The sequence below is a fragment of the Heteronotia binoei genome, chromosome 2 (assembly GCF_032191835.1).
Source record: "Heteronotia binoei isolate CCM8104 ecotype False Entrance Well chromosome 2, APGP_CSIRO_Hbin_v1, whole genome shotgun sequence".
Lineage (NCBI taxonomy): Eukaryota > Metazoa > Chordata > Lepidosauria > Squamata > Gekkonidae > Heteronotia > Heteronotia binoei.
Genome location: NC_083224.1, coordinates 6,355,689 through 6,484,554, shown reverse-complemented (window position 1 = coordinate 6,484,554; position 128,866 = coordinate 6,355,689). Strand labels below are relative to the sequence as shown.

The 128,866-nt window shown below is 48.5% G+C and overlaps 3 protein-coding genes across 3 annotated transcripts; all 3 read right to left on the bottom strand.

The window, feature by feature from the left end:
- Positions 1-10,559: 10,559 nt before the first annotated feature.
- LOC132567500 (membrane primary amine oxidase-like) lies at positions 10,560-68,897 on the bottom strand. Its single transcript, XM_060233177.1, has 4 exons — positions 67,319-68,897; positions 24,974-25,259; positions 14,529-14,658; positions 10,560-10,851 (listed from the first exon to the last, which is right to left on the bottom strand). The coding sequence occupies exons 1-4, from the start codon at positions 68,889-68,891 to the stop codon at positions 10,567-10,569; spliced, it is 2,274 nt and encodes a 757-aa protein (XP_060089160.1). The 5' UTR covers positions 68,892-68,897; the 3' UTR covers positions 10,560-10,566.
- Positions 68,898-78,270: 9,373 nt separating this feature from the next.
- On the bottom strand, positions 78,271-79,912 carry LOC132567768 (membrane primary amine oxidase-like). Its single transcript, XM_060233459.1, is given in 2 exon segments — positions 78,271-79,041; positions 79,043-79,912. Coding segments are annotated over 2 exon segments (1,641 nt in total).
- A 22,378-nt stretch (positions 79,913-102,290) lies between these two features.
- Positions 102,291-103,847, bottom strand: LOC132567767 (primary amine oxidase, lung isozyme-like). The gene has a single exon (XM_060233458.1). The coding sequence runs from the start codon at positions 103,845-103,847 to the stop codon at positions 102,291-102,293; it is 1,557 nt and encodes a 518-aa protein (XP_060089441.1).
- Positions 103,848-128,866: the final 25,019 nt, after the last annotated feature.

Below are 128,866 nucleotides of genomic sequence, written 5' to 3'. Positions count from 1 at the left end.
ACTAGAATGATGTTTTTAATGTATTGTTACACATTAAAAGAAAATTAGGTGGATAGGAACCCCTCTGGGAAATCCTGTTCCCAGTTTAAGCCAGACTTGCAAACAATAGAGCAATTAACAGACTGCATTTATTACAGTTTAGTGTAATGGTTAAGAATGCAGACTCTTATCAGGGAAAACCGGGTTTGATTCCCCACTCCTCCATCTGCACCTGCTGGAATGGCCTTGGGTCAGTTATAGCTCTCGTAGGAGTTTTCCTTGAAAGGACAGGTTCTGTCAGAGCTTTCTCCGCACCACCCACCTCACAGGGTGGCTGTTGTGGGGGAGGAAGGGAAAGGAGATTGTGAGCCGCTCTGACACTCTTCGGAGTGGAGGGCGGGATATAAATCCAATATCTTCATCTACCACACAGGGTGTCTGTTGTGGGGGAGGAAGGTAGAGGAGATTTTGAGCTGCTCTGAGACTCTTCGGAGTGGAGGGCAGGATATAAATCCAATATCTTCATCTACCTCACAGGGTGTCTGTTGTGGGGGAGGAAGGGAAAGAAGATTGTGAGCCACTCTGAGACTCTTCGGAGTGGAGGGCGGGATATAAATCCAATATCTTCATCTACCTCAGAGGGTGTCTGTTGTGGGGGAGGAAGGGAAAGGAGATTGTGAGCCACTCTGAGACTCTTCGGAGTGGAGGGTGGGATATAAATCCAATATCTTCATCTACCTCAGAGGGTGTCTGTTGTGGGGGAGGAAGGGAAAGGAGATTGTGAGCCGCTCTGAGACTCTTCGGAGTGGAGGGCGGGATAGAAATCCAATATCTTCATCTACCTCACAGGGTGTCTGTTGTGGGGGAGGAAGGTAGAGGAGATTTTGAGCTGCTCTGAGACTCTTCGGAGTGGAGGGCAGGATATAAATCCAATATCTTCATCTACCTCAGAGGGTGTCTGTTGTGGGGGAGGAAGGGAAAGGAGATTGTGAGCCACTCTGAGACTCTTCGGAGTGGAGGGCGGGATATAAATCCAATATCTTCATCTACCTCAGAGGGTGTCTGTTGTGGGGGAGGAAGGGAAAGGAGATTGTGAGCCACTCTGAGACTCTTCGGAGTGGAGGGCGGGATATAAATCCAATATCTTCATCTACCTCAGAGGGTGTCTGTTGTGGGGGAGGAAGGGAAAGGAGATTGTGAGCTGCTCTGAGACTCTTCGGAGTGGAGGGCAGGATATAAATCCAATATCTTCATCTACCTCACAGGGTGTCTGTTGTGGGGGAGGAAGGGAAAGGAGATTGTGAGCCACTCTGAGACTCTTCGGAGTGGAGGGCGGGATATAAATCCAATATCTTCATCTACCTCAGAGGGTGTCTGTTGTGGGGGAGGAAGGGAAAGGAGATTGTGAGCCACTCTGAGACTCTTCGGAGTGGAGGGCGGGATATAAATCCAATATCTTCATCTACCTCAGAGGGTGTCTGTTGTGGGGGAGGAAGGGAAAGGAGATTGTGAGCAGCTCTGAGACTCTTCGGAGTGGAGGGCGGGATAGAAATCCAATATCTTCATCTACCTCACAGGGTGTCTGTTGTGGGGGAGGAAGGTAGAGGAGATTTTGAGCTGCTCTGAGACTCTTCGGAGTGGAGGGCAGGATATAAATCCAATATCTTCATCTACCTCACAGGGCGTCTGTTGTGGGGGAGGAAGGGAAAGGAGATTGTGAGCCACTCTGAGACTCTTCGGAGTGGAGGGCGGGATATAAATCCAATATCTTCATCTACCTCAGAGGGTGTCTGTTGTGGGGGAGGAAGGGAAAGGAGATTGTGAGCCGCTCTGAGACTCTTCGGAGTGGAGGGCGGGATATAAATCCAATATCTTCATCTACCTCAGAGGGTGTCTGTTGTGGGGGAGGAAGGGAAAGGAGATTGTGAGCCACTCTGAGACTCTTCGGAGTGGAGGGCGGGATATAAATCCAATATCTTCATCTACCTCAGAGGGTGTCTGTTGGGGAGGAAGGGAAAGGAGATTGTGAGCCGCTCTGAGACTCTTCGGAGTGGAGGGCGGGATATAAATCCAATATCTTCATCTACCTCACAGGGTGTCTGTTGTGGGGGAGGAAGGTAAAGGAGATTGTGAGCCGCTCTGAGACTCTTCAGAGTGGAGGGCAGGATATAAATCCAATATCTTCATCTACCTCACAGGGTGTCTGTTGTGCGGGGGAAGGTAAAGTAGATTGTGAACTGCTCTGAGACTCTGTCCTTGAAAGGGCAGCTGCTGTGAGAGCCCTCTCAGCCCCACCCACCTCACAGGGTGTCTGTTGTGGGGGAGGAAGGGAAAGGAGATTGTGAACCGCTCTGAGACTCTTCAGAGTGGAGGGCGGGATATAAATCCAATATCTTCATCTACCTCACAGGGTGTCTTGTGGGGGAGGAATGTGAAAGAGATTGTGAGCCGCTCTGAGACTCTTCGGAGTGGAGGGCGGGATATAAATCCAATATCTTCATCTACCTCACAGGGTGTCTGTTGTGGGGGAGGAAGGGAAAGGAGATTGTGAGCCGCTATGAGACTCTTTGGAGTGGAGGGCGGGATATAAATCCAATATCTTCATCTACCTCACAGGGTGTCTGTTGTGGGGAGGAAGGGAAAGGAGATTGTGAGCTGCTCTGAGACTCTTCGGAGTGGAGGGCGGGATATAAATCCAATATCTTCATCTACCTCACATGGTGTCTGTTGTGGGGGAGGAAGGGAAAGGAGATTGTCCAAAACGACTGGTTGCTTACACAGGTGACCTTTCCTTTCCCAAGAGCTTACAGGGCTCTTTTTACGGGGCCTCCTGTAAGCTCCAGGAGGATTAGAAATATCAGGGGTGTGTGGCTCAATATGCAAAGGAGTTCATGCTCCAACAAAGCCCTGGGCCCCATTCTGGTTCTTGGGCCTTACGACAGGGAGTCTGGAGCACCCTCCCTGCCCCCTCCAGGCAACTCACCTTTTAGTCACCAGGCCCTTTTTTTTGATAGAAAAAGTACAGCAGGAACTTATTTATATACTAGGCCACACCCTCTGATATCTCCATGGTTTCACACAGGACCTTTCTGTACAAAGAGCCCAGCAGGAACTCATTTGCGTACTAGGCCACACCCCCTAGCAATGCCATTGTTTCAGATGGGACCTTTTTTGTAGAAAAAGCCCAGCAGGAACTCATTTGCATACTAGGCCACACCCTCTAATATCTCCATGGTTTCACACCGGACTTTTCTTACCAAAGAGCCCAGCAGCAACTCATTTGCGTACTAGGCCACACCCCCTAGCAACGCCATTGTTTCAGATAGGACCCTTTTTTGTAGAAAAAGCCCAGCAGGAACTCATTTGCATCGTAGGCCACACCCTCTGACATCACCGTTGTCCCGCCTGCCGTGGTGTGTGGCTGATTTCGAGGCGTGAAAAACGCAGGCCGAATCTGAAGCCTGAAGAACCCAGGCAGAGTGAACGGGAAGCAGTTTATTCAACAAATATGATTGCAAGCACACGAGCAACCGGCAATTACTACCAAGCAGGTACAACCCCGATGCAATCACTTGATTCCTTTTCTCTTCCGCTCCCTCCCTGCAGGAGGCCAGCAGGCTCAGCCCGCCATGGGATCCGCAGCCTCCCAAAGACGCCTCACCGCGGAGCAGCTTTAGGCAGAAAACACCCTCCTTTCCGTGCAGCCCAGGGCCTTAGAACTCTGCTGCCCAACCCAGTCTCTGGAGGAGTTTGGCCAAGCTTTCTAAAATCATTCTTTTTAAAGACAAAGAAATGTTTCCTTTTAAAGAACAAAGAAATAAGCATTCAAATAAGCGGGCAGCCTTCCTTTCGGGATTTCCTGAAGAGCCAGGTGCGAAGACGAGCAGAGGGTTGCCACGTCCAATTAAAAAAAGATCTGGGGACTTTGGGGGGTGGAGCCAGGAGACGGGGGGGGTGGAGCCAGGAGACTTTGGGGGTGGAGCCAGGAGCAAAGTTGTGACAAGCAGAATTGAACTCCGAAGGGAGTTCCGGCCATCACATTGAAAGGCACTGCTGCGCATCTTTTTAAAATGCCTCCCCTCCATTGGAAATAATGAAGGCTTGGGGTGCCTTCTTTGGGGGGCTCACAGAATCGAACCCCCTGGTCCAATCCGTTTGAAACGTGGCGGGTGTTTCGAAGAGAGGCATCGGATGCTACGCTGCAAATTTGGTGCCTCTACCCAGGGGTCGTTTTGTAGAAAAATAGGTGGTGGAGCTCAGCCAGAGATTGTTATGCAGCTGCACCTGCTATTCAATGGACAAGGAGGTGGAACTCTCAGAAGGAGGAGGCGGAACGCTCAGAAAGGTTCAGGAGCTGCGCCCACTGAATCCGAGGCCTGCCTCTACCTCAAAAAACAGCCCCCCCCCGAGCCCCAGATACCTGTGGACTAATTCTCCATTATACCCTATGGGAATCGTTCTCCATAAAGAATACTGGAGTGCCCAGCAGACATTTCCCTCCCCTCCCCCCACTTTCTGATGAACCTGAAGCAGGGGGAGGGCCTCCAAATTGGGGAATCTCCTGACCCCACCTGGGGATTGGCAACGCTAGACAAGCGACGTGCGTGCGCTGATCCGGATGTGAGAGTTCGGCACTGTGGCTCTGTGGAATGATATTATAATGAGAGTCCAGGCTGACGAAGAGTCGAAACCGTGTCAAGTTCCGGAAAAGCGGTCCCTTTTCTATTCTCTCTTTTATAATCGAACTCACGTTTGGATTTCCAAGGGCTGTCATCTTTGCAAGAGGGGCTTTCACCTACCAGGGATGGAATGGTTTGGTCAGAAGGAGAAGCAAGATTGAACTGGTACAGCATGGATCCCATTCAATTAAATTTGGGGAGGGACGGTGGCTCAGTGGTAGAGCATCTGCTTGGGAAGCAGAAGGTCCCAGGTTCAATCCCCACCATCTCCAACTAAAAAGCGTCCAGGCAAGTAGGCATGAAAAACCTCAGCTTGAGACCCTGGAGAGCAGGGGAGGGACGATGGCTCAGGGGTAGAGCATCTGCTTGGGAAGCAGAAGGTCCCAGGTTCAATCCCTGGCATCTCCAAAAAAGGGTCCAGGCAAATAGGTGTGAAAAACCTCAGCTGGAGTCCCTGGAGAGCTGCTGCCAGTCTGAGAAGACAATACTGACTTTGATGGACCAAAGGTCTGATTCAGTATATGGCAGCTTCATATGTTCATATGTTCAAAGAGACCGTACCAGAAATTCAAGAAGGCGGCTATTACACTGGTAGTGTTGAAATACGCAGTATGTTACCATTGTATTTATAGAATATTGTGATATTGCATGACATTGTAGGGAGAGATATAATCAGGGCTTTTTTGAGTAGAAAAAGCCCAGCAGGAACTCATTTGCATATTAGGCCCCACCCCCTTATGCCGAACCAGCCAGAGCTGCGTTCCTGAGCGTTCCTGCTCAAAAAAAAAAAAAAAAAAGCCCTGGCTATAATTTCTCAGGTGCTAGTTTGGGACTAAGGAGCCCTGTGGCGCAGAGTGGGAAAGCTGCAGTCCTGCAGTCGGACTCCTCTGCTCACAACCTGAGCTTGATCCTGGCAGAAGCTGGGTTCAGGTAGCCGGCTCGAGGTTGACTCAGCCTTCCATCCTTCCAAGGTCAGGAAAATGAGTCCCCAGCTTGCTGGGGGAAAAGTGTAGATGACTGGGGAAGGCAATGGCAAACCACCTCGTAAAAAGTCTGCCATGGAAATGTCCTGATGCGACGTCACCCCAGAGTTGGAAACCACTGGTGCTTTACCTTTAGTCTGATGCTATTTCCAGTTTTTACGCCTGTCAATTGTGACATTTCTTTCAGGATGGGCAACCCATTCTCGAGAGAATGTCACTCAGACTGCAAGATGGCAGAACTCTGGACTTCACACCACAGGGGAGAGCCAGTTTGCTGTAGTGGTTAAGAAGAGGAAGAAGATGAAGAAGATATTGGATTTATATCCCGCCCTCCACTCCATAAGGAAGGAAAAGGAGATTGTGAGCCGCTCTGAGACTCTTCGGAGTGGAGGGCGGGATATAAATCCAATATCTTCATCTACCTCACAGGGTATCTGTTGTGGGGGAGGAAGGGAAAGGAGATTGTGAGCCGCTCTGAGACTCTTCGGAGTGGAGGGCGGGATATAAATCCAATGTCTTCATCTACCTCACAGGGTGTCTGTTGTGGGGGAGGAAGGTGAAGGAGATTGTGAGCCGCTCTGAGACTCTTCGGAGTGGAGGGCGGGATATAAATCCAATATCTTCATCTACCTCACAGGGTGTCTGTTGTGGGGGAGGAAGGGAAAGGAGATTGTGAGCCGCTCTGAGACTCTTCGGAGTGGAGGGCGGGATATAAATCCAATATCTTCATCTACCTCACAGGGTATCTGTTGTGGGGGGAGGGAGGAAGGGAAAGGAGATTATGAGCCGCTCTGAGACTCTTCGGAGTGGAGGGCGGGATATAAATCCAATATCTTCATCTACCTCACAGGGTGTCTGTTGTGGGGGGAGGGAGGAAGGGAAAGGAGATTGTGAGCCGCTCTGAGACTCTTCGGAGTGGAGGGCGGGATATAAATCCAATATCTTCATCTACCTCACAGGGTGTCTATTGTGGGGGAGGAAGGGAAAGGAGATTGTGAGCCGCTCTGAGACTCTTCGGAGTGGAGGGCGGGATATAAATCCAATATCTTCATCTACCTCACAGGGTGTCTGTTGTGGGGGGAGGGAGGAAGGGAAAGGAGATTATGAGCCGCTCTGAGACTCTTCGGAGTGGAGGGCAGGATATAAATCCAATATCTTCATCTACCTCACAGGGTGTCTGTAGTGGGGGAGGAAGGGAAAGGAGATTGTGAGCCGCTCTGAGACTCTTCGGAGTGGAGGGCGGGATATAAATCCAATATCTTCATCTACCTCACAGGGTGTCTGTTGTGGGGAGGTAGGAAAAGGAGATTGTGAGCCGCTCTGAGACTCTTCGGAGTGGAGGGCGGAATATAAATCCAATATCTTCTTCTTCTTCTATTTAAAGATTGTGCCTCCCTTCAGTTTTTGATCACTGGGCAGTCCCAGATTATTAGTGTTGACCAGATGATATAGCTCTACGTCACACAGCTCTACTGGGTTTAGTGTCTGGCAACCCATCCAGGACGGTCAGGAAGGAAGCAGTGTCCCAAGAGAAAATAGAAAAGGAAAAACAAAGTCTCATCTGTTTGAAGGAATGACTGAGAATTGTACGTTAAGTCATTCCTTGCGCCACTGTCTGTCACTTCCAGGTAGCTCTAGGAATTGCCAAGAACTCTTCTGTTAAGAACTTGGGTTTTTTTGTTTAGTTTTATTCCTGCTGAAGGCGACAGCACCTGGGCGTAGTCGAAATTGCAGCTGCGCCAGTTTAAAGCCATAATGGTATGATATGCCCAGGCCTTGAATTCACAGGAGCGCAGCTCCTGAACATTTCTGATGGTCCCCCTTCCTCCTCCCTGCCTAGCAACCTTGTCTATTGAACAGTAGGTGCAGTTGCGTAACCATCCCTGGATTAGGGCTTTGCCACACCCCCAGCAGCCCTCTTTAACCCCTGGAGAAGCCTGTGGTGCCACCCTTTCCCCACTTCTTTTGTGATTTTGGGTGGTGGGCGGCTTGCTGGCTTTTTGACTGCGGGGTGGGGGGAGGCCAAGTAGAGCCCCAGGTGAGGGAGGCCTGCTTGGACTGGCTGTATCTCTAGCCAGCCCAAGCAGGCCTCGCTTGCCTGGGGCTCTCCTTTCTTGCGTTGGGTTGCTTTTGGCTTTTTTTTGGGGGGCAAGCATATGCTAATGAGTTAGGCTAATGAGCTCCACCACCTTGTTTTCTACAAGACCCCTGGATATGAACATATGAAGCTGCCAGTTTGGTGTAGTGGTTAAGTGTGCGGACTCTTATCTGGGAGAACTGGGTTTGATTCCCCACTCCTCCACTTGCACCTGCTGGAATGGCCTTGGGTCAGCCAGAGCTCTGGCAGAGGTTGTCCTTGAAAGGGCAGCTGCTGTGAGAGCCGTCTCCAGCCCCACCCACCTCACAGGGTGTCTGTTGTGGGGGAGGAAGGTAAAGGAGATTGTGAGCCGCTCTGAGACTCTTCGGAGTGGAGGGCGGGATATAAATCCAATATCTTCTTCTTCTTATACTGAATCAGACCCTTGGTCCATCAAAGTCAGTCTTGTCTACTCAGACTAGCAGCGTCTCTCCAGGGTCTCAAGCTGAGGTTTTTCACACCTACTTGCCTGGACACTTTTTAGTTGGAGATGCCGGGGATTGAACCTGGGACCTTCTGCTTACCAAGCAGAGGCTCTACCACTGAGCCACCATCTCTTCCCTTAGACATATGAACATAAGAAGCTGCCTTCTACTGAATCAGACCCTCGGTCCATCAAAGTCAGTCTTGTCTACTCAGACTGGCAGCGGCTCTCCAGGGTCTCAAGCTGAGGTTTTTCACACCTTTTTGCCTGGACCCTTTTTTGGAGATGCCGGGGATTGAACCTGGGACCTTCTGCTTACCAAGCAGATGCTCTACCACTGAGCCACCGTCCCTCCCTAATGCCTAACATGTGGAGCCAGAGAAAAGGGACAAAAATTCCCTTTTCTGCTGGCAAAAGCGGGGAGGGAGGGAAATTGGAATCTCTTCTCTCCTCGGGGCGCCGAGGAAACAAACACTTTTTAAGGTGTGTTCTTCCTGCCTGTCTGGGTGTGCATCCGTGAGCGGACGCACGTTGGGTGTATCTTGTATCCTGGCATCGTTTGGCGTGTGCCAAGTCTTAGTCAGAGATCTTTATCTCATCCCGTAGAATTATAGTAAGTGGAGTTTCCAAGAAAAGGAAGAATCCTTATCTCAGCTAATGGGTCTACGGCGTGGGCACGCCTGTTAATAGCTTCAGAAGGAAAACGACCTGAGTACATTTTGCAGAAGCAGACTGAAGGGTAGGGTTGCCAAGTCCAATTCAAGAAATATCTGGGGACTTTGGGGGTGGAGCCAGGAGAATTTGGGGGTGGAGCCAGGAGACATTGGGGGTGGAGCCAGGAGCAAGGCTGCGACAAGCAGAATTGAACTCCAAAGGGAGTTCTGGCCATCACATTTAAAGGGACAGCACACCTTTTTAAGTGCCTTCCTTCCATAGGAAATAATGAAGGATAGGGGCACCTTCTTTTGGGGTTCATAGAATTGGACCCCCCTGGTCCGATCTTTTTGAAACTTGGAGGGTGTTTTGAGCAGAGTCATTGGATGCTATGCTGAAAATTTGGTGCCTCTACTTAAAAGAAAACAGCCCTTTCCAAGCTCCAGATTCCCTTGGATCAATTCTCCGTTGTACCCTCTGGGAATCTGTCTCCATAGGGAAGAATGGCGTGCTCAAAGACATTTCCCTCCCCCCCCTGCTTTCTAATGATCTAAGAACGAATGCAATCAATACAAATGATGACAAAACTTTACTGATGGAATTAATTTTCATACGAAGAATTCTGTGCGTTCAGATGCTAGAGCTGCTTTAACAGATATCACCTGCCCTGTGTAAACGGTTTTGAATGTGATGTGGAGAGCCAGTTTGGTGTAGTGGTTAAGTGCGCAGACTCTTATCTGGGAGAACCAGGTTTGATTCCCCACTCCTCCACTTGCACCTGCTGGAATGGCCTTGGGTCAGCCGTAGCTCTCTTATCTGGGAGAACCGGGTTTGATCCCCCACTCCTCCACTTGCAGCTGCTGGAATGGCCTTGGGTCAGCCATAGCTATTGCAGGAGTTGTCCTTGAAAGGGCAGCTGCTGTGAGAGCCCTCTCCAGCCCCAACCACCTCACAGGGTGTCTGTTGTGGGGGAGGAAGATAAAGGAGATTGGAGGCCACTCTGAGACTCTTCGGAGTGGAGGGTGGGATATAAATCCAATATCTTCATCTATCTCACAGGGTGTCTGTTGTGGGGGAGGAAGGGAAAGGAGATTGTGAGCCGCTCTGAGACTCTTCGGAGTGGAGGGCGGGATATAAATCCAATATCTTCATCTACCTCACAGGGTGTCTGTTGTGGGGGAAGAAGGGAAAGGAGATTGTGAGCCGCTCTGAGACTCTTTGGAGTGGAGGGCGGGATATAAATCCAGTATCTTCATCTACCTCACAGGGTGTCTGTTGTGGGGGAGGAAGGTAAAGGACATTGTGAGCCACTCTGAGACACTTCGGAGTGGAGGGCAGGATATAAATCCAATATCTTCTTCCAATATCTTCTTAACGTCACTGTACTTAAATACTGACTTGTTTGTTGTAATTTGTATTGCTTGTATTCGTCATTAGATCACGGTATATATTGCTTGTCTCCCACCTGGGGACTGGCAACCCTACTTAAGGGGGGGGGGAAGACGGACTGCAATGAAGCGATCCGCCTTCCGCATCGGAGCCCAGAGAAAATGCAACGATATGCGCCACGCAAGCAAGCAGAGGTTAATATTTGTGCGTATCGGGTGGACGGAGCTCAGCGCAAACTGCCTGTGTTCCGCGCACGTCTCATGCTGAGCTGCTTCCTCTCAGCCACCCCCACTCCCCCCCCCCCAAAAAGTCCAGAAGTTTTCACAGCCCTGTCAGATTTTGAAAGCCCTCGTAACTGAAAGCTGGGAAGTTCGGCAAACAGGAAGCCACTTTGCCCAGGCAGGCGAGATGGTTGATAGCACAGGAAGTCAGATCCTGTTTGTTGGTGAAGAAAACGCTATCCGGAGAATACATCGAAGGATCATCGTCGTAGAAGTTGTAGGGTCTCAGCATGAAGCCGACTGCATTCCCAAGAGTCGCTGTGTTAGGGATGTCCTCTGCATGTGGGATGTGCAGGAAGCCGACAGTGATCCAGGCGACCAGGTCCTGGGCAGGGGAGAGAGAACGGTGAGCATCATAGAACCATAGAGTTGGAAGGGACCTCCGGGGTCATCTAGTCCAACCCCCTGCACAATGCAGGAAAGACACAAATACCTCCCCCTAAATTCACAGGATTTTCATTGATGTCAGATGACCATCTAGCCTGTGTTGAAAAAGCTCCAAGGAAGGAGAGCCCACCACCTCCCATAGAGCTGGAAGCCACCTCCAGGGTCATCTAGTCCAACCCCCTGCACAAGGCAGGAAACTCACAAACACCTCCCCCTAAATCCACAGGATCTTCATTGCTGTCAAGGCCATCTAGCTTCTGTTGAAAAAGCTCCAAGGAAGGAGAGTCCAGTTAAAGCATAGAATCCTACAGTTGGAAGGGACCTCCAGGGTTATCTAGTCCAACCCCCTGAACAATGCGGGAAAGACACAAATCCCTCCCCCTAAATCCACAGGATCCACACTGCTGTCAGATGTCCATCTAGCCTCTGTTTAACAACCTCCAAGGAAGGAGAGCCCACCACCTCCCGAGGAAGCCTGTTCCACTGTGGAACCGCTCTAATGATCAGGAAGTTCTTCCTAATGTTGAGCGGGAAACACTTTTGATTTAATTTCAACCCCTTGGTTCTGGTCCGACCTTCTGGGGCCACAGAAAACAATTCCTCACCATCCTCTCTATGACAGCCTTTCAAGGACTTGAAAATGGTGATTAGATCACCTCTCAGCTGCCTCCTCTCCAGGCTAAACATCCCCAGCTACTTCAACCAAAACTGAACACAAGACTTCAGGTGAGGTCTTACCAGACCAGAGTAAAGCGATACCATCACTTCACGTGATCTGGACACTAGACTTCTGTTAATACAGCCCAATATTGCATTGGCCTTTTTAGCCACCGCATCACACTGTTGACTCATGTTCAGCGTATGCTCCACTAAGACCCCTAGGTCCTTTTCACACAGACTACTGCTAAGACGAGTCTCCCCCATCCTACAGCCCTGCGTGAGATTTTTCCGATCTAAATGCAGAACTTTAAATTTATCCCTGTTAAAATTCATTTTATTGGTTTTAGCCCAGTTTTCCAGCCTCTTCCCAGATCTTCTGATAAGTAACCCGATGATGTTGTTTTCTGTGGCCCCAGAAGGTAGGACCAGAAGCAGGGGGTTGAAATTAAATCAAAAGAGTTTCCGACTCAACATTAGGAAAGAACTTTCTGACCGTTAGAGTGGTTCCTCATTGGAACAGGCTTCCTTGGGAGGTGGTGGGCTCTCCTTCCTTGGAGGTTTTTCAACAGAGGCTATATGGCCATCTGACAGCAATGAAGATCCTGTGAATTTAGGGGGAGGTGTTGGCGAGTTTCCTGCTTTGTGCAGGGGGTTGGACTAGATGACCCCGGAGGTCCCTTCCAACTCTGTGGGAGGTGGTGGGCTCTCCTTCCTTGGAGGCTATTAAACAGAGGCTAGATGGCCATTTGACAGCACTGAAGATCCTGTGAATTTAGGGAGAGGTGTTTGTGGGTTTCCTGCATTGTGCAGGGGGTTGGACTAGATGACCCCGGAGGTCCCTTCCAACTCTAGGATTCTGTGATTCTATGATTAGAGCGGTTCCTCAGTGGAACAGGCTTCCTCCTTGGGGGGGGGTGGGCTCTCCTTCCTTGGAGGTTTTTAAACAGAGGCTAGATGGCCATCTGACAGCAATGAAGATCCTGTGAATTTAGGGGGAGGTGTTTGTGAGTTTCCTGCATTGTGCAGGGGGTTGGACTAGATGACCCCGGAGGTCCCTTCCAACTCTAGGATTCTGTGATTCTATGATTAGAGCGGTTCCTCAGTGGAACAGGCTTCCTCCTTGGGGGGTGGTGGGCTCTCCTTCCTTGGAGGTTTTTAAACAGAGGCTAGATGGCCATCTGACAGCAATGAAGATCCTGTGAATTTAGGGAGAGGTGTTTGTGAGTTTCCTGCATTGTGCAGGGGGTTGGACTAGATGACCCTGGAGGTCCCTTCCAACTCTAGGATTCTGTGATTCTATGATTAGAGCGGTTCCTCAGTGGAACAGGCTTCCTCAGGAGGTGGTGGGCTCTCCTTCCTTGGAGGTTTTTAAACAGAGGCTAGATGGCCATCTGACAGCAATGAAGATCCTGTGAATTTAGGGGGAGGTGTGTGTGAGTTCCCTGCATTGTGCAGGGGGTTGGACTAGAGGACCCTGGAGGTTCCTTCCAGTTCCAACTCTAGGATTCTATGATTCCAAGAGGAAATGCAGGGATAAGTTTAACTTATTTTGAAAATTTGCACGTGCATCTCCAGCAACCTGCACAAGGCACTGCATATTAAAGATAATACAAAATAATCATGAAAACAAACATGAGAAAAAGCATCAACGCTAAAGTCACCCATGAAAGAAGCCAAAAGGCCACTTGAGGCGAAAAAACAACGTATAAATAATATCCAGCAGCAGCCAACATGGTTTTGTGGTTAATAGCGGTGGAGTCAAATCTGGTGATCTGGGTTTGATTCCCCACTCCTCCTCCTCCCAAGAGCCCCGTGGCGCAGAGTGGTAAAGCTGCAGTACTGCAGTCGGAGCCCTCTGCACACGACCTGAGTTCGATCCCGGCAGAAGCTGGGTTTAGGTAGCCGGCTCCAGGTTGACTCAGCCTTCCATCCTCCCGATGTTCCTCAAATGAGTCCCCAGCTTGTTGGGCGGAAAGCGTAGAGGACTGGGGCAGGCAATGGCAAACCACCCCGTAAAAAGTCTGCCGTGAAAACGTGAAAGCAACGTCACCCCAGAGTCAGAAATGACTGGTGCTTGCACAGGGGACCTCTCCTCTCCTCTCCTCCTCCTCTCCTCCTCCTCTCCTCTCCTCCCCTTCTCTCCTCTTCTCCTCCTCCTCTCCTCCTCCTCCATGTGAAGCCTGCTGGGAGACCTTTTGACTGTAATTCTTGTCTTATATACTAAAAGAACAAAAAAAAATTGATGTGCGAAGGTTCAGGTCTGCCCCCTGCTCACATTAACATATGTGTATGGAAATCAGCTGACGGCTCTCATAAGGGCTGCCAGTATCCTATAGAGCAGGGGTGTCAAACATGTGGCCTGGGGGCCGAATCAGGCCCCCCCCAGAGGGCTCCTATCAGTCCTCAAGCGACTGACTCTTGTCTGCTTCCTTCTCCCTCTCTCTTGCTTCCTTCTGCGTCTCAGCTTGCTTTGCAAGGCTTGCTCAATCGCACAGGAGCTGCAGAGCAAAGACTCTATTTTCTCCTTCCTCCCTTGGGGAAGAAGGCGGCGGGGGGGAGAGCTTGCTTTGCCAGGCTCTCTCAATCCCACAGCAGAGCTACTGAGCCAAGCCTCTCGTCCTTCTGTTGGCTGAGGCTCCCTCACTCCTGGTCCCCCTGGGGGAAGGAAGGAAAGAGCCAGAGCTTCCTTTGCCCAGTTTCCTTAATCCCATGGGAGAAATACAAAGAAAGCAGCTTTAAGTCTGACGAATGCTAAAGCTTTAAGCATATTTTACTTAAAAAAAAAAAGACAATATTTAGTCATATTTATCTGTGTCTTTTAAAAAGTCTATATCTCTGCTACCTTATTTAAATAGGTACACACACGGCCTGGCCTGACACAACCCAGCCCGACAAGGTCTCATTTAGGTCAGATCCGGCCCTCCGAACAAATGAACTCGACACCCCTGAGCTCACCTCATTGGTAATGGTCTCGTTGTTTATGAAGTCCTCGAAGGCAACCGAAGGGGTCCAGGGGTCATTCTGGTTGTAGACGCTGGTGCTGAACGGTTCTTCCTCTTTCCGCTTGGTGACGGCCAACTTGTACCTCAAAAGCAGAGCGAGAGAAGCGTTGCTGAGTTGGCGTCGCCGCTTCCCGTGGCAGAAGGGCCGCTTTTTAGCAGTCGGGCCCCTCCTGTCACTGAGGGGCAGTTCATAGCTTGGAGATCGGAAACACCCTTCCTACAATATCATCTCAAATATCATAAATGCGTTACACTGCCGTGCCGAAAATGGAAGTCAGTAGGGTTGCCAATCCCCAGGTGGGGGCAGGGGATCCCCCGGTTTGGAGGCCCTCCCCCCGCTTCAGGGTCATCAGAAAGCGGGGGGAGGGGAGGGAAATGTCTGCCGGGCACTCCATGATTCCCTATGGAGATTTATTCCCATAGAAAATCATGGAGAATTGATCCGCGGGTATCTGGGGCTCTGGGGGGGCTATATTTTGAGGTAGAGGCACCAAATTTTCAGTACAGCATCTAGTGCCTCTCCCCAAAGTATCCCCCAAGTTTCAAAACGATTGGACCAGGGGGTCCAATTATATGAGCCCCAAAAGAAGGTGCCCTTATCCTTCATTATTTCCTATGGAAGGACGGCATTGAAAAGGTGTGCCGTCCCTTTAAATGTGATGGCCAGAACTCCCGTTGGAGTTCAATGATGCTTGTCACAGCCTTGATCTTGGCTCCACCCCTAATGTCTCCTGGCTCCACCCGCAAAGTCCCCAGATATTTCTTGAATTGGACTTCGCAACCCTAGAAGTCAGTCAGGGACAAGTCTGGACGTTGGACTTATAAGTGTGTGGGAAAGGGTGGCTAGACGGCTAACGACCTTCTTACCTGAAAAGCAGTGGGTCAGACGCTAGTGCAGGGGTGGGGAACGTCTGGCCTGAGGGCCATTTATGGCTAGGCTTGCCAATCCTCAGGCCCCAGCGGGGGTTCTTCCGCTTTCCCAGGCTCCTTCCCGCCCCCAGTCAGCTGGCCAGCAGGGGAAGCCCCGCCCCCAGAGGATTATGTGCTTTTCCACCTCCAGAGGCTCCAGTCTCCAATTGAAAGGCTTCCTCTTGGGATGGGGTGTCTGTGTTACTTTGAAGATGCTGGCAGCAACTCGTGAGTAGAGGGGCCAATCCCTCACTTCAGAGTCGCCAAAAACGGGGGCGGGGAAGGAGGGAAACATCTGCTGAGCACTTCATTATTCCCTATGTGGAGATCGATTCTCATAGGGTATAGCGGGGAATTGATCTGGAGGTTTCAGGGGCTCTGGGGGAGCTGTTTTTTGAGGTAAAGGCACCAAATTTTCAGTATAGCATCTAGTGCCTATCCCCAAAATACCCCCCAAGTTTCAAAATGATTGGACCAGGGGGTCCAATTCTATGAGCCCCAAAGGAAGGTGCCCTTATCCTTCATTAGTTCCTATGGAAGGAAGGCATTTAAAATGGTGTGCTGTCCCTTTAAATGTGATGGCCAGAACTCCCTTGGAGTTCAATTATGCTTGTCACACCCTTGCTCCTGGCTCCACCCCCAATGTCTCCTGGCTCCACCCCCAAATTCTCCTGGCTCCACCCCCAAAGTCCCCAGATATTTCTTGAATTGGACTTGGCAACTCTAGAAAGAGTGGCTAGACAGCTAACGACCTTCTTACCTGAAAAGTAGCGGGTCAGACGCTATAGTGCAGGGGTGGGGAACGTCTGGCCTGAGGGCCATTTATGGCCCTTGAGATCATTTGATCTGGCCCTCGGAGATTGCTGGGCTGAATCAAGCCATGTGGCAGCCTCGCTGGGACCTCGCTGGTAGGCAAGGATTGTGGGGCCCAGCTGCACTGTGCAGTGGTCTCCTCGGGTTCCTGCTGGGCTTTTTCTACAAAGAAAGCCCTGGACCTAGGCATTTGCCTAGGGCGGCAGGCCGTGTGCGTGCGCGCCAAATTTGGCTATCCCCACATGACTTCAAATAGAAACAATTATTTGCATTAATTTTGCCGGCCTGAATCACTCTCCCTCAGTGGAGCACTGTTTTTTAAGTTGATAATTTTGTATGACCCACAAATGGTGTTATAAATATTCAAATGGCCCTTGGCAGAAAAAAGGTTCCCCACCCCTGATATAGTGATTCCAGCATAGCTCTTTTATTAGCAAAAACCCAGCCGAAGACACACATGGCTAGCTGCAACTATACACACAGAAACTCCAACTAAAACACACCTCTAGCAATAAACAACCCAACAGAAAAACAGGAGCTTGGAACAATCATTTGCATGGGCTTCATTCAAATGAATATTACCTCATTGGCTGGCTCAGCAAGGGCAGCCACTCTGGGTGTAGCTGCAAGGAACCTCTCAAACAATGGGCTTCATTCACATGGATATTGCCTAATTGGCTGGCTCAGCAAGGGCAGCCATTCTGGGTGTAGCTGCAAGGAACCTCTCAAACAATGGGCTTCATTCACATGGATGTTACCTAATTGGCTGGCTCAGCAAGGGCAGCCACTCTGAGTGTAGCTGCAAGGAACCTCTCAAACAATGGGCTTCATTCACATGGATGTTGCCTAATTGGCTGGCTCAGTAAGGGCGGCCGATCTGAGTGCAGCTGCAAGGAGCCTCCCCAACAAGGGATCTTCGTTTGAAGCACCCACTACCCTAGAGAGATGTATTATTTAGGACAATGAGTCTCCCAAAAAAACTACCCCCTCACCTTGGATTAAACTCATCCACACCCAGCCTCACTTTTCTCAACCATTTGCTCTAATTAAGCAACACTTGACAATATTCACAAAACCTAGTAGCTTTCCCCACTCATTACTTGAAGGGTCATCAAGCACCACAATTGTAGGGTACTTGCAGGGTTTCTTTTAGTGGTTAGGAATGCAGACTCTAATCTGGGGGGACCAGGCTTGATTCCCCACTCCTCCACCTGCAGCTGCTGGTGTGCCCTTAAGTCAGTCAGAAGTTCTCTCAAGGCTGTCCCCTCAATAGCAGTTTTCTGAGAGCTCTTTCAGCCCAAACTACCTACAGGGTCTCTCTTGTGGGGAGGGGAAAGGATTGTAAACTGCTCTAAGACTCCAAGTGAATGGTGGGGTATAAATTCAATGTCCTCTTCTTCTCTTCATCAAGCATCTATAGTTCATCTCAGGTAAATCTTATTCAGGTTTTCTCAACTCCAGAAAACTCATCATGTTATATTATAGCATTGGAAAAAGTGCAGGAAAGGGCAACTAGAATGATTAAAGGGCTGGAACACTTTCCCTATGAAGAAAGGTTAAGACGCTTGGGGCTCTTTAGCTTGGAGAAACGTCGACTGCGGGGTGACATGAGAGAGGTTGACAAGGTTATGCATGGGATGGAGAAAGTAGAGAAAGAAGTCCTTTTCTCCCTTCCTCACAATATAAGAACTCGTAGGCATTCAATGAAATTGCTGAGCAGTCGGGTTAGAATGGATAAAAGGAAGTCCTTCTTCACCCAAAGGGCGATTAACACGTGGAATTCACTGCCACAGGAGGTGGTGGCGGCTACAAGCATAGACAGCTTCAAGATGGGATTGGATAAACATCTGGAGCAGAGGTCAATCAATTGCTATTAGCCACAGAGTATTGTTGGAGCGCTCTGTCTGAGGCAGTGATGCTCTGTATTCCTGGTGCTTGGGGAGGGGGAGCACAGTGGGAGGACTTCTAGTGTCCTGGCCCCACTAATGGACCTCCTGATGGCCCCTGGGCTTTTTGGCTACTGTGTGACACAGAGTGTTGGATTGGATGGGCTATTAGCCTAATCCAACATGGATTCTCTTATGTCCTTATGTCTGGGGCAGTGATGTATTGTATTCTTGGTGCTTGGGGGGGCACAGTGGGAGGGCTTCTAGTGTCCTGGCCCCATTGATGGACTTCCTGATGGCCCCTGGGCTTTTTGGCCACTGTGTGACACAGAGTGTTGGACTGGATGGGCCATTGGCCTGATCCAACAGGGCTTCTCTTATGTGACACAGAGTGTTGGACTGGATGGGCCACTGGCCTGATCCAACATGGCTTCTCTTATGTTCTTATGTGACACAGAGTGTTGGACTGGATGGGCCACTGGCCTGATCCAACATGGCTTCTCTTATGTTCTTATGTGACACAGAGTGTTGGACTGGAAGGGCTACTGGCCTGATCCAACATGGCTTCTCTTATGTTCTTATGTGACACAGAGTGTTGGACTGGATGGGCCACTGGCCTGATCCAACATGGCTTCTCTTATGTTCTTATGTGACACAGAGTGTTGGACTGGATGGGCCGCCACTGGCCTGATCCAACATGGCTTCTCTTATGTTCTTATGTGACACAGAGTGTTGGACTGGAGGGGCCACTGGCCTGATCCAACATGGCTTCTCTTATGTTCTTATGTGACACAGAGTGTTGGACTGGATGGGCTACTGGCCTGATCCAACATGGCTTCTCTTATGTTCTTATGTGACACAGAGTGTTGGACTGGATGGGCCGCCACTGGCCTGATCCAACATGGCTTCTCTTATGTTCTTATGTGACACAGAGTGTTGGACTGGAGGGGCCATTGGCCTGATCCAACATGGCTTCTCTTATGTTCTTATGTGACACAGAGTGTTGGACTGGAGGGGCCACTGGCCTGATCCAACAGGGCTTCTCTTATGTTCTTATGTGACACAGAGTTTTGGACTGGATGAGCCACTGGCCTGATCCAACAGGGCTTCTCTTATGTTCTTATGTGACACAGAGTGTTGGACTGGAGGGGCCACTGGTCTGATCCAACAGGGCTTCTCTTATGTTCTTATGTGACACAGAGTGTTTGACTGGAGGGGCCACTGGCCTGATCCAACAGGGTTTCTCTTATGTTCTTATGTGACACAGAGTGTTGGACTGGATGGGCCACTGGCCTGATCCAACAGGGCTTCTCTTATGTTCTTATGTTTATCTCTTTTTGTATTTCTATACTACCCTCCCCCAGAGGGCTCAGGGTGGCGTACAACATTGTTAAGAACAGTTTTACAACCAAATGCCAAAACAATTTAAAACTGATGTGAATTAAATTTGAAAAATATTCTGCTGGTGTGAATAAATTATCAATTCCTCTTAACGGGTGGGCAGATCAGTGCCAGATAGGATGTTAATGCGTTGCCATGTTTGACCATAGGCCTGGTTGAACATCTCTGTTTTGCAGCCTCTCAAGCCCCACTGGGGATGGATGTCACCAAGCAAGAACCAGAGCTGACAGCGATGAAGATCCTGTGAATTTAGGGGGAGGCGTTTGTGAGTTGCCTGCATTGTGCAGGGGGTTGGACTAGATGACCCTAGAGGTCCCTTCCAACTTTATAATTCTATGTTTGGCTATCACTGTAAGCACTGTGTTTGTTGCTAGTAAATACCGGATAAGTAGGAATAATGAGTATTATTGTTGTTACACGGAGAGACTTTGAGGTGTTTTCTTTTATTGCCTGGCTTTGATTGCCAGGGCAGCGAGGAGAGGCTGAGCGTGTCTGTCAGTGCGGTACTGGAGAAGTGGATACAATCACACATATACTGTTTAGTTGTGCGTATTACAACCAAATATTACAACCAAAACAGTGCTCAGCCCCCTTCCAGTCTACTTCCCATCCCAATGGTGACAAGTAGTGGGACCAAGAGAAATTGCCCATGTCCGACACTGGTGTTATGCAACGCCAGGTCTATAAATAATGCTGAGACCATTAGAAACTTCCTGCTTTGGCAGGACGCTGACCTGGCTTGCGTGACCGAGACCTGGGTTCAAGAGGGGGAGACGATGGCGCTCTCCCAGATGACCCCCCCGGGTTACTCGGTCTTTCACCAGTCGCGGATTAGCGGGCGGTGTGGCGGTCCTCATACGGGAGGGTTACTCCTTCTGGGCTCTCCCGGCCCCAAAGATCGACGGCATTGAGTGCGTCGGACTTGCGTGGGATATCGGAGAGAGGTTGGCGATCTGGCTGGTGTACCGTCCGCCTAACGCACCGGCCAGCGCCTTACCATCCCTGATGGAGGCTGTGTCAGGCTGGGCGTTGGAGTACCCAGGGCTTTTGGTCCTGGGTGACTTCAATGTCCACGCCGATGACGCGACTTCCACTCAGGCGATGGACTTAGTGTCTTCCATGGCGACACTGGGACTCTCTCAATTTGTCACGACTCCCACGCATCAGGCGGGGCACACTTTAGATCTGATCTTTGCGACCGGGATTCAAGTGAACGAAATCGCAACGGAGGCGATACCATGGTCGGATCACTTAGCCCTCAAGGCTCGTATGGAGACGCTACCACAACCCTGTAAGGGCGGAGAGCCTATTTTGGCTCGCCCGCGGAGCCTGATGGACCCGGAACGGTTCCAAATGGCTCTACGGGATCCTTGGCCCCCTGGCGATTCCCTTGATGCCCTGGTTAAGGTCTGGCAAGGTTGGCTATCCGGGGTAATCAATGAGATCGCACCCCGACGTCCTCTACGTCCTCATTCAAGGCTGGCTCCCTGGTATACCCTGGAGCTACGCCGGCTGAAACAAGGACTCTGACGACTAGAGAGGCAGTGGCGGCGCACTCGTGGCGAAGCGGCAAGAACATCCTACAGAACGTTTATGAGGTCTTATGAGATGGCAGTCAAGGCCGCGAAGAAGAAGTACTTCGCGGCCAAGATTGCGTCTGCAAATTCGCGCCCGGCACAATTGTTTCAAATAATTGGACATTTAACTACACTGCCCCAGGGCAGACCAAACATTAGAGAATTAGAAATAGGCTGTGAGGCTTTTGCGAAATTTTTTGCAGACAAAATCACGTCGCTCTGCCAGGACCTGCCCATCACTTTGGATACGGTATATGAGCCCGAGGCCCCGTGCCTGTCTTCCGGTTTAACTCTGGATCATTTCGACCCGCTCAACCTGGAGGAAGTTGACGGAATCCTCTCATCTGCGCGCCCTACAACTTGTGATTTGGACCCATGCCCCTCCTGGCTAATTAAATCTTGCCTGAGGGAGCTTGAATGTCCTCTACGGGACATCATAAATAGATCCCTCTCGGAGGGGCGTTTTCCATCATCTCTAAAAGAGGCTTTGGTCTGTCCCCTCTTGAAAAAAAGTACAGCAGACCCGGCCGAATTGGCAAACTACCGACCGGTCTCTAATTTACCATTTTTAGGTAAAATTATAGAGAGGGCAGTGGCGTCACAGTTGCAGAGCTTTCTGGATGACGCTTCCATCCTAGACCCTTGCCAGTCCGGCTTTCGCCCGGGTCATGGGACGGAGACAGTACTGGTCGCCCTGGTAGATGATCTCCAACGGCATCTGGACCGGGGCGGTGTGGCGGTGCTGATGTTGCTGGACCTGTCGGCTGCGTTCGACACGGTCGACCATCGGCTACTGACCCGCCGCCTTGCCGATGTAGGGGTGAGGGGGTCTGCCTTACAATGGCTTTCCTCCTTCCTCGAGGATCGGGGACAAAGGGTGGCAATTGGGAGCGAGCGGTCCCAGAGGCGCACACTGGACTGTGGAGTGCCTCAGGGGGCAGTTCTCTCACCAATGTTATTTAATATCTATATGCGCCCCCTTGCCCAGATTGCTAGGAGATATGGACTTGGGTGCCATCAATATGCAGATGACACCCAACTCTATCTGCTAATGGACGGCCGACCTGACTGCATCCCAGAGAATTTAGACCGGACCCTGCAGGATATGGCAACTTGGTTGAGGAGGAGTGGGCTGAAATTGAATCCAGCGAAGACAGAAGTCCTTTGTCTAGGTCGGGGCGCTCAGGGAGGGGACATACCTCTCCCAGTCTTCGACGGGGCGCCGCTGAAAGCGGCGCGCCGGGTTAGGAGCCTGGGAGTCCTACTGGAGCCTTCACTATCAATGGAGGCCCAGATTGCAGCCACTGCCAAGTCAGCCTTTTCCCATCTAAGACGGGCAAAGCAGCTGGCTCCCTTCCTAGAGCGCCAAGATCTGGCAACGGTGATTTATGCAACGGTCACCTCGAGACTGGATTACTGTAATGCCCTCTACATGGGGCTGCCTCTGTACCGAACCTGGAAGCTGCAGCTGGTGCAGAATGCGGCGTCTAGACTGCTGTTGGGGCTTCCCAAGTGGGAGCACATACAGCCTGGGCTGCGCGAACTGCACTGGCTGCCAGTTGTATACCGGGTTTGTTACAAAGTGCTGGTCATCACCTTTAAAGCCCTATATAGTCGAGGACCTGTCTATCTTAGGGACCGTCTCTCCCGATATGAACCCCAGAGAGCACTGAGGTCAGCCGGGAAAAACTTGTTGACTATCCCCGGACAGAGAGAGGTGAAGCTGCAAAGCACCCGTAACCGGGCCTTCTCCTCTATAGCCCCGAGCCTATGGAACCAACTTCCAGAGGAAATGCGGGCCCTGCGGGACCTTGAACAGTTCCGCAGGGCCTGCAAGACCATCCTCTTCCGATTGGCTTTCGCTGAAGAAGAAGGAAATTGTTAAGAAAAACCCGCCATCATAAAAGCAATGTAGCATTAGCACTTTTACTAATTAATTTTAAAACTTAATCAGAATTTTAATTAAACTGTTTAAATGTAATTTATTTATTTCTGTATAATTAAGGTTTGAATTGTGCTGTTAGCCGCCCTGAGCCTGCTCCGGCGGGGAGGGTGGGATACAAATAAAATTTTGTTGTTGTTGTAGATTCATACAACATATCCAGGAAAGATTTTCAGGTTTCTTGAATACTGTAATAAGCAACATGCTTCATTCAGATTCTAACCTAGAGGTCACGTCGGCGTGTGCCAAATATCAAGCAGCAGCCTGCAGAATTCGTAAACAGTGTGCAAAGGTGTGATAGGGATTCTAAGATATTTCATTTAATTCTTTGCAAGTGCTTCATTATTGTTCCCTTTCTACATTGACTTCTGAATCTTACATTATTATGGTTATATTTTGACGTTGGTTTTTAATACGTGGCGCAGAGTGTTAAAGCTGCAGTACTGCAGTCCTAAGCTCTGCTCACGATCTGAGTTCGATCCCCGGCGGAAGCTGGGTTTTCGGGTAGCCGGCTCGAGGTTGACTCAGCCTTTCATCCTTCCGAAGTGGGTCAAATGAGCACCCTAAAATGAGCTTGCTGGGGGGAAAGCACAGATGACTGGGGAAGGCAATGGCAAATCACCCCATAAAAAGTCTGGCGTGAAAACGTTGTGAAAGCAGAGTCGGAAACGACTGGTGCTTGCACACGGGACCTTTCCTTTCCTTTCAGTATGTCTGGACTGTTTTGTGCTGGTTATGTACTGTAATAAAGCAATGATGAGGAGGAGAGGGGGAGCCTCGTGGCGCCCCTAAGTCAGTTGGCGCCCTAAGCAGCTGCCTATTTGCCCAACTCCCACGCTTCGGCCCTGATCCCTGTATACATAGGTGGAGAATCCCAGTTACCTCCTCTTGCTCTGTCTCCTTAAGCTATTTCCCCCGATGAAATAGGAGACTGCCTTTTTGGGTAACACACTGGCAGGCATGTGATAGGTTTGAGTTCCCACTCCTCCGCTTGCAGCTGCCGGAATGGCCTTGGGTCAGCCACAGCTCTTGTAGGAGTTGTCTTTGAAAGGGCAGCTGCTGTAAGAGCTCTCTCAGCCCCACCTACCTCCCAGGGTGTCTGTTGCGTGTTGGGGGGTGGGGAGGTAAAGGAGATTGTGACCACTTTGAGACTCTGAGATTCAGAGTATAGGGTGGGATATAAATCCAGTATCTTCTTCTTCTAAATAATATAATTCAAGTGTTTAAAATGACGGTGAATCCACGTCATCAACCCTACGCTTTTGTTGTTCTTGTTGTTTTGCACTGTGTAAGAACATAAAAACCATTGATGAGGAGGGTTGCCAAGTCCAATTCAAGAAATATCTGGGGGTGGAGCCAGAAGACTTTGGGGGTGGAGCCAGGAGACACTGGGGGCGGAGCCAGGAGCAAGGCTGTGACAAGCAGAACTGAACTCCAAAGGGAGTCCCGGCCATCACATTTAAAAGGACAGCACACCTTTTTAAGTGCCTTCCTTCCATAGGAAATGATGAAGGATAGGGGCACCTTCTTTTGGGGCTCATAGAATTAGACCCCCCCGGTCCAATCGTTTTGAAACTTGGGGGGTATTTTGGGGAGAGGGATGGGATGCTATACTGAAATTTAGATGCCTCTACGTCAAACAACAGCCCCCCCAGAGCCCCAGATACCTGTGGATCAATTTCCCCCCAGATACCCGTGGATCAAGTCTCCATAGGGAATAAGAGAGTTCCCAGCAGACATTTCCCTCCCCTCCCCCCACTTTTTGACGACCCTGAATCAGGGGGAGGGCCTCCAAACCGGGGGATGCCATGGCCCCACCTGGGGATTGGCACCCCTATTGATGAGTCTCCGCTGGAAATAAATAACTTACCGGCCCCAACTGATGGCTCGTTCCATAGGATCTGACTCCGGTAGGTGTTCCCCAGAGAAGCTGTAGATCTGAATCCGATACCCACGGTCATGTCCCCACCTATTGGTGCTGTTGGCTGTAAAATGGATATTCCTGGGGACGTTGTCACGAAGGCGGAAGGCGGCCTCGTTCTCTGTCTCCAAGCGTTTTCTTTTGAGCTTCATCTGGTGGATCTCTTGCTCTGGGTCCCAGGGGGCTTTCGCTTTAGTGAAGTTCATGTCATTGGTCATCAGAGAGTTTTTCACACCTAGAGGCCAAGGACGACAGGGAGACGGCATTTAGGTCAGTAGCTCTGTTGGTCTGAAGCGAGAGCAGAGGTCATTTTAAGAACAGAAGAGAAGCCCTGTTGGAACAGGCCAATCGCCCCTCCAGCCCAGCACTCTGTGTCACATAAGAACATAAGAGAAGCCCTGTTGGATCAGGCCAATGGCCCCTCCAGTCCAACACTCTGTATCCCATAAGAACATAAGAGAAGCCATGTTGGATCAGGCCAGTGGCCCCTCCAGTCCAACACTCTGTATCCCATAAGAACATAAGAGAAGCCATGTTGGATCAGGCCAATGGTCCATCCAGTCCAACACTCTGTGTCACATAAGAACATAAGAGAAGCCATGTTGGATCAGGCCAGTGGCCCATCCAGTCCAACACTCTGTGTCACATAAGAACATAAGAGAAGCCCTGTTGGATCAGGTCAATGGCCCATCCAGTCCAACACTCTGTGTCACATAAGAACATAAGAGAAGCCCTGTTGGATCAGGCCAGTGGCCCCTCCAGTCCAACACTCTGTGTCACATAAGAACATAAGAGAAGCCCTGTTGGATCAGGCCAGTGGCCCATCCAGTCCAACACTCTGTGCCACATAAGAGAAGCCATGTTGGATCAGGCCAGTGGCCCATCCAACACTCTGTGCCACATAAGAGAAGCCATGTTGGATCAGGCCAGTGGCCCATCCAGTCCAACACTCTGTGTCCCATAAGAACATAAGATAAGCCATGTTGGATCAGGCCAATGGCCCATCCAGTCCAACACTCTGTGTCACATAAGAACATCAGAAAAGCCATGTTGGATCAGGCCAGTGGCCCCTCCAGTCCAACACTCTGTGTCACATAAGAACATAAGAGAAGCCATGTTGGATCAGGCCAGTGGCCCATCCACACTCTGTGTCACATAAGAACATAAGAGAAGCCATGTTGGATCAGGCCAGTGGCCCATCCAGTCCAACACTCTGTGTCACATAAGAGAAGCCATGTTGGATCAGGCCAGTGGCCCATCCAGTCCAACACTCTGTGTCACACAGTGGCCAAAAAAAAAGGAGTTTCACAAGTGGGGCTTGAAGCCCTTCCACTTTGCCCTGCCCTCCCCCAAGCACAAGCATACAGAGCATCACTGCCCCAGACAGTTCCTATTATATACTGTGGCTAATAGCCACTGATGGACCTCTGCTCCATATTTTTATCCAATCCCCTCTTGAAGCTGTCTATGCTTGTAGCCGCCCCCACCTCCTGCGGCAGTGAATTCCACATGTTAATCACTCTTTGGATGAAGAAGGACTTCCTTTTATCCATTTTAACCCCACTGCTCAACAATTTCATCGAATGGCCACAAGTTCTTTTATTGTGAGAAAGAGAGAAAAGGACTTCTTTCTCTACTTTCTCCGTCCCATGCATAACCTTGTAGACCTCTATCCTGTCTCCCCGCAGTCGAAAATTTTGTAGAAAAGGTTTATTTTTTTATTTACATTATAGTTATATGCCGCCCATTTTGTACAGGCTCAAGGCGGCTGACGGCCTAAAATAGACAGTAAACAAAAACGATATTAAAACAATAAAACAATCAGGTAAATGACAACGGTGCTACTTCGGGCGGGTCATGTAATATTTTCTTTCTCATATGAACATCTGAAGCTGCCTTATACTGAATCAGACCCTTGGTCCATCAAAGTCAGTACTGTCTTCTCAGACTGGCAGCGGCTCTCCAGGGTCTCAAGCTGAGGTTTTCCATGCCTATTTGCCTGGACCCTTTTGAGTTGGAGATGCCGGGGATTGAACCTGGGACCTTCTGCTTCCCAAGCAGATGCTCTACCACTGAGCCACCGTCCCTCTCCTCCCCTTCTCGCGTGCACAGATCCTGGGCAGTTAGCAATAAGAGGGCTATGGATCCAGATGTGGCGGCAGCCCTCTCCCGTGAGATGTTCTGTGCCATCCGAAACTGTTCAGTCTTGCAGGACCTGCAGAACTGCGATCAATCCCGCAGGGCCCTGATGGGGCCACCACCGAGAAGGCCTTTGCTCTGGTGGAGTTGAGCCTAGCCTCCTTCAGCCCGGGGACAGCCAGAAGATTTTGAGAGCTTGGTCGCAGGGCTCTCTGGGGAACAAGTGCGGAAAGGCGGTCCCGCGGCTAGGTAGGTCCCAGGCCATACAGGGCTCTGAAGGTTAATACCAGGACCTTGAAATGGATTCGGTATGCAACAGGCAGCCGGTGCAACGCTCTCAGCACAGGCTGAATGTGCTCCTGACGGGGAACCCCCATTAGCAGCCTGGCTGCGGCATTCTACACCAGCTGCAGCTTCCGAATCTGAAAAGGTTGCCTATTGTGTTCCTGTCACGTCCTCAGGGTGCAGGCAGGCAGGAGTCCAAAGCCAGTCCAAGGTCAAAGTCCAGGAAGTCAAGCAGGAGCCAAGTCACCAATGCAGAATCACAAACCGGAATCAGAAGTCAATGTCCAAAAGCCAAAAGGTCAGGGTGCCAAGGAAATCAAGCAGATCAGGAATCAGGAAGGAGCATGGATGCAAGCCAGAGAATAGACTTGTTGCTTCCACAAGGTTACCAGGTCCTGGGTGGGAGCTATATGGGAGTCTCAATCAGCCTGCTCCCTGGGTGGCAGTGACTCTGCTAGAACTCAGGGCTGAGAGATCTGAAGCATCGGCGTGCCTCACAAAGTTCTTTCTGGAGCCTGCTTCGAACTCTTGAGATGGGAGGAGGAGACACTGGTGTCTGGAGAGTGATTGATGGGCCAGCTGCTGTTTGTTCAGCTGAGGAACTGGCTGGCAACTCTTCCAGGTTTGTTAACCCTTCCAGCTCCCCCTCATCAGGGCTCATGACAGTACCGAATCTGTTTCAAAGTGTTGGTATTGACCTTCAAAGCCCTATAGGGCCAAGGACCTGTCTGTCTAAGGGACCACCTTTCCCCATATATACCCCAGAGAGCACTGCGCTCAGGAGGTCAAAATCTGTTATCCATTCCTGGACCAAGGGAGGCCAGACGAACCTCTACACAGGCCAGAGCCTTCTCAGTGGCAGCACCGATGCTGGGGAATGCTCTCTTGGAGGCCACGAGAGCCCTGTGGGACTCCTCCCAATTCCGCAGGGCCTGTAAAACTGAACTTTTTTGACAGGCCTACAACAACTAACGTGGAAGGAGGCTGCCACTGCTATACCACTGAACAATGCTATCTCTAAGACCACAGATAGAGTAACAAAAGAACAGAGAGCTGAGATATTGATAAACCACTTATGTTATAAAATCTTTCTTATAGCATCTAATATCTTAGAATCACAGAATCGTAGAGTTGGAAGGGACCTCCAGGGTCATCTAGTCCAAACCCCTGCACAATGCAGGAAACTCACAAACACCTCCCCCTAAATCCACAGGATCTTAGAATCCTAGAATCATAGAGTCAGAAGGGACCTCCAGGGTCATCTAGTCCAACCCCCTGCACAATGCAGGAAACCCACAAATACCTCCCCCTAAATTCACCGGATCTTCATTGCTGTCAGATGGCCATCTAGCCTCTGTTTAAAATCCTCCAATCACAGAATCATAGAGTTGGAAGAGACCTCCAGGGTCATCTAGTCCAACTCCCTGCACAATGCAGAAAACCCACAAATACCTCCCCCTAAATTCACAGCATCTTCATCGCTGTCAGAGGGCCATCTAGCCTCAGTTTAAAAACCTCCAAGGAAGGAGAGCCCACCACCTCCCAAGGAGGAAGCCTGTTCCACCGAGGAATCGCTCTAACGGTCAGGAAGTTCTTCCTAATGTTGATTTGGAAACTCTTTTGATTTAATTTCAACCCATTGGTTCTGGTCCTATCTTCCGGGGCCACAGAAAACAATTCACCCCACCCTCTATAGGACAGCCCTTCAAGGACTTGAAGATGGTGATCCTATCACCTCTCAGCCGCCTCCTCTCCAGGCTAAACATCCCCAGCTCCTTCGACCAAGCACACAGGGCTGCTATTGTTGGGACCCACAGTGCTCTGCTGAGGGGCAAAGCCTACGGAGAATCAGTTAAGGCTGCCAAGCCCCCGGTCCTGGTGGGGAATCTCCCCCTGCACCACTGGCACGATGTCACCCGGAAGTGATGTCATCGCCCATGTGGGGGGCGCTCTAGGCATTTACGGGAAAACTCTATGGTTTCCCCCAGACTCTCTAGCCATTTGGGAGGTAAAACTCTATGGTACAATAGGTACAGTAGAGTTTTAACCTCCCAAATGGCTAGAGCGTCTGGGAAAAACCAGAGTTTTCCTGGAAACATCACTTCTGGGGGACACCGTTTCATCGCACGCGGGCATTGCACGCACGAATGTCCCCCCACTGGGGGATGAAGAGAACTTGGCAACCCTTGTTTCAGTGGTGGATGGATTAAACGCTCTGAAGATCTGTTTCTTAAAAATTAGCAGCAAACGACTGCAGCCGGGGTGGCCAAACTGCGGCTTTCACACATGCTGGACATTCAGCCGTTGTTTATTGATGGGGTTATGGTAGAACAGGTGACAGAATGGAAGTTTTTGGGAATTACTATGAAACAGGATCTAACATGGGGGGCAAATACTTTAGCTCTAGAGAAAAAGGCCCAGCAACGACTATACTATTTAAGACTCTTAAGATCACAACAACTGTCAGGGAGTCTGCTGGTTGCCTTTTATCGTAGTTCCATTGAGAGCATTTTATCTTATTGCCTCTGCGTGTGGTTTGGGAGCTGCACGGAAGCAGAGAGAAGGGTGCTCCAAAGAGTGACGAGAAGAGCACTGAAGATTTGTGGATGTTCTCTCCCCTCATTGGTGGATCTGTATGATATGGGATGTAGAAGGAAGATACAAATGATCTTAAGGGACCCTTCACATCCGGGCCACTTGCTATTTGAGATCTTACCGTCAGGTAGGCGATATAGAGTGTTGAAGGCAAAGACAAATAGATTCAAGGGCAGCTTCTATCCAAGTGCCGTGGTTAGGCTAAATGCAGGGTTATGAATGGTTATTTGTTTTGATGCATTTAAATGGTCTATGTATATGTCCTTTTGTGGGTGTTGATGCGTTGGTATGTTGGTGGAAGAGCACCTCATTTCGTTGCTCTCATTTTCTTTTTTGAGAACAATGACAATAAACCCATCTATCTATCATCTATCTATCATCTATCTATCTATCATCTATCTATCGTCTATCTATCGTCTATCTATCGTCCATCCATCTATCGTCCATCCATCTATCGTCCATCCATCCATCCATCCATCCATCCATCCATCCATCCATCCATCCATCCATCCATCCATCCATCCATCCATCCATCCATCCATCCATCCATCTATCCATCCATCTATCCATCTATCCATCTATCTATCCATCTATCCATCTATCCATCTATCCATCTATCCATCTATCCATCTATCCATCTATCCATCTATCCATCTATCCATCTATCCATCTATCCATCTATCCATCTATCCATCTATCCATCTATCCATCTATCCATCTATCCATCTATCCATCTATCCATCTATCCATCTATCCATCTATCCATCTATCCATCTTTCCATCTTTCCATCTTTCCATCTTTCCATCTTTCCATCTTTCCATCTTTCCATCTTTCCATCTTTCCATCTTTCCATCTTTCCATCTTTCCATCTTTCCATCTTTCCATCTTTCCATCTTTCATCCATCTATCTTTCATCCATCTATCTTTCATCCATCTATCTTTCATCCATCTATCTTTCATCCATCTATCTTTCATCCATCTATCTTTCATCCATCTATCCATCCATCCATCTATCCATCCATCCATCCATCCATCCATCCATCCATCCATCCATCCATCCATCTATCCATCCATCCATCCATCCATCCATCCATCCATCCATCCATCCATCCATCCTATCCTCTAAGAGCCCCCCCCATCAGCCAGCTTGGAAAAGGCATTTATTTGTCTCTTTAAATCACTTCTCCAAGGCAAGTCGGCCAGCAGCTTGGGGAATGCATTTAAAGTTGCTTTCTTTCCACCTCTCTTTTCCTCCCCCATCTATTAGCCTTCCTGCTTCCTCGCAAACATCTGACATTTATTCTGTATGGCATTCTTTCATTCGTTCATTGGATTTATACCCCGCCCTCCCCGCCGAAGCAGTCTCAGGGCAGCTGACATTACATTAAGCAAGCCTGGCCACTCCAGAGTCGCATTATCAAGGAGAAAACAGTTTGTTAGCATCCCTAAGAGGGCGTGGTCATCCAAAACCGATCTGCCTCTTCTATTTGGCCCTCCTTTTTTCCTCCTCTGCCAGATTCTTTCTTTGCACAGGGAAAGCATCGCAAACCGGTTGAAGAGAAAGAAACACACTGCAGGTACATGGCGATAATGCTTAGACTCAGGAAACAGGAAAGAATGAGAGATAAAAAGACTCTGACGCCTTATAGCCCATGGGAGCAGGGAGCTGGCTGAACAAACCATGAGACTATCAAGCTGAGTTCTGGAAGTGTCGGAACCGGGGCTTTTTTTGAAGCAGGAACTCCTTTGCATATTAGGCCACACCCTCCGGATATACCCAATCCTCCAAGAGCTTACAAGGCTCTTTACAGGGCCTACTGTAAGCTAGGGTTGCCAAGTCCAATTCAAGAAATATTTAGAGACATTGGGGGTGGAGCCAGGAGACTTTGAGGGTGGAGGCCAGGAGACTTTGGGGGTGGAGCCAGAAGCAAGGTTGTGACAAGCATAACGGAACTCCAAAGGGAGTTCTGACCATCACATTCAAAGGGACCGCACACCTTTTCAATGCCTTCCCTCCGTTGGAAATAATGAAGGATAGGGGCACCTCCTTTTGGGGCTCATAGAATTGGACCCCCTGGTCCAATCTTTTTGTTTATTTTATTTATTTATTTATTACTTTCAATTTATATCCTGCCCTCTCCGCGAGCGGACTCAGGGCGGCTTACAACATCATAAAATACAATCGATCCAATAAAACATATAAAACCACAATTTACTTATATCAATTTTAAAAACCATTCTATAGCGCTATTTCAGTACAGTATAGGCGGTATTGACTTCTCGACTATGATCGCCAGCATTCTGTAGGATGTCCGGTGGCAGCCCTTTTTCAGTCAGACCGCAAAAGCCTGTTTCAACAGTTCGGTCTTACAGGCCCTGCGGAAGGCAGACAAATCCCGCAGGGCCCTTATGGCTTCCGGGAGGGTGTTCCAAAGTTCTGGTGCTGCCACCGAGAAAGCCCTGGATCTCGTCACACACAGCCTGGCTTCCTTTGGGCCAGGGGCAGACAACAGGTTTTTTGTCCCTGATCGGAGTGCTCTCTGGGGGATATATGGGGAAAGGCGGTCCCGTAGATAGGCAGGTCCCTGACCATCAAGGGCTTTGAAGGTCAATACCAACACCTTGAAGCGAACTCGGAACACAACAGGCAACCAGTGCAGCTCTCTCAGCACTGAACATAAGAACATAAGAACATAAGAGAAGCCATGTTGGATCAGGCCAACGGCCCATCAAGTCCAACACTCTGTGTCACACAGTGGCAAAAAATGTTATATACACACATACACTGTGGCTAATAGCCACTGATGGACCTGTACTCCATATTTTTATCTAAACCCCTCTTGAAGGTGGCTATGCTTGTGGCCGCCACCACCTCCTGTGGCAGTGAATTCCACATGTTAATCACCCTTTGGGTGAAGAAGTACTTCCTTTTATCCGTTTTAACCTGTCTGCTCAGCAATTTCATCGAATGCCCACGAGTTCTTGTATTGTGAGAAAGGGAGAAAAGTACCTCTTTCTCTACTTTCTCCATTCCATGCATTATCTTGTAAACCTCTATCATGTCACCCCGCAGTCGACGTTTCTCCAAGCTAAAGAGTCCCAAGCGTTTCAACCTTTCTTCATAGGGAAAGTGCTCCAGCCCTTTAATCATTCTAGTTGCCCTTCTCTGCACCTTCTCTAAAGCTATAATATCCTTTTTGAGGTGCGGCGACCAGAACTGCACACAGTACTCCAAATGAGACCGCACCATCGATTTATACAGGGGCATTATGATACTGGCTGATTTGTTTTCAATTCCCTTCCTAATAATTCCCAGCATGGCATTGGCCTTTTTTATTGCAAACGCACACTGTCTTGACACTTTCAGTGAGTTATCTATCATGACCCCAAGATCTCTCTCTTGATCAGTCTCTGCCAGTTCACACCCCATCAACTTGTATTTGTAGCTGGGATTCTTAGCCCCAATGTGCATTACTTTGCACTTGGCCACATTGAACCGCATCTGCCACGTTGACGCCCACTCACCCAGCCTCAACAGATCCCTTTGGAGTTCCTCACAATCCTCTCTGGTTCTCACCACCCTGAACAATTTAGTGTCATCCGCAAACTTGGCCACTTCACTGCTCACTCCCAACTCTAAATCATTTATGAACAAGTTAAAGAGCATGGGACCCAGTACCGAGCCCTGCGGCACCCCACTGCTTACCATCGTCCACTGCGAAGACTGCCCATTTATACTCACTCTCTGCTTCCTATTACTCAGCCAGTTTTTGATCCACAAGAGGACCTGTCCTTTTACTCCATGACTCTCAAGCTTTCTAAGGAGCCTTTGATGAGGAACTTTATCAAAAGCTTTCTGGAAGTCAAGGTAAACAACATCTATCGGGTCTCCTTTGTCCACATGTTTGTTCACCCCCTCAAAGAAATGCAACAGGTTAGTGAGGCAAGATCTTCCCTTGCAGAACCCATGCTGAGTCTTCCTCAATAACCCATGTTCATCAATGTGCCTACTCATTCTGTCCTTGATAATGGTTTCTACCAACTTTCCCGGTATTGAAGTCAGACTGACTGGCCTGTAATTTCCCGGATCTCCTCTGGCTGAATGTGCTCCCGTCGCGGCAGCCCCACTAACAGCCGTGCCGCAGCATTCTGCGCTAGTTGTAGTCTCCGGGTTAGCATCGAGGGTAGCCCCATGTAGAGAGCATTACAGTGATCTATTCTTGAGGTGACCGTAGCATGGATTACCATCGCTAAGTCGTTGCGCTCTTGGGAAGTTGGGTTTTCAGGTCGCCAGCTCGAGGTTGACTCAGCCTTCCGTCCTTCTGGGGTCGGTGAAATGAGTCCCCAGCTTGCTGTGGGGGGGGGGGGGAGATGACGGGGGAAAGCGAGTGCAAACCACCCTGTAAGAAGTCTGCTGTGTCAACGTGGTGACACGCCAGGGATCCAACTCAGGTCACGAGCAGAGCTTAGGACTGCAGTACTGCAGCGTTAACGCTCTGCGCCATGGGGCAAGGGCAAACCACCCTGTAAAAAGTCTGCCGTGAAAACGTCATGATGTGACGTCACACCAGGGTTGGAAACGACTGGTGCTTGCACAGGGGGACTACCTTGACCTTTAATCAGCCATACAAAGGAGACCTGGGGTTAGGGTTGCCAATCCCCAGGTGGGGGCAGGGGATTCCCCGGTTTGGAGGCCCTCCCCCCGCTTCAGGGTCGTCAGAAAGCGGGGGGAGGGGAGGGAAATGTCTGCTGGGAACTCTGTTATTCCCTGTGGAGATTTATTCCTATAGAAAATCATGGAGAATTGATCCGCGGGTATCTGGGGCTCTGGGGGGGGGCTGTTTTTTGGGGCAGAGGCACCAAATTTTCAGTATAGCATCTAGTGCCTCTCCCCCAAATACCCCCCAAGTTTCAAAAGGATTGGACCAGGGGGTCCAATTCTATGAGCCCCAAAAGAAGGTGCCCCTATCCTTCATTATTTCCTATGGAAGGAAGGAATTGAAAAGGTGTGCCGTCCCTTTCAGTGTGATGGCCAGAACTCCCGTTGGAGTTCAATTATTTTTGTCACAGCCTTGATCTTGCCTCCACCCCTAATGTCTCCTGGCTCCACCCCCAAAGTCCCCTGGCTCCACCCCCAAAGTCCCCAGATATTTCTTGAATGGGACTTGGCAACCCTACCTGGGGTAATGATGTGACTACAGGATTAAAGAGATGTCCCAGGGTGACAAAACTCTTAGGTATTTAACATCTATCATTAGGAACAACATGTCAAGTTTCAAAACACACTATAGCGAAGAAATTTACAAACAGCAGAGTAAGGCCATTTGTAGTATAACACAGCGCAGGAAATGCAACGAAAGCATCTTTAAGACCCACGAATGCTAACGTTTTAAGCATGTTTTAAATTTTTAAAAAATATATATTGTTTGTCTCTGTTCTTCACAAAATTTATATATCTGCTTTAAAAAAAAAGGGGTCAAGGTCGTCCCCTGTGCAAGCACCAGTCGCTTTCCGACTCTGGGGTGACGTCGCATCATGACGTTTTCGCGGCAGACTTTTGACGGGGTGGTTTGCCCTTGCCTCGTGGTGCAGAGCGTTAAAGCTGCCGTATTGCAGTCCTAAGCTCTGCTCATGACCTGAGTTCGATCCCCGGCGGAAGCTGGGTTTTTCAGGTCGCCAGCTCGAGGTTGACTCAGCCTTCCATCCTTCCGAGGTCGATAAAACGAATCCCCAGCTTGCTGGGGGGAAAGCGTAGATGACTGGGGAAGGCAAGGCCAAACCACCCCATAAAAAGTCTGCCTTTGAAAACGTTGTGAAAGCAACGTCACCCCAGAGTCGGAAACGACTGGTGCTTGCACAGGGGGCCTTTCCTATACTTAAGAGCCCTGTGATGCAGAGTGTTAAACCTGCAGTACTGCAGTCCTAAGCTCTGCTCACGGCCTGAGTTCGATCCCCGGCAGAAGCTGGGTTTTCAGGTAGTTGGCTCGAGGTTGACTCAGCCTTCCAACCTTCCGAGGTTGGGTGAAATGAGTCCCCAGCTTGCTGGGGGGAAAGTGTAACAGACCGGGGAAGGCAATGGCAAACCACCCCGTAAAAGTCTGCCGTGAAAACGTTGTGAAAGCAACGCCGCCCCAGAGTTGGAAACGACTGGTGCTTGCACAGTGGGCCTTTCCTTTTTTCCCTTTCCTTGCCATGGCCTTCCCCAGTCATCTACGCTTTCCCCCCAGCAAGCTGGGTCCTCATTTTACCGACCTTGAAGGGATGGAAGGCTGAGTCAACCTGGAGCCGGCTACACTTGGAGCCAGCTACACCTGAACCCTGCCCCCACCTGCAGTTCGGCAACCCTGTTTCGGAAGCACCTTGGCAGTGCTGGGTTTTGGATGGCACCCTTCCGTCTGGTCCGGACTGGCAGGATCTTGCCGCAGTCGAACAGGCTGCGTTGCTGCAGGCTTGCTGGTGGAAGAAGAGGCTCTTGTTAAACTCTCCCTGCCACCCCTCCCCAACAAGAAAAACCACCTGCTCCAGAGCAATTTAGAGTTGCCAATCCCCAGGTGGAGCCGGGGAAAAGGTAGAGCACCTCCGCGAAAACCAACCTCAGACTTATGTACAAATAATGTTCGTTCATAAATATTCCAAAAATTCCAAAGATTCGTCACATAATACATATACAAATACAAAAGGAACATACACCTTCACCCAAACCCACTCACAAACAAAAAAATGTACAATATTTTTCAGATGCAAGGTGCGAGCAGAACATATGAACATATGAAGCTGCCTTATACTGAATCAAAGTCAGTCTCGTCTACTCAGGCTGGCAGCGGCTCTCCAGGGTCTCCAGCTGAGGTTTTTCACACCTATTTGCCGGGACCCTTTTTAGTTGGAGATGCCGGGGATTGAACCTGGGACCTCCTGCTTCCCAAGGAGATGCTCTGCCACTGAGCCACCGTCCCTCCCCTGCACTCCAGGGTCTCAAGCTGAGGTTTTTCACACCTATTTGCCAGGACCCTTTTTAGTTGGTGATTGAACCTGGGACCTTCTGCTTACCAAGCAGATGCTCTGCCACTGAGCCACTGTCCCTCCCCTGCTCTCCAAGGTCTCAAGCGGAGGTTTTTCATGCCTATTTGCCTGGACCCTTTTGAGTTGGAGATGCCGGGGATTGAACCTGGGACCTTCGGCTTACCAAGCAGCTGCTCTGTCACTGAGCCACCATCCCTCCCCTGCTCTCCAGGGCCTCGAGGTTTTTCATGCCTACTTGCCTGGACCCTTTTGAGTTGGAGATGCCGGGGATTGAACCTGGGACCTTCTGCTTACCAAGCAGCTGCTCTACCACTGAGCCACTGTCCCTCCCCAAAGTTTCAATGGAAACGTTTTGTACAGAGAACCAAGCTCCTAAAAGTTTGTAATCCGGTATTTGGAGTTTTCCACAGAGACCAACGCTCCCAACAGTTATTCCCTTGGTACAGCAAGGCATAGGAAGTCAGACGCGACTTGGCAGTAATTTATCCGACGTTTCGCATACGCTTCTACAAGCTTTCAAGAAAAATCTTTATCGTATTCAAATGCTGATTCTAAACAGAAACGCTATCTGGTATGGTCAATTCCCTAAGCATTTCTGTTTGCATTGGGAAAAGGCCAGAAAAGGGCAACTAGAATGATTAAAGGGTTGGAACACTTTCCCTATGATGAAAGGTTAAAACGCTTGGGGCTCTTTAGCTTGGAGAAATGTCGACTGCGGGGTGACATGATAGAGGTTGACAAGATTATGCACGGGATTGAGAAGGTAGAGAAAGAAGTCCTTTTCTCCCTTTCTCACAATACAAGAACTCGTGGGCATTCAATTAAATTGCTGAGCAGTCAGGTTAAAACGGATAGAAGGAAGTCCTTCTTCACCCAAAGGGTGATTAACATGTGGAATTCACTGCCATAGGCGATGGTGGCGGCTATAAGCATAGCCAGCTTCAAGAGGGGGTTAGATAAAAATATGGAGGAGAGGTCCATCAGTGGCTATTAGCCACAGTGTGTGTGTGTGTGTATATATAGGCCACTGTGCGACACAGAACATTGGACTGGATGGGCCATTGGCCTGATCCGACATGTCTTCTCTTATGTGACACACAGTGTTGGACTGAAGGGGCCACTGGCCTGATCCAACATGGCTTCTCTAATGTTCTTATGTGACACAGAGCTTGGACTGTAGGGGCCATTGGCCTGATCCAACATGGCTTCTCTTATGTGACAGAGAGCGTTGGACTGGATGGGCCACTGGCCTGATCCAACATGGCTTCTCTTATGTGACAGAGAGCGTTGGACTGGATGGGCCACTGGCCTGATTCAACATGGCTTCTCTTATGTTCTTATGTGACACAGAGTGTTGGACTGGAGGGGCCATTGGCCTGATCCAACAGGGCTTCTCTTATGTTCTTATGTGACACAGAGTGTTGGACTGGAGGGGCCACTGGCCTGATCCAACAGGGCTTCTCTTATGTTCTTATGCACCTGCTGGAATGGCCTTGGGTCAGCCAGAGCTCTCTTATCTGGGAGAACCGGGTTTGATTCCCCACTCCTCCACTCGCAGCTGCTGGAATGGCCTTGGGTCAGCCACAGCTCTGGCAGAGTTGTCCTTGAAAGGGCAGCTGCTGTGAGAGCCCTCTCAGCCCCCCCCCACCTCACAGGGTGTCTGTTGTGGGGGAGAAGATAGAGGAGATTGTAAGCTGCTCTGTGTCTCTGATTCAGAGAGAAGGGTGGAGTATAAATTTGCAATTCTTCTTCTTCTTCTTTTTTTTGAGCAGGAACGGAGTTCCGGCTGGCTTGGCGACAGGGGTCTGCGCCTCAATATGCAGATGAGTTTCTGTTGGGCTTTTTCTACAAAAACCCCCCCGTTGATACGACAACGCTCTCGCTTTGTTGTTGCCTGGCCTGTCCCCCAGACTTGTGCCCCGGTCGGTGCTCTTCTAAGCAGCGGAGTCTTGCGGGCAAACATACGACTTTGTGAGGCATTAAAGTGGCGAGGCACTGCATAAATGAGTTTGCTCGGGAGCCATCCTTCCTGAGCTAAGACAAAAAACGGGTGAGCCGGAGGCTAAAAAACTGTGAGCTGCCTCACACTCATTCAGCTTAGAGGGAACACTGCCTCTGATGACGCTGAGGGTTTTAATCAGGGCTTATACTTGTAGCAGGGACTCCTTTGCATATTAGGCCACACCTCCCTGTTGTAGCCAATCCTCCAAGAGCTTACAGGGCTCTTAGTAGAGGGCCTACTGTAAGCTCCAGGAGGATTTGCTTCTAGCAGGGACTCCTTTCCATATTAGGCCACACCTCCCTGATGTAGCCAAGAGCTTACAGGGTTGTTAGTAGAGGGCCTACTGTAAGCTCCAGGAGGATAGGCTTCTAGCAGGGACTCCTTTGCATATTAGGCCACACCTCCCTGTTGTAGCCAATCCTCCAAGCGTACAGGGTTCTTAGAAGAGGGCCTACTGTAAGCTCCAGGAGGATTGGCTTCTAGCAGGTGCTCCTTTGCATATTAGGCCACACCTCCCTGATGTAGCCAATCCTCTAAGAGCTTACAGGGCTCTTAGTAGAGGGCCTACTGTAAGCTCCAGGATTGGCTTCAGCAGTGACTCCTTTGCATATTAGGCCACACCTCCCTGATGTAGCCAATCCTCCAAGAGTACAGGGTTCTTAGTAGAGGGCCTACTGTAAGCTCCAGGAGGATTTGCTTCTAGCAGGGACTCCTTTGCATATTATGCCACCCCTCCCTGATGTAGCCAATCCTCCAAGAGCTTACAGGGTTGTTAGTAGAGGGCCTACTGTAAGCTCCAGGAGGATTTGCTTCTAGCAGGGACTCCTTTCCATATTATGCCACACCTCCCTGATGTAGCCAATCCTCCATGAGCTTACAGGGTTGTTAGTAGAGGGCCTACTGTAAGCTCCAAGAGGATTGGCTTCTAGCAGGGACTCCTTTGCATCTTAGGCCACACCTCCCTGATGTAGCCTATCCTCCAAGAGCTTACAGGGCTCTTAGTGCAGGGCCTTCTGTAAGCTCTTGGAGGACTGCTACATCAGGGTTATGTGGCCTAATAGGCAAAGGAGCTCCTGCTATCAAAAAGGCCCTGGTTTTAATCACTGAGAGCGCAAGAAAAGTGACCATTTCCCTTAGGAGACCCAGCACCCCGTTTCCTGGGGAGAAGCTCTAAGCCTCAGACGGATACCTACTGGCATACAGCCTGCAATACCGCAGAGGCTTCAGTTCATTCCAGGCACAGTGCATGATTTTAGCCCAGCAATTACGGTAACAAACAAAGACTCAGGAAGGTATAATGCAAATTGCTGTAGGAACTAAGCCACCTCCCAAGACTCAAAGGTTCTTCTCCTTCTAATAATAAACAGTGATATTAATTCGATGCTCTAATAAACGTGGGTGTAGGAGAAGAAGACACTGAATTTATACCCTACCCTACACTTTGAATCTCAGTCTCCTTTACCTTCCCCACCCCCGCACCAGACACCCTGTGAGGTGGGTGAGGCTGAGAGAGCGCTGACAGAAGCTACCCTTTCAAGGACAGCTCTGTGAGAGCTATGCCTGACCCAAAGCCAGTCCGGCAGCTGCAAGCGGAGGCGTTGGGAATCGAGCCTGGTGCTCCCAGATAAGAGTCCTTGCACCTAAGAAGAAGAGACTGGATTTATACCTTGCCCTACGCTCTGAATCTGAGAGTTTCAGAATGGCTCACAATCTCCTTTACCTTTTTCTCCCACCAGGGCTGCCAAGTCCAATTTAAGAAATATCTGGGAACTTTGGGGGTGGAGCGAGGAGACATTGGGGGTGGAGCCACAAATGAAATTGTGGAAAGCGCAGTTGAACTCCAAAGGGAGCTCTGGCCATCATATTTAAGGGGACCACATACCTTTTTAATGCCTTCCCTACATTAGAACTAATGAAGGCCAGGGGCACCTTCTTTGGGGGCTCATAGAGTTGGGCCCTCTGGTCCAGTCTTTGTGAAACTTGGAGAGCATTTTTGTGGGACTCCTCAGATGCTATGCTGAAAATTTGGTGCCTCTAGCTCAAAAAACCGCCCCTCCAGAGCCCCAGATACCTCGGGATTAATTCTTCATTATACCCTATGGTCCAGCAGACATTTCCCTCCCCCCCCCCATTTGTGATGACCATGAAGCTCCGGAGGTCCTCCAAACCGGGGCTCCCCTGCTCCCACCTGGGGATTGGCACCTCTACTCACGAGTTGCTGAACTTTCAAGTTCTCCCCAGTAACACAGGGCAACCAAAGGTTCAAATTTACCTTCACGCTATGCAAACGACCTCTGCAAGGATTGTGCAGCAAACGGAGGGGGGTGGTGGTCTGGGCTCCTTTCACAGCCACATTGTTCTGCCTCCTCCCCCCTCCCCTTCAGCCTTAAAGAGGCAGACACACCATCCCAAGAGGAAGGCTTTCCAGGTAGAGACTGAAGCCTCCAGAGGGGGAAAGACACACGATGGCTGTGGGGGTGGGGCTTCCCCCACCGGCCAGCTGCTTGGGAGGGAAGGAGCCTGGGAAAGCGCGAGAACCAGATGCGGCCCGCTGAGGACGTTTATGCGGCCCGCCGGGTTATGGCAAAATCGGACCGGAAGTGACGTTAGACCTAAACTCGCGTTAGGAACGCACACTTCCGGCACTGGGCTGAGGCGGCGGAGACAGAGTGTGAGGCGATACTGAGGTGAGGTGAGTTCCCAGGCTGGGGTGTGTGGTGTGGGGAAGGGAGAGAGATGCAGAAGATGGAGAACTGACGGCCCGCGGCCTTGTACAGTAACGGCAGTCCGGCCCTCCAACAGTCTGAGGGACAGTGAACTGGCCCCCTATTTAAAAAGTTTGAGGACCCCTGGCCTAGACAGATACAGAGACACGCATTAAAAAACAGAAAATACACCTGTAAGCTTCATTAAGTAAATATAGGCAGGGCTACATTTTCTTGGGGGAGGGGGTAAACAAAAAATGAACGTACCACCAATATCCATGTCCACTTTGTAATTGATATTATGAGTATGTAGTGCTCCCAGCACCAGCTCTTCAACTCTGTTCCCAAAATCCGCCGCATCTCCAAAGAAGAAAGAAGCCTGGATGTATCCGCTGGCGTGTACCTTGATGCCAACAGCTCCATTTTGATGAAACTCAAAATCCCAGATGTAGTCATAGTTACCCATTGCAGAGACGGAACGGAAGACGAGAACGGAATCGGGTAACGCTCCGTAAAATGCGCTGAGCAAGTGCTCGTTGTGGCGCCGTAGCGGAATCTCGGCGTTTTGTTCAAAGACGCAGATAGAGTTTTTGTGGGTGACAGGCTGCGAGGAATCGAGGAAATAGTGCGCATCCAAATAGGTCGCTAAATAAGGACAATCGACGCCCCGGGTAAGGCTGACAGCGCCTTTCCCAAGGCTATAGCTCATATCCATGTACCTGGATACCATCAGCCCTGGACTATTGGACCCGTAGAGGGCAGACGCGTCTTGCACGCTTAATTCATAGACTATCCTCTCGCCCTTAAACCTAACGTCAAAGATACGGGGTCCTCTGTTGGCTTCCATGCTAAAGGCAAAACTCCAAAACATGTAGGTGACTTGGTTTTTCTTGATGCAGTAGCGTGGGCCACGAGGTTCGTATTGCAAAGGGCCTGGCTGCTCGGGTGGGACCCTTGGTTTCAAGGATGAATACCCCCCATCTTGAGGAACCTTCTTTACTTTCATCACGTTAACTCTCCCCTCGTTGAATTGTTTTTCGAGGTCTTCCATGTCCTTAAAGTACTGCCCGTTGTAGAACACGTTCAGAACTCCCCACTCGGAAACGTTCAAGCTGCTAATATCTATTTGCACCTCCAATCCGACCGGATGTATATAAAACCCCTCGGTTTTCTGGAAAAGATGCGCCCAGATTTTCCTGTCACCTGATTTCAACCCTGGAGGCAGAGCGGGGAGCCCGAAAAGTGAAGTTGCATTAAAATCAAATGCCTGGCTCATAAAGTTTGGAGCTTTAGGATATTCCTTGCTTATGAAGAGGAAATTGATTCTAAGTAGCTCAGCCATCAAAAAAAACCTTCGATAATACGGCAGTTTCCCTCCGTACTTCTGTATTGTGATGTCATGGTGATATTTTGGCTTTGGAAGAGGACCCACTACGTATTCGGTGATATTTGGGTCCTCTTGGTTTCCGAAATGGATCACAGCCAGAGCTTCTCGTGTGGGTTTTTTCCCCTTGCGATCCAGGAATTCCAGCACTTCTCCTTTGGGGGGAAGATGAAGAACAATGGAATAAATGCAGTTGTCCGATGGCATGGCTTCCATAGGTTCCGCTAAAGGCACGCCAAGTTTCTTCCATAAATATTTCTTCACTCGTACCATCTCGTCTGGCGTTAGATCAGCAAAGACCGAGCTCCGTCCATCTTGGCCTCCGCTTTGTGCACACAATTCCTGGTTCTGGCTCTCACAAACGGGAGGCTTCTCTTGTCTCCGGAAGATCCAGCCGAAGATTAAAGCCATCGCTGTGCATAGAGCTAGGAGCGCGCAAACCACTTTCACGTTCTTGGTTAGCATGCCTGGTTCCTGGGGCTCGTCAAGGAGCTGGGAGACTGAAGACTGAAGCAGCTTTCAAAGCGTCCGACGAAGAAGCAGACTTTATTAGGGGAGGAGATGTGATGAGTGAGCGAGGTTGAAGCCAACCATTTTCTTGCTTTAGCGTGTACCTCCCCTTTGGCATTTTTCGAAAGCTTTATACAAAGAAAGCAACAGGGCTTTCCTGCCGGCTCATTAGACTAGTTCAGGAGCACCTTGCAATTAGCCACTTTACACAAATTGTTGTTGTTGTTCATTGGCACAGTTTCCACAAATAGATAACATCTAAAGGACATGCATAGTACAGGTGAATCCCAGTTCAGGGAGACATGGGCATCTCCTCATTCTCTTTTTCTTTCATTTTTCTGTTCCTTTTGCCTTCGGGTGGGTGGGTGGGTTCCAGTTCTCCTTCGTTGTGATTGCAATTGGCATCACACTGGTTTTAAGTTCGTGCAAGAAAACCTGCCTTTTAAATCTGTAGGGAGAGATGCTGGGGAAAAACTTACCTAGCTGCCTGAAGAAGGGAGCTCATGAAAGCTCATACCCAGCTTTAAATGTTGTCTTTATGGTCTCTTCCTCTTTTCTTCTACTATAAATTCAATACTGAATTGAAAAAGGAAGTCCTCCCCCACAACCACCGTGTACCTGTAGATCTCCGGCAGGACCTGCAAACAGTTCCGGTTTTAAAATGTGTGTGTGCCTTTAAATTGGAGCGGGAAGCAGGAAGCACTTCATGGGGAAGGGTCAGCAGCAGCACCACGGGTCCTCCGTTTGTTCTCCTTTCGTTTCAGAACAAGTAAGTGTGTGTTTAAAAGAGCAGCTGGAGCCCATGTACTTTTCAGACCTCGTTGTGGAGGCACCAGAGACAATTAAGTGTGTGTGTGTGTGAGAGAGAGAGAGAGAAAGAAAGAAAGAGAAAGAAAGAAAGAAAGAAAGAAAGAGAAAGAGAGAAAGGGAGAAAGAGAGAAAGAGAGGAAGGAAGGAAGGAAGGAAGGAAGGAAGGAAGGAAGGAAGGAAGGAAGGAAGGAAGGAAGGAAGGAAGGAAGGAAGGAAGGAAGGAAGGAAGGAAGGAAGGAAGGAAGGAAGGAAGGAAGGAAGGGATCTTTGTAGAGCCAGAAAGAGGGTGTGTTTCTCTGTGCTTGTTTTGCATTGTTTTCAAAGTCTTTGTATAGGCACCTGGTTATGTAGGGTTGCCGATCCCCAGGTGGGGAAAAAATACAATGGAAAGAATCACGGAATAGGATGAGAACCCAAAGAAAAACCGTGACAAATAACAAACACAATCCTAAATTCACTTGTAATTATCAGTGTATAAACCTTCCAAGTATTTGATTGTCACGATCCATTTCAATACTTAGTATTGTAAGGTCAGTACGCATAATTCATTTACAAAACGCATCGAAGCACAATTGCGCCAGAGCAAATAATTTAAAGCGCTTAGCGCTACAAAGTGCTTGCAAGTCACAGCGCCAGTGCAGATTTTTCTTCCAAATAGAATATATCTGAAGATTCCCTGAGCATATCTTCAGATATATTCCTTTTGGAAGAAAAATCTGCACTGGCTTACAAGCACTTTGTAGCACTAAGCGCTTTAAATTATTTGTCCTGACGTAATTGTGCTTCGATGCGTTTTGTAAATGAATTATACGAACTTCACCTTATAATATTAATTATTGAAATGGATTGTGACAGTCAAATGTTTTGAAGGTTTATACACTAATAATTGCAAGTGAATTAGTGTATTAGTTATTTGTCACGTTTTTTCTTTGGGTTCTAATCCCCAGGTGGGGGCAGGGAATCCCCCGGTATAGAGGCCCTCCCCCACTTCAGGGCCATCAGAAAGCAGGAGGAGGGAACCGTATTATTCCCTATAGAGACTTATTCCCATAGAAAATAATGGAGAATTGATCCACGGGTATCTAGGGCTCTACGGGGGGGCTGTTTTTTGAGGTAGAGGCACCAAATTTGCAGCATAGCATCCAGTGCCTCTCCTCAAAATACCCCCCAGGTTTCAAAAAGATTGGACCAGGGGGTCCAATTCTGTGAGCCCCAAAAGAAGGTGCCCCTATCCTTCATCGTTTCCCATGGAAGTTGCACTAAAGTTGCCCCACAAGATCACGATGTGGAATACCAACACATCGAAGAGAGAAGGGTTTCGGGCGAAAATCATTCCAAATTCGACCTACGCTCCATGTTTCATAGAAGAAGAATTGCAGATTTATACCCCGCCCTTCTCTCTGAATCAGAGACTCAGAGCAGCTTCCAATCTCCTATGTCTTCTCCCCCCGACAATGGACACACCCTGTGAGGTGGGTGGGGCTGGAGAGGGCTCTCACAGCAGCTGCCCTTTCAAGGACAACCTCTGCCAGAGCTCTGGCTGACCCAAGGCCATTCCAGTAGCTGCAAGTGGAGGAGTGGAGAATCAAACCTGGTTCTCCCAGATAAGAGAGGTCTGGCTGACCCAAGGCCATTCCAGCAGCTGCAAGTGGAGGAGTGGGGAATCAAACCTGGTTCTCCCAGATAAGAGAGCTCTGGCTGACCCAAGGCCATTCCAGTAGCTGCAAGTGGAGGAGTGGGGAATCAAACCTGGTTCTCCCAGATAAGAGAGGTCTGGCTGACCCAAGGCCATTCCAGCAGCTGCAAGTGGAGGAGTGGGGAATCAAACCTGGTTCTCCCAGATAAGAGAGCTCTGGCTGACCCAAGGCCATTCCAGCAGCTGCAAGCGGAGGAGGGGGGAATCAAACCTGGTTCTCCCAGATAAGAGAGCTCTGGCTGACCCAAGGCCATTCCAGTAGCTGCAAGTGGAGGAGTGGGGAATCCAACCTGGTTCTCCCAGATAAGAGAGGTCTGGCTGACCCAAGGCCATTCCAGCAGCTGCAAGTGGAGGAGTGGGGAATCAAACCTGGTTCTCCCAGATAAGAGAGGTCTGGCTGACCCAAGGCCATTCCAGCAGCTGCAAGCGGAGGAGGGGGGAATCAAACCCAGTTCTCCCAGATAAGAGAGCTCTGGCTGCCCCAAGGCCATTCCAGCAGCTGCAAGTGGAGGAGCGGGGAATCAAACCTGGTTCTCCCAGATAAGAGAGCTCTGGCTGCCCCAAGGCCATTCCAGCAGCTGCAAGTGGAGGAGTGGGGAATCAAACCCGGTTCTCCCAGATAAGAGTCCGCACACTTCGCCACTACACCAAACTGGCTCTAATCCCAACACTCCTAGAAACATCTGTAGTTAAAATACTTTAAAGTAGCCTGTGGAGATTTCAGGGAAGAGAAAGAGGGAATGTGGTGGAAGGGAAAAGTCCCTGCAGGTTCCCACTTGTTCTTAAATAGTCCCCAAATCTCTTTTTTTACTAGTTTAGTAACGTAAAGCAAAATGTTCTAGCTCCAAAGCACGTAGGTGTCTTCTCTGCCAACCATGCCTCATTTGGGACAGAAGCTCACAGGAGCATTGCTCCGGAATCAAAGAGCCTCGTGGTGCAGAGTGGTAAAGCTGCAGTACTGCAGTCGGAGCCCTCTGCTCACGACCTGAGTTTGATCCCAGCGGAAGCTGGTTCAGGTAGCCGGCTCCAAGTCAACTCAGCCTTCCATCCTTCCAAGGTTGGTCAAAGGAGTACCCAGCTTGCTGGGAGGAAAGTGTAGATGACTAGGGAAGGCAATGGCAAGGAAGGAAAGGTCCCCTGTGCAAGCACCAGTCGTTTCCGACTCTGGGGTGACGTTGCTTTCACAACGTTTTCACGGCAGACTTTTGACGGGGTGGTTTGGCCTTGCCTTCCCCAGTCATCTACACTTTCCTCCAAGCAAGCTGGGTGCTCATTTTACTGACCTCGGAAGGATGGAAGGCTGAGAACCTCGAGCCGGCTACCTGAAAACCCAGCTTCCGCCGGGGATTGAACTCGGGTCATGAGCAGAGCTTAGGACTGCAGTACTGCAGCTTTAACGCTCTGCGCCACGGGGCTCTTCAGGCAACGGCAAACCACCCAGTGAAAACGTTGTGAAAGCAACGTCACCACAGAGTTGGAAACGACTGGTGCTTTCTTTCACAACAAAACCTTTACCTTTTTTTTAAAGACTTGACAAACTTTCTACTATTTTCCCCCACAAAAAAAAAGGAAGGGGGGGAAATAACCAACACATACCAAGCAGACCGATGGAAATTTTATCACGCTCCCATAGGAGGAAGTAATTTTAAAAAGTACGATGGGAGTAACTTTTTTTATGACAATTATAATTCAGGAAATATTTTAAGGTGGATGCTGAGCTGATAAAATTTAGTATGCCTTCCGGTAATGTCAGGGGTGTGTGGCATAGGCAAACAGGGTTGCTAAGTCCAATTTAAGAAATATCTGGGGACTTTGGGGGTGGAGCCAGGAGACATGGGGGGGTGGAGCCAGGAGAAAGAGTGTGACCAGCATAATTGAACTCCAAAGGGAGTTCATGCCATCACATATAAAAGGGGACTGTATTTCCTTTCTTCCATATGAAATAATGAAGAATAGGGGTAGAAGAAGATAAGAAGATATTGGATTTATATCCCAACCTCCACTCCGAAGAGTCTCAGAGTGGCTCACAATCTCCTTTCCCTTCCTCCCCCACAACAGACACCCTGTGAGGTGAGTGGAGCTGAGAGGACTCTCACAGCAGCTTCCCTTTCAAGGACAACTCCTGCCAGAGCTATGGCTGACCCAAGGCCATGCTAGCAGGTGCAAGTGGAGGGGTGGGGAATCCAACCCGGTTCTCCCAGATAAGAGAGCTCTGGCTGACCCAAGGCCATGCTAGCAGGTGCAAGTGGAGGGGTGGGGAATCGAACCCGGTTCTCCCAGATAAGAGAGCTATGGCTGACCCAAGGCCATTCCAGCAGGTGCAAGTGAAGGAGTGGGGGATCAAACCCAGTTCTCCCAGATAAGAGAGCTCTGGCTGACCCAAGGCCATTCCAGCAGCCGCAAGTGGAGGAATGGGGAATCAGACCCGGTTCTCCCAGATAAGAGAGCTCTGGCTGACCCAAGGCCATTCCAGCAGCTGCAAGTGGAGGAATGGGGAATCAAACCCGGTTCTCCCAGATAAGAGAGCTACGGCTGACCCAAGGCCATTCCAGCAGGTGCAAGTGAAGGAGTGGGGGATCAAACCCGGTTCTCCCAGATAAGAGAGCTACGGCTGACCCAAGGCCATTCCAGCAGGTGCAAGTGAAGGAGTGGGGGATCAAACCCAGTTCTCCCAGATAAGAGAGCTCTGGCTGACCCAAGGCCATTCCAGCAGCCGCAAGTGGAGGAATGGGGAATCAGACCCGGTTCTCCCAGATAAGAGAGCTCTGGCTGACCCAAGGCCATTCCAGCAGCTGCAAGTGGAGGAGTGGGGAATCAAACCCGGTTCTCCCAGATAAGAGAGCTACGGCTGACCCAAGGCCATTCCAGCAGGTGCAAGTGAAGGAGTGGGGGATCAAACCCGGTTCTCCCAGATAAGAGTCCGCACACTTAACCGCTACACCAAACTGGCTCTCCTGGTACCTTCTTTTGGGGCTCATAGAATTGGACCACCTTGTCCAATCGTTTTGAAACTTGGAGAGCATTTTGGGGAGAGGTACTGGGTGCTATGTTGAAAATCTGGTGCCTCTGCCTCAAAAAAACAGCCCCTCCACAAGCCCCACATACCCCTGGATCAATTCTCCATTATTTCCAATGGGTATAAGTCTCCATAGGGAATAATAGAGTTCCCAGCGGACATTTCCTTCCCCTCCCCCCGCTTTCTGATGACCCTGAAGCGGGGGGAGGGCCTCCAATCTGAGGGTATCCCCTGCCTCCACCTGCGGATTGGCAACCCTATATGCAAGTGACTTTTGCTAATAAGCTCTGGCGCCTCTTTTTCTACTAAATGACCCCTTTGCTGCGAACCACAGCAGCTTGCCTCTCTCCTCCTTCAAATTAAAGGCAGCAGTTCAGGAAAGATGTCAGTGCTGTCTGTCTGTCTGGCATGACCCGGCCAGATTCAGTTCACTGTTTCAGAGACACCAGCAGAAAAGCCAAACCCAGTGTCATGATCTTGGGCCTAATGAGGCCTACAGGCTCCAGAGAAGCCTGCCTGGGAGTTACTTAGGGTTGCCAAGTCCAATTCAAGAAATATCTGGGGGCGGAGCCAGGAGACGTTAGGGGTGGAGCCAAGATCAAGGCTGTGACACGCATCATTGAACTCCAAAGGGAGTTCTGGCCATCACATTGAAAGGGACGGCACACCTTTTCAATGCCTTCCTTCCATAGGAAATAATGAAGGATAGGGGCACCTTCTTTTGGGGCTCATAGAATTGGACCCCCTGGTCCAATCTTTTTGAAACTTGGTGGGTATTTTGGAGAGAGGCATTAGATGCTATACTGAAAATTTGGTGCCTCTACTCCCCAAAACAGCCCCCCCCAGAGCCCCAGAAACCCGCGGATCAATTCTCCATGATTTTCTATGGGAATAAATCTCCATAGGCAATAACAAAGTTCCCAGCAGACATTTCCCTCCCCTCCCCCCGCTTTCTTACAACCCTGAAGCGGGGGGAGGGCCTCCAAACCGGGGGATCCCCTGCCCCCACCTGGGGATTGGCAACCCTAGAGTTACTAAAGAAAGCCTACATTTCCCAGAATCCCCTCTGTCCCTCTGATTTGGGTGGCAAGGTTTTGGAGAGAAACTAGCCCAGAGAGGGGTGGGACCTGGGAAGAGAGCACAAAAGGGTCAAGCACAGACAGGGTGAGTTCTCTTTGGGAAAGGCTGCAGGAAGGAGAGCAGCAGGAGAGATCCCTTACCCAAGGGGGTGAGTTTTGGTATTAGAGGTAGGGAATGTTTAGCTAAATGCATAGGACTGCCAAGCCCCCGGGCCAGGCAGGGTTCTCCTGCCCTGGAGGTTCCCAACCCACCAGCCCACATTGGGCCAGCGGGGGGAACCTCCCCTGACGTCACTGGTGTGATGACGTCACTTGCGAGTGACGTCATCGCACTGGCGACATTGTGCGCAGTTGCTCTAGGCGTTTCCAGGAAAACTCTTGGTTTTCCCAGATGCTCTAGCAATTTGGGAGGACAAATCTCAATGGTACCTATTGTGCCATAGAGTTTTTCCTCCCAAATTGCTAGAGCGTCCAGAGAAACCATAGAGTTTTCCCGAAAATGCCTAGAGCACACGCGCGCGACATTGCCAGCGCAATGGCATCACTTCCGGGTGACATCATTGCATCACGCACATGCTTTGCGCTCGTGCAAAAGTCCCCCACCAGAGAACGCAGGGGACTTGGCACCCCAATAAATACTTTAGCTCTAGAGAAAAAGGCCCAGCAACGACTATATTATTTAAGACTCTTAAGATCACTACAACTGTCAGGGAGTCTGCTGGTTGCCTTTTATCGTAGTTCCATTGAGAGCATTCTATCTTATTGCCTCTGCGTGTGGTTTGGGAGCTGCACGGAAGCAGAGAGAAGGGTGCTCCAAAGAGTGATGGTGAGAGCACAGAAGATTTGTGGATGTTCTCTCCCCTCATTGGTGGATCTGTATGATATGGGATGTAGAAGGAAGATACAAATGATCTTAAGGGACCCTTCACATCCGGGCCACTTGCTATTTGAGATTTTACCGTCAGGTAGGCGATATAGAGTGTTGAAGGCAAAGACAAATAGATTCAAGGGCAGCTTCTATCCAAGTGCCGTGGTTAAGCTAAATGCAGGGTTATGAATGGTTATGCGTTTTTAGATGCATTTAAATGGTCTATGTATATGTCCTTTTGTGGGTGTTGATGTGTTGGTATGTTTGTGGAAGAGCACCTCATTTCATTGCTCTCATTTTCTTGAGAACAATGACAATAAATTTATCTATCTATCAATAAATGCGTCAGGGCTCCTGTTTATTTGCACCCACCTTTACTGTATATATATTTCACTGTTTTTACCCACTTTTTTGAGCACTGTAAATAACTTCTTGTTATACTGCTTGGGTCCTCATATCTCCTTGGTCAGTTAAAAGGTTTTTACTAACAAGGAAGAGACAGGGGTGGATGGGTTTAGACCCTTTCCAGAGTGGTGGCAGCCATAAAAATTAGAGGATTCTCTTACAAATATAAAGCATTTGCAGATGATATTGTATTCATAATAGAGAATCCGATTCAAGTGACACCGTTGTTATTAGCCAAGATAAAAGAATATGGAGAGATAGCAGGACTAGATATAAATAAAGAGAAGTCGAAATTTTTATGTAAAAATATGCAACCAAATAGACTGAAAGAATGACAGACTTTGACGAGATGGGAAGTTGCTACTAAAGTTAAATATCTTGGCTTAGAAATAACTATGAAGAAGATTGACTTGTTCAAAAATAATTATGAAAAGTTATGGTGTAAGATGGACAAAGATTTGTTGAAATGGAATAGACTTAACTTGTCCTTGCTGGGCAGGATAGCTGCAATTAAGATGAATATCTTGCCAAGAATAATGTATTTGTTTCAAACTATCCCGATTGTGAAAGACAGCAAACAATTCAATAAATGGCAAAAGAAGATTTCAGATTTTGTATGGGCTGGAAAGAAACCAAGAATTAAAATGAAGATTTTAATAGATGCTAAAGAAAGAGGTGGTTTTCAGCTCCCAGATTTAAGATTGTATCATGATGCAGTTTGCTTGACATGGATTAAAGATTGGATAATGCTGTTAGATAAAAAACCTTTACGGATAGAAGCTCATGGGAATAAATTCGGCTGGCACGCGTATCTGTATTATGGGAAAAATAAGATGGATGGTCTTTTTTCTCACCACTATATTAGAAATAGTTTATTAAATACTTGGATAAAATATAAGAAATATGGTGATGAGAGAAAGCCGCTTTGGATAGTGCCAGCAGAAGTGATAAAAATTACAGCTGAATCTGAAGAAGAAAGAGTGATGTCATATAATCAACTGCTCAAGATTCAAGGTGATAAAGTTGAATTAAAGTCTTTAGAAGAGTTAAACAACAAGTATGACTGGTTTCAAATGCAACAAATAAAAAGCTTGATGGAAAATGATATTAAATCTGATGGAATTAGACGTGAGCAAACAGAACTGGAAAGGGTTCTGCTTGGAGACAATGAAAAATTAATATCGAAAGTATATAAATTACTATTGAAATGGTCTACAGAAGAAGAAGTAGTAAAGTCTCAAATGGTCAAATGGGCAATCAATGTGAACAGAGAAATACAAATGGATACTTGGGAGTACCTTTGGAAGAACTCGATGAAGATATCAACTTGTCAAAATATTAAGAACTGTTTTAAGATGATGTATAGGTGGTATATGACTCCGAAAAAGCTGGCAAAAATGAGTAAAAAGATGTCGGATAGATGTTGGAAATGTAAAAATCATGAAGGTTCCTTTTTCCATATGTGGTGGACTTGTGAAAAAGCGAAAGAGTTTTGGCGGATGATACAACAAGAAATCTCCAAAGTTTTGGGCTATGACTTTAAGAAAGTTGCAGAGACTTTTTTGCTCGGATTACAATTAGAAAAATTTCCAAAGGAAGATAGGACTTTAATTTGGTACTTGCTCACAGCTGCTAGGACATTGTATGCGCAGCTGTGGCAACAAGAAAAAATACCAGAGAAATGGGACTGGATTGTGAAAGTTATGTCGTGGAGTGAGATGGATAAATTAACAAGAATCTTAAGAGACTATGATTTAGATGTATTTAAAAAGGAGTGGAAAAAATTTACAGGATATATAGAGCGAGAACGGAATCTAAAAAGTCATTGGACAATTTTTTAGTACGAATTAAAAAAAAAAAGCATTGAACTTTGATTGGTTAGGGGTACCTTTACAATTGAACTTAAATATATAACTTCGGGGAAGTCTAGCAATGGAGGGAGGGGGGATTGAAATATCATATGGGTTAGAGATAGAACAAAATATAACTAAATATTGTAACCATATGTTATTAATAAATTGTTAAAACACAGAGTGGTGGCAGCCAGTAGAAGGCCCCTGCTGTATGACACCCAGCTCTTAAGGATTTGTGTCATGTTTTTGTTTTAATCTCCAGGGCCAGGAGCATGGGTTTCTTGGCGCAACCTGCTGACCTACCACCTCGCCGATGTGCAGCTCTTGGGGACTGCCTTACAGTGATTCGTCTCCTTTCTCTGAGATCGAGGGTGGAGCTAGAGGAAAGGGTGTCACCGCGATACCTTCTGGTATGTGGGGTCCCCAATGTTATTTAACATCTTTATGTGTCCCCTTGCCCAGCTGGGCTCGGGTATCATCAGTCTGTTAATGAACCGGGTATCATTAGGGGCTCGGGTATCATCAGTCTGTTAATGGGCTCGGGTATCATCAGTCTGTTAATGAATTCCACCTTGGAGGTTTTGGACAGGGGACTGGAGGCCATGGTTGGTTGGTTGAACCAAAGCTAGCAGAAGTTAAATCCATTGAAGATGGAGATCCTCTGGTTGGGTGGGGGAGATGCAGGACTGGAATGCCAAATTCCGGTTCTTGATAGTGTTCTGTTAACATCTGGAGCAACCGTCAAGAGCCTGGGTGTGATCCTGGATATCGCTTTGTCTGTGGAGGCCCAGGTCACAAAGGTAATTAAACTGGCATTTTACCACCTATGCCAGCTTAAACCAGGGTTGCCATGTCTCTCCTCCACAGTGGTGGGAGACTGTTTCTTGCAAGTGCACGGTGCAATGACGTAACCTGGAAGTGACATCATCGTGCTGGGGATGCTCTAGGATTCACGATAAAACTCTAGGATTTGCTGTAAAACTATGGTACCATAGAGTTTATATGGTACCAATAGAAGAAGAAGAATTACAGATTTACACCCTACCCTTCTCCCTGAATCAGAGACTCAGAGCAGCTTACAATCTCCTATATCTTCCTCCCCCACAACAGACACCCTGTGAGGAGGATAGGGCTGAGAGGGCTCCGACAGCAGCTGCCCTTTCAAGGACAACTCCTGCGATAGCTATGGCTAACCCAAGGCCATTCCAGCAGATACAAGTGGAGGAGTGGGGAATCAAACCCGGTTCTCCCAGATAAGAGTCCGCCCACTTCACCACTACACCAAACTGGCTCCTAGAGTTTATATGGTACCATAGAGTTTTTACCACGGGTCCTAGAGCATCCCTGGCTCAGCGTCCCCACTGTGATAATGTCACTTCTGGGTAACATCCTCATGTTAGTTAGTCCCTTTCCTGTCTCCATCTGACCTAGCCACAAAGGTGCATTTAACAATCACCTCCAGATTGGACTACAAAAACAGGGAAATAACCAGAACATATAAAGCAGATAGATGGAAGTCTTCATCCTGCCACTGTGGCCACATAGGCGGAAGTAATTTAAAAAGTATGATGGGAGTCAGGTTGTTGTTATGACAATTGTAATTCAAGAAGCATTTGAAGGTAGGTGCTGAGCTACTATGATTTTATGCAGAGTTTTATTCGCGCTAAAAGCTTTTGTGTGAAATTCCAGTCCACTGAAAGCCATCGCTGCGTCCAGATGGGCAGTTTGAGGTGACACAGGGATGGCCCCCAGACAGGTTAAAAATCAAATCTAGACATGAACATCTGGAGACCTTCCCGCTCCCGTACTCAGCTCGTCCTACAGCATAGTTGAAGTGTCTGAAAAAGCTACCAGGGCATTTCCCTGCCGCCTTTCCTGGAGGTGTGAAAAGCCCGGGAATGCCTGGGAAGCGCTGCCCAAGAGCATGAGTGGTCTAACTGCTCTGATCACTCCTCCAGAGACCGTGTGGCCTGTCCCTGTCTCGGCAGCGGGCCGTGCGCCATCTAACCACCCCCACGGCGTTTCCCCTTCTGCCGGCTTGGTGTAGTGGTGAAGTGCGCAGACTCTAATCTGGGAGAACCGGGTTGGATTCCCCATTCCTCCGCTTGCACCTGCTGGAATGGCCGTGGGCCAGCCATAGCTCTCGCAGAGTTGTCTGTGAAAGGGCAGTTTCTGTCAGAGCTCTCTCTGCCCCACCCAATTCACAGGGTGTCTGTTGCGGGGGAGGCAGTAAGGTAGAGGAGATTGTAAGCCACTCTGAGATACAGAGCGTAGGGCAGGGATAAATCCAATGTCGTCTTCTGGTGCTATTAGGGTTGCCAATCCCCAGGTGGGGGCAGGGGATCTCCTGGTTTGGAGACCCTCCCCCCGCTTCAGGGTCATCAGAAAGCGGGGCGAGGGGAGGGAAATGCCTGCTGGGAACTCTGTTATTCCCTATAGAGATTTATTCCCATAGAAAATAATGGAGAATTGATCCGCGGGTATCTGGGGCTCTGGGGGGGCTGTGTTTTGAGGTAGAGGCACCAAATTTTCAGTATAGGATCTAGAGCCTCTCCCCAAAATATTCCCCAAGTTTCAAAACGATTGGACCAGGGGGTCCAATTCTATGAGCCCCAAAAGAAGGTGCCCCTTTCCTTCATTATTTCCCATGGAAGGAAGGCATTGAAAAGGTGTGCCGTCCCTTTCAATGTGATGACCAGGACTCCCTTTGGAGTTCAATGATGCTTGTCACAGCCTCGATCTTGGCTCCACCCCTAATGTCTCCTGGCCCCACCCCCAAAGTCCCCAGATATTTCTTAAATTGGACTGGGCAACCCTAGGTACTACTTTGGGATGGGAGACTGCCGCCCCAAGCTGCCTGTCTAGACCCAGCCCCCTGTGTGGTAGAATGTGTCTACTCTGGCTTGGAGGCCCTATTCTGCCCTGCCTTCCTGGGTTTTTCCTGGAGAAGCTTTTCTTCTGCTTTTGGGTGGCCTGTCTCCACCCCCGTGATCTTTGTACAAAAGCACCCACTGGGAGGGTCAGGGCTTCCAGCTTCCCTTCCATGTCCTTCGGCCCGGCCTCTGGGTCTCCTGCTGCTTATTTCCTGGCCACCCTGGAGACAGTTTAATAACTTGGGAGCCCCGGGAGGAAGAGCCCCGGGCCGACTGTCGGCCTCCCCCTGGGACTAGAGTTGCCAAGCCCAATTCAAGAAATATCTGGGGACTTTGGGGGGGGGGGGGGGTGGAGCCCAGGAGACTTTGGGGGTGGAGCCAGGAGCAAGGCGGAACGTCAGCGTAATTGAACACAAGCATCGTTGAACTCCACAGGAAGTTTCGGCCATCGCATTGAAAGGGACGGCACACCTTTTAAATGCCTTTCCTCCGTTTGGAATAATGACGGGTGGGGCACCTCCTTTTAGGGTTCAGAGAATCGGACCCCTTGGTCCAATCCTTTTGAAACTTGGGAGGTATTTTAGGGAAAGGCATTGGATGCTATCTCAAAAAACAGCCCCCCCCCCACCAGAGCCCCAGATACCTGCAGATCAATTCTCCATTATTCTTTATGGGAATCAGTCTTCGTAGGGAATAATGGAGTGCTCGGCAGACGTTGCCCTCCCCGCCTCCCGCTTTCTGAGGACCCTGAAATGGGGAGAGGGCCTCCAAACTGGGGGATCCCCTGCCCCCACTTGGGGATTAAACAAAACCGGAAAACCGCGGTGTACTGATGAGAAACACCTGAAATAAACCACTGTGCTATTTATGCATTGCAAAGAATTGCTCCACAGATATTTCTTATATCTTATGCACGTATTCGTCTATTCGCGTGAGCTTTTGCCTTAAGCGCGGGTTCCGGAACGTAAGAAAAGCGGCATGTAGAAGGGTGAACGAAACACGTACTGAACCTAGGACCCGCGTCGCTGCATCTGTTGGATTTTGGACTGCTACCAAGGTGGCCGCCTACTTGGCCTACTCCTACGCGCCGTCCCTGCTCAGAGGGCTTCTTTCAGCCCCCCGAGCAACTGGCTGTCATCTGCTTCCTTCCCCCTTTCTCTTGTTTCCATCTGCGTAGCAGCTTGCTTTGCGAGGCTTAGAACATAAGAACATAAGACAAGCCCTGTTGGATCAGGCCAGTGGCCCATCCAGTCCAACACTCTGTCACATAAGAACATAAGAGAAGCCATGTTGGATCAGGTCAGTGGCCCATCCAGTCCAACACTCTGTCACATAAGAACATAAGAGAAGCCATGTTGGATCAGGTCAGTGGCCCATCCAGTCCAACACTCTGTGTCACATGAGAACATAAGAGAAGCCATGTTGGATCAGGTCAGTGGCCCATCCAGTCCAACACTCTGTCACATAAGAACATAAGAGAAGCCATGTTGGATCAGGTCAGTGGCCCATCCAGTCCAACACTCTGTGTCACATAAGAACATAAGAGAAGCCATGTTGGATCAGGTCAGTGGCCCATCCAGTCCAACACTCTGTGTCACATAAGAACATAAGAGAAGCCATGTTGGATCAGGTCAGTGGCCCATCCAGTCCAACACTCTGTCACATAAGAACATAAGAGAAGCCATGTTGGATCAGGTCAGTGGCCCATCCAGTCCAACACTCTGTCACATAAGAACATAAGAGAAGCCATGTTGGATCAGGTCAGTGGCCCATCCAGTCCAACACTCTGTGTCACATGAGAACATAAGAGAAGCCATGTTGGATCAGGTCAGTGGCCCATCCAGTCCAACACTCTGTCACATAAGAACATAAGAGAAGCCATGTTGGATCAGGTCAGTGGCCCATCCAGTCCAACACTCTGTGTCACATAAGAACATAAGAGAAGCCATGTTGGATCAGGTCAGTGGCCCATCCAGTCCAACACTCTGTGTCACATGAGAACATAAGAGAAGCCCTGTTGGATCAGGCCAGTGGCCCCTCCAGTCCAACACTCTATGTCACATGAGAACATAAGAGAAGCCCTGTTGGATCAGGCCAATGGCCCCTCCAGTCCAACACTGTGTGTCACATGAGAACATAAGAGAAGCCCTGTTGGATCAGGCCAGTGGCCCCTCCAGTCCAACACTCTGTGTCACATGAGAACATAAGAGAAGCCCTGTTGGATCAGGCCAGTGGCCCCTCCAGTCCAACACTCTGTGTCACATAAGAACAGAAGAGAAGCCCTGTTGGATCAGGCCAGTGGCCCCTCCAGTCCAACACTCTGTGTCACATGAGAACATAAGAGAAGCCCTGTTGGATCAGGCCAGTGGCCCCTCCAGTCCAACACTCTGTGTCACATGAGAACATAAGACAAGCCCTGTTGGATCAGGCCAGTGGCCCCTCCAGTCCAACACTCTGTGTCATATGAGAACATAAGAGAAGCCCTGTTGGATCAGGCCAGTGGCCCCTCCAGTCCAACACTCTGTGTCACATGAGAACATAAGAGAAGCCATGTTGGATCAGGCCAGTGGCCCCTCCAGTCCAACACTCTGTGTCACATAAGAACATAAGAGAAGCCATGTTGGATCAGGCCAGTGGCCCGTCCAGTCCAACACTCTGTGTCACATAAGAACATAAGAGAAGCCATGTTGGATCAGGCCAGTGGCCCCTCCAGTCCAACACTCTGTGTCACATAAGAACATAAGAGAAGCCATGTTGGATCAGGCCACTAGCCCCTCCAGTCCAACACTCTGTGTCACATAAGAACATAAGAGAAGCCATGTTGGATCAGGCCAATGGCCCATCCAGTCCAACACTCTGTGTCACACAGTGGCAAAAAATTTTTATATATACACACACACTGTGGCTAATAGCCACTGATGGACCTGTGCTCCATATTTTTATCTAAACCCCTCTTGAAGGTGGCTATACTTGTGGCCGCCACCACCTCGTGTGGCAGTGAATTCCACATGTTAATCACCCTTATAAGAACATAAGAGAAGGCTTGCTGAACCGCACAGGAGCTTCAGAGCAAAGCCTCTATTTTCTCGATTGGCTGAGGCTCCTCCCTTAGGGAGGAAGAGGGGAGGGGGGAGCTTGCTTTGTCAGGCTCTCTCAATCGCACTGCAGAGCTACTGAGCCAAGCCTCTCTTCCTCGACTACCTCTTTTTTGGAGAAGGCACAGACTGAAGGGCTTGTTTTAAATAAGCAACGAAAGGTTATCAACGTGGGATAATCCTAAAATTTATCTAAAAAAAAGGAATAACATTCAGCGGGAAGTGGGGCTTGAACACACAACCCTCAGATTAGGTTGCCCCTAGTGACTGGGGGTGAATGACAAACAGGATGTGAAAATGAGAGCAATAGTGCCACCTAGTGGATGAAGCACATCAAAACATCCTCCAATGTAAAGCTCTTCCCATAACCGTAGCGAAAACGTGGAATGTAGATGCCGCAAAACAATCTGGATTTCTATAAGGCGATTTCAGTGCTCAGGAAATCATCCTCAAACAGGAATGCAGAATCAGCCAATACTGACTTTGATGGACCGAGGGTCTGATTCAGTAGAAGGCAGCTCCATATGTTCATATGTCTAGTTTAAGTTTCATAGAATCATAGAGTTGGAAGGTACCTCTAGGGTCATCTAGTCCAACCCCCTGCACAATGCAGGAAACTCACAAACACCTCCCCGTAAACTCACAGGATCTTCATCGCTGTCAGATGACCATCTAGCCTGTGTTGAAAAACCTCCAAGGAAGGAGAGCCCACCACCTCCCGAGCGGAGGGATGGTGGCTCAGTGGTAGAGCATCTGCTTGGTAACCAGAAGGTTCCAGGTTCAATCCCTGGCATTCCAACTAAAAAGGGTCCAGGCAAGTAGGCATGAAAAACCTCTGCTTGAGACCCTAGAGAGCTGCTGCCAGTCTGAGTGGAGAAGACTGACTTTGATGGATCGAGGGTCTCATTCAGTATCTTGCAGCTTCATGCGTCTAGTCTAATTTTAGCAGAGGGACGGTAGCTCAGTGGTAGAGCATCTGCTTGGTGAGCAGAAGATCCCAGGTTCAATCCCCGGTATCTCCAACTAAGAAGTGTCCAGGCAAATAGGCGTGAAAAACCTCAGCTTGAGACCCTGGAGAGCAGGGGAGGGACGGTGGCTCAGTGGTAGAGCATCTGCTTGGTAAGAAGGAGGTCCCAGGTTCAGTCCCCGGCATCTCCAGCTAAAAAGGGTCCAGGCAAATAGGCGTGAAAAACCTCAGCTTGAGACCCTGGAGAGCAGGGGAGGGACAGTGGCTCAGTGGTAGAGCATCTGCTTGGTAAGCAGAAGGTCCCAGGTTCGATCCCCGGCATCTCCACCTAAAAAAAGGGTCCAGGCAAAGAGGCATGAAAAACCTCAGCTTGAGACCCTGGAGAGCTGCTGCCAGTCTGAGTAGACAATATTAACTTTGATGGACCCAGGGGGGGTCTGATTCAGTAGAAGGCAGCTTCATATGTTCATATGTTTACTGGCATAGAGGAGAAAATGGAAGAAGTTATTGCAATTTAGGGGTCAGTACATTGTGGTGCGTCCCCAATTCCAGCCATGCTTGATGCTAAAGTGAATCGCCAAGTTAGGCCGGAAGATATTAGAAGTAAAGAAAGAAAAAAAAAAGAGTTGGAGTGTTTTCCAAGAGAAGCAATCACAGGGCAAATAGAAGAAGAAGAAGATGATATTGGATTTATATCCCGCCCTCCACTCCGAGGAGTCTCAGAGCGGCTCACAATCTCCTTTCCCTTCCTCCCCCACAACAGACACCTTGTGAGGTAGATGAAGATATTGGATTTATATCCCGCCCTCCACTCTGAAGAGTCTCAGAACGGCTCACAATCTCCTTTCCCTTCCTCCCCCACAACAGACACCCTGTGAGGTAGATGAAGATATTGGATTTATATCCCGCCCTCCACTCCGAGGAGTCTCAGAACAGCTCACAATCTCCTTTCCCTTCCTCCCCCACAACAGACACCCTGTGAGGTAGATGAAGATATTGGATTTATATCCCGCCCTCCACTCCAAAGAGTCTCAGAGCGGCTCACAATCTCCTTTCCCTTCCTCCCCCACAACAGACACCTTGTGAGGTAGATGAAGATATTGGATTTATATCCCGCCCTCCACTCCAAAGAGTCTCAGAACGGCTCACAATCTCCTTTCCCTTCCTCCCCCACAACAGACACCCTGTGAGGTAGATGAAGATATTGGATTTATATCCCACCCTCCACTCCGAAGAGTCTCAGAACGGCTCACAATCGCCTTTCCCTTCCTCCCCCACAACAGACACCCTGTGAGGTGGGTGGGGCTGGAGAGGGCTCTCACAGCAGCTGCCCTTTCAAGGACAACCTCTGCCAGAGCTCTGGCTGACCCGAGGCCATTCCAGCAGGTGCAAGTGGAGAAGTGGGGAATCAAACCCGGTTCTCCCAGATAAGAGTCCGCACACTTCACCACTACACCAAACTGGCTCTTGTAGATTGAGGCTACAAGGGTGAAGAAACCAGCAAGGCCGGAGGCAGCAGAAAACTTTCCTTGTGGAACAAGAAACGGGACAGAAAGGCCTTACGGAAACAACTGACTTGGATTAAATTAGGCGCAGAGATTCTCTTGCTCTCCTTTCTCCCTGCTCGCGGAAGGGAAAGGGGAAGGTCCCCTGTGCAAGCACCAGTCTTCTGACTCCGGGGTGACGTTGCTTTCACAACGTTTTCGTGGCAGACTTTTTACGGGGCGCTTTGCCATTGTGCAGGCAGCCCCATGGCGCGGAACTGTAAAGTTGCAGTATTGCGGTCTGAACTCTCTGCTCACGACCTGAATTCGATTCCGGCGGAAGCTGGCTTCAGGTAGCTGGCTCGAGGTTGACTCATCCTCCCATCCTTCCGAGGTCGGTAAAATGAGGACCCAGCTTGCTGGGGGGAAAGTGCAGATGACTGGGGAAGGCAAGGGCGAACCACCCCGTAAAAAAATCTGCCGTGGAAACGTCGTGATGCAATGTCGCCCCAGAGTCGGAAACAACTGGTGCTTGCACAGGGGACCTTTCCTTTCCTTGCCATTGCCTTCCCCAGTCATCTACACTTTCCCCCCCAGCAAGCTGGGAACTCATTATACCGACCTCGGAAGGATGGAAGGCTGAGTCAACCTCGAGCCGGCTACCTGAAAACCCAGCTTCCACCGGGGATCGAACTCAGGTCGTGAGCAGAGCTTAGGCCTGCAGGAGTGCAGCTTGACCACTCTGCGCCACGGGGCTCTTGCTCACGGGAAGGATGGTGCAATCTCTCGGTGTCTCCTTGCACAGCGGCAAGCCAGTCATGGAACGCCCTCGAGATGTATCTCACAAAAGTAACACGCTACTTGCTCTGTAGAAGAACAAGCGCACAGAGAATGAATTGTCGATGCAAATAAGTTGTAATGGAACCGGAAGTCAGACGCAGGGCACGGGTTCCATCACTCCCATGCACATTACTCACAGAAGGAGAGTGTACCGGCTTGCTTTGCTGAAGGCAAAGAAAGCAGAAAGCCAAGTTCGGTTTAAGGTGTGGATCAATTAATTTGTTAAGCTCACAGAAGGTGTGATTCTTCAAAGAAAGATCAACAGCACCATCTATGCTGCTGAGGCAGCTTGTTAGGTGGTTTAGCTGTCACAAGATAGGAGGGTAAACACACACAAAAAGAGCGTAGAACCTTTTTATCTTCCCTTCTTTCTTTCTCCCCTGTTAGATTATTTCTTTGGGGCAAGGAAAAGAGCCAGAAACCAACTGGAGTAACACAAAGGAACTGCTTAGAATCAGGGAAGGCTCTGGGAAAGAAGAAAAGCAAAAGCCTTACAGCCCATAAGGAAGAGAACTGGAAAACGGCAACGTCAGCTGCCTTAGAGCCAGTAAGGAAGAGAACCAGGTTGCCAGAAACACCAGGGGCAAAAGAATAAGAGGCAAAAAAGTGATAGGTGTAATGGGAAAGGAATAAGAGCATAAGAGAAGGCATCCTGTCTGATACTAAGGGTCACACAGTGGCCAAAACCTAGGTACTGTCAGGAGGTCCACCAGCAGGGCCAGAACTCCAGAGGCCCCCCCGTTGTCCCCTCTCCCAAAGTACCAAGAATACAGAGTATCACGATCCCAACCATAAGAACAAAAGAGAAGCCGTGTTGTACCAGGCCAATGGCCCATCCAGTCTAACACTCTGTGTCACATAAGAACATAAGAGAAGCCATGTTGGATCAGGTGAATGGCTCATCCAGTCCAATACTCTGTGTCACATAAGAACAAAAGAGAAGCCGTGTTGTACCAAGCCAATGACCCATCCAGTCCAACACTCTGTGTCAGACGGGCCCAGTTCACTCAGCGTATTGAGTCCATGTTAAACTGACCCGGTTCTGTTCCAAATATCTTTGTCCTGGATATTATCGATCAGACTGCCACACTGCAATTCAAATAGCTCCGCGGTGAAACCATCTTCTGCCATCCACACGACAGCACCATGCAGTTCTTTTTGGTTAATATCGCAGCAGAACTATCCAGATGGAGAAAACTACGAGGTGAAACCGGACAGCTCAAAAAACACCACAAAGGAGCAGGTAACAAAATAATCCGGTTTGGAGAAGGATTGAGGGGGAAGGGGCAACGATTGACTACTGGTCGGCCACTTTTAATCCGGTAGGAAACAGCAATAGCAACTGATTAAACTGAGCATCTGAACAGGCCCACAGTGTCCCAAACCTAGGGGCGATCAGGAGGTCCACTAGTTGGCCAGAACTCCTGAAGCCCCCCCCCCATGTCGCTTCCCAAGCACCAAGAAAACAGAGCATCACTTGCCCCAGACAGAGTGTTCCAATAGCCACTCATGGACCTCTGCTCCATATGTTCATCCAGTTCTCTCTTGGCTTGATTTGATTAAATGAATTTCTACCTGTCCTTCCCACATGCAGGCTCCGGGCGGTTACAATATCTCACATTTAAGAATGAACAGTAAAACCAATTTTACACTCTAAAACCATTAACCCTTAAAACAAGGAGACGTTCTGAAACAATCGTTTATAAAGTCCCGGAACAGCATGACAACAGAAAGGAGCGGCCAGGCCTAGAAGAAGAACTACAGATTTATTCCCCGCCCTTCTCCCTGAATCAGAGAGAGAGGCTTACAATCTCCTTTATTTTCTTCCCCCACAACAGTCACCCTGTGAGGTGGATGGGGCTGAGAGGGCTCTCACAGCAGCTGCCCTTTCAAGGACAACCTCTGCCAGAGCTATGGCTGACCTAAGGTCATTCCAGCAGGCGCAAGTGGAGGAGTGGGGAATCAAACCTGGTTCTTCCAGATAAGAGTCCGTACACTTAACCACTACACTAAACTGGCTCTCATAAATTTTTCAGTTGCTACAGTTAATTGCTCTTAGATGGATTGAGAACAGGTATTGTAGTGCATTGACTCAGCATTAGAGATGTAAAATTTCCGGAAATTTTGAAGCTCGGAAAAAACCGAAAATTTTCAGAGAAATTGAAAAAAAAAATGCTACATTAGCACTTTCTTTTTTCTTTTCCAGACTGAAAGTCATTTTGTTGCTTTAGGAACATAAAATATGACTATGGACAATTTTACTTGGCGTGAAATGATCACAACTAGCATATTACAAATATTGTGTATCCGAACAGAATTTACTTTTTAAATAATATTTATTTGTAATTGTAACAAATGGAGCAACAATCTCCTGAATTGTTTCTAGTTTATGTGGAACAGACAAAAAATACCCCTCCACGAAACAATTTTTAAAAATCCAGAAGTAACAATTATTCGTATTTCCTCTCCACAGTATTACATAAAAAATAAAAAAACTCATTCTCTTAAACAAATTGAAGAGGGGGGGGAGTGTACAGAAGGGAGTGTAGGACTACGTTTCAGTGAATGGACACGACCTAGGACTTGCTTGTGCTCAGTGCACAGAAATTAGAATAATCTGATACCATACATATTTTTCAGAAATGATTTGGAAAATATTTGAACACCTTGACTTAAAATATTTCATTCATCATGTTAAAATAAAACATTCCATAATCTCCCCTCCCCCCACTTTTCCCCTCTTTTTTTCAATTTTTCGGAAAAAAAACAAAAAAGGCTTCAGGAGAAAAGATGGAAAAAACCCGAGGTTTTCCCAAAGTTTCCCGTTTTTTTTCCGGGCCTTCACATCTCTACTCAGCATTATAAAAGTCCATACAAAATAGAAAAAAGTCACCAAAACAAACAATACTTTAAATGACAAACAAGTTATCTTAATTTGATTTATACGAATACCTTCTCACACCATAAGAAATACACCAAGTACAGCTTTTAAAAAGTCTGTGACAGATAACTTCCGTAGTCCTGTGGTATACTGAAACAAACTGTCTCTTTAAACTGAAAAGTTTTTAAATGAATGCCACGCACGTAATGAAGGGAATAGACATTTCCAGTGTTCTGCTGGTGGTCGGTGAAGATTCCAAACCAATAGAAAAAGACAGCAATTCCACAGGAAAAGATCACAGGAGAGGAAGAGAGAACTTGCCAAATCTAGATCTTTGTGGCAGTTTCACAATCTTCGCCTGCTCTCTTTCTTTTGTACACAGTTTCTTTCACGGAGCCACAGTGTGCAATATTTTTAGATAGGTTCAATTCATACTTGACTCCGTGAAAGGAACGGTGTATAGCAACACTACCATTGCGCAGTGTTCATACACATACTGCACTTTGTACTTTGGAACAAACACCCCCCTGGGACTAAACAGGGATATTGGTTTTTTTTTAATCTTGTTACATAGGCTAAACCAATTCTCACCAAGAAGATGGACTCCTTTCTATGAATGGTTAAAGAAGTAATGGAAATGGGACTTTTTCATCGCGTTTAAAGGTGTTGAAACGTTATTCTTATACCTAGTTTAGAAGCTTACCACTTATGGGTTGAAAGAGAGCGAAGACCATTATTGTTTCAGGTAGTATATAATATTTTCTCATCCCTTCTTTCCCTTTCCCCTCACTGTTTTTACCCTTGATTATATACTTAACTGCAATAAAATTCTTTGACCAATTTTCACCAAGTATAGTTCGTTCGCGAAGTCAAGCCGAGAGAGAGATAGCTATATATCCACAGTATTCCAATGCATTTCTCTTTTAGAATAGTGTATCGGAATAATGTTCTTTGTATTGATATACTCAAATAAAATATATTGGCTGTTTATCTCTTTACATATACTAAACCCATCTTCCACTGTATTTTAATGTATTCTTTCTTTTCTAATGGCTAACTAGAATGATGTTTATAATTTATGTTACATGTTAAAAAGTAAATTAGGTGGACAGGAATAACTCTTGGAAAGACATGTCCTCAGTTTAACTCTAACTTGTAAGCAGTATAGCAATTAACAGACAGCATTTATTTCCTCATGACATTCTTCAATTCTGACATGTTACTCTTTTATTGGTTTCCCATGCAAATGCTATCCGGACCAAATCTTCTTTCAGTTTGTTAATTTCACTGTTTTGCCATTGGATTCTAACTTTGTACCACTTTGCGTTGTTAACCGCTGCCCACCAGCTATATGTAGCTCTACTCACTGAACCCCATTCAATTGTCTGATGAAGTACGCATGCATACGAAAGCTTACATCCTAAATAAAAGTTTGTTGGTCTTCAAGAGGCTACTGGACTCCTCCTTTGTTCTATTGCTTCAGACCAACATGGCTGCCCACCTGGATCTATGTGCTTAGTACCGTTATTATCCAACCACTGGATAATCACACCTGTACTTCTGAAGGTTGGATGTCCAACAAAGATGGAAGGTTTCATTCAATGACAACTCTCAAGAAAAATGGCAATTATCCTGCAAACTTGTCTGGGATAGCTTGGATATCACATAGCTCTCAACCCAGCATAAGATTATGGGACTCAAAATAATAGACAGTCCTTCAGGTGCAGTTTAAATATTTAGCAATCAGGCATTGCTGCATTTCTTCAAAATCAAAAGCCACACTTACCACCAACGTCCAAGTCCACTTTGTAATGAATATTGTGAGTGTGCATTGTTCCCAGGGTGAACTCCTGGATCCGATTCCCAAAGTCTGCGGCATCATTGAAGAAGAAAGAAGTCTGAACGTACCCACTGGCAAACACTCTGACGCCAACCGCTCCATTTTGATGAAAGATGAAATCCCAGATGTAGTCATAGTTACCCATTACAGAGATGGAACGGAAGACAAGAGCAGAATCTGCTAACGCTCCATAAAATGCAGAGAGTAAGTGCTCATAATGGCGTCGTACTGGAACCTCAGTGTTTTGTTCAAAAATGCAGATAGAGTTTTTGTGGGCTATAGGTTGTGAGGAATCATGGAAATAGTGCGCATCCAAAAAAGTCGCTAAATAAGGACAATCAACGCCCCGGATAAGGGTGAAAGCCCCTTTCCCAAGGCCATAGGCTAGGTCCATGTACCTGGTAAGCATCATCCCTGGACTATTGGACCCGTAGAGGGCAGACGCATCTTGCACACTTAATTCATAGACTATCCTCTTACCCTCAAACCTAACATCAAAGATACGTGGTCCTCTGTTGACTTCCATTCCAAAGGCAAAGCTCCAAGACATAAAGGTGACTTGGTTGTCTCTAATGCAGTAGCGTGGACCACGAGGTTCATATTGCAGAGGGCCTGGAAGCTCGGGTGGGGCCCTTGATTTCAATGATGAATAACCCCCATCTCGAGGAGCCTTCTTTACTTTGGCCACTTTAACTTTCCCCTCGTTGAATTGTCTTTCAAGGTCTTCCATGTCCCTAAAATATTGCCCATTATAGAACACATTCAGCACTTTCCACTCAGAAACATTCAAGCTTCTAACATCCACTTGCAGCTCCAATCCAACTGGATGCAAACAAACCCCAGAAACATTCTGGAAATGACCCATCCAGACTTTCCTGTCTCCAGATTTAAACCCCGGTGGCACAGCAAGGAGCTTCACAAGGTTGCTTCCATTATAATCTAATACCCTGAGCATAAAATCTGGAGCTTTAAGATATTCCTTGCTCAAGAGAATGTTGATTTCTCTTCGTTCACTTCCCATAAAAAATCTTCGATGATATGGCAGCTTCCCTCCATACTTTTGTATTGTGATATCTTGGTGATATCTTGGCTTTGGAAGAGGACCCACTACGTATTCAGTGATGTTTGGGTCCTCTTGGTATCCAAAGTGGACCACAGCCAGAGCTTCTCGTGTAGGTTTTCTCCCATAGCGATCCAGGAATTCCAGCACCTCTGCTTTGGGGGGAAGATGAAGAACAATGGAATAAATGCAGTTGTCCGATGGCTTGGCTCGAGCGGGTTCCACTAAAGGCGCTGCAAGGTTCTTCCATAAGTATTTCTTCACTTGTACCATCTCTTCCGGTGTTAGATCAGCAAAGATGAAGCTTTGTCCATCTTGGCCTCTGTCCTTCAAACATAAATCCTGCTGCTGGCTCTCACAAACGGGGGGCTTCTCTTGTCTCGTTCGGAATATCCAGCCTAAGATTAAAGCCATTGCTGTGCATATCGCTAGGAGCACACAAACCAATCTCATGTTCATAATCAGCATAGCTGAAAAACCAGGGGGTTTGTCAAGGAGTTAGGAGAATGCAGACTGAAGCAGTGTTCAGAGCGACAGATGAAGAAACCGACTGTATTAGGGGAGGAGACTCGTGTGAACGAGGTTCAAAGGAACAATTTTATTGCTTTTTTACGTACCTCCCATTTGGCATTTCTCGAAAGTTTTCTGCAAAGAAAGCAACAGGGCTTTTCTACGAACCCATTAGACAAGTTCAGGAGCACCTTGGAAGTAGTCATTTTACACAAATAGATAACATCCAAAGGACTCACATAGTATAGGTGAAACCAGCTTCCGGGAAAAATGGGCTTCTCTTCTCATTTTCGTTGCTGCTCTGTTCCTCTAGGCTTTGGGGGAGGGAGGGTATCAGTTATTTCTGTGTTCTCCTCCCTTTTGTGGTTGCAATTGATATTACATTGTGTTAAGTTTGGCATGAAAGCCTGCTTTTTCAATCTGTAGGGAGAGACCCTGAGAAAAAAAAAAACTTACCTAGCTGCCTGAGAGCCAGTTTGGTGTAGTGGTTAAGTGTGCAGACTTTTATCTGGGAGAACCGGGTTTGATTCCCCACTCCTCCACTTGCAGCTGCTGGAATGACTTTGGGTCAGCCAGAGCTCTGGCAGAGGTTGTCCTTGAAAGGACAGCTGCTGTGAGAGTCCTCTCAGCCTCACCCACCTCACAGGGTGTCTGTTGTGATGGAGGAAGATAAAGGCGATTAGAAGCCGCTCTTAGGCTCTGATATAAATCTGCAGTCGTCGTCTTCTGAAGAAGTGAGCTCATGAAGCTCATATCCAGCTTCTGATTTTGTCTTTATGGTGCTACTACTATAAATTCAATATCGCATCAACCACTAGAAGTAGTAAAACAGATGCAGAATAGGAAGAAAAGAACCGCAAAAAAAAGAGTGCCGAAAAGCAATTGTCTGTAGGATAGCTAGGGCCGGGTTGGGAAATGCCTGGAAATTTTGGAGATGCAGCGTGAGGACAGATCCAGGTGTGCAGCTGTGTTCGTCTGAAGCCATGTTGGATCAGGTCAGTGGTCCATCCAGTCCAACACTCTGTGTCACACAGTGGCCAAAACCTACGGCCATCAGGAGGTCCACCAGCTGGGCCAGAACTCCCGAAGCCCCCTACCCCCAATGTGGCCTCCCAAGCACCACGAAGACAGAGCCTCACTGCCCCAGCCTTCTATACCAGGCCAACTGCCTGTCACTCACTCTGCCTTCCGAGTGAGGGATCTTTCTCTCAGCCACAGACTGTCCTCTCAGCCTGACTCTGTGAGAGAAAAAGAACGTCGTTCCGCCGCCCGCAAAGTTTAAGTATCAATCTCCTCACACAATCCCTGGACACTGATTGGTTACAGCAGTGCCAAGCATTGTGGGGATTGTAGGCTGTGCCTGCTTTCTACTCCCACACTGGTCTCTAGGCCTAGGCCTCCCTAGGCCTTGTCTCCCAGTCCTGCACATATGACACAAGTTGCACAGTAGAGTTCGACTCTTAGCCTGGAGAGGAGGCAGCTGACAGTTGATAGGATCACCATCTTCAAGTATTTGAAGAGCTGTCCTCTAGAGCAGGGGTGGCCAACGGTAGCTCTCCATAAGAACATAAGAGAAGCAATGTTGGATCAGACCAATGGCCCATCCAGTTCAACACTCTGTGTCACATAAGAACATAAGAGAAGCCATGTTGGATCAGACCAATGGCCCATCCAGTTCAACACTCTGTGTCACAGAGTGGCCAATATATGTGTGTGTGTATACGTATATGTATATATATATATATATATATATATATATATATATATATATATATATATATATATATATATATATACACACACACACACACACACACATATATATATATACATATATATACATACTGTGGCTAATAGCCACTGATGGACTTCTGCTCCATATTTTTATCTAATCCCCTCTTAAAGCTGGCTATGCTTGTAGCCGCCACCACCTCCTGTGGCAGTGAATTCCACATGTTAATCACCCTTTGGGTGAAGAAGGACTTCCTTTTAACCGTTCTAACCCGACTGCTCAGCAATTTCATTGAATGCCCACGAGTTCTTGTATTGTGAGAAAGGGAGAAAAGGACTTCTTTCTCCATCCCATGCTTAATCGTGTAAACCTCTATCATGTCACCCGCAGTCGACGTTTCTCCAAGTTTAAGAGCCAGATGTTTTTTGCCTACAACGCCCATCAGCCCCAGCCATTGGCCATGCTGGCTGGGGCTGATGGGAGTTGTAGGCAAAAAACATCTGGAGAGCTACTGTTGGCCACCCTGATCTAGAGGATGGTGGGGAATTGTTTTCTGTGGCCCCGGAAGGCAGGACCAGAACCAATGGGTTGACATTAAATCAGAAGAGTTTCTGGCTCAACCTTAGGAAGAACTTCCTGACTGTTAGAGCGGTTCCTCAGTGGAACAGGCTTCCTCCTTGGGAGGTGGTGGGCTCTCCTTCCTTGGAGGTTTTTCAACAGAGGCTGGATGGCCCTCTGACAGCAATGAAGATCCTGTGACTCTAAGGGGAGGTATTAGTCAGTTTCCTGCATTATAATAATAATAATAATAATACTTTTTATTTATATCCCGCAAAGCAGGCTCAGGGCGGCTCACAACACGTAAATACAATGTACAGTAAAACCATATACAATAATTACAATTCAATTATAAAATCATCCTTAAAATCATTAAAACTTACATTAAGATTAACATTATGGTGCTATAGTTAAGATCTTCCATAAAATCCAGTGACTAAAACGTAAAACATATCCAGCAGGACTTTCTTGGCTCGGTATTAAGTGAAGGCTATTTTAAAGAGGTGGGTCTTGCAGGCCCTGCGGAATTGGTCTAAACATCGCAGGGCCCGTACTTCCTCCGGGAGTTGGTTCCACAGTAGGGGAGCTGCTATGGAGAAGGCCCGATCCCGGGTGGTCTTCAATCTGGCCTCCCTTGGCCCAGGGATATTCAGCTGGTTCTTTCCAGCTGACCTCAGCGCTCTCTGGGATTCATATGGGGTTGTGCAGGGGGTTGGACTAGGTAGGCTTCCCAAACCTCCCGCTCTGGCGGGAGACTTCTGGGTTCGCAGCCTCATCTCCCGCTCTTCAAAACTCTGGAAGGGGGGGTGGGGGGTGGAGGGGGGGGAGAACATACCTTTAGGCTTCATGTTGTAGAGCTCCTGAGCCGTTTGCAAAATGTCTGCCCCTTTAAGGCTGGGCAGGAAGCAGGAAGCAGAAAGGGCTTCTGAGAACGGCCCCTCCTTTTCTTTTGCTTTCGTTTTCACAGGAAGTAGAGTTGTCCGGAGGAAGATCTGGTACGTGTGTGTGTGAGAGAGGGAGGGGGCAGGGGATTCCCTAGTTTGGAGGCCCTCCCCTCCTTTAGAAAGCATGGGGGGGGGGAAATGTCTACTAGGCACTCTATTATTCCCTATGGAGAACGATTCCCATAGGGAATAATAGGAAATTGATCCGTGGGTATTGGGGGCTCTGGGGGGCTATTTTTTGAGGTAGAGGCACCAAATTTTTAGTATAGCATTTAGTGCCTCTCCCCAAAATACCCCCCCAAGTTTCAAAACGATTGGACCAGAGGGTGTAATTCTATGAGCCCCAAAATATGGTGCCCCTATCCTTAATTATTTCCTATGGAAGAAAGGCATTTTAAAAGGTGTGCTGTCTCTTTAAATGTGATGGCAAGAACTCCCTTGGAGTTCAATTATGCTTGTCACATCCTTGTTCTTGGCTCCACCTCCAATGTCTCCTGGCTCCACCCCCAAAGCCCCCAGATTTTTCTTTAATTGGACTTGGCAACCCTAGGACTAGGTGACCTTGGGCTTCCCTTCCAACAATGTGATTCTATGATTCTATTATGTGAATAGCAGGTTTGATGTCCTCCGCCTCACCCGAACGCCTGCCAGAACAGCTCCATTTTACAGGTCCTGCAGAACTGTAACAGATTCTGCAGGGTCCTGATCTCTATTGGAAGCTTATTCCCCCAGGTTGGGGCCAAGGTGAGGCTAGATGAATGTCCTTTGGGCCAAGGACTTCCAGTAAAAGCTGGTCCAATGAGTGTAAAGCCCTTCAGGACATATATGAAATTGTCTGTGCTTGCAGCCGCCACCGCTTCCTGCAGCAGCGCATTCACTGTTAATTACTCTTATAATTGCTGCTTATTGACCCCCTACGTATCTCGCTTGTACTTTATCAGGGGGGATCTATATATTAACATTGCCAGAACGCAGCTCCCGCAGCAACTAAGCGTCAGACGTTAGCGAAAGGTTAGAAACATCAGAACGAACTTCCTGCCTCACAGCATCAAGCTCAGAAACGCAATGTTGCATTTCAGCCCTAAAGAGAAAGGTAGCCTCGATTTCCCCGTTCATCAAGGCCGATCGACTGTGCCTCTTACCACAGGGATGCCTAGACTCAGGTCTGTAGCTACAGTGGGGCACAGGGCGTCCAGGCCCCACCAATCAACCCCCTGTGTAACCTTTCTGGCCCCAGCAATCATAAGAACATAAGAGAAGCCATGTTGGATCAGGCCAACGGCCCCTCCAGTCCAACACTCTGTGTCACAGAAGAACATAAGAGAAGCCCTGTTGGATCAGGCCAGTGGCCCATCCAGTCCAACACTCTGTGTCACATAAGAACATAAGAGAAGCCATGTTGGATCAGGCCAGTGGCCCCTCCAGTCCAACACTCTGTGTCACATAAGAACACAAGAGAAGCCCTGTGGGATCAGGCCAGTGGCCCATCCAGTCCAACACTCTGTGTCACATAAGAACATAAGAGAAGCCCTGTTGGATCAGGCCAGTGGCCCATCCAGTCCAACACTCTGTGTCACATAAGAACATAAGAGAAGCCATGTTGGATCAGGCCAATGGCCCATCCAGTCCAACACTCTGTGTCACATAAGAACATAAGAGAAGCCCTGTTGGATCAGGTCAGTGGCCCCTCCAGTCCAACACTCTGTGTCACATAAGAACATAAGAGAAGCCCTGTTGGATCAGGCCAGTGGCCCATCCAGTCCAACACTCTGTGTCACATAAGAACATAAGAGAAGCCATGTTGGATCAGGCCAGTGGCCCCTCCAGTCCAACACTCTGTGTCACATAAGAACACAAGAGAAGCCCTGTGGGATCAGGCCAATGGCCCCTCCAGTCCAACACTCTGTGTCACATAAGAACATAAGAGAAGCCCTGTTGGATCAGGCCAGTGGCCCCTCCAGTCCAACACTCTGTGTCACATAAGAACATAAGAGAAGCCCTGTTGGATCAGGCCAATGGCCCATCCAGTCCAACACTCTGTGTCACATAAGAACATAAGAGAAGCCGTGTTGGATCAGGCCAATGGCCCCTCCAGTCCAACACTCTGTGTCACAGAAGAACATAAGAGAAGCCCTGTTGGATCAGGCCAGTGGCCCATCCAGCCCAACACTCTGTGTCACATAAGAACATAAGAGAAGCCCTGTTGGATCAGGCCAATGGCCCATCCAGTCCAACACTCTGTGTCACAGAAGAACATAAGAGAAGCCATGTTGGATCAGGGCAGTGGCCCATCCAGTCCAACACTCTGTGTCACATAAGAACAGAAGAGAAGCCATGTTGGATCAAGCCAATGGCCCATCCAGTCCAACACTCTGTGTCACATAAGAACATAAGAGAAGCCCTGTTGGATCAGGACAGTGGCCCCTCCAGTCCAACACTCTGTGTCACGCAGTGGCAAAAAATTTTATATACACACATACACTGTGGCTAATAGCCACTGATGGACCTGTGCTCCATATTTTTATCTAAACCCTTCTTGAAGGTGGCTATACTTGTGGCCGCCACCACCTCCTGTGGCAGTGAATTCCACATGTTAATCACCCTTTGGGTGAAGAAGTACTTCCTTTTATCCGTTTTAACCTGTCTGCTCAGCAATTTCATCGAATGCCCACGAGTTCTTGTATTGTGAGAAAGGGAGAAAAGTACTTCTTTCTCTACTTTCTCCATCCCATGCATTATCTTGTAAACCTCTATCATGTCACCCCGCAGTCGACGTTTCTCCAAGCTAAAGAGTCCCAAGCGTTTCAACCTTTCTTCATAGGGAAGGTGCTCCAGCCCTTTAATCATTCTAGTTGCCCTTCTCTGGACTTTCTCCAATGCTATAATATCCTTTTTGAGGTGCGGCGACCAGAACTGCACACAGTACTCCAAATGAGACCGCACCATCGATTTATACAGGGGCATTATGATACTGGCTGATTTGTTTTCAATTCCCTTCCTAATAATTCCCAGCATGGCGTTGGCCTTTTTTATTGCAAACGCACACTGCCTTGACATTTTCAGTGAGTTATCTACCACGACCCCAAGATCTCTCTCTTGGTCAGTCTCTGCCAGTTCACACCCCATCAACTTGTATTTGTAGCTGGGATTCTTGGCCCCAATATGCATTACTTTGCACTTGGCCACACTGAGCCGCATCTGCCACGTTGACGCCCACTCACCCAGCCTCAACAGATCCCTTTGGAGTTCCTCACAATCCTCTCTGGTTCTCACCACCCTGAACAATTGCTCGCCGCTGTTCTGTTCAAGAGGCCTTAACTGCTTTCTCCCCCCCCCTCCCTTTACCATTCAACCTGATAAGAAGTGCAGGGGACGATTTATTTATTTATTTTGAGAGAGAGAGAGATTTATATCCCACCCTTCCCACAAGTGGCTCAGGGCGGCTGCCAACAATTACTTTAATAAAAAAAATTAAGCAGATATTTAAATATATAAACAATTAAAACATATAAAACTGTTAAAACCTTAAAACCAGTGAACATTACAGAAATATGTATATCAGAAGTCTGGCAAGCTACATTTAGTTTCTCATCTCAGCCAGGTGGAGGCTAGCCGGAAGAGGGTTGTCTTACAGGCCCTGCGGAACTGAATAAGGTCCCGCAGGGCCCTCACCTCCTCCGGCAGCTGATTCCACCATGTAGGGGCCACAACAGAGAAGGCCCTGTCCCTGGTGGATTTTAGGCGGGCTTCTTTTGGCCCAGGGATAGCGAGAAGATTTTGGGTTCCCGATCTCAGTACTCTCTGGGGAACGTGTGGGGAGAGACGGTCCTTCAGGTAGGCAGGTCCCAGGCCATATGAAAGCTCGTACATAATTTTGTGATAATAAAAGGGATAATGTGGCATTTTTTTTTAAGGGGCCTTCACACTGAGAGCTTGGCCCCCCTAAACAAAAAATCCTGCCTGCCTATGGCCGCACCAAATTTAAAACGCTGGCTACGGCCCTGGCTAGACCACCACTGACTTGCATCCCAGCCTACCCGAGAAAATTACTGTAGAGGAGAGCCAAGTGCTCTCTAGAACAGCAGTCCCCAACCTTTTTGGCACCAGGGACCGGTTTCGTAGAAGACAATTCGTATCAGTCCATGGTCCGGGGGCTGCTCTAGAAGAACCGTCTTGCTCTGGGGTTGGAGGCTTGTGAATGGCATAGAAAGAAAGAAAGCCTACTTATGGTCCATGTTTAATAAAAACACATAAAGGAAAGAAAAGGAAAGGAAAGGAAAGGTCCCCTGTGCAAGCACCAGTTGTTTTCGACTCTGGGGTGACGTTGCTTTCACAACGTTTTTAAGGCAGACTTTTTTACGGGGTGGTTTGCCATTGCCTTCCCCGGTCATCTACACTTTCTCCCCAGCAAGCTGGGGACTCTTTTACCGACCTCGGAAGGATGGAAGGCTGAGTCAACCTCAAGCCGGCTACCTGAAAACCCAGCTTCCGCCGGGGATCGAACTCAGGCCGTGAGCAGAGGGTTCCGACTGCAATACTGCAGCTTTACCGCTCTGCACCACGGGCTCTTTTTGTGATAATAAAAGGGATAATATGGCATTTGTTTTTTTAAGGGGCCTTCACACTGAGAGCCTAGCCACCCTAAACAAAAAATCCTGCCTGCCTATAGCCTCACCAAATTTAAAACCCTGGTTATGTCCCTGGCTAGACCACCACCCAACACTGACTTGCATCCCAGCCTACCAGAGAAAATTACTGTAGAGGAGAGCCAAGTGCTCTCTAGAACAGCAGTCCCCAACCTTTGTGGCACCAGACAATTTTTCCACGGACCGGTGGCGGGGCGGGGGGGGGGGGGGGACAGATGGTTTTGGGATGAAACCAATGTGCTTTTTGTTTCTATTAGTACATTGTAATATATAATGAAATAATTATTACAACTCACGGCCCAGTTGGTAAGAGGCCACCGACCGATATCGGTCCATGGCCCGGGGGCTGCTCTAGAAGCACCGTTTTGCTCTGGGGTTGGAGACGTGTGAATGGCGCAGAAAGAAAAAGCCTACTTATGGCCATGTTTAATAAAAACATAAGAACATGTGAGAAACCATGTTGGATCAGGCCAGTGGCCCCTCCAGTCCAACACTCTGTGTCACATAAGAACATAAGAGAAGCCATGTTGGATCAGGCCAGTGGCCCCTCCAGTCCAACACTCTGTGTCACATAAGAACATAAGAGAAGCCATGTTGGATCAGGCCAGTGGCCCCTCCAGTCCAGTGGCCAAAACCCCCAGGTGCCATCAGGAGGTCCACCAGTGAGGCTAGAAGCCCTCCCATTGTGCCCCCCAAGCACCAAGAATACAGAGCATTTCTGCCCCAGACATAAGAACATAAGAGAAGCCATGTTGAATCAGGCCAATGGCCCATCCAGTCCAACAATCTGTGTCATACAGTGCCCAAAAAGCCCAGGGGCCATCAGGAGGTCCATCAGTGGGGCAAGGACACTAGAAGCCCTCCCACTGTTACCCCCCCTCCCCCCAAGCACCCAGAATACAGAGCATGATTGCCCCAGACAGAGAGTTCCAACAATACGCTGTGGCTAATAGCCACTGACAGACCTCTGCTCCATATTTTTATCCAATCCCCTCTTGAAGCTGGCTATGCTTGTAGCCGCCACCACCTCCTGTGGCAGTGAATTCCACACGTTAATCACTCTTTGGGTGAAGAAGGACTTCCTTCTATCTGTTCTAACATAATCACCCCACAATTTCTGCATCTCAGTATCGCAACGCTACTGTTCCACAGTGCCCACAAACATACTGTACTTTGTGCTGTTAATATCCACCCACTGGACTTTCTCTCCCACCTGTACTTCTGATGATTGGATGTCCCAACAAAGATGGAAGGTTTTATTCACCGAAAACTCCCAAGAAAAATGGCAACTTCCCTGCAGAGAGCTGATGTTAGCTGAAGCACACCCTGCACTCTCTTTCCTTGGGGGGCGCTCCGAGGATGAGAAAGTTTGCCTGACTCTCCTCTGGGATAGCTTGGATTTCTCTCAGCTCTCCACCCAGCATCAGATTATGGGACTCACGTGCTGTTTAAATATTTAGCAAGCAGGCATTGCTGCATTTCCTCAAAATCACAAAGCCACACTTACCACCAACGTCCAAGTCCACTTTGTAATTAATATTGTGAGCGTGCATCGTTCCCAGCGTCAGCTCCTGAACCCGGTTCCCAAAGTCTGCAGCGTCATCAAAGAAGAGAGAAGTCAGAATATACCCGCTGGCATGCACCAGGACGCCAACAGCTCCGTTTTGATGAAACACGAAATCCCAGATGTAGTCATAATTATTCATTACAGAGATGGACCGGAAGACGAGAGCAGAATCTGCTAACGCTCCATAAAATGAGGAGAGTAAGTGCTCATGATGGCGTCGTATTGGAACCTCGGCGTTTTTTTCGAAGATGCAGATAGAGTTTTTGCGGGTGATAGGTTGCGAGGAATCAAGGAAATAGTGCACATCCAAAAAGGTCGCTAAATAAGGACAATCAACGCCCCGGGTAAGGCTGACAGCACCTTTCCCAAGGGCGTAGGCTATGTCCATGAACCTCGTAATCATCTCCCCTGGACTATTGGACCCATAGAGGGCAGATGCATCTTGCACACTTAATTCATAGACTATCCTCTCGCCCCTAAACCTAATGTCGAAGATACGTGGTCCTCTGTTGATTTCCATTCCAAAGGCAAAGCTCCAAGACATGAAGGTGACTTGGTTGTTCCTGATGCAGTAGCGTGGGCCACGAGGTTCATATTGCAGAGGGCCTGGAAGCTCGGGTGGGACCCTTGGTTTCAAGGATGCGTACCCCCCCATCTTGAGGAGCCTTCTTCACTTTGGCCACTTTAACTTTCCCCTCGTTGAATTGTCTTTCGAGGTCTTCCATGTCCCTAAAGTACTGTCCATTATAGAACACATTCAGCACTTTCCACTCAGAAACATTCAAGCTTCTAACATCCACTTGCAGCTCCAATCCAACTGGATGCAAATAACCCCCAGGAACATTCTGGAAATGACCCATCCAGACTTCCCTGTCTCCAGATTTAAACCCCGGTGGCACGGAAAGGAGGCCCTCAAGGTTACTTCCATTATAATCAAATACCCTGAGCATAAATTTTGGAGCTTTAGACAATTCTTTCTTCAAGAGAGTATCAATTTCTTTTTGTTCACTTCCCATAAAAAATCTTCGATAATATGGCAGCTTCCCTCCATACTTCTGTATTGTGATATCTTGGTGATATCTTGGGTTTGGAAGAGGACCCACTATGTATTCAGTGATGTTTGGGTCCTCTTGGTTTCCAAAGTGGACCACAGCCAGAGCTTCTCGTGTAGGTTTTCTCCCGTAGCGATCCAGGAATTCCAGCACCTCTGCTTTGGGGGGAAGATGGAGAACAATGGAATAAATGCAGTTGTCTGATGGCTTGGCTCGAGCGGGTTCCACTAAAGGCGCTCCAAGGTTCTTCCATAAGTATTTTTTCACTTGTACCATCTCTTCTGGAGTTAGATCAGCAAAGACGAAGCTTTGTCCATCTTGGCCTCTGTCCTTCAAACACAAATCCTGGTTCTGGCTCTCACAAACGGGGGGCTTCTCTCGTCTCGTTTGGAAAATCCAGCCTAAGATCAAAGCCGTCGCTGTGCATATCGCTAGGAGCGCACAAACCGATCTCATGTTCATTTTCATCATAGCTGGTTCTTGGGGTTTGTCGAGCAGATAGGAGAATGCAGACTGAAGCAACTCTCGGAGTGTCAGATGAAGAAACAGACTTGATTAAGGGAGGAGACTCTGGTTTGAATGAGGTTGAAAGGAACAATTTTCTCGCTTCAGCACACACCTCCCACTCCGCATTTCTCGAAATTTTTATGCAAAAAAAAGCAACAGGGCTTTCCTACGAACTCATCAGACTAGTTCAGGAGCAACTTGGGATTAGTCACTTTACACAAAGAGATAACATCTAAAGGACACACTTAGTATAGGTGAAGCCAGGTTCAGGAAACATGGGCTTGTTGTGATTCTCATTTTCTTTGCTTCTCTGTTCCTTTTGCCTTAGAGGGTGTGGGTTCCAGTTCTCTGTGTGTTCTCCTCCCTTTAGTGGTTACAATTGATATTGCATTGGTTTAAGTTCGGCATGAAAATACGTAGGGAGAGACACTGAGAGAAAAAAAAATTACCTCATGAAAGCTAATACCTCATGCGTTGCCCCCATCCAGGGGCACTGTGGGATAACGACACTCTCAGTCCGCGTAGAAAAAAAAATGCAATTGTATTCAGTACATATTCAGTCTATTTCAAAATATATCCTCTTGTGAATATCTCAGTGATACAGACAAAATAGACTGAATAGATACCGAATACAATTGCATATTTTTTTCTACACTGAGTGAGAGTGTCATTATTCCACAGTTCTCCTTACCTTCGTGGTCCAATTCTCCGCTGACCCCACCCAATTAACACTGGAGTAGGACAGTTAACACTGAAGTAGGAAAATAGTCTTGTACCTTTAAATGCCAAAGAACCATGGGTTGTGTAGTTTAGTGTGCTGCAAGTCAGATGGTCCTAAAGATAACCTTTTATTGGTAGAATGGGGTCTTACAGCTGCATAATGAGCCCGGGAAGCTGTAGTACTGCAGTCCTAAGCTCTGCTCATGACCTGAGTTCGATCCCTGGCGGAAGCTGGGTTTTCAGGTAGCCGGCTCGAGGTTGACTCAGCCTTCCTTCCTTCCGGGGTCGATAAAATGAGTACTCAGCTTGCTGGGGGGGGGGGGGTAAGTGTAGATGACTGGGGAAGGCAATGGCAAACCACCCCATAAAAAGGTCTACCGTGAAAACTTTGTGAAAGCAACGTCACCCCGGAGTCAGAGATGACTGGTGCTCGCACAGGGGGAATTTCGTTTCCTTTCCTTCATTTACAATCCTATGAAGAAAGGTTAAAACGCTTGGGGCTCTTTAGCTCGGAGAAACGTCGATTGCGGGGTGATATGATAGAGGTTGACAAGATTATGCATGGGATGGAGAAAGTAGAGAAAGAAGTATTTTTCTCCCTTTCTCACAATACAAGAACTCGTGGGCATTCGAGGAAATTGCTGAGCAGTCAGGTCCGAACAGATAAAAGGAAGTCCTTCTTCACCCATAGGGTGATTAACATGTGGAATTCACTGCCACAGGAGGTGGTGGCAGCTACAAGCATAGCCAGCTTCAAGAGGGGGTTAGATAAAAATATGGAGCACAGGTCCATTAGCCGCAGTGTGTGTGTGTGTGTGTGTGTATGTATGTATGTCTCTATCTCTATCTCTATCTCTATCTCTATCTCTATCTATCTATCTATCTATCTATCTATCTATCTATCTATCTATCTATCTATCTATCTATCTATCTATCTATCTATCTATCTATCTATCTATCTATCTTCTTTGTAAGGCTTGAGACAGAAAGTCAAAATCCTTTCTTTTTTTCCAGTAAGACACTAGGCAAGTCTTGAAAGATCTGAATTGTAGTCCCCAAAACTTTGAGGGGAGATTCCTTTTGCTTGTTCAGAATAAAATCTCGTGTTTTCTGATGTGTGAATTTAATTAGTATGCCTCTAGATTTCTTTATTTGAAAATTTTGAGTTAACTCCATATATCTGATGGAAAGTCACCTTCAGTCTTGAAATGGTCCTGTAGTAATTTATGAGTGTTTTCTCCTAGGTTAGACTTACCAAATTCTTCCGGAATATTTCTAAAGTATAAATTACAAATTCTGTTTTGGGTCTCTAATATTTCAATTTCTTGGTTAGCCAATTTCAACGGTTGCTCCATTGTTTCCTGTTTTTATTTCAGGTCTTTGCATTGAGTTTTAAGAATTTCAATTTCCTTTGAATTATTATGAGCTTTCTTCTGTATCTCAGATAAACCAGTTACTTACTCTTTTTGAAAGGCTAATGTATCCTTTTTTGTTATCTTATTGTAGTATTTTAGTTTGCTTAATCTCCAGTTTGCTTAATCTGCTGATAGGTTCTTTGTTCAGACTCTTTATTCTGGGCTGTGATGGTACTTGCTTGAGCCTGTATAAATTCTTCAATCTTGACCATTAAATCTGTAATATCAGTTTTTTTTGTTTGCTCAGTCTTTTGTTTCTCTTTCTGTCTGGTTGACATCTGTCGGATCTTCTCTCTTTATAGATTTGAGATAGTCCCTTAGTATAACAACTGAACAGCTTAAATTTGTACACTCAATACATTTTCTATAAAATATAACTAACTATGATTCCAAAATAGACTGTATAAATTACTTAATTCAGCATTATAGATAGCTTAATGCCCCCAAAGTATGAATTGCTTAACTCAGGATTTTCTATAAAATATAATTAAATGTGACTAAATATGATAACAAAATTAACAGTACTGGTTATTTAACTCAACAACAGTATAATATGATCTGTTCGTAAAAAAACAGTTTACCAGTTCTTAAAAAAGACAGAGATTAACAGAGAGAGTAAGAAACTTTAACTATAAAGAGCTAAGATAGTAAAGATTTATAGGTTAAAAGGGGTTGAATACGATAAATGTTAATTTTAGTATGATTAATATAATAGAGAGAGAGAGAGAGAGAGAGAGAGAGAAATATAGAAGATGAAGATATTGGATTTATATCCCGCCCTCCACTCCAAAGAGTCTCAGAGCGGCTCACAATCTCCTTTACCTTCCTCCCCCACAACAGACACCCTGTGAGGTAGATGAAGATATTGGATTTATATCCCGCCCTCCACTCCGAAGAGTCTCAGAGCGGCTCACAATCTCCTTTACCTTCCTCCCCCACAACAGACACCCTGTGAGGTGGGTGGGGCTGGAGAGGGCTCTCCCAGCAGCTGCCCTTTCAAGGACAACCTCTGCCAGAGCTATGGCTGACCCAAGGCCATTCCAGCAGGTGCAAGTGGAGGAGTGGGGAATCAAACCCGGTTCTCCCAGATAAGAGTCCGCACACTTAACCACTACACCAAACTGGATCTCCTCTAATAGGATCTCCTATAATAGTATCACTAGTGCTACAAATTAGTTATATGTTGTTGTTGTTGATGATGATGATTATTATTATTGTTATTATTTAAAAAGAGAGTTTTCAAGTCTCTAAGTCCTCGGATGTACCTTCCTTGGATAGCAGAAGGCATGCAGCACAGTTACTTGAAAAACAGTCTTGAATTACATTGCATTTTGTTGACCAAGAGATGGCAGCAGAGCACAGGATTTAATCCGAAACTGAGAATCTACCTGTTACATCGCTCCTCCTTTTACAAAGGTAGTCTGATTAATACAGATCAAACAGAGTTATATATCCTTCAGAGTTCTGCAAATTCAAATCCAGAGAGAAGACAGACAATTTTCAACACAGCTTGGTGGATACCAGCTTTCAAAACTCTGCAGTCAGCACTCCACCATGTAGTGGAGGTGGAAAAAGGGTGACTGATGACGCAAACTCAGTTTTTGTTGTTAAAGCTTAAGAGCATAAGAACATAAGAGAAGCCATGTTGGATCAGGCCAATGGCCCATCCAGTCCAACACTCTGTGTCATATAAGAACATAAGAGAAGCCCTGTTGGATCAGGCCAGTGGCCCATCCAGTCCAACACTCTGTGTCACATAAGAACATAAGAGAAGCCCTGTGGGATCAGGCCAGTGGCCCCTCCAGTCCAACACTCTGTGTCACATAAGAACATAAGAGAAGCCCTGTTGGATCAGGCCAGTGGCCATCCAGTCCAACACTCTGTGTCACATAAGAACATAAGAGAAGCCATGTTGGATCAGGCCAATGGCCCATCCAGTCCAACACTCTGTGTCATATAAGAACATAAGAGAAGCCCTGTTGGATCAGGCCAGTGGCCCCTCCAGTCCAACACTCTGTGTCACATAAGAACATAAGAGAAGCCATGTTGGATCAGGCCAGTGGCCCATCCAGTCCAACACTCTGTGTCACATAAGAACATAAGAGAAGCCATGTTGGATCAGGCCAATGGCCCCTCCAGTCCAACACTCTGTGTCACATAAGAACATAAGAAAAGCCCTGTTGGATCAGGCCAATGGCCCATCCAGTCCAACACTCTGTGTCACATAAGAACATAAGAGAAGCCCTGTTGGATAAAGCCAATGGCCCATCCAGTCCAACACTCTGTGTCACATAAGAACATAAGAAAAGCCCTGTTGGATCAGGCCAATGGCCCATCCAATCCAACACTCTGTGTCACATATGAGAAGCCATGTTGGATCAGGCCAATGGCCCATCCAGTCCAACACTCTGTGTCACATAAGAACATAAGAGAAGCCCTGTGGGATCAGGCCAGTGGCCCCTCCAGTCCAACACTCTGTGTCACATAAGAACATAAGAGGAGCCCTGTTGGATCAGGCCAGTGGCCCATCCAGTCCAACACTCTGTGTCACATAAGAACATAAGAGAAGCCATGTTGGATCAGGCCAATGGCCCATCCAGTCCAACACTCTGTGTCATATAAGAACATAAGAGAAGCCCTGTTGGATCAGGCCAGTGGCCCCTCCAGTCCAACACTCTGTGTCACATAAGAACATAAGAGAAGCCATGTTGGATCAGGCCAGTGGCCCATCCAGTCCAACACTCTGTGTCACATAAGAACATAAGAGAAGCCATGTTGGATCAGGCCAATGGCCCCTCCAGTCCAACACTCTGTGTCACATAAGAACATAAGAGAAGCCATGTTGGATCAGGCCAATGGCCCATCCAGTCCAACACTCTGTGTCACATAAGAACATAAGAAAAGCCCTGTTGGATCAGGCCAATGGCCCATCCAATCCAACACTCTGTGTCACATATGAGAAGCCATGTTGGATCAGGCCAATGGCCCATCCAGTCCAACACTCTGTGTCACATAAGAACATAAGAGAAGCCCTGTTGGATCAAGCCAATGGCCCATCCAGTCCAACACTCTGTGTCACATAAGAACATAAGAAAAGCCCTGTTGGATCAGGCCAATGGCCTATCCAGTCCAACACTCTGTGTCACATATGAGAAGCCATGTTGGATCAGGCCAATGGCCCATCCAGTCCAACACTCTGTGTCACACAGTGGCCAAAAAACCCAAGTGCCATCACGAGGTTCACCAGTTGAGCTAGAAGCCCTTCCACTTTGCCCCTCCCCACCCAAGCACAAGAATACAGAGCATCACTGCCCCAGACAGAGAGTTCCAACAATAAGCTGTGGCTAATAGCCACTGATAGACCTCTGCTACATATGCTTATCCATTCCCCCTTGAAGCTGTCTATGCTTGTAGCCGTCACCACCTCCTGCGGCAGTGAATTCCACATGTTAATCACCCTTTGGGTGAAAAAGGACTTCCTTTTATCCATTCTAACCCGACTGCTCTGCAATTTAATTGAATGCCCACGAGTTCTTGTATTGTGAGAAAGGGAGAAAAGTACTTCTTTCTCTACTTTCTCCATCCCATGCATAATCTTGTAAACCTCTATCATGTCACCCCGCAGTCGACGTTTCTCCAAGCTAAAGAGCCCCAAGAGTTTTAACCTTTCTTCATAGGGAAAGCTTATGTTTTCAGAAATGCTTTCGGTTTTCTCTGTCTTGTCTGATGCATTAGTTAATGTTGATTTGAGTAGCCAAATATAACTCTCTCAAAAGTATTTGTGAGCTAGCCAAAAGCATTAACGGGCTGGGTATTTTCTTTCCGAACCTTATCTCTCAAGGTCCGTTTAATGCGTAGTCTGAAGCAAATCAAAGAGCTGTATGTATAAACACATAAAAGTGCGGAAATAAAAATGGAGTTCAGAAAGGAATAGGGAAGAAGGGAAAAAGAAAGAAAAAAAGAAACATTTGGTCAGGCAGCTCCTATAGTTATGAAAAACTGACAATTCCCTTCGACAAGATGTACTCAGGCGAAACGCCAGTGATGAGCCCTCGTGATGACGTTTGAGGTTAGTGCCTTTTTTAGAGTTGGAAAAGGATATTCAGCCATTTCCCAAGTGCTATCAGCATTCCAATTGATAAATGTCTCAGGAGAGCGTTAAACCTCCAGCGTTCAGCGTGCCATCTTGGCATCCCCTCATGGCAGTAAAATAATGTTGAGAATGTTACAAGGCAATACAAGCTGGTCTGCTAATTGCTCCATTGCAACTCAAGGCTGGGTTATACCGAGAACATGTTTTTCTCACAGGTGTTCCTCTCAGGGGTGGTTACCTTGACGTGGCGAGAGGGCAGGTGCGGTTCAGTGAGGCTGTGGGCTATGCCGTGCGGGGCCACCCAAGATGGACAGGCCACAGCTGAGAACCCAGACTAAATGCGATCCACTGGAGAAGGAAGTGGCAAACCACTCCAGTGTCCTTGCCAAGAAAACCCCATGGACAGTGACAAAAGGCTAAAAGATATGGCGCTGGAAGGAGAGCCAGTTTGGTGTAGTGGTTAAGTGTGTGGACTCTTATCTGGGAGAACCGGGTTTGATTCCCCACTCCTCCACTTGCACCTGCTGGCCTAGATAGATAGATAGATAGATAAATTTATTGTCATTGTTCTCAAGAAAATGAGAGCAACGAAATGAGGTGCTCTTCCACAAACATACCAACACATCAACACCCACAAAAGGACATATACATAGACCATTTAAATGCATCTAAAAACACATAACCATTCATAACCCTGCATTTAGCTTAACCACGGCACTTGGATAGAAGCTGCCCTTGAATCTATTTGTCTTTGCCTTCAACACTCTATATCGCCTACCTGACGGTAAAATCTCAAATAGCAAGTGGCCCGGATGTGAAGGGTCCCTTAAGATCATTTGTATCTTCCTTCTACATCCCATATCATACAGATCCACCAATGAGGGGAGAGAACATCCACAAATCTTCTGTGCTCTCACCATCACTCTTTGGAGCCTTGGGATGGCCTTGGGTCAGCCATAGCTCTCTTATCTGGGAGAACCAGTTTTGATTCCCTCACTCCTCTACTTGCACCTGCTGGGATGGCCTTGGGTCAGCCAGAGCTCCCTTATCAGAGAGAATCGGGTTGGATACCCCACTCCTCCACTTGCAGCTGCTAGCATGGCCTTGGGTTAGCCATAGCTCTGGCAGAGGTTGTCCTTGAAAGGGCAGCTGCTGTGAGAGCCCTCTCCAGTCCCACCCACCTCATAGGGTGTCTGTTATGGGGGAGGAAGGGAAAGGAGATTGTGAGTCACTCTGAGACTCTGAGATTTGGAGTGGAGGGTGGGATACAAATTCAATATCACCACCATCTTCTTCAGAAAAGGGATGACTAAGGGGAGACACAACAGGAGAGGTTTATAAAAAGAAGTATGTGGTTGAGAGAGTAGAAAAAGGGGACTTTTTCTCCCTCTTCCAGAATACTAAAACTCAAGGGCATCCAATGATGCCAATGGGGAGTATGTTTGGGACAGACAAAAGGAAATACCAAGTCCTATGAGGAAAGGCTGAAGGAGCTGGGAATGTTTAACCTGGAGAGGAGGCAGCTAAGAGGTGATAGGATCACCATCTTCAAGTACTTGAAGGGCTGTCTTATGGAGGATGGTGTGGAATTGTTTTCTGTGGCCCCAATTTGGTGTAGTGGTTAAGTGTGTGGACTCTTACCTGGGACAACCAGGTTTGATTCCCCACTCCTCCACTTGCAGCTGCTGGAATGGCCTTGGGTCAGCCAGAGCTCTCTGATCTGGGAGAACCGGGTTTGATTCCCCGCTCCTCCACTTGCAGCTGCTGGAATGGCCTTGGGTCAGCCAGAGCTCTCTTATCAGGGAGAACCGGGTTTGATTCCCCGCTCTTCCACTTGCAGCTGCTGGAATGGCCTTGGGTTAGCCATAGCTCTGGCAGAGGTTGTCCTTGAAAGGGCAGCTGCTATGAGAGCCCTCTCCAGCCCCACCCACCTCACAGGGTGTCTGTTGTGGGGGAGAAAGGTAAAGGAGATTGTGAGCCGCTCTGAGACTCTTCGGAGTGGAGGGCGGGATATAAATCCAATATCTTCATACACCTCACAGGGTGTCTGTTGTGGAGGAGGAAGGGAAAGGAGATTGTGAGCCGCTCTGAGACTCTTCGGAGTGGAGGGCAGGATATAAATCCAATATCTCCTTCTTCTTCTTCTCCCCCAGATCAGAAGGTACCCAATATGCTACTGGGAAGAGTGGAGGACAGGAGGGCCTGGCGTGACTTTGTCCATGCGGTCGCAAAGAGTCGGACTCGACTGTGCGACTGAACAACAAAAAGCTCCCGCCTACCTAAATTTACTTTTTAACATGTAGCAGATGCTCCAGTGACACCTTACTCCAGAACAAGTTTTGCTTTTTCTAAAGTGCTGATGGAATGCCTACGATGACAGCTAGGAGAGAAATTTGAGAGGAACATTTTACCCTTCCTTTCTGAAAAAGAGAGGGTTCAGGTCAGATGCTTACTAATAAATTTCCTTCTGGATATTGCTGTCTGCCACAGTAGTATTCCTGCGGTCCATACCAATGCCTGGTGTAGCCATCCACAGTTTTCCGTGGAAGTTGCGCCAAAGTCGCCCCACGAGATCACAATATTGAATAGCGACGCATCCAAGAGGGAAGGGTTCCGGGCGAAAACCATTCCAAACGCAACCTACTCACATCGGCATCTGCCACGCCCCTGCTGGCCCCCGTCACGCTCCGCCGTGGCCGCTGCTCTCCTGGTGGCCTGGTTTGGGCCCGGGCCCGGTTAGGCTTCCCTGAGGTCTCAGAATGTGGGAGGGCAGAGCTGGGTTACTACACCCCTCAGTGCTCGTGCCCTCCCCGGCTGTGCTTGGGCTCCTCCCTCTCTCTCGTTCGGCTGCCCTTCTGTTGCAGCAGCCTGCTTCCTCCCTGACCTCTCAGCCTCTGGCCTTTTATCCTTTCCCCAGCCCCCTCCCTTCCTCCCTGGCCCCACCCCCGGATAACTCCTCCCTCGCTTATAAGTGAGGACACTGTGGGCAAACTTCCTGGCTCCTTCAGGTTGCCCCCATCTTCCTCCTCTGACTCGGACCCAGCTGGACGGCTGTCCTCTGGTCGGGGTCTACCCCGCTCGTCCTCATCTCTCATGGGGCAATCTTCCCGTTTTTCCCCGGGGTTCCCACCGCCTTTGCCTCCTCCGAACGGATCAGTAGGTTCTCTGCTATCTGGTGCTCTCTCAGCCATCCGGCTTAAAAGTTGCCAGGTTAGATGAACTCTTAATAAAGGATCAGTTCCAAAATGTCAAGCATGAGATTTCAAAATAACCAGTCCTTGGATTTTGAAACAAAGTTTGGTTTATTGATAATCCATGTGGCTCATTCAAGCTGGGTATTGAAATTGATACATGCTTTAAGATGGCACATCAAAGGTTCTATAAACAACTCTGCATTCACGTGTGAAATTCACACGCTGGGCTTATCTATATTGCGACTAGCACATCCTGGGTTCAGGCCTGGCTGAGCCTGAGAACGAGTCCCAAGAGGTCTTATCTTCAAAGAGGACATTCCTGCATTGGTTAGAAAAAGCGAAAGAAGAAAGGTGGGGGTTGCTACTTTGATGTGCCTGCATTTAGTTCGGGGTTAGTAACAGTTCTAGGATCTGGATACTGTAATAGAGGAAAATATACAATGCTTGACACCAGCTTGCTGCGGGGAAAGTGTAGAGGACTGGGGAAGGCAATGGCAAACTACCCCGTAAAAAGTCTGCTGTGAAAATGTCGTGATGCGACGTCACCCCAGAGTCGGAAACGACTGGTGCTTGCACAGGGGACTACCTTTTTCTTAATCTGCTAAAAGCTTATCTAAATAAAATCTGATGTTTCTCTCTGGAAACTGGCTACAGATCAAATAAACTTGTAACACTTCTTAATAACTGCTTTATGACTTTGGATGCCGGCGGTGGCTCTCTGTACCACATAGACCTCCACCGTCTTGGAGAAGAATACCGGGGGGGGGGGGGGAGGCACCCAGTTGGCTCGGGGCTCTTCCTCCCAGGGCTCCCAAGTTATTAAACTGTCTCCAGGGTGGCCAGGCAAGAAGCAGCAGGAGACCCAGAGGCCGGGCCGAAGGACTTGGAAGGGAAGCTGGAAGCCCTGACCCTCCTAGTGGGTGATTTTGTACAAAGATCAGGGGATGGTTGCAGGCCACCCAAGAGCAAAGGAAAAGCTTCTCCAGGGAAAAACTAGCAAGGCAGGGCAGAATAGGGCCCCCAAGCCAGAGTAGACACATTCTACCACACAGGGGGCTGGGTCTATACTCCATGGGGTGGGCGGAGAAGGCAGAACTAAGAAAGTTCATAGACAAAAACCTCAAAAGAGGCTTCATGCGGCCGGCCACTGCCCCGCATGCCGCGCCAGTGCTTTTTCGGAAAAAGAAGGACAGGAGCCTTAGGCTTTGCACTGATTTTTGTGGGATAAATTGGATCTCAACGTCCAACGCATACCCCATTCTCCTGAGTACAGTGTCCGAGGGATCCATTTGCACAAAAATGGACCTGAGGGACGCGTACTTTAGAGTACGGATCAAAGAGGGGGACGAATGGAAGACCGCGTTAAGCACTCTGATGGGGCAGTTTGAGTACCTCGTGATGCCTTTTAGATTACAGGGGGCTCCGGGAGTGTTTATGAACTTCATCAATGAGGTCCTGAGAGAATATCTGTACAAGGGGGTAGTGGTGTACCTGGATGACATCATTATTTACTCCAAAGACATGGCTTCCCATGTGCAGCTAGTGAGAAAGGTGCTCTCCACCTTGTACGAGCACAAGTTGTTTGCTAAACTGTCCAAGTGTGAATTCCATCAAACCGAACTTGATTATCTGGGATTCAGAGTTTCCGGGAAGGGACTTGCCATGGACCCTGCTAAGATACAGGCAGTAATAGATTGGGCTCCCCCGAGGACACGTAGACAGCTACAATCCTTTCTCGGGTTCGCAAATTTTTATAGGACCTTCATTCAGGGGTTTGCCCAGGTGATGTTACCCCTGACGGACTTGCTTAAGTCTAAAGGGAAGGGGCCAGAGGCGAAAAAACCGGGGGCGAAACTAGCATGGATCCCTGCCTGCCAAAAAGCATTCGAGAAACTTAAACGATTGTTCACAAGTAAACCAGTGTTGAGCCATCCCGACGAACTTAAGCCCTTTTGTGGTTTAATGCGACGCCTCCGATATAGCTGTAGGAGCCATATTAATGCAAAAGGACTCTGAAGGGAGATTGCGACCATGTGCTTATATCTCTAAAAAATTCTCACCAGAGCAGTGCAACTGGTTGGTGTGGGATAAAGAGGCGTTTGCAGTGACTTTTGCATTAAAAACATGGCGGTCCTGGCTGGAGGGAGCGAGGGTACTATTTGAAATCTGGACTGACCATAAGAACTTAGAAGCACTGACTGGCTGGAGAAAATTAACTGAAAAACAGATCCGGTGGACCAGGTTCTTTGCGAACATATATGAACATATGAACAACATATGAACATATGAAGCTGCCTTATACTGAATCAGACCCTTGGTCCATTAAAGTCAGTATTGTCTACTCAGACTGGCAGCGGCTCTCCAGGGTCTCAAGCTGAGGTTTTTACACCTATTTGCCTGGACCCTTTTTTGAAGATGCCAGGGATTGAACCTGGGACCTTACCAAACAGATGCTCTACCACTGAGCCACCATCCCTCCCCAGTTTGACTTCACCCTGAGACACATACCCGGGGCAAAAAATTTCTTGGCCGCCCCAACACGAGAGTCGGAAAGAGGAAGTGGTGGACTCCATCATCCCTCCCAGTGCAGTGGCCGGCGCCGTGACCACCCGGTCAGGAAAGAAACGGGGAGCCCCAGAACCATGGGGGGGCAATAGACTGATAGAAGAAACAGAATGAGAGGGCGAGGAAAAGCCAGAAGGATTAACTAAAGGGACAGGGGGGTTGTGGTACCACGATGGAAAACTATATGTTCCAAAAACACTGAGGCAGGAAATATTACAACACTGTCACTGTAATATGCTATCTGGCCACTTTGGATACTAAAGACGTTACATCTGGTCAATAGGCAATTTTGGTGGCCTCAAATGAAAAAAGACATTTCAGAGTTTGTAACCACCTGCTCAGTGTGCATAATGGCAAAAAGACGAGGCGGAAAACCCCCCGGGTTCCTTCAACCCACTCAAACTGCAGAGCGCCCCTGGTCCGTGGTATCTATGGACTTTATAGTGGAACTGCCTGCTTCTCAGGGCAGAACCGTAATACTGGTGGTGGTGGACACTTTCTCTAAACAAGCGCATTTTATTCCGTGCAAGAAATTGCCCACAGCAAAGAAACTTGTGCAGCTATTTTTTCAACACATTGTTAGAGTCCACTCCTTCCCCGTTGCCAACTTCTGGCGGGAGTTCTGCAAACTAACAGGCATGGAGCAGGGGTTGAGTTCCGCCTACCACCCTCAGACAGACGGACAGATGGAGCGTGTAAACGCGCTCCTAGAACAATATTTACGGTGCTACATAAACTACCAACAGACTAATTGGGTGGAGCTACTGCCTTTTGCAGAATATGGATACAATAACAGCCTCCATAGCTCAACCGAAGCATCCCCATTTAAAATTGTGAATGGTTATGAGGGGAAGCCGTTTCCACATTTGCCCGGCAGCAGCGGAGACAAAACCCCCTCTTCTTGTCAGCAATGGTGGGAGAAGCTGGGGAAGGAGTGGGCCATAATTCAAGAAAACCTGGAAGCAGCCGAACAGGACTATAAAGCACAGTATGACAAAAAGCACACTCCAGAATGGGATTTTAAAGTGGGAGAAACTGTGTTCCTATCTACAAAGAATGTGCCCTTGCCACAGACTTCCAGGAAGCTGGCTTACAAATATCTGGGACCATTCAAAATAAAGAGAGTGATAAACAAAGTGACAGTAGAATTAGAATTACCAAAACTGTTTAGTAAAATTCATCCTGTTTTCCATTGCAGCCTTCTTCGGTGAGATCCGGGGGCTACGAGTTGGCACCCTCGCCCGCCGGAGCCCAAACCTATTCAGGTGAAGGGTCAGAGTCATCATGAGGTGCAGGAGATATTGGATGCGAGAGAGAAAAGAGGGGTGTTGCACTTCCTTGTGTGCTGGAAGTATTTCCCCCCCAGTTGTGATGAATGGGTGAGAGCATCCGATCTCCGGGCTCCGCTCCTCCTCAAAAGATTTTACCTGCTGCACCCAGACAAACCCCGAGCAAGAGCTTAGGGGGGGGACAGTATGTCAAGCATTGAATATTTTCCTCTATTACAGTATCCAGATCCTAGAACTGTTACTAACCCCGAACTAAATGCAGGCACATCAAAGTAGCAACCCCCACCTTTCACTTTTACTAACAAACGCAGGAATGTCCTCTTTGAAGATAAGACCTCTTGGGACTCGTTCTCAGGCTCAGCCAGGCCTGAACGCAGGATGTGCTAGCCGCAATATAAATAAGGAGCCCAGCGTGTGAATTTCACACGTGAATGTAGAGTTGTTTATAGAACCTTTGATGTGCCATCTTAAAGCATGTATCCTAGTGTTACGAAGTATCAGTTCTATACCCAGCTCGAATGAGCCACATGGATTAGCAATAAACCAAACTTTGTTTCAAAATCCAAGGACTGGTTATTTTGAAATCTCATGCTTGACAGCTGGGGACTCATTTTACCAACCATGGAAGGATGGAAGGCTGAGTCAACCTGGAGCCGGTGACCTGAACCCAGCTTCCGCTGGGATCGAACTCAGGTCGTGAGCAGAGAGCTCAGACTGCAGAACATCAGCTTTGCCACTCTGCGCCGCGGGGCTCTTTTTAGCGGATAGAGGCCAGGAAATTACCTTAAAGGTGGCATCCTTTTCAGTGAAGGCCATAAATAATAATAATAATAATAATAATAATAATAATAATAATAATAATAATAATAAATCTTATTTATATCCCGCCCTCCCCACCGCGGCAGGCTCAGGGCGGCTAACAACATTGTATAAAAACATACAATAGTAGATAAAAGCCTTAAATTTAACAATATAAAACATTAAAACATTAAACTTAATAACATTAAAACCAATCCCAATAAAACATTGGAAACAGCTGACACGTGGAAATACTGAATTATTGTAAGCCTAATATTCCAGACTTTTGGAAATTTTGGAAATTATAAGCCCAGTTTTAAAGGATTCAGACTTAAGGGGTTAGGGTTAGGGTTAGGCTAACCCTAACCCTAACAGGCACCATTGCTCCTCACTGGCATAGAGGAAGAAAATGAAGAAGAGAAGTTACTGCAACTTAGAATTAGATGTAGGGGGGCAGCACATTGTGGTGCATCTCCAGTTTCAGCCATGCGTGGCACTAAAGAGAATCGCCATCTTAGGCAGGGATATGTTAAAGGCGAAGAAAAAGAAAAAAGAGCCAGGGACTGTTATCCAAGAGAAGCAAAGACAGGGCAAACAGATCGAGGCTACAAAGGTGAAGAAAGAAGATGCAGCAGAAAATGTTTACATAAGAACATCAGAGAAGCCCTGTTGGATCAGGCCAGTGGCCCCTCCAGTCCAACACTCTGTGTCACATAAGAACATAAGAGAAGCCCTGTTGGATCAGGCCAGTGGCCCCTCCAGTCCAACACTCTGTGTCACATAAGAACATAAGAGAAGCCCTGTTGGATCAGGCCAGTGGCCCATCTAGTCCAACACTCTGAGTCACATAAGAACATAAGAGAAGCCATGTTGGATCAGGCCAGTGGCCCCTCCAGTCCAACACTCTGTGTCACATAAGAACATAAGAGAAGCCCTGTTGGATCAGGCCAGTGGCCCCTCCAGTCCAACACTCTGTGTCACATAAGAACATAAGAGAAGCCCTGTTGGATCAGGCCAGTGGCCCATCTAGTCCAACACTCTGAGTCACATAAGAACATAAGAGAAGCCCTGTTGGAGCAGGCCAGTGGCCCATCTAGTCCAACACTCTGTGTCACATAAGAACATAAGAGAAGCCATGTTGGAGCAGGCCAGTGGCCCATCTAGTCCAACACTCTGAGTCACATAAGAGCATAAGAGAAGCCCTGTTGGATCAGGCCAGTGGCCCATCTAGTCCAACACTCTGAGTCACATAAGAACATAAGAGAAGCCCTGTTGGAGCAGGCCAGTGGCCCATCCAGTCCAACTCTTTGTCACAGAAGAACATAAGAGAAGCCCTGTTGGATCAGGCCAGTGGCCCATCTAGTCCAACACTCTGAGTCACATAAGAACATAAGAGAAGCCCTGTTGGAGCAGGCCAGTGGCCCATCCAGTCCAACTCTCTGTGTCACATAAGAACATAAGAGAAGCCATGTTGGATCAGGCCAGTGGCCCATCCAGTCCAACTCTCTGTGTCACATAAGAACATAAGAGAAGCCCTGTTGGATCAGGCCAGTGGCCCCTCCAGTCCAACTCTCTGTGTCACATAAGAACATAAGAGAAGCCATGTTGGATCAGGCCAGTGGCCCCTCCAGTCCAACTCTCTGTGTCACATAAGAACATAAGAGAAGCCCTGTTGGATCAGGCCAATGGCCCATCCAGTCCAACACTCTGTGTCACAGAAGAACATAAGAGAAGCCCTGTTGGAGCAGGCCAGTGGCCCATCTAGTCCAACACTCTGAGTCACATAAGAACATAAGAGAAGCCATGTTGGATCAGTCCAGTGGCCCATCTAGTCCAACACTCTGTCACATAAGAACGTTAAGAGAAGCCATGTTGGATCCAGCCAGTGGCGCATCCAGTCCAACACTCTGTATCACACAGTGGCCAAAAAACCCAGGTGCCATCCGGAGGTCCACCAGTTGGGCCACGATACTAGAAGCCCTCCCACTGTGCCCCTCCAAGCACTAAGAATACAGAGTATCAGTGCCCCAGACAGAGAGTTTCAACAATACACTGTGGCTAATAGCCACTGATGGACCTCTGCTCCATATTTTTATCTAAACCCCTCTTGAAGGTGGCCATGCTTGTGGCCGCCACCACCTCCTGTGGCAGTGTATTCCACATGTTAATCACCCTTTGGGTGAAGAAGTACTTATTCTTCCGGAATAAGAAACGGGGCCTTACAGCAACAACTGACATGGATTAAATTAGGCACAAAGATTCCCTTGCTATCCTTTCTCCCTGCTCACGGAAAGGATGGTGCAATGTCTCGGTGTCTCCTTGCACCCTCTAGATGTATCTCACAGAAGTAACACACTACTTCATAAATGAGACCTTGTTGGGCCGGGAAATGTCAGATTGGGCCAAGACATGTGTGTACCTATTTATGATCAGGTAGCAGAGATATACATTTTATAAAGGACACAGACAAAAACAAATATATAATTTTTAGAACTTAAAACTTGCTTAAAACGTTAGCACTCACTGGTCTTAAACAGGCTCTCTTTGTATTTGTATTGTTCGGGGGAGGGATGGTGACTCAGCGGTAGAGCATCTGCTTGGTAAGCAGAAGGTCTCAGGTTCAATCCCCGGCATCTCCAACTCAAAAGGGTCCAGGCAAAGAGGCGTGAAAAACCTCAGCTTGAGACCCTGAAGAACCGCTGCCGGTCTGAGTAGACAAGACTGACTTTGATGGACCGAGGATCTGATTCAGTGTAAGGCAGCTTCAGATGTTCATAAAAAAGGGGAGGGATGGTGGCTCAGTGGTAGAGCATCTGCTTGGTAAGCAGAAGGTCCCAGGTTCAATCCCCGGCATCTCCAACTCAAAAGGGTCCAGGCAAGTAGGCGGGAAAAACCTTCGCTTGAGACCCTGGAGAGCAGGGGAGGAATGGTGGCTCAGTGGTAGAGCATCTGCTTGGTAAGGAGAAGGTCCCAGATTCAATCCCCGGCATCTCCAACTAAAAAGGGTCCAGGCAAGGAGGCGTGAAAAACCTCAGCTTGAGACCCTGGAGAGCTGCTGCCAGTCTGAGAAGACAAGACTGACTTTGATAGACTGAGGGTCTGATTCAGTATAAGGCAGCTTCATATGTTCATATGTATCTCTCTCATGGAATCCAGGGGGCTGGGCAGAGGAAGCTCTGGTTCTTTCCTTCCTTCCCTAGGGGACCAGGAGGGGGAGGAGCTTCAGCCAATAGAAGGCTTGGCTCAGTAGCTCTGCTGTGCAATTGAGCCTGGCAAAGCAAGCTATTCCTCCCCCCCTTCCTCCACAAGGGAAGAGCCTCAGCCAATTGAGAGAATAGAAGTTTTGCTCTGTAGCTCCTGTGCAAGCTTTGCGAAGCCAGGGGTGACGCAGAAGGAAGCGAGAGAGAGGGAGAAGGAAGCAGATAGCAGGCAGCTGCTCGGGGGCCTGATAGGAGCCCTCCGGGGGCCTGATTCAGCCCCTGAACTGCATGTTTGACACCCCTGCACTACTTGGTCTGTAAAAGAACAAGCGCACAGAGAGTGAATTGTCGATGCAAAGAAGTTGCAACGGAACCGGCACCCAAGACGCAGGGCACGGGTTGCATCCATCCCACACACATCGCTCACGCAAAGGAAGCGTACCGCCTTGCTTTGCTGAGGGCAAAGCCGGGAGAAAACCAGGCTCAGTTTGAGGTGTGGATTAATTAATTTGTTAAGCACTCAGGAGGTGCGATTCTTCAAAGAAAGATCAACCGCACGATCTATGCCGCCGAGACAGCTTGTTAGGTGATAGGAGACTGGGCACACAAAACGGAGAGTTGAACCTTTTTATCTTCCCTTCTTTCTTTCTCCCCTGCTGGATTATCCCCTTGGGGCAAGGAAAAGAGCCAGAAACCAACTGCAGTAACGCAAAGGAACTGCTTAGAATCAGGGAAGGCTCTGGGAAAGGAAAAGAAAAAAAAAGCAAAAGCCTTACAGCCCATAGGGAAGAAAACTGGAAAACGGCAACGTCAGCTGTCTTAGAGACTGTAAGGAAGAGAACCAGGTTAACAGAAACACCGGGTACAGAAGAAGAAGAGGCAAAAAAGAGATTGGTCCTATGGGAAAGAAATAAGAACATAAGAGAAGCCATCCTGTCCAATATTCTGTGTTACACAGTGGCCAAAACCGTCAGGAGGTCAGGAGGTCCACCAGGAGGGCCTCAAACCAGAAGCTCTTCTCACTGTTGCCTCCCAAGCACCAAGAATACAGAGCATCCCTGCCCCTCCATCCCTTGTAGCCACTCATGGACCCCTGCTTCGTATAACAGGGGTGGCCAACGGTAGCTCTCCAGATGTTTTTTGCCTACACCTCCCATCAGCCCCAGCCAGCATGGCCAATGGCTGGGGCTGATGGGAGCCCCGCCATATAAGAACATAACAGAAGCTATGTTGGATCATATCAGTGGCCCACTCTGTGTCCCACAGTGGCACTCTGTGTCACAGTAGCCAACACTTAGGTACTCTCAGGTGATCCACCAGCAGGGTCAGAACTCCACAAGCCCCTCATTGTTATCCCCCCCAAATAAGAAGAATACAGTATCACTGTCTCAACCTTAAGAACAAAAGAGAAACCGTATTGGATCAGGGCAATGGCCCATCCAGTCCAACACCCTGTGTCACACAGTGTCCCAAACCCAGGTGCCATCAGGAGGTCCACCAGTGGGGCCAGGACACTAGAAGCCCTCCCTCTGTGCCCCCACAAGCACCAAGAATACAGAGCATCCCTGCCCCAGACATAAGAACATAAGAGAAGCCGTGTTGGATCAGGCCAACGGCCCATCCGGTCCAGCACTCTGTGTTACACAAAGGTCGAAAAAAAAACAGGCGCCATCAGGAGGTCCATCAGTGGGGCCAGGACACTAGAAGCCCTCCCACTGTTGCTCTCCCCCCCCCCCCCCCAAAACACTAAGAATACAGAGCATCACTGCCCCAGACTGAGTATTCCATCTATCCCTTGTGGCTATTAGCCACTGATGGACCTCTGCTCTAGATGTTCATCCAATCCCCTCATATTTATTTATTTATTTATTTATATTTCGATTTTTATCCCGCCCTTCCCACCGGAGTGGCTCCGGTGGGAAGACCTGTCGATCTTGATTTGGTTTGATTAATTGAATTTCTACCTGCCCTTCCCACATGCGATTACGATAGATAAAGCACATTTAAGAATGAACAGTAAAATCAATTTTCACGCTCTAAAAACCATTAACCTTTAAAACAAGGAGACGTCCTGAAACAATCGTTTATGAAGGCCTGGCACAGAGTGGCAACATAAAGGAGAGGCTGGGTTAGGGATGCCAATCCCCAGCTGGGGACAGGGGGTCCCCTAGTTGGAAGCCTTCCCCCACTTTAGGGTCATCAGAAAGCGGGGGGAGGGAAATGTCCGCTGGGCGCTCCATTATACCCTATGGAGACTGGTTCCCATAGGGTATACTGGAAAATTGATCTGTCGATAGCCAGGGCTCGGGAGGGGGGCCTGTTTTTTTAGGTATCAGCGCCAGATTCTCAGCACAGCATCCGACGCCTTTCCTCAAAACACCCTCCAAGTTTCAAAAGGATTGGGCCAGGGGGTCCAATTCTATGAGCCCCCAAAGCAGGTGCCCCCGTCCTCCGGTATTTCCAAAGGCATTTAAAAGTCCCTTTAAACGTGACGGCCAGAACTTCTTTTGGCGTTCAGTCACGCTGGTCACAACTTTGCTCCTGGCTCCACCCCCAAAGTCCCCAGATATTTCATGACAACTCTAGGCTAGGCCTATAAAATTTCCAGTTGCTACAGAGGGATCAGGCGTTGTTATCCAGTGACACAGCAATGTAGGAGACCGTAGCAGGCAATAACAGGTTTGACCCATAAACCTGGCGGAACAGCTCCGTCTTACAGGCTCTGCAGAACTGTAACGGATTCCGCAGGGACCTTTATCTCCAGGGCTTTTTTGAGCAGGAACACCCAGGAACGCAGTTTCGGCTGGTTTGACATTGGGCTTGTGGCCTGATATGTAAATGAGTCCCTGCTGGGGAGTTTCTACCCAGAAAGCCTTGTGTGAAACAATGGTGACATCAGAGGGTGTGACCTAATATACAAATGAGTTCCTGCTGGGCTTTTTCTACAAAAAAAAAGCCCTTCTGAAGTCTATTGGGAGCTTGTTCCACCAGATATGGGCCAGATTGAGGCCAGATGAATGACTTCTGGGTCAGGGATTTCCAGTAAAAGCTGGTCCGAAGAGTGTAAAGCCCGTCGGGGAACATATGAAGGTGTCTGTGCTTGTAGACACTTCTTCCTGCAGAAGTGAATACCACGGTTAATTACTCTTATAATTACTACTTATTGACCCCCTATGTGTTTTTTCCTGTACTTCATCAGAACATAAGAGAAGTCATGTTGGATCAGGCCAATGGCCCCTCCAGTCCAACACTCTGTGTCACAGAAGAACATAAGAGAAGCCATGTTGGATCAGGCCAGTGGCCCATCCAGTCCAACACTCTGCATCACATAAGAACATAAGTGAAGCCATGTTGGATAAGGCCAGTGGCCCCTCCAGTCCAACACTCTGTGTCACATAAGAAGAAGAAGAAGAATTGCAGATTTATATCCCGCCCTTCTCCCTGAATCAGAGACTCAGAGCGGCTTACAATCTCCTATGTCTTCTCCCCTCACAACAGACACCCTGTGAGGTGGGTGGGGCTGGAGAGGGCTCTCACAGCAGCTGCCCTTTCAAGGACAACCTCTGCCAGAGCTATGGCTAACCCAAGGCCATTCCAGCAGGTGCAAGTGGAGGAGTGGGGAATCAAACCTGGTTCTCCCAGATAAGAGTCCGCACACTTAACCACTACACCAAACTGGCTACAAACATAAGAGAAGCCATGTTGGATCAGGCCAGTGGCCCATCCAGTCCAACACTCTGTGTCACATAAGAACACAAGAGAAGCGCTGTTCATTGAATGCCTACGAGTTCTTGTATTGTGAGAAAGAGAGAAAAGGACTTCTTTCCCTGTCTTCTCTATCTCATGCATAATCTTGTAAACCTCTATCATGTCAACCCGCAGTCGACGTTTCTCCAAGCGAAAGAGCCCCAAGTTTTAACCTTTCTTCATAGGGAAAGTGCTCCAGCCCTTTAATCATTCTAGTTGCCCTTTCCTGCATTTTTCCGAATGCTATAATATCTCTTTTGAGGTGCGGTGACTAGAAATGTACACAGTACTCCAAATGAGGTCACACCGTCAGTTTATACAGGGGCATGATGATACTGGCTGATTTGTTTTCATTTCCCTTCCTAATAATTCCCAGCATGGCGTTGGCCTTTTTTATTGCAATCGCACACTGTCTTGACATCTGCGGGTATGTGGGGCTCTGGGGGTGGCCTGTTTTTTGAGGTAGAGGTGCCAAATTTGCAACATAATATCCAGTGCCTCTCCCCAAAGTTCTCTCCAATTTTCAGAAAGATTGGACCAGGGAGTCCAATTCTATGAGCCCCTAAAGAAGGTGCCCCTATCCTTCATTATTTCCAATGGAGGGATGGCATTTAAAAGGTGTGCGGTTGCTTTCAATGGTGTGGCAAAACTCCCTTTGGAGTTCAATGATGCTTGTCACAACCTTACTCCTGGCTGCACCCCATGTCTCCTAGCTCCACCTCCAACGTCTCCAGGCTCCACCCACAAAGTCCCCAGATATTTCTTGAATTGGACTTGGCAAACCTACCACACACACACTGTACAGTGTACTGTTATTATCTATGCACTGGATTTCCTCTCACATCTGTCCTTCTGATGGTTGGATGCCCAACACAGATGGAAGGTTTTATTCACTGACAACTCCCAAGAAAGATGGCAGTTTCCCTGCACCAATGAAATTAGCTGAAGCACACCCTGCACGCTTTTCCCTTGTGAGTGCTCCAACGATGGGAAGGGATTGCTTGCATGCAGGGCTTTTTTTGTAGCAGGAACTCCTTTGCATATTAGGCCCCACCCCCCTGATGCAGCCAACCCTCCAAGAGCTTACAGGGCTCTTGGTACAGGGCCTAATGTAAACTCCAGGAGGATTGGCTACATCATGTAAACTCCAGGAGAACTGGCTACATCATGGAGGCTACATCATTGGCTACATCATGGAGGTGTGGCCTAATATGCAAAAGAGTTCCTGCTACCAAAAAAAATCCTGTTTCTATGTTTCTTAGCTCTCAACCCAACATCAGATCATGGGACTCAAAATAACAGGCAGTCCTTCAGGTGCAGCTTAAATATTTAGCAAGGAGGCATTGCTGCATTCCCTCAAAAACACAAAACCACACTTACCACCGACGTCCAAGTCCGCTTTGTAATGAATGTTGTGAGTGTGCATTGGTCCCAGCACCAGCTCCTGAACCTGGTTCCCAAAGTCCGCAGCGTCGTCGAAGAAGAGAGACGTCAGGATATACCCGCTGGCGTGCATCGAGACGGCAACCGCTCCGTTTTGATGAAACACAAAATCCCAGATGTAGTCTTGGTTCCCTATTACAGAGATGGACCGGAAGACTAGGACGGAATCGACTAACCCTCCGTAAAATGCAGAGGCTAAGTGGTCATAATGGCGTCGTACTGGAACGTCAGCGTTTTGTTCAAAGATGCAGATAGAGTCTTTGCGAGTGATTGGCTTTGAGGAATCAAGGAGATAGTGCTGGTCCAAATAGGTCGCTAAATGAGGACAATCAACGCCCCGGGTAAGGTTGAGAGCCTCCTTCCCAAGGGCAGAGCTTAGGTCCATGTACCTGGTTACCATCAGCCCTGGACTATTGGACCCGTAGAGGGCAGACGCGTCTTGCACGCTTAATTCATAGGCTATCCTCTCGCCCTTAAACCTAACGTCAAAGACACGTGGTCCTCTGTTGGCTTCCATGCCAAAGGTGAATCTCCAAGACATAAAGGTGACTTGGTTGTCCCTGAGGCAATATCGTGGGCCACGAGGTTCATATTGCAGAGGGCCTGGCCACTTGGGTGGGACCTTTGGTTTCAAGGACGCGTACCCGCCATCTTGAGGAGCTTTCTTCACTTTGGCCACTTCCACTTTCCCCTCGTTGAATTGTCTTTCGAGGTCTTCCATGTCCTTAAAGTACTGCCCGTTATAGAACACCTTCAGCACTTTCCACTCAGAAGCATTCAAGCTGCTAACATTGACTTGCACCTCCAGCCCAATCGGATGCAGGTAAGCGCCGGAAACATTCTGGAATTGAGCCACCCAAACGTTCCTGTCTCCAGATTTAAACCCCGGCGGCGCAGCCAGGATCCCCACGAGGTCGGTTCCATTACAATCGAACACCCTGTGCATAAAATTTGGAGCTTCGGAAAAATTCTTGTTCACGAACATATTGATTTCTTTCCTCTCGTTTTCCGTAAAAAAACGTCGATGGTATGGCAGCTTCCCTCCGTACTTCTCCTTTGTGATGTCTTTGTGACAGTTTGGCTTTGGAAGAGGACCCACGACGTATTCGGTGATGTTTGGCTCCTTTTGGTTTCCAAAATGGACCACAGCCAGAGCTTCTCGTGTGGGTTTTCTCCCTCTGTGGTCCAGGAATTGCAGTACCTCTGCTTTAGGGGGAAGATGGAGAGCAATGGAATAAATGCTGTTGTTTGATGGCTTGGCTTCACAGGGTTCCACTAAAGGCACTCCAAGTTTGTCCCACAAGTATTTCTTCACTTGTACCATCTCTTCTGGAGTTAGATCAGCAAAGACCAAGCTTGGTTTATCGTGGCCTCCTTTGTTCACACACAAATCCTGGTGCTGGCTCTCACAAACGGGGGGCTTCTTTTGTGTCATTTGGAATATCCAGCCTAAGATTAAAACCGTCGCTGTGCATAGCGCTAGGAGCGCACAAACCAATTTTGTGTTCATTTTCAGCATAGCTGGTTCCTGGGGTTTGTCAAGCGGTTAGGAGAATGCGGACTGAAGCAGCATTTAAAGAGCGAGACGACGATAATGCCTGAATTAGGGGAGGAGACCTTTTATGGGAATGAGTTTCATACCTGTGTTATTTCCTTGATCTAACAGATTCCTCCTATTCAGTGCATCTCAAAAGCTTTGAACAAAGAACTCAACAGTGCCCTCCCACATTAAACTACTCTTTGGACAAGTTCAAGAGCAAATTGTAATGAGTTACAGGTTACACACGTAGATCATATCTAAAGTAGACTGATGTAAATACAGGAAAGGTGATGCCAGATAGAGAAACATTGTCTGGGAGAGGAAATGTTGCAGCAATTTTCCTTAAAATGAATCGAATGGAAGTCCGAGTTGAACCTTCTATGGGTAGATTCTTTTTCGCAAAAGCACTACTTTCTTTTGAAAGAAGAAGAAGATATAGGATTTCTATCCTGCCCTATACTCAGAATCACAGAGTCTCAGAGCGGTCACAATTTCCTTTACCTTTCCCAGACAACAGACACCCTGTGAGGTAGGTGGGGCTGAGAGAGCTCTCACGCCCGCTGCCTTTTCAAGGACAACTCCTACAAGAGCTATGGCTGGCCCAAGGCCAATCCAGCAGCTGCAAGTGGAGGAAGAAAAAGAAGACGACCCTTCTCTCTGAATCAGATACTCAGAGCGGCTTACAATCTCTTATATCTTCTCCCCCCCCACAACAGACACCCTTTGAAGTGAGTGGGACTGAGAGGGCTCTCACAGCAGCTGCCCTTTCAAGGACAACCTCTGTGAGAGCCATGGCTGACCCGAGGCCATTCCAGCAGCTGCAAGTGGAGGAGTGGGGGAATCAAACCCGGTTCTCCCAGATAAGAGTCCATGCACTTAACCACTACACCAAACTGGCTCTCTGGAAGGCCGTCAGTCAGAAAGGACAAACTGGAAGGCCATTAGCTGTATTAAAATTCTGGAAGAAATACCAGTTGACACAAATGGAATCCCTTAGCAAACTTAGCAACCTAGTATTAAGTAAGGATAAAATTTGCTCTGATTTCATTAACTACATCATTTCTCGGTATACAATTCCAGACGATCTATCGCGAGCCTCAGGAGATAATCATGAATTGCATCAATGGGTGTTTAATGAGGACGCCAAAGTAGACTATTCACTAATTATTCAGACAAGATCTGCCCCATGGTATAAAGATATAAAGAAGGACCACCTAAGATCCGCGAATCTGGCAAATATTACTGTGTACAAACTTAGATCAGCATTTGCAGCTCTGCGGTTTGAGACCATGCCAACAGAATTTCTCCTGGGGCGAAACGCTAAAACAGCGTCCCCCAACCTCTTTGGAACCAGGGACCAGTTTTGTGGAAGACAATTTTTCCACGGACTTGGAGGGGTGGGGTGGGGGGGGAAATGGTTTCGGGATGATACAACTGTGCACTTTAGTTCTATTAGTTGATGTGGCGGTTAAGTGTGCGGACTCTTATCTGGGAGAACCAGGTTTGATTTCTCACTCCTCCACTTGCAGCTGCTGGGATAGGGTTGCCAAGTCCAATTTAAGAAATATCTGGGGACTTTGGGGGTGGAGCCAGGAGACTTTGGGGGTGGAGCCAGGAGACATTAGGGATGGAACCAAGATCAAGGCTGTGACAAGCATAATTGAACTCCAAAGGGAGTTCTGGCCCTCACGTTGAAAGGGACGGCACACCTTTTCAATGCCTTCCTTCCACAGGAAATAATGAAGGATAGGGGCACCCCCTGGTCCAATCTTTTTGAAACTTGGGGGGTATTTTGGGGAGACGTTCTAGATGCTGTACTGAAAATTTGGTGCCTCTACCTCAAAAAACATCCCCCCCCCAGAGCCCCAGATACCCGCGGATCAATTCTCCATTATTTTCTATGGGAATAAATCTCCCTAGGGAATAATAGTTCCCAGCAGACATTTCCCTCCCCTCCCCCCGCTTTCTGACGACCCTGAAGTGGGGGGAGGGCTTCCAAACCAGGGGATCCCCTGCCCCCAACTGGGGATTGGCAACCCTATGCTGGGATGGGCTTGGGTCAGCCATAGCTCTTGCAGAGTTGTCCTTGAAAGGGCAGCTTCTGTGAAAGCTCTCTCAGTCCCACTGACCTCACAGGGTGTTTGTTGTGGGGGAGGAAAGTAAAGGAGATTGTGACAGCTCTGAGATTCAGAATGGAGGGCAGGATATAAATCCAGTGTCTTCTTCTTTTTCTTCTTCTTCCTCTTCTTCTTCTTACTACTACTATATTGTAATATATAATGAAATAATTATACAACTCATAGCCCGGTTGCTAACAGGCCATGGACCAGTAGCTTTAGAGAAGGTGCAGAGAAGGGCAACTAGAATGATTAAAGGGCTGGAGCACTTTCCCTATGAAGAAAGGTTGAAACGCTTGGGATTCTTTAGCTTGGAGAAACGTCGACTGCGGGGTGACATGATAGAGGTTTACAAGATAATGCATGGAATGGAGAAAGTAGAGAAAGAAGTACTTTTCTCCCTTTCTCACAAATACAAGAACTCGTGGGCATTCGATGAAATTGCTGAGCAGACAGGTTAAAACGGATAAAAGGAAGTACTTCTTCACCCAAAGGGTGATTAACATGTGGAATTCACTGCCACAGGAGGTGGTGGCGGCCACAAGTATAGCCACCTTCAAGAGGGGTTTAGATAAAAATATGGAGCAGAGGTCCATCAGTGGCTATTAGCCACAGTGTATGTGTGTATATAACATTTTTTGCCACTGTGTGACACAGAGTGTTGGACTTGATGGGCCGTTGGCCTGATCCAACATGGCTTCTCTTATGTTCTTATGTTCTTATGATATGGATCAGCTAGCACTTCTGTTCGCAGATGTTGACTCTACAGTCATTTCCAGATTGTTTCTGGGCTTTATCTGCATCCAGTTGGATTGGAGATGCAACTGGATGTTAGAAGCTTGAACGTTTCTGAGTGGAAAGTACTGAATGTGTTCTATAATGGACCGTGGGAGGGCTTCTAGTGTCCTGGCCCAACCGGTGAACTTCCTGATTGCACCTGGTTTTTTTGGCCACTGTGTGACACAGAGCGTTGGACCGGATGGGCCATTGGCCTGATCCAACATGGCTTCTCTTATGTTCTTATGTGACACAGAGTGTTGGACTGGAGGGGCCACTGGCCTGATCCAACATGGCTTCTCTTATGTTCTTATGTGACACAGAGTGTTGGACTGGAGGGGCCACTGGCCTGATCCAACAGGGCTTCTCTTATGTTCTTATGTGACACAGAGTGTTGGATTGGATGGGCCATTGGCCTGATCCAACAGGGCTTCTCTTATGTTCTTATGTGACACAGAGTGTTGGACCGGATGGGCCATTGGCCTGATCCAACATGGCTTCTCTTATGTTCTTATGTGTGACACAGAGTGTTGGACTGGATGGGCCACTTATGTCCGGGGCAGTGATGTTCTGTATTCTTGGTGTTTGGGAGGGGCAACAGTGGGAGGGCTTCTAGTGTCCTGGCCCCACTGGTGGACCCCCTGATGGCCCCTGGTTTTTTTGGCCATTGTGTGACACAGAGTGTTGGACTGGATGGGCCACTGGCCTGATCTAACATGGCTTCTCTTATGTTCTTGTGTCTGTGGCAGAGATGCTCTGTATTCTCGGTGCTTGTGGGGGGCAACAGTGGGAGGGCTTCTAGTGTCCTGGCCCCACTGGTGGACCTCCTGATGGCACCTGGTTTTTTGGCCACTGTGTGACATAGAGTGTTGGACTGGATAGGCCATTGGCCTGATCCAACATGACTTCTCTTATGTTCTTATGTCTGGGCCAGTGATGCTCTGTATTCTTGGTGCTTGGGAGGGGCAACAGTGGGAGGGCTTCTAGTGTCCTGGCCCCACTGGTGGACCTCCTGATGGCAACTGGGTTTTTGGCCACTGTATGACAGAGTGTTAGACTGGATGGGCCACTGGCCTGATCCAGCATGTCTTCTCTTATGTTCTTAACCTGAGCAGGTGAATAATAAAGTGGATGTATGCTGAAAGCCACCTGGAGTATTGTGGTCAGTTTTGGGCACCGCATTTTAAGAAGGATATAGACAAGCTGGAACAGGTCCAGAAGAAGATGATGAAGATGGAAAGGGGTCTGGAGACCTATGAAGAAAGGTTGAAGGAGCTGGGCATGTTTAGCTTGGAGAGGAGGTGGCTGAGAGGTGATAGGATCACCATCTTCAAGTATTTGCAGGGCTGTCATATAGAGGATGGTGTGGAATTGTTTTCTGTGACCCCAGAAGGTAGGACTATAACCAATGGGTTGAAATTAAATTAGAAGAGTTTCCGGTTCAACATGAGGAAGAACATCCTGACCGTCAGAGCAGTTCCTCAGTGGAACAGGCTTCCTCCTCGGGAGGTGGCGGGCTCTCCTTCCTTGGAGGTTTTTCAACAGAGGCTAGATGGCCACCTGACAGCAATGAGGATCCTGTGAATTTAGGGGAAGTGTTTGTGAGTTTCCTGCATTGTGCAGGGGGTTGGACTAGATGACCCTGGAGGTCCCTTCCAAGTCTATGATTCTAAGACCAGCTGCAAATTTTCTGCTCCCCCATGATGCTAAAAAAGCAGACTTCTCACCTCCGAGTCAGGAGAAAAAGAGGAAGTCACATAGGTTGTGGTGAAAGACATGTGCCAGCAACGTTCCAGAAGATCTGTGAACCAAGGGACCACCCTACCCGGTCACAGGACCGTGTGGCAAGATCACCGCAAGGCACAAACGGATGGGTGCCGTAGATCACCATATACGGCAAGACTTTATGACAGGAAGAGATTGGACTATAAAACCTGCAACTGCCTAAGGAAAGACCTCCCTTGAAGATTTCTCCTTGAAGATTTTGCTTTATAGGACTGCTTATGTGTAACTGGAAACTCGGTGGCATTTCTATCTTATCTTACCGTTCTCAGTGTTTGTATTGTTTATGTAATTAATGCCTACCACAAAGAGACAGATATTCACAGCGATTCACAGACGTAGTTGACCAGCTTCCAGGTTTGTGGTGAAGGCAACTACGGCTCTCTGTAGATCAACTCCCTTGCCCAGCAAAGGACTCTATTGGTCTTTTATCCCAAACACAAGGGCCATTTTGTTAAGTGACACCAGAAAAGGCCCACAGGTATCTGCGCGGGTCATTTTGTAGAAAAAGAGGTGCCGGAGTTCATTAGCACAATAGCATGCTTGGGTCTCTTTAGCTGGGAGAAATGTCGACTGCGGAGTGACATGATAGAGGTTGACAAGATTATGCATGGGATGGAGAAAGTAGAGAAAGACGTCCTTTTCTCCCTTTCTCACAATACGAGAACTCGTGGGCATTCGATGAAATCGCAGAGCAGTCAGGTTAAAACGGATAAAAGGAAGTCCTTCTTCACCCAAAAGGTGATTAACATGTGGAATTCACTGCCACAGGAGGTGGTGGCAGCCACAAGCGTAGCCAACTTCAGGAAGGGATTGGATAAAAATATGGAGCTATTAGCCACAGTGTATTGTTGGAACTGTCTGGGGCAGTGGTATTCTGTATTCTTGGTGCTTGGGAAGGGGGCAAAGTGGAAGGGCTTCTAGCCCCAATTGTGAACCTCCTGATGGCACTTGGGGTTTTGTTTTGTTTTTGGCCACTGTGTGACACAGAGTGTTGGACTGGATGAGCCACTGGCCTGATCCAACACGGCTTCTCTTATGTTCTTAGGTGACACAGAGTGTTGGACTGGAGGGACCATTGGCCTGATCCAACATGGCTTCTCTTATGTTCTTTGTGACACAGAGCGTTGGACTGGAGGGGCCATTGGCCTGATCCAACATGGCTTCTCTTCTGTTCTTATGTGACACAGTGTTGGACTGGATGGGCCACTGGCCTGATCCAACATGGCTTCTCTTATGTTCTTCTGTGACACAGATTGTTGGACTGGATGGGACACTGGCCTGATCCAACAGGGCTTCTCTTATGTTCTTATGTGACACAGAGTGTTGGACTGGATGGGCCATTGGCCTGATCCAACATGGCTTCTCTTATGTTCTTATGTGACACAGAGTGTTGGACTGGAGGGGCCACTGGCCTGATTCAACATGGCTTCTCTTATGTTCTTATGTGACACAGAGTGTTGGACTGGAGGGGCCACTGGCCTGATCCAACAGGGCTTCTCTTATGTTCTTCTGTGACACAGATTGTTGGACTGGATGGGACACTGGCCTGATCCAACATGGCTTCTCTTATGTTCTTCTGTGACACAGAGTGTTGGACTGGATGGTGCATTTGCCTGATCCATCATGGCTTCTCTGATGTTCTTATGTTTCTGTTCGTATTTGCATAGTCCACACACCCCTGACATCCCCGGAAGGTGTAATAAATTATATCAGCTCGGCATCTACCACAAAAGGCTTCTTCAATTATAATTCTCATAATAAAAACGTTACCCCCATCATACTTTTAAAATTGCTTTCTCCTGTGTGGCCACAGCGGCAGGATGAAGATTTCCATCTGTCTGCTTTCTATGTTTTGGCTATTTCCCCATTTCCTGTGGGGAGAAATATTAGAAAGTTTGTCAGATCTTAGAGTTCAGCAAAATCCTCACAGGGCATTTGAACAATGGAGTCCAGAAGCAATTATTTGAGGGGCGGCGGAGGTGAGAAAGAAAGCACAGTAAAATGTAGGGCTTCTTGGGAAAGTAAAGTAAAGGTCCCCTGTGCAAGCACCAGTCGTTTCCGACGTTGGGATGATGTCGCTTTCACGTTTCACGGCAGACTTTTTTAATGGGGTGGTTTGCCATTACCTTCCCCAGTCATCTACGCTTCCCCCCCCCCTCCAGAAAGTTGGGAACTCGTTTTACCGACCTCGGAAGGATGGAAGGCTGAGTCAACCTCGAGCCGGCTACCTGAAAACCCAGCTTCCGCCGGGGATCGAACTCGTGAGCAGAGATTAGGACGGCAGCTTTAACACTCTGTGCCACGGGGCTCTTAGGGTGTCTGGAGCTCTTGCCTAAAACGGGGCCTGGGCATCTGCGATTCCACCTGCTCACCTCCCGTGCAGATTGTATTCCCCGCGACTGATGAGTACTGCAGACGAAAAGTTCATCCTTACATTTATAGGTGGTATCGAAGCAGTCTGTTTTTAAGCTTTGCGCTGCTTTGCTGGATGGTGGCGGAAGGCAGGAAGGCCTGGTGTGGCTTTGTCCACGGGGTTGCAAAGAGCCGGACTCGACGGTGCGACTGAACAACAACAAAGTGCTTTGCTGTTCTCCTCCTATTCTCCTTTCTAAAGGAATGATCATGGTGGCCCAATGAGATTTTAAAAGAGGTGTTTTAGGGCAGGGGTCCCCAACCCCAGAAGAGCCCGTGGCGCAGAGTGGTAAAGCTGCAGTACTGCAGTTGGAGCCCTCTGAGTTCGATCCCGGCGGAAGCTGGGTTCGGGTAGCCGGCTCGAGGTTGACTCAGCCTTCCATCCTTCCGAGGTCGGTCAAAGGAGTCCCCAGCTTGCTGGGGGGAAAGTGTAATGACCGGGGAAGGCAATGGCAAACCACCCTGTAAAAGGTCTGCTGTGAAAACGTCGTGAAAGCAACATCACCCCATAGTTGGAAACGACTGGTGGTTACACAGGGGACTACCTTTACCTTGTAAGAGCCCCGTGGTACAGAGTGGTGAAGCTGCAGTACTGCAGTCCTAGGTTCTGCTCATGACCTGAGTTCGATCCTGGCGGAAGCTGGGGTTTCAGGTAGCCGGCTCGAGGTTGACTCAGCCTTCCCTCCTTCCCAGGTCAAAGGAGTCCCCAGCTTGCTGAGGGGAAAGTGTCGATGACGGGGGAAGGCAAGGGCAAACCACCCCGTAAAAAGTCTGCCGTGAAAAAGTTGTGAAAGCAACGTCACCCCAGTGTTGGAAACGACTGGTGCTTGCACAGGGGACTACCTTTATCTTTTTACCCCAACCCCTGGTCCACGGACAATGGTCTCAGAGAATCAGAGCCGTCACAATATCCTTTTCCTCCCCCCCCCCCCCCATGGACATCCTGTGAGGAGGGTGAGGCTGACAGAGCTCTTGCAGCAGCTGCCCTTTCAAGGACAACTCCTACGAGTTGGGCCAGTTTGGTGTAGTGGTTAAGTGTGCGGATTCTTATCTGGGAGAACCGGGTTCAATTCCCCACTCCTCCATCTGCACCTGCTGGAGTGGCCTAGGGTCAGCCATAGCTCTGGCAGAGGTTGTCCTTGGAAGGGCAGCTGCTCTGAGACCCCTCTCAGTCCCACCCACCTCACAGGGTGTCTGTTGTGGGGGGAGAAGATAAAGGAGATTGTGAGCCGCTCTGATTCTCTGATTCAGAGAGAAGGGCAGGGTATAAATCTGCAATCCTTCTTCTGGGTGGAGGGCGGAATATACCGTAACTCCAATGTCATCATTGTCGTCGGCGTCTTCTTCTTCTTCTAGTTTGGTGTAGTGGTGAAGTGCGCGGACTCTTATCTGGGAGAACCGGGTTTGATTCTCCCACACCTCCACTTGCACCCGCTGGAATGGCCTTGGGTCAGCCATAGCTCTGGCAGAGGTTGTCCTTGAAAGGGCAGCTGCTGTGAGAGCCCTCTCCCCAAAATGCCCTCTAAGTGTCACAGGGTGTCTGTTGTGGGGGGAGAAGATACTGGAGATCGTAAGCCGCTCTGAGTCTCTGATTCAGAGAGAAAGGCAGGGTATAAATCTACGTTCTTCTTCTTGGGCTGCAAGTGTGAGCATCAGCCTCGTGGAAAAATGGGCGTAAAGAAGTCTCCTATCCCTGCTACTGAGAGAGAGAGGGGTGCTAAGCAATGACTGTGTTTCATGTGTGTCGGGGAGAACCATATCATCAGTGAATGCCCCAGGGGAGCACAGAACCCCGCTACAGCTCTGAAGAAAGAGGACTCAAAGAAAAAGAAACCAGGAGCCAAGAAAGAAAAAGGAGGGACATTGGCTCTGCTCAACTTCATCGCCTGTGCACGGACTCTTATCTGGGAGAACCGGGTTTGATTCCCCACTTGCAGCTGCTGGAATGGCCTTGGGTCAGCTGTAGCTCTCTCAGGAGTTGTTCTTGAAAGGGCAGCTTCTGTCGGAGCCCTCTCAGCCCCACCCGCCTCACAGGGTGTCTGTTGTGGCTGAGGAAGGGAAAGGAGATTGCGAACCACTCTGAGACTCTTGGCACCTGTGATGTAGTGTTTTGGTGTAGTGGTTAAGTGCACAGATTCTTATCTGCGAGAACCAGGTTTGATGCCTCACTTCCAGCTGCTGGAATGGCCTTGGGTCAGCCGTAGCTCTCTCAGGAATTGTCCTTGAAAGGGCAGCTTCTGTCGGAGCCCTCTCAGCCCCACCTGCCTCACAGGGTGTCTGTTGTGGGGGAGGAAGGGAAAGGAGATTGTAGGTCGCTCTGAGACTCTGTCCTTGAAAGGGCAGCTTCTGGGAGAGCTCTCTCAGCCCCACCCACTGCACGGGGTGTCTGTTGTGGGGGAGGAAGGGAAAGGAGATTGTAGGCTGCTCTGAGACTCTGTCCTTGAAAGGGCAGCTTCTGGGAGAGCTCTCTCAGCCCCACCCGCCTCACAGGGTGTCTGTTGTGGGGGAGGAAGGGAAAGGAGATTGTGAACCACTCTGAGACTCTTGGCACCTGTGGTGTAGTGTTTTGGTGTAGTGGTTAAGTGCACAGATTCTTATCTGCGAGAACCAGGTTTGATTCCTCACTTGTAGCTGCTGGAATGGCCTTGGGTCAGCTGTAGCTCTCTCAGGAGTTGTCCTTGAAAGGGCAGCTTCTGTCAGAGCCCTCTCAGCCCCACCCCCCTCACAGGGTGTCTGTTGTGAGGGAGGAAGGGAAAGGAGATTGTAGGCCGCTCTGAGACTCTGTCCTTGAAAGGGCGGCTTCTGAGAGAGCCCTCTCAGCCCCACCCCCCTCACAGGGTGTCTGTTGTGAGGGAGGAAGGGAAAGGAGATTGTAGGCCGCTCTGAGACTCTGTCCTTGAAAGGGCGGCTTCTGAGAGAGCCCTCTCAGCCCCACCCCCCTCACAGGGTGTCTGTTGTGAGGGAGGAAGGGAAAGGAGATTGTAGGCCGCTCTGAGACTCTGTCCTTGAAAGGGCGGCTTCTGAGAGCGCCCTCTCAGCCCCACCCCCCCTCACAGGGTGTCTGTTGTGAGGGAGGAAGGGAAAGGAGATTGTAGGCCACTCTGAGATTCTTTCCTTGAAAGGGCAGCTTCTGGGAGAGCTCTCTCAGCCCTACCCGCCTCACAGGGTGTCTGTTGTGGGGGAGGAAGGGAAAGGAGATTGTGAGCCGCTCTGAGACTCTTCGGAGTGGAGGGCAGGATATAAATCCAGTATCTTCATCTACCTCACAGGGTGTCTGTTTTGGGGGAGGAAGGGAAAGGAGATTGTGAGCCACTCTGAGACTCTTCGGAGTGGAGGGCGGGATATAAATCCAGTATCTTCATCTACCTCACAGGGTGTCTGTTGTGGGGGAGGAAGGGAAAGGAGATTGTGAACCACTCTGAGACTCTTGGCCCTTGTGGTGTAGTGTTTGGTGTAGTGGTTAAGTGCACAGATTATCTGGGAGAACCAGGTTTGATTCCTCACTTGCAGCTACTGGAATGGTCTTGGGTCAGCTGTAGCTCTCTTAAGAGTTGTTCTTGAAAGGGCAGTTTCTGTGATAGCTCTCTCAACCCCACCTACCTCACAGGTTGTTTGCTGTGGGGGAGGAAGGGTAAGGAGATTGTGACAGCTTCAGAGCGAAGGGAGGGAAATAAATCCAATTTCTTCATCTTTTATGCATTTCATAAATGAAGTCTTGAGGGAAATTTTTGTATAAGGGGGCGGTAGTTTACCTTGCCGATGTGTTAATTATAGTCCAACCATCTTGATTTGTATGTTAAATTGGTTTCGGAGGTGCTAAAAGCCCTGTGTGAACACAAGCTTTTTGCGAAATTGTCTAAGTGCGAGTTTCACAAAACGGAACTAGACTAGCAGGGCTATCGGGTGTCGGGGTATGGTTTAGGGATGGGCCAAGCTAAAGTAAGAGCTGTGACAGATTGGGCCTCGCCACGTATGAGAGAATGACTTCAATCTTTCCTTGGTTTCGCAAATCTCTACATAAATGTTATTAAAGACTTTGCTCAACTAGCTCTAGCATCGACTGATTTGTTAGAGACGAAAGGGAAGTTAAAAAACCCAGCGCAGAACTTCATTGTACTGACAACTGCCCAAGTCCTTTAAGAGGCTCAAATCCCTTTTTACTTCTGAGCCCATCCTAAAGCATCCCAACGAAACAAAGAAATTTGTTGTCCAATGCAATGCCAGTGAAGAAGAAGAAGATATTGGATTTATATCCCGCCCTCCACTCCAAAGAGTCTCAGAGCGGCTCACAATCTCCTTTCCCTTCCTCCCCCACAATAGACACGCTGTGAGGTAGATGAAGATATTGGATTTATATCCCGCCCTCCACTCCGAAGAGTCTCAGAGCGGCTCACAATCTCCTTTCCCTTCCTCCCCACAACAAACACCCTGTGAGGTAGATGAAGATATTGGATTTATATCCCGCCCTCCACTCCGAAGAGTCTCAGAGCGGCTCACAATCTCCTTTACCTTCCTCCCCCACAACAGACACCCTGTGAGGTAGATGAAGATATTGGATTTATATCCCGCCCTCCACTCCGAAGAGTCTCAGAGCGGCTCACAATCTCCTTTCCCTTCCTCCCCACAACAAACACCCTGTGAGGTAGATGAAGATATTGGATTTATATCCCGCCCTCCACTCCGAAGAGTCTCAGAGCGGCTCACAATCTCCTTTCCCTTCCTCCCACACAACAGACACCCTGTGAGGTGGGTGGGGCTGGAGAGGGCTCTCCCAGCAGCTGCCCTTTCAAGGACAACCTCTGCCAGAGCTACGGCTGACCCAAGGCCATTCCAGCAGCTGCAAGGGGAGGAGTGGGGAATCGAACCCGGTTCTCCCAGATAAGTGTCGGCACACTTAACGACTATACCAAACTGGCCCAAGGGGGTAGGGTGGTCCTACAAGAGGGGGACGATGGACAGCTTCATAGCTGTGCTTACATATCAGAAACATTCAGTGCCACCAAACAGAACTGGTTAGTGTGGGATAAAGAAGTGAGAAGTGCCTTGGTATGGAAGTATGTAAGGACGGCTGGAAGTATGTAAGGCACCATTCCAGGTTTGTGTATTGATTTATGTATATGCGTTTTTTAAATATGATGTTTTATTGCACAGTTTAGAGAAAGCCTGGACAGCGAAAACGGGTTCTGAATTTCCGGATACCTTGTTTAGTGAGCCAGTTTGGCATAGTGGTGAAGTGCGCGGACTCTTATCTGGGAGAACTGCTTTTGATTCCCAACTCCTCCACTTGCAGCTGCTGGAATGGCCTTGGGGCAGCCAGAGCTCTGGCAGAGGTTGTCCTTGAAAGGGCAGCTGCTGTGAGAGCTCTCTCAGTCCTACCCACATCACAGGGTGTCTGGTGGTGGTGGTGGGGGAAGGGAAAGGAGATTGTGAGCCGCTCTGAGACTCCTGAGATTCAGAGTGAAGCCCAGCGTATAAATCTAATATCTTCTTGATAGCCAGTTTGGTGTAGTGGTGAAGTGTGCGGACTCTTATCTGGGAGAATTTGGGTCTGATTCCCCACTCCTCCACTTGCAGCTGCTGGAATGGCCTTGGGTCAGCCAGAGCTCTGGCAGAGGTTGTCCTTGAAAGGGCAGCTTCTGGGAGAGCCCTCTCAGCCCCACCCACCTCACAGGGTATCTGCTGTGGGGGAGGAAGGGAAAGGAGATTGTGAGCCGCTCTGAGACTCTTCGGAGTGGAGGGCGGGATATAAATCCAATATCTTCATCTACCTCACAGGGTGTCTGTTGTAGGGAGGAAGGGAAAGGAGATTGTGAGCCGCTCTGAGACTCTTCGGAGTGGAGGGCGGGATATAAATCCAATATCTTCATCTACCTCACAGGGTGTCTGTTGTGGGGGGAGGAAGGTAAAGGAGATTGTAAGCCGCTCTGAGTCTCTGAGATTCATAGTGGAGGGCAGGATATAAATCCAATACCATCTTCTTCCTCTTCTTCTTAGCTCTTATGCAGTAAAAATAGAAATCTTCCGTACGTCTAAGAATCTACATCGACCTTCTGACGTTTGCCTGTTCCCCTTGGCATTCCTAAGGTGGTCCTTTGTTCTGTTTGCTCCACAGGAGACTGGACCAGCACCTTCTATGAAACTGACTTAAGAAAAAAGGAAATTGCCTCTGTGGACTTTTAATATATATATATATATATATATATTCTTGATCTGGTTGGCCTCCCCAGTCAGCAATGTCACCTGTGCTATAAAATGGAAGAACATCTGCCGTCTCTATGGGATAACATCTTATCATGATGTGAGACAACCAAGTTGGGCAATAAGCGATGATATGGAAATTTTTGGAGTGCTGTTGAGTTGTTGGTTTATAAAATGTTTTTTTTTTGTTGTATTTTATTGTTTTTTCATACGTTGTACTCCGTCCTGAGCCCTATGGGGAACGAGCGGAATAGAAATACACTAATATAAACAAAATCAATAAAATAAAATATACATCATTAGGCATTTGGCTCTTCTGCTGACGTTTCGTTTGCCGTAAATATATTTTGGTAAGGCCAGTTATATTTTTGTGTTAGAGTAATCATTTGAAAGAGCCCCGTGGCGCAGAGTGGTAAAGCTGCGGTACTGCAGTCGGGGCCCTCTGCTCACGACCTGAGTTCGATCCCAGCGGAAGCTGGTTCAGGTAGCCGGCTCCAAGTCGACTCAGCCTTCCATCCTTCCGAGGTCGGTCAAAGGAGTCCCCAGCTTGCTGGGGGGAAAGTGTCGATGACTGGGGAAGGCAAGGGCAAACCACCCCGTCAAAAGTCTGCCGTGAAAACATTGCGAAAGCAACGTCACCCCAGAGTCGAAAACGACTGGTGCTTGCACAGGGGACGACCTTTACCTTTATTTGTGTCAGCTTTCAAAAGCACAATTGAGGTTCTGGGAGATGACATCAAGATTCCAGCGCTGACATCACAGTGGAATAGGCTGGTGTTCTTGGCAGCTGAAGGCTTGCTCATGGCTTCCTCGAAATCCCCGGACGAACATTTGGCAAGAATTGTGTTCGAGAATACCAACATGTCCACCTTGGGGAAGGCCCACAGTCCCATGGGAAGTTCTGCAGGGAACTCTTTAGCAAGCACTAGCCGAAGATTTAGCATCCATCCCTCTGTGACCTGGTAAGGACTGGTTGCAAGTTCTTTAGCGATGGCTTCTTTCCTGCTCCTGAATCTTGACTTATACCTCAGGAAGAGAGGCAATGGTGCTTCGGAGGGACAACACTAGTGTGAGGACTTCTAGTGTCCCGGCCCCACTGATGGACCTCCTGATGGCACCTGGGTTCTTTTGGCCACTGTGTGATACAGAGTGTTGGACGGGATGGGCCATTGGCCTGATCCAACAGGGCTTCTCTTATGTTCTTTTGTGACACAGAGTGTTGGACTGGAGGGGCCATTGGCCTGATCCAACAGGGCTTCTGTTATGTTCTTATGTCTGGGGCAGTGATGCTCTGTATTCTTGGTGTGGGGGGGCACAGTGTGAGGAATTCTAGTGTCCCGGTGCCACTGATGGATCTCCTGATGGAACCTGGTTTTTTTGGCCACTGTGTGACACAAAGTGTTGGACTGAATGGACCATTGGCCTGATCCAACATGGCTTCTCTTATGTTTGGGGCAGTGATGCTCTGTATTCTTGGTGCGAGGGGGGGCACAGTGTGAGGACTTCTAGTGTCCCGGCCCCACTGATGGACCTCCTGATGGCACCTGGGTTCTTTGGCCACTATGTGACACAGAGTGTTGGACTGGATGGACCATTGGCCTGATCCAACATGGCATCTCTTATGTTCTTATGTCTGGGGCAGTGATGCTGTGTATTCTTGGTGCGGGGGGGGCACAGTGTGAGGACTTCTAGTGTCCCGGCCCCACTGATGGACCTCCTGATGGCACCTGGGTTCTTTGGCCACTATGTGACACAGAGTGTTGGACTGGATGGACCATTGGTCTGATCCAACATGGCATCTCTTATGTTCTTATGTCTGGAACAGTGATGCTGTGTATTCTTGGTGCGGGGGGCACAGTGTGAGGACTTCTAGTGTTCCGGCCCCACTGATGGACCTCCTGATGGCACCTGGGCTTTTTGGCCACTGTGTGACACAGAGTGTTGGACTGGATTAACCATTGGCCTGATCCAACATGGCTTCTCTTCTGTTCTTAATAAGACACTGCCCCACATGTTGACAATTTGAGTGAACGATGAGTGGATGGGGTGACTTTTGTACGCCTTTCCTTCCTGCACTATGGATATAGTTTTGTTAAGGAAGGGACGGTGACTCAGTGGTAGAGCATCTGCTTGGTAAGCAGAAGGTCCCAGGTTCAATCCCCGGCATCCCCAACTAAAAAGGGTCCAGGCAAGTAGGTGTGAAAAAAACTCAGCTTGAGACCCTGGAGAGCAGGGGAGGGACGGTGGCTCAGTGGTAGAGCATCTGCTTGGTAAGCAGAAGGTCCCAGGTTCAATCCCCGGCATCTCCAACTAAAAAGGGTCCAGGCAAATAGGTGTGAAAAACCTCAGCTGGAGTCCCTGGAGAGCCGCTGGAGTCTGAGTAGACAAGACTGACTTCGATGGACCGAGGGTCTGATTCAGTAGAAGGCAGCTTCCTATGTTCATATGTCTGAGAGCAATTACCCACTCACCTTACGGCACGCTCGCGTTCCTCTTCTCAGCGGGGATTCCTACCGATTTCACACTATCTGTCCCGGGGCTGCAGCAAGCGTTGGCGTTTTCATGCAGCAAACAGAAACTGGGTTTTTGTTTGCTGCATGAAAACGCAGGCGCTTGCTGCAGCCCCGGGGCATGTAGTGTGAAATTGGAAAGTAGCCCCGCTGAGAAGAACAACGTGAGAGTGCCGTAAGGTGAGTGGGAAATCGGTCTGAGTGTTTTCGGGTAGATTTTCTTTCATACCTGTGTAGTAGTTGCTGAAGGAAGGGGGCAAAGTACATGAACACGGATCTAATGCTGGCTGACAGAATATCAACCCACAGATGATATTTGACTGTTCTGTTAAAAGGGGTAGGTCCCCACAATGCTGGAATAGGCGTCTGCCCAAGCATGTGTGTGTATGTTGGGGTCGGACAGTGGCTCAGGGGTAGAGCATCTGCTGGGTAAGCAGAAGGTCCCAGGTTCAATTCCCGGCATCTCCAACTAAAATGGGTCTGGGCAAGTAGGCGTGAAAAACCTCAGCTTGAGACCCTGGAGAGCAGGGGAGGGAGGGTTGCTCAGTGGCAGAGCATCTGCTTGGGAAGCAGAAGGTCTCAGGTTCTATCCCCGGCATCTCCAACTAAAAAGGGTCCAGGCAAGTAGGCGTGAAAAACCTCAGCTTGAGACCCTGGAGAGCAGGGGAGGGAGGGTTGCTCAGTGTTAGAGCATCTGCTTGGGAAGCAGAAGGTCCCAGGTTCAATCCCCGGCATCTCCAACTAAAAAGGGTCCAGGAAAGTAGGCGTGGAAAACCTCAGCTTGAGACCCTGGAGAGCAGGGGAGGGAGGGTTGCTCAGTGGCAGAGCATCTGCTTGGGAAGCAGAAGGTCTCAGGTTCAATCCCCAGCATCTCCAACTAAAAAGGGTCTGGGCAAGTAGGCGTGAAAAACTTCAGCTTGAGACCCTGGAGAGCAGGGGAGGGATGGTGGCTCAGTGGTAGAGCATCTGCTTGGGAAGCAGAAGGTCCCAAGTTCAATCCCCGGCATCTCCAAAAAAGGGTCCAGGCAAAATGGTGTGAAAAACCTCAGCTTGAGACCCTGGAGAGCAGGGGAGGGATGGTGGCTCAGTGGTAGAGCATCTGCTTGGAAAGCAGAAGGTCCCAGGTTCAATCCCCGGCATCTCCAACTTAAAATGGTCCAGGCAAACAGGTGTGAAAAACCTCAGCTTGAGACCCTAGAGAGCCGCTGCCAGTCTGAGTAGACAAGACTGACTTTGATGGACCAACGAGGGTCTGATTCAGTAGAAGGCAGCTGCAGATGTTCATGTTCATATGTTACACCCAGGCCTCGGATTCAGTGGGATCTCAGAGGAGCGCAGTACCTGAGCCTTTCTGAGAGTTCCACCTCCTCCTTCTGAGAGTTCCACCTATGTTGTTAGCCGCCCTGAGCCTGCCTAGGCGGGGAGGGCGGGATACAAATAAAATTTAATAATAATAATAATAAAATAATAATAATAATTGTAATGTAATGTAATGTAAAATTTTATTTGTATCCCGCCCTCCCCCGCCGAAGCAGGCTCAGGGTGGCTAACAACATTTAAGGTGAACAACACAAGTCCATTGAATAGTAGGTGCAGCTGCATAACAATCCTTGGATGAGCTCCACCACCTATTTTTCTTCAAAACGACCCCTGGTTACACCTGATGCACAAAATGCCCTTCTGTTTTGGTTCCCCGTCTTTGGTAAATCACTGTCCATAGTTTATCTCTTTAGCAGAATTCGAGGATGCCTCTTCAAAAGTGCTTCCCGAGGAAGCCCATTCCACTGTGGAACTGCTCTAACGGTCAGAAAGTTCTTCCTAATGTTGAGCCAGAAACTCTTTTGATCTAATTTCAACCTCTCGGTTCTGGTCCTACCTTCTGGGGCCACAGAGAACAATTCCACACCCTCCTCTAGAGGACAGCCCTTCAAGGACTTGAAGATGGGGATCCTATCACCTCTCAGCCGCCTCCTCTCCAGGCTAAACATCCCCAGCTCCTTCAACCTTTCCTCATAGGACTTAGTTGGAAGGGACTTCCGGGGCAATGTTAAAACCTCCGCGGAAGGAGAGCCCACCACCTCCCGAGGAAGCCCGTTCCACTGTGGAACCGCTCTAACGGTCAGGAATTTCTTCCTAATGTTGAGCCGGAAACTCTTTTGATCTTATTTCAACCCCTCGGTTCTGGTCTTACCTTTTGGGGCCACAGAAAGGTAGAATTGTTAGGCACAGAGAGGGACAAAGCCTGCTGAGGGAAGATCAGCGTGGCTTCTGAAAAGGGAAGTCCTGCCGCACCAATGTTTGGGAGTTCTTTGAGAAGGTGAACAAGAATGTGGACAAAAGCTTCAAGCGTAGGCGAACGGGGTCGACTCTCAGCTTGCTGAGAACGAGAGGGGAAAAGATCTTGGCATCATAGTGTCAACCCAGCTTGCTGCAAGCCTGAAAACGGCAAACTCTGCCTTGGATGATTAGAAAAGGGATTTAATATAAAGCAGCCATTATTATAATGCAGCTTTACAGATTTGTGGCGCAGTCTCATTTTGGAATACTGTGAACAGTATTTCCAGAATCCTGGGAATTATTAGCAGAGGAATTGAAAGCAAATCAGCCAGCATCATCACGCCCCTGTATAAATCGATGGTGCGGTCTCATTTGGAGTACTGTGTGCAGTTCTGGTCGCCGCACCTCAAAAAGGATATTATAGCATTGGAAAAAGTGCAGAAAAGGGCAACTAGAATGATTAAAGGTTTGGAAGACTTTCCCAATGAAGAAAGGTTAAAACACTTGGGGCTCTTAAGCTTGGAGAAACGTCGACTGTGGGGTGACATGATAACAGGTTTACAAGATTCTGCATGGGATGGAGAAAGTAGAGAAAGAAGGCCTTTTCTCCCTTTTTCATAGTACGAGAACTCGTGGACATTCAATGAAATTGTTGAGCAGTCGGGTTAAAATTGATAAAAGGAAGTCCTTCTTCACCCAAAGGGTGATTCACACGTGGAATTCACTGCCACAGGAGGTGGTGACGGCTGCCAGCATAGACAGCTTCAAGAGGGGATTGGATCAACATCTGGAGTAGAGGTCCATCAGTGGCTATTAGCCACTGCATATTGATGGAACTCTTTGTCTGGGGCAGTGATGCTCTGTATTCTTGGTGCTTGGTGGGGAGGACAGTGGGAGGACTTCTAGTGTCCTGGCCCCACTGATGGACCTCCTGATGGCGCTTGGGGTTGTTTTGGCCACTGTGTGACAGAGTGTTGGACTGGATGGGCAATTGGTCTGATCTAGGGTTGCCAAGTCCTCTTCATCCCCTGCTGGGGGACATTTGCGTGTGCGATGAAATGATGTCACCCAGGAAGTGACGTCATCAAAATGGTAGCACCTATGTGGGGGCCGCTTTAGCCATTTCTGGGAAAACTCTATGATTTTCTCAGACACTCTAGCTATTTGGGAGGTTAAAACTCTATGGCACCTATTGTACCATAGAATTTCACCTCCCAAATGACAAGAGCGTCCAGGGAAACCATAGAGTTTTCCCAGAAACACCTAGAGTGGCCCCGCACAGGGTGCTGCTGTTTTGATGACATCATTTTCAGGTGATGTTATCGCAGCCCTAGTCTGATCCAACATGGTTCTCTTATGCTCTTATGTTAGTTCCAGTCACTGTATTTCAAATATGGCACTGCAGAGCTGGACAAAGTACAGAAGAGGACAAACAAGATAACTAGGGGATTGGAGCACCTTCGTTATGAGGAAAGGCTGAAGAGACTGAAACTTTTCAGTTTAGAAACATAAGAGAAGCCTTGTTGGATCAGGCCAGTGGCCCATCCAGTCCAACACTCTGTGTCACATAAGAACATAAGAGAAGCCCTGTTGGATCAGGCCAATGGCCCATCCAGTCCAACACTCTGTGTCACATAAGAACATAAGAGAAGCCCTGTTGGATCAGGCCAGTGGCCCCTCCAGTCCAACACTCTGTGTCACATAAGAACATAAGAGAAGCCCTGTTGGATCAGGCCAGTGGCCCCTCCAGTCCAACACTCTGTGTCACATAAGAGAAGCCCTGTTGGATCAGGCCAATGGCCCATCCAGTCCAACACTCTGTGTCACATAAGAACATAAGAGAAGCCCTGTTGGATCAGGCCAATGGCCCCTCCAGTCCAACACTCTGTGTCACATAAGAACATAAGAGAAGCCATGCTGGATCAGGCCAATGGCCCCTCCAGTCTAACACTCTGTGTCACATAAGAACATAAGAGATGACCTGTTGGATCAGGCCAATGGCCCCTCCAGTCCAACACTCTGTGTCACATAAGAACATAAGAGAAGCCCTGTTGGATCAGGCCAGCGGCCCCTCCAGTCCAACACTCTGTGTCACATAAGAACATAAGAGAAGCCCTGTTGGATCAGGCCAGCGGCCCCTCCAGTCCAACACTCTGTGTCACATAAGAACATAAGAGAAGCCCTGTTGGATCAGGCCAATGCCCATCCAGTCCAACACTCTGGGTGTTTTCGCACTCACGTTTTACTGGCGCCACGACCCTCCTCACGCCGGCGGATCTGCATTGATTTCGCACTAGAAGCGCCGGCGCAGCCCATTGCGCTGGCTACTTCCGTCGCTAAGCCAGCGCAAACGTTTTCCTGCTTCTTGGCGGTTTCCGTTTGCGCTGGCTTAGCGACGGAAGTAGCCGGCGCAATGGGCTGCGCCGGCGCTTCTAGTGCGAAATCAATGCAGATCCGCCGGCGTGAGGAGGGTCATGGCGCCAGTAAAACGCGAGTGCGAAAACACCCTCTGTGTCACATAAGAACACAAGAGCAGCCCTGTTGGATCAGGCCAGTGGCCCATCCAGTCCAACACTCTGTGTCACATAAGAACACAAGAGAAGCCCTGTTGGATCAGGCCAATGGCCCCTCCAGTCCAACACTCTGTGTCCCATAAGAACATAAGAGAAACCCTGTTGGATTAGGCCAGTGGCCCATTCAGTCCAACACTCTGTGTCACATAAGACCACAAGAGAAGCCATGTTGGATCTGGCCCATGGCCCCTCCAGTCCAACACTCTGTGTCACATAAGAACATAAGAGAAGCCATGTTGGATCAGTTCAGTGGCCCATCCAGTCCAACACTCTGTGTCACACAGTGGCCGAAAAAAGCCACTCAGCATTATACACACTGTGGCTAATAGCCACTGATGGACCTCTGCTCCATATTTTTATCTCACCCCCTCTTGAACCTGGCTATGCTTGTAGCTGCCGCCACCTCCTGTGGCAGTGAATTCCACATGTTAATCACCCTTTGGGTGAAGAAGTACTTCCTTTTATCCGTTTTAACCTGTCTGCTCAGCAATTTCATTGAATGCCCACGAGTTCTTGTATTGTGAGAAAGGGAGAAAAGTACCTCTTTCTCTACTTTCTCCACCCCATGCATAATCTTGTAATCCTCTATCATGTCACCCCGCAGTCGATGTTTCTCCAAGCTAAAGAGCCCCAAGCGTTTTGACCTTTCTTCATAGGGAAAGTGTTCCAATCCTTTAATCGTTCTAGTTGCCCTTTTCTGGACTTTTCCCAATGCTATAATATCCTTTTTGAGGCGCGGTGACCAGAATTGTACACAGTATTCTAAATGAGACCACACCATCGATTTATACAAGGGCATTATGATACTGGCTGATTTGTTTTCCATTTCCTTCCTAATAATTCCCAGCATGGCGTTGGCCTTTTTTATCGCACACAGTCTTGACATTTTCGGAGAGTTATCTACCACGACCCCAAGATCTCTCTCTTGGTCAGTCTCTGCCAGTTCACACCCCATCAACTTGTATTTGTAGCTCGGATTCTTGGCCCCAATGTGCATTACTTTGCACTTGGCCACATTGAACCTCATCTGCCATGTTGACGCCCACTCACCCAGCCTCAATGTCCAGGAAATTCCCACCCTCAAGTTGGCATATTGTTGTGCATTGACTTGGCTGCCTGTGGGAACCACGAATTTTAAAGATTTATATTTTATTGAATTTTTTAAAATGAGAAATCAAAACAAACAAAAAAAGGAGAAAGTACCAGATAATCTGTAAAAGCATGCATAAAACAGGCGCTCTTACAGAATAAATGTTCAGGAATAAAAATGTGAGTTCTAAGCTTTTGAATTCTAAGATCGGAGCTTTGTTTGAGCGGGAGCGCACAGGAATGCAGTTCCAGCTGGCTTGGTGTCAGGGGTACGGTGTAATATGCAAATGAGTTCCTGCTGGACTTCCCCCACAGAAAAAGCCCTGCGTGAAACAGCGGTGCCATCAGAGGGTGTGGCCTAATATGCAGATGAATTCCTGTTAGGCTTTTTCCACAAAAAAAAGCCCTGTCTAAAATTAAGGGCCTGTTTGGCTGGGTCATAGCGGGTGGGTCAAGGGCGGAGCCTGGAGGCCCAAGGGCGTGGCCTAGAGAGCGGAACCTTCAGTTTACTGGCTCATCAGTGCTCAGTGCAGGTTGCTGGACAGGAAACTGTTTTACTGGCTGCTTTGGAGATTCTGCACACCCCTGGGTGTGTCAGTGAACGCCTCTTGAGAGCAGTCCCGAATCCGTTATTTGGGGGCCGATAGCCCCCTCCCAAAGCACTCCTTCGGTCCTGTGAAGTCTGGCTGAAGGTCGAGTACTGGACAAATCAGGTGACCCTTGCAATCTTTTATTGATCCACCCCAGCTGCAGGTTTTGAATCCAGCAGGAGCTTGCAGGAGCGCAGCTCCTGAACCTCCTTGCCCCTCCTCCTTCCCACCTGCCTTGTCCATCGAATAGGAGGTGCAGCTGCATAACAGTCCCTAGATTAGGAGAGGGGGCAGCCAGCCAGCCAGCCAGCCACCAGGGGCTTTGCCACGCCCCATGCAGCTCTCATTAACCCCTGAAGAAGCCCGCCCCACCCTTTCTCCACTTCTTATGTGATTTTGGGCGGCCGATGGCTTGCTGGCCTGTTGACTGTGGGAGTTGGTGGCTAAGGAGAGCCCCAGGTGAGCGAGGCCTGATTGAGCTGGCTGGATCTCTAGCCAGCCCAAGCAGGCCTCGCTTGCCCAGGACTCTCCTTTCTTGCGTTGGGTTGCTTTTGGCTGGGGGGGGGCACAGCATATGTTAATGAGTCATGCTAATGAGCTCCACCACCTATTTCTCTACAAAATGACCCCTGCCCAACTCGAATGCTTCGTTTTCTCCGCTGTGGAGCAACTTCCTTTCCTTCCCGTTAATCTTGCCATTTTCTTTCCATTCTTACTCTCTTTTCCTGTGTCTCTCCATGCATCACTTTTGAATACAGGAACATGTGTTAAGAACATAAGAGAAGCCCTGTTGGATCAGGCCAGTGGCCCCTCCAGTCCAACACTCTGTGTCACATAAGAACATAAGAGAAGCCCTGTTGGATCAGGGCAGTGGCCCATCCAGTCCAACACTCTGTCACACAGAAGAACATAAGATAAACTCTGTTGGATCAGGCCAATGGCCCATCCAGTCCAACACTCTGTGTCACATAAGAACATAAGAGAAGCCATGTTGGATCAGCCCAATGGCCCATCCAGTCCAACATTCTGTGTCACATAAGAACATAAGAGAAGCCCTGTTGGATCAGGCCAATGGCCCCTCCAGTTCAACACTCTGTGTCATATAAGAACATAAGAGAAGCCCTGTTGGATCAGGCCAAAGGCCCATCCAGTCCAACACTCTGTGTCACAGTGGCCAAAAAAACAGGCACCATCAAGAGGTCCATCAGTGGGGCCAGGACATGAGAAGTCCTCCCACTGTTGCCCCCACAAGCACCAAGAACATAAGAGAAACCATGTTGGATCAAGCCAATGGCCCATCCAGTCCAACACTCTGTGTCACACAGCGGTCAAAAAACCTAGGTGCCATCAGGAGGTCCACCAGTGGGGCCAGTCAACTAGACGCCCTCCCACTGTGCCCCCCAAGCGCCAAGAATGCAGAGCATCACTGCCTCAGACATAAGAACCTAAGATAAGCCCTGTTGGATCAGGCCAATGGCCCATCCTGTCCAACACTCTTTATCATGCAGTGGCCAAAAAACCCAGGTGCTCTCAGTGGGGCCAGGACACTAGAAGCCCTCCCACTGTGCCCCCTTACAAGGACCAAGGATACAGAGCATCACTACCCCAGACAGAGAGTTCCAACGTCTTCTACTGAGTTGGGCCACTGGTCCATCAAAGCCAATATTTTCTGCTCTAACTGGCAGCAACTCTGCAGGGTGAGAGGTCTTTGCCATCTAGAGTTTCCAAGTCCCCTGTGGCCTCCGGTGGGGGGAACCTCCCCCGACGTTGCCAGCATGTGAGTGACATCATTGCGCTGGCGAGGTCGTGTGCCGGTAGGGTTGCCAAGTCCAATTCAAGAAATATCTGGGGACTTTGGGGGTGGAGGCAGGAGACTTTGGGGGTGGAGCCAGGAGACATTGGGGTGGAGCCAAGATCAAGGCTGTGACAAGCATCATTGAACCCCAAAGGGAGTTCTGCCATCACATTGAAAGGGACGGCACACCTTTTCAATGCCTTCCTTCCATAGGAAATAATGAAGGATGGGGGCACCTTCTTTTGGGGCTCATAGAATTGGACCCCCTGGTCCAATCTTTTTGAAACTTGGGGGGTATTTTGGGGAGAGGCACTAGATGCTATACTGAAAATCTGGTGCCTCTAATCCCACAAACGGCCCCCCTCCAGAGCCCCAGATACCCGCGGATCAATTCTCCATGATTTTCTATGGGAATAAATCTCCATAGGGAATAAAAGAGTTTCCAGCAGACATTTCCCTCCCCTCCCCCGCTTTCTGACGACCCTGAAGCGGGGGGAGGGCCTCCAAACCGGGGGATCCCCTGCCCCCACCTGGGGATTGGCAACCCTATGTGCCGGCTGCTCTAGGTGTTTCCGGTAAACTCTGTGGTTTTCCCAGACGCTCTAGCATTTTTGGAGGCAAAAACTCTATGGTGCCTTTTGCCTATTCCCTCCCAAAATTCTAGAAAATGCCTAGAGTGGCCGGCGCACGACGTCACCAGTGCGATGACACCACTTGTGGGTGACGTCATCCCGCCGACACTGGCCCACTGTGGGCCGGCAGGGTGGGAACCTCCAGGGCGGGAGCACCCC

Coding starts and splice junctions, on each gene's coding strand:
- LOC132567500 (XM_060233177.1), bottom strand. CDS start 68,891: ATGAACATGAGATTGGTTTGTGTGCTCCTAGCGATATGCACAGCAATG. Junction 14,659..24,973: donor CGAGCCATCAGTTGGGGCCG/GTAAGTTATTTA, acceptor TCTGCTTTTGAG/GTACAAGTTGGCCGTCACCA. Junction 10,852..14,528: donor ACGAGACCATTACCAATGAG/GTGAGCTCAGGG, acceptor TCCCCTGCCCAG/GACCTGGTCGCCTGGATCAC.
- LOC132567767 (XM_060233458.1), bottom strand. CDS start 103,847: ATGACACAAAAGAAGCCCCCCGTTTGTGAGAGCCAGCACCAGGATTTG.